Here is a 144,179-nt window from a genome sequence, read left to right as displayed (position 1 = left end):
CTGGTCCATAGTCCCTGAGTAGTGCTTCTAAAGAGTTCCTTAGGTTTAGAAAACATCTTCTCAGGCCTCTAGAATAAACTTGGGGGTAGGTAAGAGTTGATCTACTCTTTGCTTCCCTTCGACTATGTTGCAACTGCCTTGGGCCATAGTCACGTGGTAGTTGTCCAATAAAAAGCCTTTGCTGCCCTTGCAGCTGTTTGCTAACTTTTGTGCCCTCATTCGGTGTGGTGGCCTTCCTGTGATCTTGTGCTTGCCACAGTTCACTGCATGTCAATGGTGTGCGTGGTGCCAGAGCATGTATCGCTTGATCTCTGCCACTGTGTTCAGCCCACTATGCTTTTGCTGCGCTTTCCTTCGAGGCCGGAGGTTAAAGGTGATCCTTGAACATTTGTCTTAAGGGAGCTAGAGGATCCCTCAACTCTCGGCTGCAGTTTGGAGAGCCTGGAAATTGATAGGCTCTCAACCTCTCTAGGTAAAGCTTCTCGATGTAATGACCCAGAGTCGGTATTTTAAGGTGGTCATCCTCCTTATGATGTAACTGTTGTTGAGTGGAGACTAAGATGGACACTGTGTATCTTTTACCAGTTGCTCCTACTTCTATTCTCTTGTGGCTCTGGAACTAGGCCCTCGTTTTCATTTGGTAACTTTTGCTGGTGCCTAGTTGTTGACTCTCCTTCTTGCACTTGGTTAGCCACACTCAAACTGTTAGGGTTGCCCCTTAATTTGTCTTGGGACCGCTCAATCCTTGAAATGAGGTTATGACGATCCTCAATGTTGCTCATACTGTCTTCTTCAGATTCGGGGAGAATCCCATCAGTTTCTGCTAGGAGCTCTTCTTTTAACATTTCCTGGATGTTAAGTGGCTTTGTCCTTTGCCCAAATCCGGGTTTGCTTGAGCCTTTACTCTTCTTTCGAGAGGTTGCAAACATTCCTGGTTTTGCTCGGGCCAACCCACAAGCTTGGGTTCCCTGAGGTTGACGAGACAATTCGCATGCTATCCTCATTTTTGCCTTATGGTTCCTAAGAGCTGGCCTCTTGCCTTGGGCTGGTTTTGATTCGGAGTCTTGACCCATTAGTTCTCGGGTCATTCTGGTTTGAAGTTCTTTTCTTGCCCTGTTACTGGGCGACTTGTATAAATTTAGATCCCTACCACCCTCCTTAGGTTTGCTATTATCTTTGGGAATGCCTGGGGGTGGTATTCGCATATCTGTGTTTTCGGCTGAACTCCCTTCTAATTTTGTCTCCATGTTTTCTCCAAGGGAATTGGATCCTACGCTTACAGCTTCGGGTGATCCTTTCCCACAACACCTTTGGACATCAAGATTGAGATCTTCTTGGAGTCGATATCGAACCAACTCTACTCCATCCTTTGGGAGTATCTGCTCCAGGGGTTCAAGCTCGCATGGTCCTTCCACCCATTTCATAGGTGAAGCTAGAGCTTGATAGATTAAAAGCTCTTCCATGTTTTGTTTCGGTACCAATCTAGGACTGGATTCAGACATCTGTCTTTCAAAAGATGTAGACCTAGTATCACGTGAGACCGTTTCTATCATGTTGAGTAAGTGCCCTTCACTTAATCTTGAGTTCTGACATAAACGATTGAATTCCCCCAAAATTTCTTGTGTTGTCCATGATTCTAATGTTTTGGTAGGCTCAGGTAAAGGAAGTAAACCTTCATAGCTGCCGTTGGAGTCCATCAAGTAATGAATGGTCTTTTTAAGAGGTAAAAGACCCATACGGTTGATCTTTTCTTCTGATGGTGTTTTGGGTCTACTATCTGTCTGACCAAGAGAATCTTTATGGTGGGCATGGGATACGAGTATTTGGTTTCCATTGCCTACTTTGGGACTAGCTAATTCCAAAGACCTTGCAGTTTTCTCTGTCTTGCAATCTGCAACACTCGGATCAGGCTTGGTTGGTATTGACGGTTTTACTACATAAAATTGCCTATATGCCATTGCATTGCCTGTACGTCGTGGTGGAGGAACTGAGTTTGACGCCACTGGTATAATTTTTTCACTATCTTTATTTGGAGCAAGTTCTTCTGAAGATCGAGGAGTATCAAGTAATCTTTGTTGAGTTTTAACAGAGGGTGGCTTAGGTGTGACACCCAACCCAGCCTCTGCTTTTATGTTCACGCATGGGATGCCGATAGGAAAGAACTTATTAGCTGGACCGAGTATGCCTTTCTTATCCTTTAGAAAGGTTCGGACTGGGGCCACAGACGTGCTGCATTTTGGAAGGGAAGGACTAGGAGCCCCGAGTATTCCTTTTTCCTTAGAGAAAACTTTTTTGCACTTTGAAGGCTTGAGGGTGTTAAGATTGACACACCCCAAATCCGATTCTTCATCACTCGAAGACTCTGCGCTACTGCTGTCATCATCGGGCTCTGACAAGGTTTCTTCTTCATTCTCATTACTTAACTCAGTATAAGGCTCTTCTGGCATGGTGGCCTTGGGCAAAGGTATTGCTTCCAACATAATAGATGAGTGCATGGTTCCTACATGGATGTCTTCTCCGAGAGAGATTTTTCTCCATTGGTATGGTCTCACTTTGTCACCTGCCACAACAAGTTTACCCGTTTGAGTAATATTGAAGATCCAAATCTCACGGGTGTCCTTATTTATGACTAACTCAAAATGTCATTCCATCACACTAGGGTGCTGGAATATCAATGCACAGTAGGGATCACTACCAGCCTTGAAAAAGATTTTTCTTGTACCTTGGTCCCAGTTTGCTCCACGGATCAACCAGGTTCTCCATACACATGCATCATTTTCATAGGTGCTAAGGAATATATCCATTGTTGGCTCTGCGAGACGAGCACCTATATCTGTCTTTTATTCTACCAAACAAAATGCTGAAGCAACTTCCACTACTATTGCTGCAATCAAACACACTGGTAAACTGCTACTGAAGCTAAAGCACACTGATTTTGCTACTACTACTGAAGTAAAGATCACGCCACAAACTGCTAAAACGACTACTATTGCTCTAAAAACTACTGAAATCAACTAACTACACAGTCACAAAAACATGCCAAAAACTATGGTACACAAATCTGCCAAACAGAATATCAATATCAAGATGCTGCGGTTACTGAACTAGTCACAGAGATTTTTCTGAAAACTGGTTCCACTTGTAAATTCGATAACTTTCTAATCAGATCTCCAAAAATCATGAAATTTGGTGGTAAAATACTAGATCAATAGGGAATCCAACGTCACCAATTTCAGCTTCTAACTCATCTCCAGTGCTGCACTCGTTCCGCTGAAAGTCACACCTGGACTGGTTCTGTTCAGACGCTGCTTGTTGTAATTTGCGCAGGAAACTCTCCAGCGATAGGGGTCCACTCAAAAATTCATAACTTTTGATCCGTAACTCCAAAAATTCTGAAATTTGAACTGGAGATTTTCAACACATAAGTGCTTCCAACGAGCCTATGCTCAACCCTTTATGACATCTGATCTGGTAACGCCAACCACCGGAATCTGGTGAAGGTTCTGTTTTTACAGAATTTGAAATCCGCAGACTAAAGATATGGAGATTTGTACTTTGATTTGCCAAACAAACTTCTTTTCGCACCAAATTTGGACAGGACCTGTGCGAATATTTACGAACAAGTCGGTCTAAGGTCTGTCCTCAGATCACAGGAATATCACCTGATTCGGATGATCGATCAGGTCGGACTGTTACAGTTCCTCAGAATCACCGCAACTTCAGTAATTAGAAAAAGTCTTTCCAATTGTCGTTCTACGATGATAACTTAGAATTCTTTGCTTCTAATTTCCTTGACACACCAAATAAGCTACCTCGCCTATCTTCTGAAAACTGCTGCTGACACACGGCTGTCTCTACCAATCAAAAGTGGAATACTGAAACTGCCTAAAGAAATCTAAGAGCACGAAAACTGAAATCTGAACACACGACTCTGCCAAAAGCTGTGACGAACTTCTTCAGATGAATCTTCAATAGCCAAGTCTTCACAACTGATGATTGAACCTCAAGACGGCTCTGATACCAATTGTTAGGACCAACCCTGTGGTGGACTAGAAAAGTCTAAACCGACCGTCAAGATCTCCTGAGGTAACCGTAAACCAAAAACCTAAACAAATTAATACAAGAATCTACCCGGCTGGACAGGACCCCGGCACAAAACCCAATAGGAAAGGAAGTACAAGAGCGGGTATCCCAAAAACCTAGCAAAGGTAGCACCTACTACAAAAGAACTACGAGGGGTGTGAGGCCATACAAGCGCGTGCGATACAAGTGAACCCTCGCAACTCACTCAACAAACCATACAAACCATGCAAACCACAATCCTAAACGAACAAACCACACCCAATCCCCTAGGCAAGCTCATTGACTAGTGGTCGAGTCTAGGCCAAGGGTCGTCGAGGTACCACGGAGGTCAACAGTAGTCGAAGACGGACTAAAACAAAACATGAACATACTACCAGCCCACGAATCTATAGGGGGCTGAGAAGTGTACCGACCGAGGCAAGCTCGGTTCAACCAGCAAGGACACCAGGTGAATACCTACGGCTAGGCCGTGCCCAGTGTATCTCAACTACAATGTAGAAGAGCCCAAGAGAGAATGGCTAGAGAGATGCCGACCACGCCTACAGCTGCTGCCGATGGGTACTACTGCTGCTGCTGATAGGGGACGCCTTGCAACGCCGAGGAATATCCAAGTGATGCAGCCACCTGCTGCCAACAGAGGTCGCCTAGCTGCTGGATGTCACCTTAGAGAGCTGACTCTAGAGAAGGTGCACGACAAGTGGAAGAAGGTCCTCAAAATGAAAGGAGAAGAGCTCGGGTGAACATAGCTACGAGGGCAAGCTCGGTCAAGCCTAGCTAGCTGTAGGTGGGTCAAGGCAGGGGTGGCTAGGCTAGGTCTGGTTTAGTTGACTATGTCTAGGTCTAGGTTCAGATTTGGCGGGGGTTGACTTGGTTTTAGTCAAAGATCCGAAATGGAAGGTGAGGGCGAGAGACTGGGTCTAGCCGAATTAGCAAGGAATGGAAATGGGAAGAGGCAACGAGGGCGTTAATTGCCTTAGGCGGTGTAGGGGCTACTTTCCAAATGAGAAGGAATGGAGGCTCGTAGATAGGGTTGCCAAATAGGTAAGGGTTGACGCGTGAAGGGTTGCCAAAAGGGTAAAGACGCGTCAGGGGGATGGTTTAGGTGTGAACGCATGAGGTGGTTTCCTAAATGGAAGAAGAGGCTGAAAGTGATAAGGAAAGGGGAGACGTGATGACTAAGGCTTTGCTAAAGTGAAGGGGCAGGGTTATACTTCCTAAATTGGTGGAGGTGAAGAGTGGCGCCAAATGCCAAAGGGGCAAGTGCGAGTGGCGCGTGGGGACTTTCCTAACTTGTAGGAAAGGATCAGCACCTGGATTGTGCTAACTTGGTAAGTGCTCTGCTAGAGGGGCACAAAATCTTCTTCTTCTCTCCATAGGTGACACATGGACAAGATGTAGGGTGGAGATGGACTGCGTCTAAGGTAAGATGGACAAGGGAGGGAGCGAGAAAGATAAGATAGGAAGGGATAGAAGCCGCGGGTGGACTTTCCTCAAATGAAGGAGGAAGATGTGATGTGTGGGAGGTGGGAGGCTGGCTGATGTGGTGTGGGTCCCAACTAGAATGCGTGGACCTTGGACTGGTGGATGGGTGACACGTGGAAGATCCAATAGTTGAGGGTTGAGGCGACTTAGGGTTGACTCCCTAGATAAGGGAAAGAGAAAGGAAACATGGGAGGCACGTCTATCAATTCCTAGCTTGTAGGAATTACCTAATGCACATGGGGCTAACGGTTGAGGCAATTGTGGAAGGTGCCAAACAGGTGGTAGGGGCGTGGAGGAAGGTGTCTAGATGTGTGACACGTGGCTGCAGCTAAGGTCTAGAATTAATTGCAAGAAGGAAGGAAATGGAACTTACCAAAATGAGGACCGGCGGCCAAGGTGGTGCGAGCTAGCACCAGTGGCCAGGGCTAGAAACCCTAGTGCGCTCCTTCGATCAATGCCCAAAATACCCCTGAAATCAAATGCCTTCTTTTGAGGACGAAGGGTAGTATGCTTCACGCCGGAATTGGCCGGAATGTATACAGCGACCACCGAAGAGTTGATTTCAGGCCGAGGCCTAGAACCTCACTTTTGTTGGTCGGATTGGGGCCAAACTTTGCAATATGCCTCGTTTCACTTGGGCCATCTTTGATAACTATTTTTCTTCTTGAAATCACAAACGGAAATGCACTTTACGTGCACTTTTCCTTGCTGGACTTGTGCGGACAGAGCTTGTTCCAACCGTGATTCACCAAAAGGGCTTTTCGTGCTTTTTCCACGGTGAATCTTCTACTAATGTGAAGGAAAGAAACCAGAAGAGACTAGATGCTTTTGAGACGCGTAAGAGGAGCTTTATGGCCGTCTTCAATTGTCGGAAAGAGGTCGGACTCTCGGGATTGCACCGATGGACTAATCTCAATCTTAAGCCGAATACAACACTAAAACAATCCAACGTGTTGCTCACCAACACTACAGTTCTTCGGTACTAATCTTTTCCTTTTGGAGCTTGATGTCGACCCCGATGAGGACAGATTGCTCTATCTTCTTCGGCCTTCTCGGTATGAGACCAGCCTCTCAACCTACAGGTGTTTTCTCAACCTACGGGTGTTTTCGTAGGAAGGCATCGCAATCAATAGTTGCTGTTGTGGGGTACTTCATGGTTCAATCAGAGACGCCGCACGCCAGAGCTTGCTGCTTTCCTTGGGCCGTGATCCTTAGGTCGAGGGGTAGGGAATAGAGAAAGAAAATAAGGAACGAGGATGACATGACCTTCGGTTGGGAAGAGGATGTTGTCATTTCCGGTTTACACCATGGAGGTTGCATGGTAGATAGAGATCGCCACAAGGGAGGGTTGACGCTAGGCAAGGGAAGAAACTCTAGGCCGAGTGGAAGAAGGTGAAAGCGCTGCTAGGGTAAGGGGATGCAAGGGAAGAAGGGAAGCACCACCATGGAAGAAAGGTGACACACGAGGGAGAAGGAGAGCACCGTGGGAGAGGGGTGACCCATGAGGGGGGGGAGAGGGATGAACCCCAGAGAGGAGAGAGAAAATTTCCACAAACTGGAATCAAATCATCTTCATTGCATAATTGGAAAATGAATTACAAAGAATATATAGTCCTATGAGTGACTTGGTTCACAATGCTTTCGAACCGGTTCATTCTTGAATCAAAACAAATGCTAAAGCAAATCAATTCTAAAAGCAAGACGCTATCCGTCTCAAGCCTAGAGTGAAACCCGTGGATCTTGTGGATCCGTTTTCATGTTGGGCGCATGGTTGAGCTCGGGTAGGCTCAACCCAATTTGCCTAGGTTTAGTCCAGGCTACCACGTTTAACCTCGGTTTCAGACTCGAACAAGGGTTTAGACGATTCTAGTTTGCTGAGTCCTAGTGATGGCACTTGACCGTCTTGAGGTTCATTCTTCAACTCTTGGAACTTGGCTGATGTTGCTCCGCCCACTGCAATAACTCCAAGCCGCTCATTAACATCTTCAAGTGATCCGTGAGCCTTGGCACGCTCACTTCTGGCCTTGACGAGCCCTTCTTGACCTAGTACAACCATGGTTCCGATGCCTATGAACCCTCCTGAATTTAGGCTCGTATCAGAGTCTTTGTAAAGTGTTGCCTTTAGGAAAAGACTAAGTCCTCGAGTTGAGGCAAAGCCCTGGTGTGTGCCCCTCTGTTACTTATATCTTGTTGCTGACCCTTCACTTAGAGCCGGTAGAACCACTGCCCAATGCCGATACGCTATCCCAAGATCTATTGAGGTAGCGTTGGTCAAGCCTATCTTTTAAAACTTTACAATTTAAACCCTACCGGACATGAAACTTCGACTTAATGAGTTCCCTAGGTAGAGGTACAAGTGAGGTTAACCCTCCCGCGGTCTCAACCTACTACAAGACTATGGGTTAAAGGCCTTACAACCGGTAGCGATACAAGAAGTCACTCGGCTCACTCAACAATCCATTCACTAAGGGTGGGCATCGGGCCGGGCCGGGCCGGCCCGGCCTGGATATTTAACGGGTCGGGCCGGGCCGGGCCCGAATATATGAAACCTGAGCACGGGCCCGGCCCGGTTATAATAAAATAATATTATTTTTAATTTATAAAATATTTTTTAAAAAATAAAATAGTATTTATTAGTGATAAATATATAATATTAAAATTAAAAAATTAAAATATATATATTTTTTAATTTTTAACGGGCCGGGCCGGGGCTGACCCGGGCCGGCATATCAGGCCCGGACCCTGCCCATTATCAGTTTTTCCCGGGCCGGGCCCGGGCCCGACCCAGCCAACTTTTTCCAGGCCCTGGCCCGGGCCCGAGGCGGGCCGGGTACCGGGTACCCGGCGGTGGCCCGGCCCGGTGCCCACCCTTACCATTCACATGCAAAAACCATAACCTAAGCTGCCAAACCATACCCGCCCTTAGGAGGTCATGTCAGTTCGTAGTCAGATCCTAGGCAATGAGCCTCAAATAGACCACTGTCAGCGGCAATTGCATGTGCCGGGGATGGAAAGCAAAATTACACCCGCCCACGTTCTACATGGGGTTTAGTACGTACCTGTTTGCATCCCCAAAATTTTTTGTTTTTTTAGAGTGCTCCAGAAAAATGAGATTTTTATTTGAAAATAAAAGAGAAAGGGACTCCCCCGTCGGTACGAGGATCAATCGTTCCCGGCGCCTTTACCGGGAGTAATCAATCCAAGGGCTATGTTTATTATTGACACATTTCATTTTGGCTTAAACATCTTTTCTATATGCGGTATAGAAGAATATTGAAAGTTTGATGTTTCAAACTTTTGAAAAGGTTCTTGAACAATTGCTTGAGAATGTGAAACATTTTGATGAAAACTAGAGTTGAGAAATCTTTTAAATATCATTTGAAAAGCTTGGGAATCACTTTGAAGTCATTTTAGTGTTCTCTTAAGACTTTAAGTAGACTTGAGATTTTGCTCTAATTCGGTTACCACCTAGTTAGAGCTCCATCTCATCTTGCTTAAATTCTTTTAGAGATGTGTTTGTGCTCATTTGTGATATTGAGTGGAAGTGAATGCATGGATGCATCAATCCTAAAATGAATGAAAGAAAAATGACTCATTCCTACCACAACATTCATCTAAGGCATTCATACCATAACATACATCTAAGTTTTTTTATTTTTATAGTTATCATATATAAGAAAGAAAAGTTTTTGAAAATGGATTGGGATTGTGAACCATTAAGCATGAATCTAATATTGGGTCATTACTTGAGTTGTGGTCTTAATGAAGTCGGTAAATAAAAAATTAAAATCTTAAACGGTAAGATATTAGAAGAATGAAAAAGATGAAGGACTACATCCAAAGAGGGATATAGATAAAGAAAAATATCTTGAAAATCATAAAGTCACATGTTTTGAAAAAGAAAGATATGTATTTGTATACATATATGAAAGCTTATGAAAATGATATTTATATGAAGTAGAGAAGAGAAGATCATTTTAGAAAGAGAAAGAGAGATTTTAAAATGAAATACACGTACATATATACATATATTTATATATACGTATACGAGAGTTTATAAAAGTGTGTTAAATCATAGAAAGAGAAACAACAAAGAAAGATATTCATGTGCATGAATACGTATATAACATGTATATACGCATACATTTTCATGAATATGAAAGTCAAGGAATGATTTGAAAATAGCCGACTTCAAATTTTGATATAGGCTGGAAGGGAGCTTGGATTCATGCAAGAGCCTAAGCTAAGTCTCAAAGACCGCATTAGAGAGATTTCTTTTGAAAATGTTTTGGAAAATATGATTTATATAAAAACATAGAATATTTATGGTTTGGTTACAAGAGAATATGTTTCTTCCACCATTGGGTATGGAAAAAAATCTAGCAACACATCGAGACACTCTTTAGGGTTTCTAATGTGGTGATTAGGAAAGAAACTAACGTAAAATGACATGCAAATGCATTTTAACATGTACATTTTCGTGATGGTTTTCTCGGGTTGGACAAGTCCCAACCTCAAAAATCAATATGAAGACAAAGAATCTCCAAACCACACTTTCATTCACACCATACATTCACATATAAATGAAAAACCAAGTAACTATGCATGGATAATATATAGACAATATTCAAGGAAGGAAAGAGAGAGAGAGAGATGGAAAGAGAAAGATTCAACTAGGAAGGAGGGCATGAAGTAACTATGAAATGAAAGATCATCTCATCTTTCCATGCTCTCTGTGCACTTGAGCATAGCCTCTTGTCTCTAAAAAAAGAGATTGAGTGCTATCTCCTTTGGCCATGGGGAGAAGAAGATGTGAAGAAAATGAGGAAAACAAAAGAAGTCTATATTCAAGAAAGGAAAGAGCACCAACAACAAGATTATATTTGAGAAAATGAATAACATGATTTGATCGTAGAATGAAAGATTATCTCATCTTCTCAAGCTCCCGGTGCTTTCGAGTATAGTCTCTTGACTGTAAAATAGAGAGTGAGAGCTATCTCATATGGCCATAGGGAGATGAAGAAGAGATAAAAGAAAATAAAGAATGGAGTGAGGTTTGGATTACATACCTCTAAATGAGAAAGACTTAGAGAAAATGAACACCTTAGCTTGAAAATTCTCTTGAGTGAAGCTCCAAGATGATGCCTCTAAGAGGGTTGTAACTTGCTCCAAGTTGGAGAAGAAGAGAAATTGAAAGAGGAAGAGGGAGAGCAAAAGAGCTCAAGAGAAACCCTAAGTATTCAAGTGAGAATACTCTAGGGTTTCTCCCAAGGGCCACTCTTGCCCAAGAGGGGGGAAGTGAAGGGTATTTATAGAGGATTTTGGAGCCAAAAACCAAAATTTGATTTTTTTTTTTGTAAAAGACCAAAATCACCCTTTAAAAGGAGGTTCTTTATAAAAAAAGAAGAGATAAATGGGCATTGTTTACCAAAAAAACCAAAATTATCCTCTAAAAAGAGGTTCTTTGTCAAAAAGGATGGGTAAATGGGTCTTGTTTACCAAAAAGATCAAAATTACCCTTTAAAACGAGGTTCTTTGTCAAAAAAGAGGGACAAATGGGTCTTGTTTACCAAAAAGACCAAAATTGCCCTATAAAAGAAGGTTCTTTGTCAAAAAAGAGGGGAAAATGGGTCTTGTTTATCAAGAAGACCAAAATCACCCTCTAAAAGGAGGCCTTTTTGTTAAAAGGAAGGGCAAATGGGTCTCAAATGTTTGATTTGGATTTGAACTTGGGTTTTGGGATCTAATTTGGATTTGGATTGTGGCTTTGGACCAATTTAGATCCAAAAATTGGTTTTTGTATTTTTAATAAAAAAGAGCATTCTTTTTGGAAAAATTTGGGGTGATTACAATACCTGGCCGAAAGAAATTGACAGACAGCAAAGGGACCGAGAGAATACCAGTAGCCAAGGACTACTTCTCGACCAATGCAGCATGATAGACGAATGGGGCCTGGCCCGCCTGGCCGATGGGGATGCCTATCACCGGGAGGCTTCAACCTGCCTGGCCGATGGGGACGGCTATCGTCGGGAGGCTTCGACCCACCTGGTCGAGAGCTGCCGCAAGTGCTCGGCCCACCTGGCCAAGGGGCTTCTGCACACGACAGTGGAGGTCGAACCGCCTGGTCAGTAATGGCAAGCACCAGTGTCGCGCTGAGGTTTATGGTTAAGTCTAGGGTGATTGCCTAGCTACGGCTCCGAAAGGAATGGGGTAAGCAACATGGGTGACGAACTTGGTGTAAACGCTGAATAGGGAAGGGTCAAGAGGGCCGGGTGACAAATCGTCACTGGCCTTCTTATTCTGGATGTTCTAACAGGTGAGAGGGGTGAGGAATTAAGGGTAGGAGGGTTAGGTCCGCAGATGAGTCAAGGTGTGGACTAGGTTGACTAGACTCAGACCGAGTTAGGTGAGCTAGGTCTAGGTCCAGGTTAAGTTCTCGGGTCAAGATGGGTCAAGGTGGTTTGAGGTGAGTTAATCATAAGCTAGGGTTACAAGGAAGATTAAGGGTGATGATTAATGGCTAAGGGGGATGACCGAAAAGGATTAGGGAAGAATTAAAAAGGAGGAGGGATTATGAAGAGAAGGGGGAAGGATGCGAGGTAAGTTAAATGACCTACCATGAATGCGCCTAGGGGCTCGAAGGGCTTGGGCCCTTGGATGGTGACACGTGGCAGATGGACGGTGAAGGTGGAAGGCTTGAGGATCGGGTGCCTTGGGTTGTGATGCGAGGGACTCCAAGGGACGCTCGTAGGAGTTAATGCTCCCCGGTTGATGCGATTGGCTTAATTGCGCCAGCCAATTGACTAATCTGCCCTTCTGTTTAGGCAAAGTCGATGCAAACGTCAAACAGTGAACGATCGGGACACATAGGACAGAGAACAATGGGTATAGAAGGCCGAGGCGTTCCAATACGTTCTGTGATTTACCACGGAACAGCGCCTCGAGGAAGATCTCATTCTCCCCCGCAATCTCTCCCCCAACCCCGAGCTGCCCTCACCCTTTCTCTTCCTCTCCTTCTCCTCTGTCTCCACCCCGGAGTTGCCCTAACCCTTTCTCTTTCTTTCATTCTCCTCTGTCTCTGCCCCCGAGTTGCCCTAGCCCTTTCTCTTTCTCTCATTCTCCTCTGTCTCCACCCCCGAGTTGCCCTAGCCCTTTTTCTTTCTCTTGTTTTCCTCTGTCTCTGCCCTGAGCTGCCCTCGCCCTTTCTCTTCCTCTTTTTTTCCTCCTTCTGACTTCGTCCTTTTTATTTTTCTTTCTCTTTCTCATCCTAAAATTATCAAATAGTGGACAAGAAAAATCATTGTCTATGAAGACATGACTGTACTGTGATGGACAAGATATTCTGTTTGTCTTGTCCCAATAGACAACAATCAAATGACCCCTAATGGCGCTTCAACCTTTACTTAGGCAGTGGAATTAAGCCTTCCACTCAACCAAAAAAAATATAAAACAAAAAATGAACTAAAAAAATACAAAGGAAAATACTCATTCCTAACACAATCAAAGTGCACGAGAGGAGTACGATCTACCCAATGTTGTTATATGTGATGAGGCCAAGCAAACTAAAGCAAGGCGAAGAGAAGGGTAAGTTTTAAGATCTAAGTGTCAATGAAGAATGAAAACAATAAATTGAACTACTTAGTCACAAACTCCCGCAGCTCACAACACTGCTTGTGCAAATGGGGACGCTTGACCAACCTACTGGCTTACGATTTACTGCTTTTAGCGGATTTTAAAGGGGAACAAAGATGAAAAGATGAATACACGTAGACAAAACAAAAAAATATTTATCAGCGGATCAGCAATGTTATTAGGAAAGTTCATCATACTGTTATCAATATTATAAGATTATCTTGATAGTCGAGTCTTGCAATGAGTAAAGGTGTCAATTACCCATTAACAGCCAATGTGGTGCTAATCCGGGTAGATTTTTTGTGTTTCAAGCATGATTTATTTTTTTAGCACAGACAACTAAATATTGAACAAATGCCAAACTAAGATAATGAAGTGTGGCTGTTTTAGAGTCAAGGAAGAGGGTGCATAATGAAGATAGGGAGGTGATACAAATACATGCAGGAGGTGGCTGGTTTGTTAAAACATGTTGAATACCAACTTTAATATCTAACTTTAGTATCTTATTTATGAACTTTCTGTCGTCTGCAAGTAAATTAAGACTCGAATGTCACCAGTGACTAAAAGAAAAAGATGAGAACTTTGCAATTTATTGAGTGTTCTAACCATCTTCAATCTGCATTCTACAACGAGCAGGCATGGCATCTAAGATAGAGAAATAAGATGATCCACCCATGGTCTCGGTGGTAGTCAGCCTACAAAGAGCTCAAACTTGTAGCAGCAGGCGCAGAGACAAATGTGGACAACATGTAGGCAACCGTCCAATGCCATACATAGCCACAAAAAATACTTATTTTTACATTGACACCTGAGCGCAATTCTTCTCATTTACATGTTGATACCATTTAAAAAATTAAGATTTATTATTGGTGCCCTTTAGCCAGAAATTTCTAACTCCATCCCAGTTTCATAGGTATAGTACGAATTGTAGTTTTGGATATGACTTGCATATGCTTGTAAATTATAATTCTATTAACTTCAACTTGGTAAATTTTGTTCCTTTTTAAAAGTTGAACTTGAGCTTGACCCGGTAGGTTTAGGCTTTTGAGCAAATTCTACGACTTTTAAACTTTTCCAACCCAAGCATTGGTTCCCTTTAGCTTAAGCATATTCAAGCTTGAGTTTGGATTGATTGGCCATAAAAATAATGCATATTCAATGTTGTAAGCTCAACAACATTATTATAACTGAATTTGTGCTGATATCATCAAGTTAGAGCCAGCCATACAGTGATTCCACATTTTGTATATAATCTAGATGAAGAAACGTTTGAGCTTGGTTAGCTCTGTCACTTGCCCTAGTTAAATGCACAACTTAAATGACAAGCAACAACAGACATGGAGATATATACATGTACATGAACAGACCTAGCAGAACTCTCATGAGGAGAAATTCAGCTAGTTATCTGGACAGCCAATTATTTTAGAATAGCATCAAGAACAGAAAACATCTCAAATGCACAGCAAGAACATGAAATCGGTATGAGAAGGGCTTGTAGAAATGGAAACAGCTTGGCCTTAGAAACGAAAAGAAGATGAAAGAGATCCTGGCGACGCTACCGACAGGCAGCCCTTCTTGCAGGCTTACATGATGTATGCACTTTACTGGTCTGAAGTACTTGCGTCAGGCAACTATGAGTCGGTGTACAGGCAACAAACATATGTCAAAAGGAAAAAAAAGGAACATTTTTTAAATTAATAAATGTTTTTATGAGATTTTTCATTTTTTCTTTTCTGTTTTGCAAAAAAGTTTTTTATTAAACCATTGGGGAAGCTAGAAATTTTGGTTGAAAGGCTACTAATTCAAAAACTTCAATGCTTTTAGGGGCACCTGTATATATAAACAATCAAATATTTCAAGGTAGTAATATAAAAATAAACATATTTTGCAGGGCTGTTGTGGGCAGTTGCCTTCACCAAATCCCATGTGGCTTCGCCACTGCTAGCTATATTATGTCGCTAGGGCTCCTTCACTCACATAGTTGAACATAGAGCTTTATGCTAACCTTGTCTACTGTACTGAGTCAAGTTCTCCTCTAAACTCAATCTCAAGCTTCACTAGTTTAACCCATTTTGGGTTCAGGTAAGCTCGCCTGCTTATTGTTTGTTTCACACTATTAACAAATAACTTTTAGAAAATGAATGTCCTCACTTTCAATTTACTTGTTTCCTCCTTGTCAACACTTCTAATCATATTTTTAAGATAACTACCAATACGAGACATAATCATTTCATTTGAAAACATTATGCTCCAAGGAAAATACTGGAGCAAGTTATATATTTGAGGGAAAACATCTACCTATACCTCCAACTTTCCAAGGGTAACATGGCCATTGGGTGGGCTATGGGGAGGTGTGGCAGTAGGAGGGTGTAATGTCCCGCATTGAAAAATATTAATCTCCTATCTAAGATTGTGAAGAATTTTAGGAACTTATAAAAGGATTACTTAAGTGATTGGTCGTAATGTCCCGCTTTGAAAATATTACTCTCCTATCTAAGATTGCAAAGAATTTTGAGGAACTTATAAAAGGATTACTTAAGTGACTGGTTGTCACGATCCTTATCCTTTTTCAATTGGAATCAAAACTGTTAGGGACCAAACCCGGAGTTGTGCTGGGTGTGGGAGTAAGTCGGGTTATTATAGAGGGAGAATCGAAGATGTACCATTGTATACCCTACCTTTATCAGGTGCATCTTGCAATATAAAATATTGAGCGATTACATCCCTATCATATGATACAGTATATCCCTATCAGATGATACACAAAGAAATTTATGTGTTTGGAACACTGAACTGGGTGTTCAATTGTCCAAATGACAAAAACAACTTTGATAAGAAAAATTAAGAACCTGTCCTACAATGGAAAAATGGAATGGTGAACGTGAAATTACCTTTTCAGAATGACAAACATACTCCTCTCACAATCATGTGGTGGCTTGTGAAGGGTCGAACTTTTTATTGCAAAATGAAAGGGGGAGAATGGATGTTGTCGTTCCTGCTATTATGCATATCATACAGAGGAGAGAACAATGAATGGAACAACAAGTACTTCTTTCCCATTTGATGCTGAAATATGGTTCTGCCAAAAAGGTGGGCAATTTTTATTCCAATGGGTTCTTAAAACCAATTGTTCCTCTCCATAAAAGAGAGCTGCAAAATCTGCCCATCTCTATGCTCCTTCCTTTATGCAATTCAGGCTTTCCATGGGGGACATTTTTCCTCTTTTTCTTTTTCTTTTTTTTTTTGTAATTCCTTCAAGTTTTTTCATGCAAAAAGATGTGTGGCTTTTCACATTACATCATGTATCTAACTATTATTCCAATCAATACACATTACATTATGCACTTTACAATATTATAAAGGTCCATCAAGATGCAGACAATGGCGATAGCTTCCCACTAATAGAGACGGTGGCAGTAATGGTGGTGGAGAAAGAGGAGAAGTTGGTTTGGGTGGTGGAACAAAGGGGCATAGGGGGCAGTGGAGAATATTTGGGAGCAATTGACAACGTGAGAGAAGGAGGATGAGGGAAATTTTGGGGTCATGACCAATCTCTGCTTAGTCTCTTTTTCTTTTTTGCCTGATCAGCATGAGAAGCGAGAGACAAAGGAAGGAGAAGCAGGCAATGGAAAGCTGTGGATGCTGTTAAAGGTAACTTATGTTCAAGGATGAAAGGCTTACATCCTTGTTCACATGAATCAAAAAGCAGACCAAACTGCATGATGTTCATGAGTCCACTTTCATAGTTTCTTTTGACACATAAAGTTGATAAATATTTTTGCAATTTTCTTGGGCATTAGCTCAATAATTTGCAATGAGCTACCAAGGCGAACAAGAGATTTGTAAGGCTGAGAATAGCCCTTCACTATGCAAAAGCTGTTAAGAGAATGAATCCGACGGTATGTCAATCAAGAAATAGAAGAACAGAGGGCAGGATTTACGTGGTTCGGCTTGAACACCCACGTCCACGGGAGAAAATCAACAACTTTTCTTATTTCTGCTCTGTTACCTTTTGCACGTTGCAGTGTACAATTTATTTTGAGTTTACAATAGATGAAAGAGCCAAGAGAGGAAGGAATGAGCAAAAGGAAAGTCGACAATCTGCAACGTTCTTTTCTTCAACGTTCCTTTAGGAATTGTCTTTCCATAACAGAATAAGGAAACTCGTTGGGAGGGATGCAACGGATATGGCTCCATGAGTTGATTTTCTCCAAGGGATTGTAACAATCTCCCCCTCAAGTTGGTGCACAGATGTCAATATGTCCCAACTTGTTTGAAATAAATTTGTGCTTGTTTTGTCCAAGAGCTTTTGTTAGAATATCTGCAAGTTGATTGTCACTATTAACATATGGAGTTTCTATAGTTCCATCCTGAATTTTTTCTCTAATAAAATGACAATAAACTTCTATATGTTTCGTCCTCTCATGAAAAACTGGATTTGCTCCAATGTGGATTGCTGCCATGTTGTCACACAGAAGTTTCATGGGGTTCTTTACGTCCACCATCATGTCTTTCAATAAAGCTTTCAACCATACCAGTTCACAAGTGCAAGATGCCATAGCCCTATATTCTGCCTCTGCGCTTGATCGAGCTACAACTGACTATTTTTTGCTCCTCCATGTTACTAGATTTCCTCCAACAAATGTGCAATAGCCTGAAGTAGATCTTCTGTCATTGGGATTACCAGCCCAATCTGCATCGGAGTATCCAAAGACTTCAAAAGATTTGTTTCTTTTCATTAAAATCCCTTTTCCAGGCGTTCCCTTTAGATACCTTACTTATGAGCGGCTTCCACATGTGTCGATCTTGGCTTATGCATGAATTGACTTATAAGACTAACTGCATAAGTAATATATGGACGAGTAACAGTAAGGTAAATTAGCTTGCCGACCAATTTTTGGAAACTATGAACATTTCTCACCACTTCACCATCATCATGTGTAAGTTTGCAGTTGAGTTCTAATGGAGTGTCGACTGGCTTAGCTCCCATGCATCCAATTTCCTTAAGGAGATCCAAAACATATTTCCGCTGACATAAGAATATTCTTTTATCTGAGTGCGCCACTTCTATACCCAAAAAGTACCTTAATCTGCCTAAATCTTTTATTTCAAATTGGCTGTGAAGATACTTCTTGACTCGATTCATGAAGTCAATGTCGTCACCTGTCATAATGATGTCGTCAACGTACACAAGGAGAATTGTGATCTTTGAACCTCATGTGGAAACAAACATGGTGTAGTCAGCGGAGCTTCTTTTGAATCCAATCTTGGCAAGCGCATCACTAAGACGGGAAAACCATGCACGTGGAGATTGCTTAAGTCCATAAAGGGCCTTTTTTAATCGACACACATAGTACATCTTGTTTTCAATGCCTTGAGGAACCTCCATGTAGATCTCTTTATTGATATTTCCATGCAAGAATGCATTTTTTACGTCAAGTTGCATAATGTCATATTCTTTATTTGCAGCAACTGAGAGTAACGTTCTGACTGAATTCATTTTTGCAACTGGTGCAAAGGTTTCAGTGTAATCTTCTCCTTCAGTTTGAGTGAACCCTTTTGCTACTAGTCTGGCTTTGAAGCGTTCAATGGTGCCATCACTTTTATATTTTACCTTGTAGATCCATTTGCATCCAACAATCTTCTTCCCATCTGGCAAAGGTACTAGGTCCCAAGTATTATTTTTCTGTAGTGCTGAAATTTCCTCTGTCATGGCATCTCTCCACTGTTTGTCTTTGCTAGCCTCCTCATAGTTTTTTGTTTCTTGGATAGAATAGGTCTTTAGGATATAGTCTTTGTAGGACTCAGACATGTTGTCAAAGGTAAAGTAGTTGTCGATGGAGTGAGAGTTGTGGGTGGATAGGTAAGTGTAGTAGTCACTAAGCTTTGATGGAGGTTTTTTTAGTCTTGATGAACTTCTAGGGTTTTCCGTAGTGGTGGACTCAAGTTGACTTGTTTGTTGGCTCGCCACAGGTTGGTTTGATTGAATGGTAAGTTCAAGTTGATGGGCTAACTCAGTTGACTCAGGTTCATGAAGGTTTTGGTGTTGCTCTTCATTGGAGGCATTTTCATTGATGGGAGGCTCAGGAGCAGCATGATAAGACCCATGAACGTCATCAAAAATTCCAACTAGTGGACGCGTGGAGTTGATGACTTTTGTAGAATTTGTTTCTTCCTGTCTAGAAAAATCATAATATGGCTCTTGCTCAAAAAATTTGACGTCTCTAGTCACAAAATATTTTTTTAAAACTGGATCATAACATTTGTATCCCTTTTTTCTACTAGAATAACCAAGAAAAATACACTTCATAGCTCTTTTGTCAAGTTTATTTCGAAAAACAACTTGTATATGAGCAAAACATTTGCACCCAAACACTTTTAAGTGTTGGATGGAAATTTTTCTATTCAACAAAAATTCAAGAGGAATTTTGAAATCAATACTAGAGCTTAGAATTCTATTGGCGAGGTAACAAGCTGTTCCAATAGCGTCAGTCCAAAACTTTTGGGGAACGTCCATGTGTATCATGAGAGAACGGGCAATATTGAGTAATCGCCGATTTTTACGTTCCGCCACTCCGTTTTGTTGCGGTGTTCCGGTACAAGAGTTTTGTGGTTGAATTCCGCATTTTCGCATGAATTCTTTTAATGTTTCATGCATGTATTCCCCTCCATTGTCAGACCGAAGCTTCTTTATTCTAATACCATATTGTGTGAAAATCATGTTATAAAATTCTTCAAAAATTTTTGGAACTTCACTTTTGAATTTTAAAAAATATAACCATGTGACACGAGACTTGTCATCAATGAAAGTCACATAATATTTATAACCCAAATAAGAGTCTACCGGGGCTGGTCCCCAAACATCGGAATGTACCAAATCAAAGAATTCAGTAGATCGTTCAGAAGCATGATGAAAAGGTAATCTAGATGACTTGGCAAATTCACATGCATCACAAGCAAAATGATCAACATGGACATTAGGAAACAAGAGTTTAAAAGTACGATCTGAAATATGCCCAAACCGAGAGTGCCACTTTTGATATTAAAAAAAACATGCATTTTTGGAGTAGGTAAGAAGGCTAGAGTCTGGCTGATCCATCACGTACAGCCCATTGAGTTCACGCCCCCTACCAATCTCCCTCCTCGTTGTAAGGTCCTGAAAGATCACTTCCTTTGGAGGGAAAATAACTAGACAGTTGTGAGATTTTGTTAATTTACTAACAGAGATTAAGCTAGCAAATATGTTAGGCACATATAAAACTGTAGAGCAAGTTTTATTCTCAAGCAAAGATGCTTCCCTAGTCCCATTGACAGCAATGGGGGCTCCATTAGCAGTAAAAACCGGACCTTTTTTACATTTTCTAAATTAGCTAATTTTAAAGGGTCACTTGTCATGTGATCTGTAGCACCAGAATCAATAATCCAAGGAGATTTGTTTGAAAAAGTGTAAAGGGCATGAGACGTACCTTCTTTATTGTGAACAGGTTGGGAGGAAACTAAGTTCGTCTTGGAAAATTGCTGAAAGAATTTTTCCAGATCTTCTTTGGTGACGAAATTTGTTGTGTCACTTTGCTTGGTCATGGGAACCTTCTCCCGAATAGGACGCCCAACCAATTCCCAGCATTTCTCACGGACATGTCCTGGTTTTTTGCAATGAGTGCACTTGATCTTGCTCCGATTTCTTTGGTAGCTGCTGCTACTAGTTTGATTTTTTGAGGTGGTTGCATCGTTGGGAGCAAGATAAGCCATCTTCTCGGATGATTCCTCACTGGTTTGGATATTGGGCAGTTGGTTTATGACTTTACGCCTAGAGTGTTCTCATTGTATAGCTTGACATACACTATTGAAGCTAGGAAGGGGAGTAGTCATAAGAATTTGACTTCTAAATCCTTCGTAATCACTGCCAAGGCCAGTAAGAATCTTGAATACTTTGTCTTCCTCTACACGTTGTTTGTAAATTTCTGGATCTGAGGTCGGTGGTCTGTATTGCATAAGTTCTTCCCATAAACTACGATTTTGGCTCAAGTACATGTGCAAAGGTTTGTCTCCATGGATTAACTTAGCAATTTCGGCCTGAATCTGATAAACTCTAGCAGCATTGTTTTGTTCACTAAAAAGCTCTTTCAAAGTTTCCCACAATTCTTTTGCAGTCTCTTCATATAACAGTGTATCAGATATGTGAGATTCCATAGAGTTTAAGAGCCAGGACATTACCAGATCGTTCTCCGACTCCCATCCTTTATATTGTGGATCTGTCTTGGGTGGTTGTTTGATGTCGCCATTTATGTACCCAATCTTTGATCTGCCGCTGAGGAAGAGTCGAGCTGCTCTGGCCCAACTGAGGTAGTTTGCTCCATTCAACAACGTTGAGGTGATCTTCAAAGTATGATTGTTGTGATCATCCTTTGTTGTTTTGGATGAATCCCGTCGTTACCATAGGGCTCTGCCATAGGTATGAGCAGAGGATGTCTGTTGATAACAAGAGGAAAGAAGAACAGAGCCTTATGCAGAGATGTGCTCTGATACTATGTTAAGAGAATGAATCCGACGATATGTCAATCAAGAAATAGAAGAATAGAGGGCAGGATTTACGTGGTTCGGCTTGAACACCTACGTCCACGGGAGAATATCAACAACTTTTCTTATTTTTGCTCTGTTACCTTTTGCACGTTGTAGTGTACAATTTATTTTGAGTTTACAACGGATGAAAGAGCCAAGAGAGGAAGGAATGAGCAGAAGGAAAGTCGACAATCTGCAACGTTCTTTTCTTCAACGTTCCTTTAGGAATTGTCTTTCCATAACAGAATAAGGAAACTCGTTGGGAGGGATGCAACCGATATGGCTCCATGAGTTGATTTACTCCAAGGGATTGTAACAAAAGCATGACTGGAGCTCTTCATGATTGACATTCATTCAAAATTGGCGTTCATTGAATTTCACAAGACATGTTTTTCCATAATCACCTTATAATATTTCACAGGATATGTTTGAACATGATCACCTCATAATATCGACGAAAATATGATGCATCTCCCAAGATCCCAGGATTAGAGAAGGTAACCATTGCAAAGAATTCTTCAAGATCATTCTGCCAATACAAGAATGCCAGTAAATAACATTATAATAGGAATAAAATCTCTTGTGAACAAAAAACTCTAGCATTAAGCATGGAAGTGCATGCACCTGCATTGGTGTCCCTGATTAAAGGACACGGCTTTTGCATGAAAGGGAAGCTAATGCCTGATAGAAAAGCAATGGAATCTCTTTCATAAGCTTAAAAAATAGTTTTCAAAGAAAACAACCAGAAAAAATAAATTGTCATATGAGAGCTGTTTATACCTTGTTTGTCAAAGTTTGATCATTTTTCAACCTATGAGCCTCATCACAAATTAAAAGGTCACAAGATCCAGGTTTCTCAAACCTTGATGAGTGCATTCGAAATGTCTCATATGAGACTATCAATATGTAAAGAGAAAAAAAAAAACATATTCCCCAATATCAGCAGGATCATAAATCACACAAGGACTTTTAGTTACGGTGATGTGCCATGTACATTACAAGTGTCAAGTACATTACCTCATAATGGCTACAAGGTGCCAAATAATTGTCAATGCCTACCACAACATCTGCCCTCGTGGCTTCACACAAAGCAATGACTTGAACTCTTTTGTCGAGCCACTTTTTTATTTCAGATTCCCAGTTACTGACAAGGCTTGTCGGAGTGATAATCAATACCCTCTTCGCCAATGGCTTCCCATCAAACCCCTGGCGAAGAAGGGTATACAGCAACGTGATTGACTGCAATGTCTTCCCTAATCTAAAAGAGACATGACCGTCAGCTGGAAGCACCAAAGCATCAAAAGCTAGAAACAATGAATAGCTCTCTTCTCCAATTAACGCTACAAACGGTAAGTAAGTTTTGTCACTTGACGATGTTACAAGGACGAGAAGTAGTTTACCCCATATCATCTGCTAAAATGCAGCCATTGATATCAGGTTCTTTTCACAAGCCAGCAACACACTCAAACATAAACTGAACACCTTCTCTGCATTCAAAAAGTAAAAAGATAGTGAAAATGTAGGCATGAACAACTCCTGCTGGGGCGTCCACGTCTTCCAGAGTTTCAAGCATGGGCACTCAAAAGCTAACCTTTGATGAGGCCTTAAAAAATGAACAAGTAGTGGATCAACCACAATCGATGGGGAATTCTCCCCACGCACGTCCAAATCATCTGGCTGCCAAAGCACCAAAGGCTCGACGCCAGGTGGCAGAGGCGGAGTTTCCTCCACAACATCCTTCTTTGGGAAAATCGGAACGTTCAAGCAGTTGGTTATTGCAAGTAGAGCTGGCCTTGAAGAGCCCCATGGCACGAACCTCTTCCGAATACATAGCCTGCGACCAAGCTCCCCATTCTGATCACTATACCCATTTCTGCAAGGAGGCTTGAACGGTCTTCTTGCTACTGCAGCCCCTTCGGCTACTAATAAAACCCTAGGCAGCAAAGCTTGCCTTCTCACAACCAGGTTACCTCTAAAAACCAAAACAGCATCCACCACGAAAAGAAAATGGATATTAGGATCAAAATTAGCTAATATAATCCATTCTTGGGCACAAAATAAAACGCATCCGGGGTAGAACATATCATTGGATAAAACTACAAATAACTATCTGATTTTATGAGAAAATGACCATTGATCAAATCAAAACGAAAATCAAGACAAGCAAGCAAGAAAGTACCCCAACCAGAGTTCAGAACGAGACAAGGAAACTAAACACGAAAATTAAACGAACGGTAACTTGGACAACGGAGTCGCAAAATCAGTATTTTGCACGAAAATGTCAGGAGAATTGATCCAACGATCTCCGAACCAAAACATTAAACCCAGAAGACGAACAGGAACGAAAATAAAGGCCGCCAAGAACCTTAAGAGAGCGTCGACATTTTGCTTCTTCCGGTCGGCATCAGATAACGACGAAAAGCCACCAGACGCTGCTCGATCGCCATCCTCGTTGTCGTCGTCGTCCGGCCGGAATTCTTCGTCTCGGCCATCACCTTCGTCTTCCTCTTCCTCGCTTCCGCTTTGCCGGAACTCTTCCTCCTCATCGTCGTCGTAGAAGCAGCCGCTGCCGTCGGAATGGGCCGGAGATTGGCCATCGTCATCTTCTCGCAACGCCATGGACGTCTCGCGCGCGATTCCTCTTTTCCCGCCCCGCGCTTTCGTTGATGCGTTTAAAAATCTCCGTTCGACAGAATCACAAAAAAATGGATTAATACGAATTTAGAGAAAAAACAAGCGAAAAAAAAAGGAATTAAAGAGCGAGGGAAAAAAATCAATATTGTAAAATGAGTCTCAGTTGTGTTTGATAGCTTCATTCTTAAATTTCATGTTACATAAAAAAAAATGTGTTTTAAGAGACATGCTCATAAATTTAAGGTCGAATTGAGGGAGCTCTGATTTTAAATACACAGATCCAAGATTTACTACGAATCTCAAATCCATGGTGAAACAGCTACAACCTAAGTGACCCCAACTTTATGAGCTAAGTGTAAAATGTTTCAAAAAAAATACTGCATTATCTTCAAAATCCAGAAGATATGGTGCATTATGTTGTTCCAAAGGAAAAAAAAGTAATCGTGTTTGCATTTCCATCACATAAATTTCAGAAAATTTGATGACATTCTAAGGTTAACTCGCCGTTTTGTAAAAGAGATTTTGGGTTGTGTAGTGTATCCTTCAACTTATATGTCACGTCACACCACTTAAAATATAACAACAATGACAATGGTGTATTTTTCAACTTACATTTACACCACTTAAAATATATCAATAATAGCAATGATGTATTTTTCAACTTACATTTGCATGCAATACCACTTAAAATATATAAACATAGTGCTCACGATAATTAAACTAGAGATCTACCACTTTAAAAAAACTCCTAACACAACCAGCTAGGCTATCACATATCAACAAAACCAATCTACTTGGGTTTTGCATGTAAACCTGCTAAATTTTGTGTTCAAAGAAAAAAAAACTTGTCTCTGCACCAGTTAGAGACAGGCAGGCTCGTTAGTTGCATCATGATGCCCATAAGAACATGCTTCCTACCAATAACTCGACAGATATTTAGTTAATATGGTGCGATACGCTATATTGGTTCGAAGGAGGGTGCAGGGGCCTTGGCCCCCACTTAGATTTTAAAAACTTTAAAAAATTATATGTACATCTAAAAAAATAGTTATATATATATATATATATATAATTTGAAAATTTCTATTTTGACCCCTTTTTAAATTTTGAAACTATAGTTTAATCCCTAAGATAAAAAATTCTTGGTTCCACCCTTGAATGATGCCAAACCAATCAAAATGATAAATGTACCATCACTCCGCGCACACACACAGTGGTGCACGTGCTAGGTGGTTTTGACCATATATTGTCACTAAAGCACTCATTCATTCCACACACACACAACACACCTCCCATCTGCTAGATGATTGAGATCATAAATCATTAAAGCCTCCAAAAGCCGTCAATGTGCCGTAATATGTGGCTATGGCTAATACTAATTTGTGACGGTTCTTTAGCAATAAATTTTTGAATTTTAGCCATCAATCTGTCATACGGCTCATTGATTTTATATGTATGCCTGTGTGTATGTTGGACTTCCAAGGAACCATATCAGTTGAGAGGAAATAGAAAAAAGGTAAAAAAAAATTGTGAATCAATATTTAATGTCAAAATGTTCTATCTTCTTTATTATCTTTTTTCTCTCATCCACTAATATGAAAAATATCAAATGTAGAGATGGTTCCTTATAATTCTACCACCTAACTGTATGTCACCTATCAATTTTTTTCTCTCTATCTCTTTATATATGTACGCGTGTATATATTAGGGAATACATACTTTATTTCCACAGTAAGTTGTGGCTGGAATCAAGTTCTGTACATCACCTTTGGGCCTCGTATATGTAACGAGCATACACCAGATGTGGCAAGGTCTCCCCGACGGAAGAATAAAGGGGTGTTTAACGAAGCCAGAATTCTACAATTAAAATTATCATTTTTTTATCTAATGAGAATTGCATAATCAAACAAAAATTATTGATTCTTGAATTATAGGCTCATTTTTGAATCACAATTATGGAATTGTGATTTTATCGTAAGGAGTGGGACGTATGATTTCACTATTTTATAACTTTTTTAATTTTTTTTTTTTGGTGCACATGTCATGATTATTTTAATTCATCTATTCTAGAATTTAATTCGTGTTTCATCAAAAATATCATGTTCAATTCTGAAATCAAACTTCCATACTATCAAATAAAGACAAACTAAAATTGGAATTTTTATTTCAATTCCAGTTTGAGGTGGAATTTTGTTTTTAGAATGATTCAAGTCTATCAAATGCCCCCTAAAAGAGTGAATGAATAAAATTCCAGACCCTCATACGAAAGAGGAACTAAAACTTCAACATTTCCTTCTATTCCAATTTGAGGTAAAAATTTGTTTTTATAATGATTCAAATCAAATACCCTCTAAATGAGTGCCTGAATACAAGCCACTCAAGGGTTGAAAAAAATCAAATACCCTCTAAAAGAGTGCTTCAATACAAGCCAAAAAAGTGAAAAAACCGTAAGACCGTACTGGGATTTGAACTTAGGACCTTCGGAGCCAAAATTAAACTGACTAATCCACAGACCTATGCGGCCTTGGCACACGAACTTTGAACCTCCGACCTTGTAGTTAACAGCCACATGCTCTAACCAACTGAGCTATTCCAGCTTATTACCTCATCTGAACTTTATTTTATTTAGTCAATGAACATAAATTTTTAATCTTCTTCCCATATACGTGAAAAGGGGAGCATTGTTGGAGATTAAGCTGATCAAGCTTGATAAAATGTGCCATTTGTATAAAGGGCCAAAAAAGTTTTAATGATGATCTACCATTTTAACAATGGAAACTCTCAATACAAAATGAACACTCCTTAATATCATCAAGAATATCTTCTACAACCAAACCGAGGAAGTGGTTAATACACACTACATAGGGCAGCTAGTTGCACTACCCATCACTTGGTGAAAGAAAAACAAGAGAGCATGTCTGGGAAAGGCGAAACCCTTCATTTATCTAAGGACATGGAACTTTAGATGACATGTTCTCCGGCAGGGCTAGCAAATTGTATGTGCCAACATAGGTGCCAAATATAATTTTTTTTAGGGTTGAGAGGGAAGGATTTTTGCCATTTAAAAAAAAAAAAGAATAGTCATTTTGATAATTTCAATTTTCCATTTCTTGTCTTTTTTGGAGGAGAGAGCGGATATTATTGTCATTTTGCATTTAAGTGCACCAAAAATCATGCACAAGGCAGTCTATATAAACAGGTCCACATATCAAATGAAGGAAGCGACTTGGGTGTTTATGCACTCTCATTTTTTGACCCCTATAACGTGATTGTGGGGGTATTTTTGTCTTTTTCTTGTTTTTGGTGTCATTGGGGAGTTCTTGTTTTTAATGATTAGTGAAGGGTAGTTTCAAAGTCTCAAGGGCCGGCAGGGCCTTCAAATTTCTTAAAATAAAAAATTTAGTAGTTAAACTTTTAAAAATTTATGTTTGACCCCTATAAAATTTTGCAGAAACATGATTCACCGTTGTTATCAATGTTGAAAAGCATAATTCATCCACTCCCAAATAAGGGTGATCAACCCATCAAGTTTCGGAATTGAGCTGATTATTTGACACTTGGTCCGGCTCGATTAAAAGATTTTGCCAGGTTGGGCTGACCCAAGTTGAATATGGGGCCCCGATTAGGTCTGAATATATATATATATATATATATATATATATATATATATATATATCATAAAAACTTTTGATGCTTGGTCAATGGCTCTTTTAAAAACTCTTTATGTGTCATTAATGATACTTTTAAAAACTCTTCATGAGCCACGTTGTTAAGGGTTTTTGAGATTAAAATAGAAGATATTAAGAGTTTCAAATATAACTGTCAAGCCCGGCCCAATAACCATCAAGGTGGAGAAAACTGTTACGAGAGAGAGAGAGAGAGAGAGGCGGCAAAAAGTTATCTTGCATTACGTGACCCTAATCTCTATTAAGAGATTAGGGTTAGGGAAAATTACAAGAGAAGTCCACTAAAAATAACAAAACATTTAAAGAGAGCCTCCCTAACTTCCTAATATTTCAGAAAACCCCTTTTTTGTATCTTTAACACTCCCCCTCAAGCTGGAGCATATATATCAATCATGCTCAGCTTGTTACAACATCTCAGGAAATCGCCTATGGGAAGAGCTTTAGTGAGAATATCTGCTGCCTGATCTTCTGAGGAGACATGAATAGTGCTAACAATTCCTCCTTGGACTAAATCCCGAATATAGTGGCAATCCACTTCAATGTGTTTAGTCCGCTCATGAAAGACAGGATTGTTAGCGATATATGTAGCTGCCTTGTTGTCACAATACATCTTCATTGGGAGATTCACTGAGACATCCAACTCTACAAGTAGTGATCTAACCCACGACATTTCAGCCACAGTTTGAGCCATAGCCCTATATTCCGACTCAGCACTAGAACGAGCCACAACATTCTGCTTCTTGCTCCTCCAGGAAATAAGATTATCGCCCACAAAGACACAAAACCCGGTAGTAGACTTCCTATCATCTACAGATCCAGCATAATCAGCATCACTATACGCCTCGATGTCAACACATTCTCCTTTCTTGAACCATAGCCCCTTTCCCGGGGCTGATTTCAAGTATCTTACAATCATTAGAGCTGCATCCCAGTGAACTTTTCAGGGTTTTTCCATGAATTGGCTCAACTTATTCACAGCAAAGCTAATGTCGGGACGGGTGACAGTCAAATATAACAGTTTTCCTATCAGAGATCTGTAAGATCTAGAGTCAAACGGCTCTGAGTCATCATCATGTATATGAATGCGAGGATTCATGGGAAGTGTGGCAGGTTTAGCCCCCAATAGTCCCTTTTCCTGTAGAAGATCAAGAGCATATTTCCTTTGAGACACTACAACTCCTTTATTACTACGAGCCACCTCAATACCAAGAAAATAACGAAGTTGTCCAAGGTCTTTCGTAAAAAAGTGTTGCTGTAAAAACTCCTTTGTTTGAGCTATCTCTTGATCATTTTCCCCTGTAAGAACAATATCATCCACGTAGACAATCAATATCACAAGTCCTGCTGAGCCTCGCTTGATAAACAATGAGTGATCAAGCTGGGATCGGCTAAATCCACACTTAGATAACACTTCAGTAAGCTTTTGGAACCATGCACGGGGACTCTGTTTGAGTCCATAAATAGCCTTCTTTAACTTGCATACCTTGGAACACTCCCCTTGTCGCTCAAAACCAGGTGGTTGCTGCATATAAACAATTTCAGAAAGGTCTTCATACAGAAAGGCATTTTTGACATCCAATTGAAAAAGAGGCCACTCTCATTGGACAGCAAGAGAGATAATCAAGCGAATAGTGCCCAACCGGGCCACAGGCGAAAAGGTCTCAAAGAAGTCAACACCATAAGTCTGAGTATACCCTTTTGCAACAAGACGGGTCTTGAACCTTTCAACTGACCCATCAGAATGATACTTGATGGTGAATACCCATCGTGAGCCAACCACATCACAGCGTGTTGGGGGGTCTACCAAATCCCAAGTCTCCCGAGAAAGAAGAGCATCCATTTCCTCCTGCATAGCTTGTCGCCAACGTGGATCTAACAGGGCGTGATGGTGCGAGGATGGGATAACATGACTAGATAAAGCTTGATCAAACTGTACTAAGTGTGTACTCAGATGAGCAGTAGAAACAGAATTAGATATAGGATGTAAGGTACACTATCGCTTGCCCTTGCGAATAGCAATAGGGCGATCTGCTGCAGAATAGTCATCACTTAAACCTGAGTCAGTCTTATCAGTAGAGCTTACCTCTTGAGACGATGCTGGTGGACGGCTGAGAGAGGGACCTAGACGACGAGTGTAAACCGACGGAAGCTCAAGAAAACGTTCATGTGACCTAGGTTGAGATGATGGAAATGACTCAAGTGACACTGGTGGAATAGGAAGAGGTATAGGTGCATGCATCTCAGATGAAGAGGGACTTGACGATGGGAAATAAGGACGAGACTCAAAGAAGGTAACATCCGCACTGATAATGTCTTTCTTGGTCAAGGGATCAAAGCATTTGTATCCCTTTTGATTAGCTGAATAGCCAATAAAGATACATTTGATGGCTTGGGCAGCAAGTTTGCTTTTGTTCGGGCCTAGGATATGTGCAAAGCAAGTGCATCCAAAAACTTTGGGAGGTAAATGAAATAATGAACGCCCTGGATATAGAATTTGAATTGGAATACGGTCTTGAATGGAGGAAGAGGGTAATCTATTAATGAGGTAACACGCAGTAAGGATAGCATCACCCCAAAAATAGGCAGGCATGTGAGAATGTAACATGAGGGTACGAGCTACGTTTAGGAGTTGCCGATGTTTGCGTTCGGCTACACCATTCTGTTGGGACGTATGTGGACAAGTATATTGAGGTCGAATTCCATGGTCGGCATAAAACTGAAGTAGAATGGAAGACTTGAATTCAAGAGCATTATCAGTGCGAATATTTTTGACAATGAATTCAAACTGAGTTTTTATTTCCTTGATAAATTTTTGAAGAATACATATGACTTCAGATCTTTCCCTTAACAAGAAAACCCAACTGACTCTAGTAAAATCATCAACTAGAACAAGATAATATCGAAAACATGATCGAAAAGGAACCCGACTAGGACCCCATACATCCACATGAATGAGATCAAAAGGACTCTGACTCGATGGACTCTGACTCGAAGGAAAGCTGCTCCGTGTATGCTTGCCCAACTGGCAGGCATCACATAAGAAGTACTCTGATGCAGGAATGTCTGGAAACATGCGACGAAGTTTTGGTACGGAAGGATGACCCAATCTGAGATGCCATTGGAAGGGAGAAGGCTTGGAAGGGACTGAAGATGCAGCAACATCAACTGGGATTGACAAAAAATAAAGGCCCTCACGCTCATGGCCGCCACCAATCATCTTCCCAGTTGGTAAGTCCTGAAAAGAACAAGAGTCAGATTCAAAAATGACTTTACATTGTAAGTCGATAGCTAGCTGCTTCACAGATATCAAATTAACAGGAAACTGAGATGCATATAGCACGTGTAATAGTGCCTAAATGTGGAAGATAAATATCACCGCTACCCAAAACAGGGGACAACTTGCCATCAGCCAGCTTAACATACTGGGGTGTAGAAAATCTGACAAATGATGAAAAATTTTGTGGTTGATTACAACAATGTCTAGAAGCGCCCGAGTCTATCATCCATGTCATACCTGGATCAGCAGTAGGAGCACCAACAGAGAATGCTGAATCTACAACAGCAGCATTGGTAGATGTAGAGGCAGATGTAGAGCCAGACCTCTGAGCAAGAACACGATCATATTCATCCTTACTTAGGTTAAGAGAATATGACATAGATATAGAAGGATCAGTAGAAGACTCAACCATAGATATTGTTGCCTTTGAATGAGTTGCCTGGGATGAAGAAGGACCTCTGCTTGTGGTGATTCTACCTCCACCACGTCCAGAGGAAACATTAGACCTGAGGTGAGGATGTTTGTCCCAACAACGGTCCTCTAGATGACCAATTTTGCCACAATAAGAGCACTGAAATCTGCCACGTCCAGCACCACGGCCTGTACCACGCCCCCTAGTGCCTCCAAAAGAACTAGGTCCCTGTCCTCCTGATATCACAAGTGCAGAGACTGGTATGTCATGCGTAGTCTGAGAAAGAGTGGCTGCAAAGCGACTCAGCCTATTATACGTGTCTGCTAAATCTGAAAGTTCACTGCCTGTTGGAATTTGAGACTTTGCCACAGAGTATTCTGAAGATAGGCCAGATAAAAACTTTGCCATCATACCAGTCTCAACGTGTGATGCATAACAATGCTGGCAAGGTGGGCGAAGAGCCTTTAACCGTTCATATGCAGCAGTCAAAGTAGCAAAATATTGAGATAGGTCCTGATCTCCTTGTCGAATGTTGCATAACTCCTCTTCTAGTTGTAGGATCTTGATTACATTAGTGGCATGCGAGTATGTCTTTCTCAAGAAAGACCACATATCCTTGGCCTTGGTATAATATGCAATAGTTGGGGCTATATGAGACTCCATACTATTCATAATCCAAGACATAACAATATAATTATCTTCATCCCACGCAGCATATATTCTTTTTTCTCAATAGGTTCATCCTCCTCAAGAATATATTTCTTCCTATGACCAGCCACCGACATTATGAATACCCTAGACCATATTTCATAATTTGAGCCATTAAGTTTCATCGTGGTTCCATAAGAGAATGAATTCCCAGCCATCTTGTAGTCAGTAGACCCTTCAGATTTACTATTTTCAGCCATAGTAAATAAAGAAGACCAGATTGACGCAAACATTTAAAGAAAGAGGGCTAGGAAATTACTGTCACTTCAGATCTGGTTCAGCCGATGACAAAAAACAAGAATGAACTCCCAACGACTGAAGACTGTTGCTCCCAACGACTGAAGACTGCTGCCACTTATAACAGCAGCTAGTTCTCATAAAACTTCCTGTCCACGTGTCAAAGAAATCCACGAAATCAAACAAAAAACTTGTACTAAGGATCAGCAACAGTCCTCACGCAGCCTTTCTTTACTGAATTTGTATCCACGATCTATAGAAAAAATCTGATCATATTCAAAAACCTGAATTTATAAGCAGCACATAGACTCCACAAAGCATCCACAACACCTCACACAACTTGACTTTACCGAAACTGTATTTACGATCATCACAAACCACAGCGTCACACGTCACGCTGCATCCACAATAGTCTCTACATACGACCAATATGAGGATCTGATCACGCCTTCCACATAGGCGTGATCAGGTCCTCCTTCTCACGGCACGCCCAACCCCTATTCCCTCACTGTCTCCTTATTGGGTGATAAGAGGGAATAAGGAGTAGCGGTGACAAGGGAGAGAACGAAAGAAAAAAAAGGAACGAACTCACTTGGCTGTTCGCCGGAAAGATTGTCGCCGGAGAAGATGGTGATCGCCGAAGAAGGTCACCGGAAAGCGCACTCTGCCGTCGACGCCCACACCCGCTCTGATACCATGTTACGAGAGAGAGAGAGAGGCGGCAAAAAGTTATCTTGCATTACGTGACCCTAATCTCTATTAAGAGATTAGGGTTAGGGAAAATTACAAGAGAAGTCCACTAAAATAACAAAACATTTAAAGAGAGCCTCCCTAACTTCCTAATATTTCAGAAAACCCATTTTTTGTATCTTTAACAAAAACATTCGTCGTTTAGACTGGTGCCTTGTCAAACTGACCAATCTGTCTGATTGTCTCTACTTGATGTCCCGAGCTTTGGCCACCCCTGTTAGAGGATGTCCTTTGATTCCGGCGATCTCCAAGTTGGAGATGGTTAGGAAATAGCTATCTATGTGGCGCAAGGCTCAGAATGGCAGCATTGAGGCTCGCATTAGATGTATCCATGATTCCCTTAACGCCCTCCAATCTAGGATGGATGCTGGAGAATCTGGTCTGCAAACCATCAACAACCTTTTTAAGGGTGGAACTTTGTTTTGCACTGAATGAAGAGGAAAGTCCATGGCAGCAACGGTCTAGAATAAAGTGGAACATGCTATGCTGTTTTTTTGCTACCAAACAACCTCAAGTTGTGATTAATTAGATGTGCTCTTATGAGCCATTTGGTAACAATATATTACTGTTTCATGAAACTGCTTAAAAAATTGAAGCAGATTCATCCAATACTTGTAACAATGTTTATGAATCTGCCCCATTTTTTTGAAACAGTTTCATAAACCAACAATAGAACATTACTGTTACCAAGCAACCTGTTCTCTTTTGTGCCTCAAAGAAATCTCCCTTGATCAGTAAGGATACTTGTTGCCTCCTCTAGTATTGATCGCCGGAAGTTACTTCTCCCCAATGATTCTTGCCATCCTTTTAGTGTTGTTTGACTCATGGAACAGTAATGTACCATGACCCAGATCCAAAGATTAAAACAGGTTCTTAGAACAGTTGGCCGGAAGAAAGTTCATAGACGCCAAATGATCCCTGAGATTCTCACATTGACATCAATTGATGGAATATGGCATCCATTTGAAGAGAGTTCCGGAGCTCGACTGGCTTCTCTTTAGCGCTCCGAGGAGTTCAAGTCACCTTGAACGTCGACTTTCTCCCATACCATCGAAGCTTAACCTTGCAGATTGTAAAATATGAGTAAAAAAATGACAATAAATTAATAATTTGTTGCCCAGATTTAAGTCTTATGTTATATTTTGTAAAGCCCAACAGTAAACTTGCTGCTGTAAAAAGGTGAACATGGAAAGAACAATATGCAAGTTTCCAGGGTCCAAAATTCGTTCCTACTCTGAATTTTTCTGTTTTTAGCAGAGATTTCTGATAAGGATGGTCGTAAAAGTCGTCTTCGAGAAGCATTCTCCTGCAACATGTCTTCCTCGATTTCCCTCTTCTCGATAGTTTGAGCTTGTTCCTTCACGTGAATGAGAACCACCTACCTCTCACATCTTAGATTATCAAAAATGAAAAAAAAAATGTTAAACATAAACTAATCTCAAAACCAAACTGGTTGACTGCATTTCTCGCTTACGCAAATTTTTACACGCATAATAGAGGGTTAAGAGAGATTTTTTTTTTTCACGTTAATGTCATGTGAACAATTCGTTCTCATAGGAATTTACTGTTCAAACATCCGCTTACGATACATACGCATGTAATCATTTTGCAGATTTTCTAAATTGAAGCTCCAATAATTTTCTATTTTTTCTCATCTTAGAAGACCACAATTTCCCTAGAAAACAATGCAAGAATTCATTCCCAAGAGTGAAAGACCATCTCTCTCTCTCTCTCTCTCTCTCTCTCTCTCTCTCTCTCTCTCTCTCTCTCTATATATATATATATATATATATATATATATATATATATATATATATATATATATATATATATATATATATATATATATACACACAAACATATATTGTGTGTGTGTTCATCACGAAAACATGACATCTAATATTACGTGTGTGTGTATATATATATGTGTGTGTTTGTATATATATATATATATATATATATATATATATATATATATATATGTGTGTGTGTGTGTGTGTGTGTGTGTGTTCATCACCAAAACATGACATCCAAAATTACTTCCAATATAGAAAACTAGTGGTGAACATCCGTAAAAAAATTCATTACATTCACAACAAGACTACTTGCCTGTTTTGTCGCTGGCTTTTATAAATTGAACTACTAGAAAGGATGAACATTGTCCACATATTAGAAAAATCATGAAATTAAACAGATAGTTAAATGGTAGAAAAATTTCAAAAAACAAGAAAAATTGAAACACACCCATGAGCTTTTTTGTTGTCAATCAAAGCAACCCAAATCTTGCACTTTACATGATTAATTATGTCAACATAACTTAGTTTTTCTATTAATCTTTTTTAAGATACATTGTTTTTCGTTGATGTAAATAAGTTCAAGAGAAACCAAATTTGTATTAATAAAGGTAAGAATGGGAGCATGCACTATACTTCAACTCCTGCATCACTTTTCCCCTATATATAGGACAAGAGAAAACAAATGACACCCTTCAGAGCAAAGACAAACAAATGTTGGCTGTCATGTTTATAAGTATTAAGCAAAATTCACCAAATTTATTACAAACAACTTTTAATGGGTTTGGCAAAGCAGATGGTTTGTGATGGCATTCTACCTTCGACGGTGAAATATACATACTATCTGTCAGTAGACAAAGTTGCCTTCATAGGAGAGGAATTTTAGATGGAAATTATTTGGAAAGCTAGTTGAGAGCTGAAAGTTTTGAATTGTATAATTGCATCCAAAACTGCGTGGATTGGGATGCTACTCAAGGGTCACTTTCAAGGAGAAAAACCCAAAAGAACATAAATGCGGCATATGGAATATGCTTTCCCGGGATTGAGGTTCTGTGGTTCCCCTCCTCCAATGCCTTTGTTGACGTCAAAGTAGGTCCCCTGGGGCTCACCGTAGAATGCAGTTGTGTCCACAAACAATGTGAACGATGTGCCCGACGAGTTGCCACAATGAAATGTAGGCCCTTGATGAGGCAGAGCCAAAACTTTTTCCTCGAATTAGAGTTCCTAAATCTTAACAGAAGCTGAAATGTCACTTTTAAAAAAAATTTATATAAAACAAGTAATTTTTTTTAAAATTACATGTAATTATTTATTTATTTTTTGAGTGGGGGGCCAGGGCCCCTTCAGGGTCCCCTTGGTTCCGCCCCTGATGAGAACCATGTTAAGTTGAGTGGTTCATTACTTGATAGATGGCTCCTAAATTGACCCAAAAGGGTGTTCTACAATTCATACTAACTTGTCCTCGATTTGATGCATGCTCAAGTAGACCCGAGCTTGACTTATTTAATAAATCATGAGTTGAGTTTGGGTTAAGTATTGAACTCGCTTAAATAAATGAGACAAGCTAGAACTTAGAAGGTTTGGCTCGCCTAAACTCGTGGTAAAAATATATGTGAAAAATGTTTCACATTATTATAAAAAAAAAATATAAGTTGTTTAAGCATTGGGCAGTGACTAGCAACAGGCAGGCTCAGAGTTCAAGCCCCCTTAACCCCATCTCATGAAAAAAATAAACACCTTTAATAAAAGGCATGACTAAGCTCAACCTAAATCTTGGCTCGAGCATAGTTGAACCCAGTTTGAGCTTACTTCATCTCAAGCAGAGTCAAGCTCAAGGTTTTGAGGCTCGAGCTAGCCCAGGTCGACTCAAACTTGGCTCGTGTAGTGCGAGTAACTTGTCATTTTCAGTGATGTCGGGTTTGAATTTTCAACATGATCACTTTCAAAATATTTAGCTGTCATGGAATGAAGCGAATATGATATGAAAAACGTCAATAAGTATGTGGTGCAATAATCTTTTCTTCTCTCTCTCACTCTCAAGTGCACATGGTGTCACACACACGTATACAAACCACTTAAGTTTATCTTAAAATATTTTAGACCAAACAATATATATATACATATATATATATGCTAACATGTTATAATTACTAATTTAGCACAAAGTCATGGAAAACACTGACTTTTCTATTATCAAAATTTTAGTATTTTATTAGTTTTTGATATTACAACAACATATATAAAATAAAAATAATTAACTTACTATTTGTTTCATTTGAAAATACTTCTAAAGAAGACGTTATATAGACATTTAATCATGGAACTGTTTACTAATTATTGTAAAATAGTAATTTTGAATTAATTTTGCTAAGTTCAGATACAAATATTGAATAAGTTCTTGTTTAGTTACAAGTCAAGTTTAGTGTTAATTTGTTGTCAAAATCAATTAACCAAATCCGGATTTGGGTCGTGTGGTATGTATATAAATCTGAGCCAGCAAATATTCCAAAAAAGCAAAGTTCCTCATTTTTTCCCTCTGCTCTAGAGTTTAAGGCTACTTCAAGACCTGGGTAGAATGCAAGACATCTGTTAACTAAGTATTAGACATCTACTGTTTGTAGTCCAGAAAAGTAGCGCTCATGAAAATCAATCTTACGACCAGCTGCTCACTACTCAGACCAGCTGTGCTACACCCCTCAAGACCGTTGACATCCCAAGGTGATGAAGTTTTTTCTTGTAAGAAGATGATGGTTTGCTGACAAGTTAACTCCATTAAACCAAACCTACCACACAAGTAACTCCAAAGGGGAGAAAACAACAGCCTGCTTGGGTCCCTATTGCCGGCTACCACTGATCTCCTCTATCATCCCCTTCACATTCACCCATGAACTCAGTCATGTCTTTCTTTTTAGAACTTATGACGTCAAACCTTTCTTGGAATGCGACCCTTCCTTCTCATCTCATCAATTCTATTATGGCCTTATATTGGTCCCTATCTAGGGGCAGAGCCAAAATATTTTTTTTTTTTAATGAAACACCAAATATATGGTTAACAAATTTTCAATTGACCCTAGGACACTGACCTGGATCTCGTAATGCTATTCTATATAATTGGACACAAATTCACCTAAATATCAATATTAACATTTTAAGGAGTGAGCTTTATGGGGCACACACCCCGCGGAGACCACACCTCCCTCTGCCCCTGGTCCTAACAACCTTTAATGCTTTCGTGCGGCTCTTCTTCTTGTTCGGACCTACCAACTTGTCATTTCCAGCCTGACAATGCAGCAAGCTGGCCGAAGGGGCACCAACTTCAAACCTACCACCTATTTGTTGTTGTTGTTTCTGTTATTATGACTTGGAAGGGGAATTCACTCAGGGTTTGAAAAGTCTACTAATACTTCATCTTTATTTTTTTTTATTAATAAATTTTAGCGATAAAAAATTTTTAGTTTTTAGCCATCCAATAGCACTCGACATCACCATGTGTTACTCCCATTACGAATCTCCTTGACGGTTGATGTTTTCAAATGGATAGTTGAGAAAAATCAAGTAAAAAGTTGTTAATTTATGGTAGATGAGTAAAATACATTGTCTATTTTTTCTTGTTCATTTTGATCTCTCAACCATTCATCTTGAACAGATCAACGATCAAGATGATTTTCACCATCATTCATTAACTCGGGTCGAAACCAAGCTATGTTGTGTAAAATGAAAATCGATAGTAAATAAATATTTTTTTCAGGATAACATAGAAAGCATGAGTCGGAAATACCATATTTCTTAAGTTGATAAATATAAATAGTATGTTTGTTATAAAGAAGTATGATACAAGAAATTCCAATTGCATGAAATCCAAATCCAGTGTTGGGAACAGTGTTAAGAAGTGGGAAAGGAAGCAAATTTCCTTTTTTAATTTTGTAATTACTGTTCCAATGAATCTATATATATCTTTATAAAATCTTCCCTTTTGAGGAGACACCTTTTGAATCCTTGGGTGCAAGTGCACTTCACCCTTTTGCTTTCCTTTCCCAATACAAAAGAAGAAAAGTAGCATGCATATTTTAGAGTGTCATCATGCCATCAAATCCCACCAGCCAGCGTATATAAAACAACTAAATTAAATAAAGTAAAATAATCAAAAGCACATGTTACAAGCACCAATTATTAAGCAATTTTGGAAATATTTTATATTTTTTTACTTGTCAGGTTGATTCAACATGCATTTTGAATACATGGTATTAAAATGCCAACATTACAATGCCAGACATTTAATACCAGATATTTTTTGAGTGAAACAAAAGTTTCATGTTCCACTTACTAGGGGCAGAGCGAGAAATTTTCATGAGGGAGGTCGAATTAAAGTTTTAAAATTTTGACTAGAGTCGAAATTATCATTTTTTAAAATTTTTATATAGAAAAAAAAAATTTCTAAAATTTACATGTAATTTTTTTTTTAGAGGTGGGCCAGGGCCCATGTGTGCCCTACCTTGGCTCCACTAGTGCCCGTTACCGCATCTTGTGTGATGACATGTAACTTTTGTTTCACTTGTTTATGTGAAATTTTAATGACCACATCTTTGTGTGTGGCTTGGTCTCTTTCAAAAGTTCTATCGGTTTAGGTGGAATTCTAATGCTGGAACAAAAATACTAAATCTGAGCAAAAAAAAAAACCCTTTGATGGAAGTTTCACATTTATTTTGCTATGAAACTTAGTTGGAATTTCAAGTCTCAATTCCACTTCGATAGTAAAATACCATGTATTCAAATATGCCCTAGAAAAAGTGACCCAATTATGGGAAGCATATCTGAGTACAATTTTTTTGTTTTAAAAAAGTATTGTTTGTAATTCTTTAAAGAATGACCTCAGTTAATTTTCTGGAAAACTGTCTTACAAAGGCTTGAAGACGAAAAGTGCTCTAGCTGGAAATTGTTTTAAGATTACTTTATACCATTAAATTATGTTCCTGTCATTTTTTGTAGTATTTTGACGGTTTTTTTTATGTGAAAATTAGATGGTAGTAAAAATTCTTGAAGATTATAAACAAAAGTTAGGCCCGTAAATGCAGGTTCCCTTATATTCAATTGGTCTTTTCGTTTTTTCAATTCTTTGAACAATCCTAAATCCAATCATATTTCCCTCTCAAGACACTCACACATTTTTATTGATCTCAACTGTCTTTTCCAAATGCAAATTAAAAAGAAACTCAAAACCCAACCATCTTCATGACAGCCAGCAATAAGACTCCTGTATGTTTATACTTTATAGAGGATAGTTCGACTTATGAGAAAAGTTTTCTACTACCAAAAAAAAAAAGTATGCAATTTTTGTTCTAAAAAAAAGTCACACCTTCAATGAAGAAAAATAAAAAAGTGATCTCGGTCATGTTTATTAGGCAAGATACACCAACTTTTCAAGTCACTGCAAAAAAAAAAAATCACCAATTCTTCTACAAACAACTCTTAGTGGAGGCGACAAGAAGAGTGGTCATTTTTGCCATCAACATCTGGTTCAGAGGTAGGGGCGGAGTCAAGGAGGTGCCCTGACCCTCCTTTAATTTTTTTTAAAATTTACATGTAAATTTGAGAAAATTTTCAGTTGTTTTATATAAAAATTTTGAAAAAAAATGATATTTCAGTCCCTGTCAAAATTTAGAAACTTTAATTCGGCCAGCCTCATGAAAAATTTCTGACTTCACCCCCATCTAAAGGGCGCCAATAGTGGTCATCTCAACCATGTGTCTATTTGGGTTGGGGAGGTGGGTGGAGAAGAGCCTTTCACACCCGCCCTCTTATGAGTGCATATAACGAGGTTCGCTTAGACAAAAATCATGAAAATGTATGTTTAATTAATAGGTTAAATTTTTAAATTGTATGATTAATATGAATGGACTGGAAAGTTGCCCAATGTCACGATCATCAATTGGGAAAACCCCTAAGGAAAGAAGTGCTTTGTAATGGAATATGCTTTTGTTGGATTGAGGTTCCACGATTCTCCTCCTCTCCTCGATTATGAGAAGTTTGAGAGAGCCCCACAGGTGGGTCCCACCTGGGCTCGCCGCATCTCCCAATTGTGACCGCAAACAATGTGAGCACTTTACTCGACATGTCGCCGCAGCAAGGCGGGGCCCCACAATTAGGACCATGTTTCCTTGCATGGTGCACATGGTAGTGAGGGAAGGATATTTTAGTAATTTATTAACAAAAGTTTTATAGTTTTTTTAATATTTTTATTGTTGTTTTTATATTTTTTTAAGTGTAGATTAAATATATTTTAGTCATTAACCATATTGACTGACAAAAAATTAATGCACCTAAAGCACATGACCAGGTTGACATGGTAGTGGGGCCCTTAAATCTAATGCAAAGTCTATCCGAGGCGGTGAGGATTGATTTTGGCTTTAGGGGCAGTCTGCTTTGTTATTTATGGTATTCTTTTTTCTTTTCAAGGGTAGTTTTGTCTTTTAATAAATGTATTTTTGTAGTTTTTTCGTTTTGTCCTTGTATGAGGGCTTGTTTTGCCTTGGGCCCTCGGATTGAACCTGCCAGAGTTTTCATCGTTTTTCAGTGGTGCCCGCTTTGAATTTCATTTGACCGTCTCGAAATGAGTAAGACATAATGCCACACTAGAAACATTTGAAACATAAAGGAAGGTATGAATCCTTGAAAAGGTTGGCGGAATGGATCAAGACAGATAGTCTTTCGAACTAAACCTCGGGATGTCAACTTCTTGTAGGGGTATTGATATGCAAATTGAATCATAGCGGGAATATCAATTCGAACGCTGAAAACAGACATGATACCCTAAGGAACGAGAGGAAAGGATGTAAACTTCTGTTTTCTTGTTGCACTGATAAAAATATTCATTAAGCTCATGCAACAAATCAATTATATGGTGCAATTCTCTCTCTCTCTCTCTCTTTATCTCTCTAACTCTCTCTTTCATGCACACGTGCTCGAAGGGCTCAGTATAGCTGGTTGGAATGATGGACAAGTAGAGAGCATGCCATCAGTCTCATTCCTGTGGGATCATTAAGTTATGGGGGCAAGTTGACTCTCTTCTCATTTTTTCTTTGTAACAACCCAACCCACTCCCGGACTCGGGCCACTGGTTCGACGAATCCTAACTCGCCCCTTAGCAGTTTCGGCTCCAACCCTAAAAATGGTAGGAACCAGGACAATCAGCTCATCAGTGACCCTCCTTTATAAACCATTGAAGATCTCTCACATTCTTCAATATAAGACTAAACTTTTTGAGGTATTATAGTCTTCATGTATCTCTCTCATGCACACACATACATATGTATGCCACTAAAGTTTATCTTAAAATATTTTAGAGAAAACAATAGACATGCTAGCATTTTTTTATGATTACTAATTTGGTTTAAACATATTTTAATTTAAATTATTTCATGAAAATAGCTGACTCTTCTATTATCCAAAATTTTAGTGTTTATTATTTTTTGGATATTCAAATAATACATATGGAATAAAATATAATTAACTTATTATATGTTTAAATATCAAGTAACCACTTCTAAAGAAAACGTGGTTGTGATGACTTGAAATGGGTGGCTATATACTCAAATTCTAAGATTCGAGGCAATCTCATGATATGCATGTTAGTTGTGGATTTAACTATATATAATATACAGGTCTACATGAATTTCCCTCCTCTTGTATGATGTTGTTAATATCGACCTGATTCCATGTAATTTTGCTGCCTAATTAATCTATAAGATTTGGGGCGCATTAGCCCATTTTATATAGACATTTAATTGTGAAACTAGTTTAGTAAATATTGTAAAATAGTTTCAGACTAATTTTGCTAAGTTCAGATGCAAAAAACTCAAATAATTAAGCTTCTGTTTAGTTACAAGTAAAGTTTAGTGTCAATTTCTCCTTGAAAATCAATTAACGGAACCAGATTTGAGTCGCACAGTGTATAAACAAATCTGATCTATTGGCATTCCAAGCTAATGAAAGGCTTTCCTTATAAGAAACAGAATGTTTTGGTGACAAGTTAACTCCATTGAACTAAACCAGCAGGCAAGTAACTCTAGAGGGGAGAAAGCGACTGGTCGCCATCGTCAGGTACCCCTAATTTTTCATTATGATCCCTTTCAATCTCACCCATTAATTCTGCCATGCCTTTCTTCTTAAAATACGACGACTTCAAATTATATATGTCAATATATTCGATGCGTTTGCTTTGTAACCTTTTCTTTATAACAATTCTGTGCTGAACCCGTGGGTCCTAACAACCTTTACATTGTTGCTTCCATCTGGCCCTTCTTGATCGGACCTACCAAGTTGCCGTATCCAGCCTGACTACAGTGCCGCAAGGCAGCGTGGGGCACCAATTTCAAAGCTATTGCTGACTTATGGTTTTGAGGGGCCGAGATATAGTCTTGCTAGTAGTAGATATGACAACTATAAACACCATCCATATGATACGAGTCACACAATGGTCAACCCAACCCAACACCGCCTTAAGTTTTTGTTATATATATATATATAATGGTGACTTTGGCTTTATAGTCACTCAACCATCTGTTCTGATCTAATATGAACAATTAAAAAAAAAAGAAAAATGTGATGAGTATTTTTGTGACATAGTATTAGTTTGTACTTTTTTCTTCTTGTTTTTATCTCAATATTATCTATTTACTTTAGACAGATGACCTTGATTAGATGACAATATATCTCTGAATAGTTAAAATCATCCTTCACCTTTTATATATATACATGTATATATATAATCTCTTTCTCTTTATACACACATATATAAACTGAAATCTTTCAATCATTTTGAGTTTCATGCAATCAGCCATTTCATGCATTGCATGGGGTGTGCATCATTAAACACACTGCCCGATGCATGAGACGCCAGAAGATTTTTGCGTCACTAAGTTCTTCTAATCCTTGGAGTCCTCGATGACATTTACATCCTCATAAGCCAAGCCTTTTTTTTGCATCTGTATGGTTCCAACTTTATCGAATGTCTCCAAAGACATTTTTATTTTTGCGTCTGATCCAAAGCGGGAAGCACATGCATATAGACAAAATACAGCAACCGCTGACCAGCTTTTAAAACCTAATGTTTCATATACAATTTTCTGCGAATGTCAAATAAGGAGTTTCACTTCTACTGGTCCTTCAGATATCCTTTCTCCCTTATCATCAATTAAATGCAGCCTATGTTAAGGTACAAAATGTTTGGCTAGTAATTCAAACGAGGAGTGTACGTGCGTCACTTCAATGGCAGAAAACTCTAAGAAGGAGTGTGAATCAGAAGATGATTCTCTTTCGTCATCTACTCTGGAACCTGGGGTCGATGATGCTAATAAAGGACTTGCAACGATGAGATTATTGAGCAGGAAACTGTTCAGAAAGGCTGGACAGATGAGGTTCAGCTCAATGCTGAGTTGTTATGTGAGACAACTGAGCTGGTTAATGAACCTACTTTATCGCGCAACTTGCTTATACAGGTCGAAGAAAAAAGAGAAAATTATTTAAAGCTGAAACAAGATGGAAAAGATCGTTGCTGCCCCCTTGACGAACACGAAATTGTAACAGAGAAGAAATATAAGTCTAGTGATTTCACCTTACAAAGTTATAGTTCAGATGAGATGATTGATGGTAATGAGACAGAAAACGTATTAGAATATGGTTCAACCCATGGCATGCCTCCCCTCTAGGCAACTGTTCAGCCACCAGCTTCAGTTCTTGTGGTTGGAGATCATAAAAATCTTCAAGGGATCATTCAAGCTGCTAAGAACCTGTTCTAGAAATCTAGTCTATATTTCTTATATATATCTCCGTTCTTACAAATTAACCTCTCTCTTGAATGTAATGTTTTATACATAGTTTGATAATTTGTTTTTTAGGATAAACAATCATGTTGTCATTGCTTCTCATTATATTGAATTGATTAAAAATAAACACAAGGGAGAAGGAGCTAACTACTTGCATTAATCCATAGGCAATGCCAATATATTCTTAAATTACCTAAACTAGGATATATCAGGTTTCTCTCACTCAATGCAAATTAGAGAGCTTCTCCATCATTTTTACAAAGTAAGTACTCACTTAGTTTGCCGCATAAGCACTCTCAACTACGATTAAATAAAGAAATAGAACTAAACAATCAAATAACAATAAAAAAGTTTCTTGTATTCCTAAAATGTTTATGGCAAGATAAGGGGAAGAAGTCCTTTGTTTTTCCAACAAAAGGTGATTGCTCCAACCGTTAGAAATGTAAAATGGCTAGAACATCATTCAGTACAATTCCTTTGGGAATTACATTTGTTATACAAAAAAATGAATAAAATAAATGAAACATAAGAAGAATTATATATAGGAGAATTCAAATCTGTCTGATGTCAGATGTTGATGGATTCGGAAGTATTAATTCGAAAAAGGATGAACAAAACGGCTCACGTTTATATACACTACAAGAATAATCTGACGTCTGCCACAGTCACTGCCCATGGAAATAGTCGTGGCGGATACTCATTTTATTTTTTTTCCACCTCGTGGGACGTCAGCTCTTATATTGTACAAAAATCTTCTCTTCATGCAAATATTTCCGCCAGAGCAAAGCGAGAGAGAGAGAATCGTTGCGGATAAAGTGAGAGAGAGTGGGAGAGGGATTAACACCGAGAGTGAGAGAGAGAGTGTTCTGCCGTCCAACGCTAGACAGAAAGGGTTTCTCTTTTCCGTCTCCACAGTCCGTTGTTGGACTAAGGGGCAGAGAGAGGGTTTTGCCATCCGTTGCTGCCATCGATCTTTGCTTCTTCTTCATCGTCTGCTGAAACCCAGTTTGTACGCAAGGCAATCAAGGATGGCAGCATTCAAAAATGTAACACAAGTCTTGTAACTTAATGTTTTATATAGTAATATAAGCAATATCGTATGAAACTTAGTGGTCAGTACGCGAATGATTTGTTTGTTATATCTTTGATAGTTGAGTATAAATGGGCATGAAGTTAGTTAATATGAACAATAATGCCTTCAGGCATTATGACCTGAACGAAGAATTGTATATGAAGCAACTCGTAAGTGTAGAACTGAAAGGGCCTAAGATTAAAGTGTATAAATAAAAAAAGATCCTATTTTGGGTTGAAGCAAGCCTTTGTTCCAAGTTTGTCAGTTATTCTCTTAAAGTTCAAAGTTATGGTTTTTGCATATATTCCTTTCACTTTCAAGCATATAAACATCACTACTTCGTTTCTCATATATGATAATGACATCGTTATCATATGGAACTCAGACAATGACATACAAAATATAGAGAACTAGCTAACATAAATTTTCAAAATAAAAGATCTTCAGGAAGTAAGATTCAACAACAACTTGGTAACCTTGATCCTGGACAGAACAGACGACATTTTGATTCACATACCACAAATATGATCCTGATTTACTGGACATGATAGAAATGACAAATTATAAACCTATAAACACTCCAAGTGTCTTAAATCAGGTTTACGTTTTGAAGATGAAGACCGATACAAGGGCTTGACTATATACTTGGCATCATTGTTGAGATATTTCAATATCTTACTTTTAGCACTCTAAAAAATATTCTATTAATTAAGTGTCGCAGTTTATGCATGTTCAGGATTATATATAGTAAGAGTTGAATATTTAAGTGGGACCATTAATCATGGGTTTGTATACCAAGAATCTGTCTAAAAACATAGGGCATGATATCCTAACTTAAACAATGCATATTGAACAATAAAATTTATTATACTGTACTTTGTCATTCTTCAAATGCATTTTCATCCACGTAAAAATATTCATATTATGTAATAAAAATTAAGGTTGAGGGCTTGCTTTCTACCATCACCGCCCCTCCCACTTGTGCACTTGTTCCTCTTCTCTCTATTTTCTACGGTTTACATAGGATTACGCCTTAGGTCGTTTTCCAAATCTGATATCTCAAGCAACACCGGGATTTTGGAAGCCATGACAGTCAAGTAGAGAAGTTATCTCTCAGACTTAGAGTTAAGGTAACGAAGGCCTTGAAAATTTCAATATTGTTTGTGCTGCTGATCAGAAGTTCAGTTACAGCTGCAAAAGCCTTCGGCAGCAGCAGCAGCCACAAAATAAAATATTTCCATAGTCAAACAACAGAGCACTTTTGTTTTACATTTCAAAGAAGAAACTCATTTACCCAAAATCAACCAACAAAGAAAATTATTAACATCATTCACAGGACCAACATTAACCATTAACAACCACATTGGGAGGAAAGAAGTTCCACTTCTGCAGAGCGGTCGCTTAGGATTACATGAAAAATAGACAACATAACCAAAGTTACCGTCTCAACTCAACACATCATGGAAAAGAGTGCACACGGTATGCCACTAGTATTCCCATTGCCTGAACTCTAAACCATCGGGTGCACTTCCCTCCACCTTTTTTGTACCAACATCTTTCCAGTTCGTCGAAAGCACTGTTCCATTTGATTCAACCTGTTGATGAATACAAAATTTTAACCATACAATTGACTTATGGGCAGAAGCATCAACGGCCTAGGATCATCAAAATATGAAATGTAAAAGCAAGATCTTACAAACGACTTGCTCATTGCTCGTCTTGTATCCTCATCAGCATTCTGATATATATCACGGAAGAACTTGTTTAAAGCAGCATCACCATCCAATTTCTCATCCTTTTCCTGAAAGAACTTGGAGCAGCCAGCAACAAAACTCAAATACAGGTGTTGCATATCATGAATTGTCGACACAATGACCACTTCACTGTCATTGTCATCAATCGTGCACCAAAAATGAAAAGCATACATAAGGATGATAACTAAATAGACAAGAGAATGTGATGTTTAAAAACTTAACCTCATTTTTAACTTCTGCTTCCAATCTATCCCAGTCGATACCTTTGCTCTTCGAAGATGGGTATGTGGGCCTTTCCGTTTTCAAATCTGTCAGCAGAAATAAGCCATTTCCAGTTAACCTTTTTCATTATTTTTCTATGCATAGAATATTGTCACAACTAAAAACATAGTGAAGCAAAACTAAGAAAAACAAGGTGGCGCCAAAGATTAAGCTGGTGAAAGGCCCCTTGTTGGGAAACAGTTGTGGGGGCTGGGGCTGTGTAATTAGGACAGGTCTGACAAACTGATGGGAATTACCTTCTATGAGAAGAACAGCATTTGGTAAGGAAGATTTTCAATGTGTTTCTTCGACTAATAAAAATTGGGGCTCTATTAATGCCAGGAAATAGATTATTCCAACTCCCTGACCCGTCCATTAGACAAAATCTACCAATGTCAGATGCCAACAAGCATAGGACAGATCCTGTACCTTCCTTTATAAGCTTCAGTACAATAACTTCACAAGTCACAACACAGAGACCGCTATCTTATTTTGAACCATGTCCAAGTTGGATCAAACAGAAGTTAAAATGAGCCAAACAACAAAACTTGGAGCATATAGCAAAAAATTTGAAATCAAAGCTGGAGTTATCATACTGGAGCATGTTTGTATTCCTGATTACAATTCCAATCACAACATTTTAGCTATCAACATAAATTACCTGTTGGTGAGTTCAGCTTAGGTAAAGTAGAAGCCTTTGCCTTTCTCTTATATTCCAGAGTTGTCCAATTGATAGTATCAGCTTTATGAAGGCGGATTTCAATTTTTGTAGACAATACCTCATATCTGCACATTTCAGGAACAATCTGCACATGACACAAAAACGAGATTTCTATTTCTGGTTCAGATAAAAGTCACAGCATAGGCATCTGGTGTAGATTGACATTGAAATTCATGTCTAGAAAAGAAACAACAATGACAATTTTAATACTATGAAACTGGATAACCTTCTCATGTACGTAAAAGGATTAGTGGATTGGTTTTCCAATAAGGAAGACATATCTCTGCTCAGCTCATCAACGAGTAGGGATCAAGCTAGGACCAAACCCCTTGCCTGCTGCCCCATTTACAGTAGTGAGTGATATAAGTGAGATTGAAGCCTGACACAGGCCAGGCTAGTACTTCAAAAGGTCTGAAAATGGGCCAGGCTGTACATGCCACACAAGTGCCTCCCCTATTTACACCACCGGAGGATGATTACAACCAAGAAACACTTAAATATAGGTGGATGAAGCTCCCCAGTTAAAGCATACCTTTGCAAACAAGCGTGGTTGAAAAAAGAAAGTCTCTTCACCGGGAACATCAATGGCAACACTTAACTGAAAAAAGTGAAAGGATTAATATAAGTATGAAATTAACCAAATATCAAAAAGGAACATTGAAGAAGCAAAGAGCGTGTAGGTAGCATACCATCTGTTCTCCAAATTCAATATTGACATTTTCTGCAGGTATTCCCTTAGCAAAAATAGTCAAAACTACTTCATTTGGCTTCTGGTAAAACTCATGCCTGCATGTAAGATCAATCTAGGTTACAATCCACAACAGTACTGAAGAACAAAATCAGAAAGCAGGACCTAGGCAAAGATCACCTACGTTTACTAGAACTTATTGACACATACCAGACATAATATGTAGAATAACTGGAGTAAAGTTATTATGGTGCTTCAGAAACAATTTGTGGCATATATTGAATATCAGCTTATTATTAGCTTACTAAAAACACTAACCTTCAAGTTAAGAGAACTAACCTATATTTTGGCTTTGGAGAATCTAAAGCTGAAGTAGAACGTCCGCTGGCTTGCCCAGAGACTTTCTCCTTTGCAGGTTCATTCCCTGTGGTTGGGGATTCAAGTGGATGCAAAACAGAACTTTGAAGATCCATTGACACTGGTGCCTTCAGTGTGTCATTCATTTCCTCTGCAAAGTCCAAAAGAATACATCCAGTTGACATCTAACTGGACCACATGCAGCTAACAAAAGAAAATGAATGGGAGGACTAGGCATGATAACTCTACAATATTTAGCACATATGCATATATGCAAGGGACCAGGCCTGAAAGTAATCTATGTCATCTTTGCCACTCTCTAAACCATTAGTCTAATAAATTAGTGCCAAAAAAAAAAAAAAAACCAAGAGAAAATTGAGTAGTTTCTCCAGTCAAACAACTTAACCACGGCAAACTGTTCAAAACAGAAGAAAATAGCTCATGTATGACAAGAAATCTTCAAGAATTTTGAGACAGGAACACTCAGGTTGTTGATTTACATTGAAAACCATGGTCATCCAGGTAGAGACAGTGTTTGTTTGGTTGATGCATAATGAGGACATGGAAAATAACTGACTTTAGGACAGACAGAAACTATGGCAACCGCAATATTTCCAGATCCAAGATAGTTAAAAAAGTCTCACTTGCTAGCCATGAAAAAATCAATGTGCATTTTTTAAGAATGGAAACATAATTGTCATTAATAAAACTACAGTCTGTTCTGAGGCTTGCTTGGAATCTATATGGCAAACAATTCCAAAACGGAGTTATTCCACTATATAGATATTTATGGAAGATTAACAACAAGACAAATACACATACCTGCAATGCGCTTGTCACACTCCTCAATCAAATTCTTGAATTTCATGTTGCTTGGGTCCAATGAAGCACCTGCTTTCAGGGCTACCTTCGCTGTCTCAAACTCTTCAAGTTGGATGCAGGCGATGCTGGAGACAAGATGCATAGCTTAATTCAAATTTTATCTGCTAAAGAAAAGCAGGGAAATAGACATACATGATACATCCCTGAGATGAACCATTAATGTAAATATGGTTATAAGTTAAAGGAGTGAAGAAAGTTGGAGATGGAAATAAATTAATCGAGAAGTTAACTTGATGCTCGTTTTGAGAGTCTCCAATGATACAACAGTGCAAAGAGTAAGACAAGTTGTTCTAGGAATTAGTTGGAACTGGGACAACATGAAACAGTGTAGATAACAATGGAATACTAAAAGGACCAGCAGACTTGAAGGCAGATGAAAGCATTGGAGGCAGTAAAGGTATCAAATCACTGTCTCACACTTAACATCAACACGCAACAAAACAATCTCAAATGAAACATCTGTAATTAAGCAATCAATATTACTTAACAAGAATCAGATCAAATTCTAATTCCTACCCTTTTCGCAAGTAAGCTTTCGTCATAGAGTGATCCAACCCAATCGCCTTACTTGCATCAGCAACAGCATCTGCTCATAACTCTCACCAATTAGTACATTTTGATTTAATCATGACTAATTTGGTAAAAAGAAAAGGAGTTGCTTAACCTAAAAGAAAAATATTTTACAAAGTTGAGTTTTCTGTATGGAGTCATGGATTGCCAGACTAGCAGAGATGGTTCTATGAGGAAGACAATGAACAGAAACCAAAGCATATCAAAGTTGAACACCAAAACAAAACCTTACTCTCTTAACCTTCGTGGGTTCTATTTTGAGAAGACAGCCATGCTAAAAATATCTCAAACCAGGTTGTGAAAACCATACTCATTTTCTTGTCAAGTTCTCATCTGCTTTTCTCTCAGGAGTTCAAGGAATTACAAAAAATTAAAGAATAATACAGTTCTGAAATTATGAGTTTCTTCTATCGAGAAACATTCATTTTTTTCAAATTATCGAAGTAAAAGAAAAAAGGTAAACTTTATATATGTATGCATACACACACACATACACAAGAAAAAACATTGTGATATTGCCATGATAATAACCTGATAGTTGTTTATTATTTTGACAGTATTGCAATATTTTCCTGATGGTATCAACTAAAGCTACTTTAGCTAAAAAATGTGATGAGATGTTTCCATAATATTGTCAAAATTGGTGACAATGTTGAGAACTACATTGTTAAAGTTGTCAGGCACAGCCTGGGCAACAGGCTGCACCTAGTGCCTAGGCGCACCTACTAACCATATAATATAAAACAAACATTATATAATTTATATTATATAAAATATTTGAATGTCTTATATAACTTAATACGGTGAGGACTTTCTCGGGTATAATATGGCAAAGTTGTATATCTTGAGAATACCTCGGAAAAATCTCCGCAAATTAGTAAAAAATTTAAAACATTTAATAAATCCTGAAAATTATAAAAAATAAAAAATCATAAAAAATATGAAAAAATACGAAAAAATGCGTTTAATATGAGTTTTTTTTTACATTTTTTATTTTCTAGCGTTTTTTAAAAAAGACACGTTTTTTCACGTTTTATATGGCTGAGTTATTGTTCGCGTATTATACGCGTTTTTTTTCGAATAAGACGCATTTTCTGACTTCATATTGTCCATTTCTATATAGACTGAAGTCTGAACTTCACATGAACAGAAATGGGCCTTCTGCTTCCTTAAATAGCCCATTTCATGTTTATCAAAGAGTGGAAACTTCCTTTTCGGCTTCCACAATCAGCAATTAACAAAAATGACACTTTTCAAGTTTTAGTGCTCACTAAATACACTTTAACCGAACCCCGAAATGGTTTCTCACCATATATGGACTAGGCGAATGCATGCCTAGCATGCCCACCTGCCATCGCCTGAGTGCTGGACTTAGGTGATGAAGGTTGAGTTGCAACTACGTGATGCCTAGGCATGCACCCAGGTGTCACCTCAACAATATAGGTTGAGAATAGCCCAATGAGGGCCTTATGGTTCTCTTTCTTCATCACCATCACACCCCCACTAACCGAGGCAAATATAAATGCTCATGTTTCATGAAATTTTTTTCCCAATCAAAATCATTGTCACAAATACCTGTGTTTTATTCAAAAAAAAAACGTGATAAATATGTTAAATATGACTCAGCAAAAAAAAGAAACGTCAATAAAATGTGTCTTTTGAAAAAGACCCTAGAAGATAAAAGAATGTGAAAATTAAGCGAATAAAAAAGAAAGAGAGCAGAAAGGTGCATGTAGTAATGGAGATTAATCATGTCATAAAGACGAGAGAGAGATGGTTAACCAGAAAATTAGATACAATAAAGAGAAGAGAGAAACTAAAAATGGGGGGAAAATAAAATAAGTGAGAAACTCATAACACAAACATCAAAACGTAAGTAGATTTGCAACACACAAAAAATAGAAAATGAAAAAAAAGGCTCTTTGGCATTAAAAAAACTGAAAAAAAATTAAAAAACTGAAAAAAACGCGTTAAAAGCTTAACTTTTTCTTTTAAAACAAAACAATTTTTTTAAAGTTTTAAACGGCCATTTCATTTATCACATTTTGTTGAAAAAAAACACGTTTTCTGTGACTATGATATATATATATATATATATGATCTGTTATATAAGTAATTTTATTTGTTTATATTTTTAAACTTTTTTTTTGTCAAGGTTATCTTAATCTCATATAAAATTCAAAGTTTTATTAAATAAAAGAAGGGAGAACAGAGAGAAGAGGAAAAGATAGGAGAAGGAAAAAAATGAAAAAAAAAACAAGAAATAAGAATGGGTGCGGTTAGCAACACCCGGTTCGGTTTGACCAAGTCAGGTGCCATGTCGGGCTGCACCCGCACCCACATCCAAGTCGACGCGGTGCGCCACCATATTTGGTGCAACTACTCCTCAATTAATGAAACCCATTGTCACATATATCGTGTATAGGTATTATACAACGAGGAATTTGTTGGGTATAATACGAAAAGTTGTATATCTTGAAAAAATGTCTGCAAATTGTTAAAAATTTAAAACGTTTAACAAATCCTATAAATTATAAAAAAATAAAAAATAAAAAAATACAAAAACACGAAAAGAACCTGTACACGATATATGTGACAATGAGTTTCGTTAATTGAGGAGTAGTTGCACCAAATATGGTGGTGCACCGCGTCGACTTGGATGTGGGTGCGGGTGCAGCCCGACATGGCACCTGACTTGGTCATACCGAACCGGGTGTTGCTAACCGCACCCATTCTTCTTATTTCTTGTTTTTTTTCATGTTTTTCCTTCTCCTATCTTTTTCAAGATATACGGAAAGTTGTATATCTTGAAAAAATGTCTGCAAATTGTTAAAAATTTAAAGGATTCTTACTTTTATTGTTGGAGTTCTCATTTCCAGTACTCCCTTTATTAGTTAGGGTTCCGAAGCCTGATTTTTCTGGCTTTTCTGGCCTCATGTACGTGTTGCTGCTCTGTTTTCACTAATAGTAAAAACGTTAAAAAATAGTAATGGGTAAAAGTAAAAAATAGGTAAAACGTTAAAACGTTTTACCTATTAAAAACATTGAAACAAAAGTTGGATAGACAGTAAGCATCATTGCCAGTACTCCATCCATTCATTCTCTTGCTTGACTTTCTTGACGACCTGCGGAGAGGCAGGGAGAGAGAGAGAGGCGGATAGACAGTGCGAGGGTTTATCGGTCGTAGATTTGGGGGAGGGGGAGGGGATGGCAGCGGAGTTGGAGAAGAGGGCGTCGGAGGCCTTCCTGGATGATAACTTCGAACTCGCCCTGGAGCTCTACACGCAGGCACTGTTGTTGGACGGGCAGAACGCCAATCTCTTGGCGAATCGGGCACAGGTCAACATTAAGCTCGAGAGATTCACAGGTTTGTTCGCCTCTTTCGTTTCGATTCTTACTTTTATTGTTGGAGTTCTCATTTCCAGTACTCCCTTGTCTGTTTGGATGGGAGGGGAGGGAAAGGAAAGGAAAGGAAAGGAAATGAAATGAAAGGATTGTATAGTGTAAATTCAATCCCTCCCAAATCGGACGGATTGGGAGGGAAAGGAAAGAGAGTAAGTGCAAAAGTGTTGACTGCCCACAATACCCCTTCACGTTTTTTTTCTCCCTGCCTCCCAACCTTTTGACTATTGAGGGTATTATTATAAATTGTATCGTTTCCTTTCCATTCCATTCACTTTTATCCAAACAAGCTTTTATAATCATCTCTTTCCATCCCTTCCCTTCCCTTTCTCTTCCCTTCCCTTCCCTTCCCTTTCCTTTCCTTTCCCTCCCTTTCCCTCCATCCCTTTCCCTCCAACCAAACAGGGCGTAAGTGCCCTCTCATGGAATTTATCCTCGGGCTCTTTTGGCTGATTGCAGCCGCGAAGGCTCTGGAACGTTTGTGAAATGGTCGTTACCTCAAACGGAACCGGGCTGGTCCAACCCAACTAACGAAACCAACAACCCGGATCCAATTCTAACTGTTTTTTATTTATTATTTTTTCAGCATTGGACAATTTAACCGTTCCACTGATACCATTCTTGTCACCTAACTCACAGTGACACATTGACTCTATCATCTCAATACAGTGATATTTGTTAATTAAAAGCATCGTGGTACAAAGGGCCAAACAACGATCTCTGTTAATATAAGCAACATTATAGTGTGACACAATTGAGTCGCACGTAAAATTCAATCTTCGGTCCGAATACGTATATTAACCAAGTACCGGAATTGCACACCTAAGAAAAACTACAAACGAGTGATGTTATTTCTATCCACTAAGTCCTCGAATTCAAATACAGAGACAAATGTGCAACTACTCCTCAATTAACAAAACCCATTGTCACATATATCGTGTACAGGTATTATACAACGAGGAATTTGTTGGGTATAATACGGAAAGTTGTATATCTTGAAAAAATGTCTGCAAATTGTTAAAAATTTAAAACGTTTAACAAATCCTAAAAATTATAAAAAAATAAAAAAAATACAAAAATACAAAAAACACGAAAAGAACGCGTGTTCTTTTTTATTTTTTGACGTTTCTTTTTAAAAAACGTGTCTAATTGCCGTTTCATACGGCTGACTTATTTCTCAAGTATTATACGCGCTTTTTCCGAATAAGACGTGTTTTACGTGACAATGACGAAACCCTAATCCCATGGTATGAACTCCTTCGTTAACTCAGCCTTTACATCATGAGGACCAAATTGCATCGTCATCCTACACATGGCTATTATATACTTTAATCTACTATTTTTCACCCACATCCTATCATGTTTATGATTTTATTATCTAATAATTTTCAATGCATTACTATTTTTTAATTTTACTTTTACCTATTTTTTAGGATTTTTTCAAATTTTTAATTTAAAAAAATCAAGATTTTCTCAAGAAATATAATTTTGCATTACATGTAAGCGATATATGTGACAATGATCTAAACTAAGGCCACAACCTTGTCCATTGATACGACATACGTTTTGACAAGTTAGAAACGAGAAAGCAACAGACTCTATAAGAGTTGCATGATAAAGTTCATATAATATACAAAAACTACAAAACAATGGAATTAATAATTTTAGCTGTGTATTTACTTTACAATTCTTCGCTAAAATCTTTCATTTTGATACATCTATCTAGTATTTAGTTGTTTCTTTATTCATTTATCTATCTGTTCTAAGTCTCAAATAGTTTTCTCCAAAACATCTGATGGAAAATCATCAATAGCTTTTCACTAAAATCTTCCACTTTTAGACATCAATCTAGTATTGATTTGTTTGTTTACTTTACTTGTTTATCTGCTTTAAGTTTCACATATTTTCTGGCATTTCCCTTAAAATTGTTGTAACATCTGATCGAAAATCAATCAAGAATTCAGATTCCCTTAGAGATACGCATATGATGAAAAAAATTGTCGTTTGAATACTGATCAATTTTCATGATTTTAAAAATCTTAGTATGGAACAAGTCTAACTTATCACATTTTTTATCATCTAAAGTTCATCAATTGTCCAAGCCTCACGGAATCCTCATACACGTGCCAGCAACATCCTGGAACTAAACAGGTTAAAATTGGGTCCTCCTTGATCAGTAAATGCAAATAAGTTTGATTAAACCTCATCTAAGTGTATCCTCCTTAAACCTAAAGGCAACCCTTAAAACTGAGGGTTGCCAGAAATGTTATTAACCAATTGAACTGTTAAAATGTGTATCTCGAACCAAAGAAACGACATTCAAATATATAATGTAATTCAACCAACACTCTTCTTCACCTAAACCAAATGCCTTCTATCCAAAATTAGGGAACGTTTACCTACAACTTGAGGGAAATCATAAAATAAACACAAAATCAGGCAGCGTTTCACATATAAAACACATTGACTCTATCATCTCAATACAGTGATATTTGTTAATTAAAAGCATCGTGGTACAAAGGGCCAAACAACGATCTCTGTTAATATAAGCAACATTATAGTGTGACACAATTGAGTCGCATGTAAAATTCAATCTTCGGTCCGAATACGTATATTAACCAAGTACTGGAATCGCACACCTAAGAAAAACTACAAACGAGTGACGTTATTTCTATCCACTAAGTCCTAGAATTCAAATACAGAGACAAAGATTAAGAAGATCGCCAGTTGATATCCATATCAATATACCACGAGGAACCACTACCAAGGAGCAGATCGTGTCAAGTCAAAGTGAAAACAGAGCAGCAGCACGTACATGAGGCCAGAAAAGCCAGAAAAATCAGGCTTCGGAACCCTAACTAATAAAGGGAGTACTGGAAATGAGAACTCCAACAATAAAAGTAAGAATCGAAACGAAAGAGGCGAACAAACCTGTGAATCTCTCGAGCTTAATGTTGACCTGTGCCCGATTCGCCAAGAGATTGGCGTTCTGCCCGTCCAACGACAGCGCCTGCGTGTAGAGCTCCAGGGCGAGTTCGAAGTTATCATCCAGGAAGGCCTCCGACGCCCTCTTCTCCAACTCCCCTGCCATCCCCTCCCCCTCCCCCAAATCTACGACCGATAAACCCTCGCACTGTCTATCCGCCTCTCTCTCTCTCCCTGCCTCTCCGCAGGTCGTCAAGAAAGTCAAGCAAGAGAATGAATGGACGGAGAAGAAGACGGACGGAGGCAGGAGGGAGACTCTTTATAGGGGAGATCTGAGATTCTGAATTCGCCCAAGAAGTCCTTGTCTCTGTCCATACTTACTTAAGTGCCCTCTCATGGAATTTATCCTCGGGCTCTTTTGGCTGATTGCAGCCGCGAAGGCTCTGGAACGTTTGTGAAACGGTCGTTACCTCAAACGGAACCGGGCTGGTCCAACCCGACTAACGAAACCAACAACCCGGATCCAATTCTAACTGTTTTTTATTTATTATTTTTTCAGCATTGGACAATTTAACCGTTCCACTGATACCATTCTTTGTCACCTAACTCACAGTGTGAACCAAATTTTAAAGAAGTTAATAATTCGGTGTATATCATTAGATTCAGCAATTTTGGGTCTTTAATAGACCATAGCCTCAAATATCGTAATATTTTCAAGAATATCATGATATTAACGAAAAAGGAAGGAAACGAAAAAACGAGAAAATATCGTGATACTTTGAAAAAATCGTTAAAAATCAAATTATTGTGATTTTAACATGATTTTTCAATTTATTTTTATTTTATTTCTTTTTTATTTTTTGCAACTTTTGTTTCAATGTTTTATTTCCTCTTATTTTGGGCATTTAACATGGCAAATATAATGCTTATTAGTTTGTATTTTTTCCTAACATTTTGATTTTTTAAAATTTAAAAAAAAAATCGAGATTTTTCTAAGAATTTTTTAAAAAAAAAAAAACAACTTTGTCAAAACATACTTGAGAAAAACCTAACCGACAAAAACCCAAAAACTATGTTTGTAGCTATGGTCTTTATAAAGCAAGCAAGTCTCTTTTGAAACTCATCTCTGTAAATCATAAATGCCTCTTTTTCTCTTGAAATTGTCAGTTATTTGTAACAAGTCGTGGACTACAATTGAATAAGTTCTATCAGTAAAATTTCTATTTATCTAGGCAGAGCTTGCAGTCTATTTTATACTTCTTCTCATTACCGTTGGCTTGTAAGTTATGTAACAAACTTGGTTTATGAGGAACTGAGGTGTTGATTGGATGACACGACAAACCAATTTGCCCTGGTTGGTTTATCCAGGGCTTCACATGCCTTCATGTGAATAGGTCGGTATCCATGTTCTTTTACAAAAGAATCTTACTTGAGGGGTATACTGGTCACTTTATAAAAAGGTAGGGAGGGTACTTTGGTCATTTTGAAAAATTTCTCTCTTTTCAATTTTGCCCTTATGGGAAAATGATTTTCCTTCCCTAAAAGCAAGGGCATTTTGGTCATTTCTAATCTTGGCAGGCCCTATTCGTGATATTTTTCATTGATGTCATTTCCCTTTCTTTTCTTCAATAAACAATGGGCTGGTTGGGAAGCACAGAAAGTTTAATCTATGGTTGTCTATTGCAAGTGATCCCTGGTCTCCTGCTGCTTCATTTTCTAGCTAGTGGATGACTTCTGTTTTCTATTTTTTCCTTCCATTGTCTCCTTTTTAGTCAATTATTTGTTTTATGACAACCTGCTAACTAACTGAGAAATGAGGCCAAGGGCTCCTGCATTGAGAGACCATAAGTCTAGGGGTGAACAATCTCGACTCGTTAAAGCTCGGCTAGTGAACGAGTTTGAGCCGAGTCATTTGCTTAATGAGTTGAGTTCCAGTTCATGAGTCGACTCATTCAAATAATCAAAGTTGAGTTCGAGCTCAACACGTAACTGCCGAGTCGAGGTCGAGCCTTAATCGAGTTTGTTGAGCCTTAATCAAGACAATATATTCAAACGAGTTTACGAGTTTGTCGAGCCTTAATCGAATCGAGTCGATCTCAACACGTAACGATGAATATCAATTTTATTCAAGCAAGTTTGTCGAGCCTTAATCGAGTTGAGCTCGAGCTCAACATGTAATGATGAAAATCAATTCCATTCAAACGAGTTTGTTGAGCCTTAATCGAGTCGAGCTCGAACTGCTTCCGTCGAGCTATTCTCGAGCTTGAGGTTTCATTAGTTGAGCTGAGCTCGGGCTCGACTCGGCTCGTGTTCATCCCTAACCACAACCTATCCATTTCCTAGCTATTACGTTGTGTTTGATAGCTTTAGATCTAAGATCCGAGGCTGCATTAAAAGAAATACTTCTCAATATCCATAGTTTAAACAAACTGAGGATCTCCATGGACTTATTACATGTTAAAAACCATGCATTTAAGCTCGGATTGGGGGAGGTAGTACGATCTTAAATTCATAGATATAAGGATTCCTTATCACCGTGGATCTTAGATCGGCAATGAATCAAACACGCCAGTTGGCTGAGAAATTATCATCCCTTAATGACTTCCGTCATTTTTTTTTTGTCATTTGGGTCATTTTTCAGTTAACCACAAGCTTACAGATTGTTTAGAGCTGCTTAAATACAGCAACCCCAATCCACTCATATTTTAGCCAAAAGTTGTCAAGAAAGGACAAATGTTCTTCATTTGGCCCCAAACATGTTTTGTCTTCATGCCACTGCATGAGTATATGTCACTCACAACTACCATTATCATCCTGTAACATGGATTCACCGTGCACTGGTTTTATGGTGAGGTTGGTAGAGGGTGGGAAGTAGGATGGAGCTCACTATATTTGTCGAGAGGATGTCGTGTTAGCTACATTGCAATCATAGCTATCTTGTGAGTTCATTGAAGACGATGAGACATGACCTCAAAACGACCCAATCCAGAGGCTCAAAACTCCCAGCCAACCATGGAAGGTGGAGTTCTAAAGTCTGTATTAAGAAATTTACAACGTAAATCAGATTGGTGCTTGTTTAACCAAGATTTCAAATCTTACTCCATTATTAAGTTCGATTTCGGGGTGCCAGAGTATGTGAGAAAGCACCACCCATTTTAGATGTTACGTTGCTTCTTTTACTCGGTACCACATTTTATTTGTCCCTTGTCCGGATGCCTTTCTGATCTACCAGGCTGGTCAGATGTGCATGTGATTAATTGCTCATCAAAGTTTGAATTCGACATGTAAAGTTGCATACCTCGCCTCCGGATGCTCTCTACACCTCTGCCTCTCTCTTCACTGCACGCTTTGCTTAACATTTAATGAGTTGACAGAGTCGACAATGTAAGGCAAATCATGCTTGCATTTACACCCACACACACACACATATATGACACATACAAATACGTGAATTTTATGTTATTGTGTGCCGGATATTGTCGGATATTAAAAAGTTAAAAAGGTCTCTAACGCATCATCATGAACCATTGCTAAAGACACCATAAATCGTTGTTGAATCATAAACCATTGCTCATGCAGAGGCTGTTATTATACTCAATTTGTAGTCATCCACCAAAATCCAACACAACATAGAAGTCTACGGATATATATATATATATATATATATATATATATATATATATATATATATATATATATATATATATATATATATATATATATATATATATAATTGGTAAATAGTAGCCCACTTGGGTAAAGGATAAAAATCAGACCTTTAAATTTGTGTTAAAACATGTTTGAAACAAATCGTGAACCTCTTAATGTTCATAAACATTAATTTTATATCAATCATGTTTGAGTGCAAGATATTTTTTTTAAAAATTTGATATTTCTACTATAAAAAATTTTGATGTTATAAAAGCCGTTCAATTTTCATTTATTAAAAAAATAGTAAAATACAAATGGCTAACTTAAAATATATTTCTCACCAAATCACTCTTAAAATCATATATACATGTAGTTAGATTGTAGAAAAAGTACTTTAATAATTTATTTTAATGGTATGGTTTTCATACCTTACGCAAGTGGTTTACTTTTTACCTCTATATATATATATATATATATATATATATATATATATATAAGTCGTACATTGTTGGCAATGTATCCTACCACAAATCAACAGAATATCTTGAGGAGAAATGGCATGGCAAATGCCATACCTGCTTCATCTCATGTGACCAGGCCGACACTATCTTCAGGGTTGTCAATCCCTATGAGTATTGATAATTCAAGACTTTCTATCGATCAGCAGTGGAGTAGCCCCATTGCATCAGTACCTATATGTGGAGCTACCATACCAGATATGGCTTCCGAGCAGGAGTGGAGGGCAGCTAGGCGGATGAGAGGAAGCATAAGCCTAAGCTCTGTCAGTGGCCGTATCAATCCTGACCTTGTAAGCCACTACCCGATGCAGCAGTATCATGGCCTGCAAGGGCAGCCAAGACCCTCCAGTGTATCATCACAGCTGCCCACTGTAATTGGAAACCATCTGATGGCCCAGAGGTCTGAAAGCCATGCACGGACTGGAAATCCAGCGCCCATGATGTAAAACACTGTTGTTGCCGGGTTCAGGTCGTGACGGTGGTGCGCGCCCTTTTTGGCATGAATTTTGCTCCCCGTCTTCCCAGTCATCCTTTGATTAAGGGAAGCCTGGACTTGATGGTTAAATCAGTAGACTGTGAAACTGTGATTGATGACAATTTTGCCAATGTCTAGGTGAGATAGATGGTCCCACGCTGCCACTCTGCTCTGTACAGGCGTATATTATTGTGTCCACAGGAAAGTTGTAAAGATCGCCTCTCATCCTTTAGTTGAGATCTCTTTCTTTATTTTGAGCTGTATCTCCAGTGCCAGTCATAATTTATAAACTCTTTATTTCTCTCTCTCTCTCGACTACGTGTGAGTTGATTGGTTACGGTTTTGTCAGCTTTAGCCATTCTCTCTTTGCTGTCTTGTATCGCCTTGTGTAATCAGAAGTTAAAAAAGTTGCAAAAGTGCCGAAACCGCAGGTTCCTATCCCATCTTATATGCTCTTAGAAACACGTTGCCATGCACTGCAATTTGAAGGGGGCCAAGGCCACTTAAAATAATTTAGGGTAGGGAGTCAAGTTATTTTTCATGGATAGGAAGTTGAGTTAATTTTAAGGAGATCAGACAGTGGATACTGAGTTAAAAGAATAAAAAATCAGTTGTATTTTCATGGGATCAGAGTGAAATACCCTTTAAAATAAACAAACAAGTTTCTTAATCAAGACTTGTGCTTCCTTTTAAGGGGTATTTATAGTTTCTTAAAAGTACAATTGGGTTTCCATTTTTTTCAACTCAACTTCCACTGTTTGATCTTTCTGTCCAAAAAATTTTGTGAAATCTGACATACAACGATTTGGTAGCCAGCCATGTGTGTGTGTGTAGAGGTAGAGTCAAATTTTTGAATTATAGTTTCAAAATTTTAACAGGGGTGAAAATAGAAATTTTCAAAATTTATATATATATTAATTTTTTTTTTTACATTTACATATAAATTTTAAAAGTATTTAAATTTTGAAGGGGGCCAAGGCCCATGTGGGCCTCCCCTTCCCTCTGCCCTTGTGTGGAAAACCAAAGAAAAAGTAAAATAACTCTTACATTTTTCTTTCAACTATTCATTACGATGGATCAAACGATTTAGGGTTGGCGTAACTTAACTTCCTATCCATGAAAAATAACTTGACTCCCTACCCTAAATTATTTTAAGTGGCCTTGGCCCCCTTCAAATTGCAGTGCATGGCAACGTGTTTCTAAGAGCATATAAGATGGGATAGGAACCTGCGGTTTCGGCACTTTTGCAACTTTTTTAACTTCTGATTACACAAGGCGATACAAGACAGCAAAGAGAGAATGGCTAAAGCTGACAAAACCGTAACCAATCAACTCACACGTAGTCGAGAGAGAGAGAGAGAGAGAGAGAGAGAGAGAGAGAAAGAGTTTATAAATTATGACTGGCACTGGAGATACAGCTCAAAATAAAGAAAGAGATCTCAACTAAAGGATGAGAGGCGATCTTTACAACTTTCCTGTGGACACAATAATATACGCCTGTACAGAGCAGAGTGGCAGCGTGGGACCATCTATCTCACCTAGACATTGGCAAAATTGTCATCAATCACAGTCTACTGAGTTAACCATCAAGTCCAGGCTTCCCTTAATCAAAGGATGACTGGGACGACGGGGAGCAAAATTCATGCCAAAAAGGACGCGCACCACCGTCACGACCTGAACCCAGCGACAACAGTGTTTTACATCATGGGCGCTGGATTTCCAGTCCGTGCATGGCTTTCAGACCTCTGGGCCATCAGATGGTTTCCAATTACAGTGGGCAGCTGTGATGATACAGTGGAGGGTCTTGGCTGCCCTTGCAGGCCATGATACTGCTGCATCGGGTAGTGGCTTACAAGGCCAGGATTGATACGGCCACTGACAGAGCTTAGGCTTATGCTTCCTCTCATCCGCCTAGCTGCCCTCCAGTCCTGCTCGGAAGCCATATCTGGTATGGTAGCTCCACACATAGGTACTGATGCAATGGGGCTACTCCACTGCTGATCCATAGAAAGTCTTGAATTATCAATACTCATAGGAATTGACAACCCTGAAGATAGTGTCGGCCTGGTCACATGAGATGAAGCAGGTATGGCATTTGCCATGCCATTTCTCCTCAAGATATTCTGTTGATTTGTGGTAGGATGCATTGCCAACAATGTACCAGAACTAGTGGCCAGACCCATAGTTGGTTGTGTGGATTGATGAACAGGTAATGGTGGAAATGTGGGAACTTGCCGAACAATAGTTTCAGATTGCCTGTTTGTTTGAGGAACCCTGAGGTTAGGTTGGCATTGCACACTTTGTTGGTCCTTGAAGGAGCTAAGTTGAGTTGGGGGAACACCAGTTCTTTGCTGTTCCAATGTATTCCGTAAACCAGCTTGGCTCATGGTTGGACGGCCAGCAACAGATTGAAGAGGTTGGTTTGGATGGTGCTGGCGTTCCTGATGATATCATTGAAGAGAGAATAGTGTTAATAACAGAACAAAATTTTCTACTCACAACAGCTACCAAAATAATGAATGAAAGATCAACAAATTTTATTGTTTCATCATAGGAAAATAAGAAGACAATGAAATGTCTAGAGAAAGATGCATAAACATGAACCAACTAAACCATAGTTGGCAAACCCATGGATCATACTTGGATTGGCTGACGTGACTTGCAGCTCAGCAAGTCGTGCTAGTTGATAACAAAATATGCAGGTCAACAACTCGTTCTAGTCAAGTCACAATGTATGTAGGGTGGCTTTTTATGAAGAACCTTGACTTGCAAAACCTCAGATGAGTAAAACCCAAACGAGCCCCTAAGGTTGATTAATAAATTCAGTACATATTGAAACTGTAATTTTGATCATATCATACTGACATTGATTTATTCATTGAAAAAAACTCGCAAAGGTATCGATATCTTGCTATAATATGTTTATGACATAATTATCACAGAACCAGCAGGGTTGTTGGCGCACATAATTATTACAGAAAGTGACCAGGAAGGCAGCATAGAAACTAAAGACTTCCTTAAAAAGCAATTTGAGATGGTAAGGCTTTTTGAGTTATTTCCTGGATATTGAATTTGCTTGTTTCTGCATAGAGTAACTAACTTCTCAATCTAAATTTCCTTTTAATGTGCCTTTATAGGGGAGATATTAGTTTGTATATACTTCAGCAGCTCCTAGAGTAAAAATGAGGAGAGATGAAAGAAAGCACTTGGTTCAATTGGATAAAAGAAAGCTCTTGGAGGAACTCAGACCTTGTTGTCGACTATTTGGAGAAACCCTTAGAGGATTTCAGGCCTTGTTGTTGACTACTTGGAGCTCTGTTGTATCTTTCAATCACCAACGTTGAACACATTTGTTTATTTTGCAACTAAACTCAATATGCTTCCACCTTTCTTTATGTGAATGCTGCTCTATGGATCGTTCAATGCATTCACAACTGTATTTAACAAGCTATATCCATTTTCATCTGCACGGAACCAACTATGGGTGCTTACATGGATGCAGAGTGTGGAGCGACCCTAAGTGCTCCACCACTAAATTTGTATATATTTAGGAGATTCTCTTATTTCTTGAAGAACACAAGCAATAAAAGTTTCTTGTCATCAACTGAGTTCTACTGTCAAGTTATGACAACTAAAATATATCAATTTTGTGCAAGAGAAGCCTACACAAAGGCAGAAAGTCGAACAACTATATAAGTTTTGCTGCAACAATAAAAGTGTAGTCTATGGTGTACTGTACACAATTATATATTTTTAACGAATTAAATTAAACACACTAAGATGAATTTTTAGTACCCAAAAGATGAAAAGAGTACTCATGAGGATATTGCTGCCCCAGAAAATGTGAAATTTACATTCCAAATGACCATGACTTTCATAAATGAACTAAACACACTCTGAATCTCTGATGGACTTCCAAACATTACTTAGGGATATCATTGTTTTTTTTTGTCTGAGTATTAATGGGCACATTTTTTCATGAAAACTGTTGCTTCATGTTTTCCTTCATTATGCAAAGAACTTTTTTTTGGAAAAAGTATGTGCCCAATTGTGTGTATGTGTACTGTGTACACATACATAGGAGAACTGAAATCTGCTGGCTACTGAATGTTGCTGGATAACTAAATATTTAAAACCAGTCGCTAAAAGCACCATGAACCATTGTTGAAAACACCATAAGCCATGGCTACACTCTCTTGTATAATTTTCAATTCCTCTCATATATATATGTGTGTGGGTGTGTGTGTGTAGATATGTAGTTCTAAACTAATGAAGAAGACCAATAAATAAAAGGCAGGGACAAGAAGTTAATAAATTAAAAGATAGTCTTCTTTTTTTAATTCTACTGCAGATACATTTGTACAAAGTCAGCAGTGCACAGTATTTGTACACATCAATGAAAAGATGAGAAAGATAAAAAGAGGTAACAACTAAATCCTTCACAGAAACTAAATAATTGTTATTAGGAAAGATCCATGCAGAGTATACTAAAGAAGGTAAAAAATCTAACCTGTGAGTTTGACCATACAGGCACAGGACTTGATGAAACTTCCAAACCTCCCAAAAGATTGTTTTGCGGCCTGAGCAATTGATGTTGTTCCATCTCCATAGTCCCAACATCTGGATTTGCTGTCATCAATGGGCCAGTTGAAGGTGCAGCTGGTCCATTCGCTACAGTTGAGTTTGCATTCAGGGTACTTCTTGCCCTGGATAATGCAGTTTGCAGTTGTCCTTGAGCTGGCAATGCCTGAACAGCCAAAGGTGACCTGGTGACATTTCTAGGTATCAAAGACCTCCTTGGCTCGGTTATAGCATTTCCAATTATCCATGGGTGGTGCACACTGGAGTCTTCAGCAGCAACTTGTATACCAGGTGATATGCTTTGCAGAGGGTAAAGAGTTGGTTGATAAACACCAGGAGTATCTACAAGTTGTCTGGTAGGCATGATGCCAACTGCATCTGCAGGCATAGAAACCAGATTTCCACTGGAATAAGTTGGATTAGGCTGGGGGACTGTTGAAGCAGCCAAAGAAGCTGCAGGAACAGCAGAACCATTGGAGGCATAATTTGATGATGTTGCCCTTAACCAGATATCTCGCATTATTTGTTCATCAGGACTCTGGATTGATTCTGCAGAAGGATGAACATATGATGTCCCAGAATGAATTTCAGTATGAACCAAGCTATCAAGTATCTCTTGAGAAGGTTTTCTATCAACTGCTTCAAGGCCATTGCTATTAGTGCATACGTATTGAATTGTCTTTTCATTTAAATTCTCTAAACCTGTTCCATTAACAACCACACTTTCTGTTTCTATTGTCAAATCCACTACACCGCTGGAATTAGATGAGAATTGAGGAGAATGCGGGGGAAGCAGATCTGAGTGAGCATCTTTTTCAACACAAGGCTTCCAGGACCCATCATTTGAAAACAACACATCAGAAACATCACGCCCCACCTCAGTCAACACCTGCACTAAACAACAGTTTGCTTCAATTAGCAAATATTTAGCAACCATCTCCATAAATCAAAATATAGTCTAGCAGACATAAAACTATAAAATGACCTGCCTTCAGCATATTTTGATCAATACGCAAGTCACTCCAGCAGGTAGGCTGATTACAGTGAGGACAGCGCCAATATGGCTTTCTTGAGTTTATTTCCATAAAGTTGTTATAGTCAAAACACTACAAGCCGCATGAGGAAGACATGTAAAAGTTACTGACTGTATAATTGCCATGTCTAAAGCTTACTTGAACATTGTCGTCCAACTTATAACTGACAATAGTGGTGTTACCTGAATGTGCTTACAATTTTGCCCTTTAACAGGGGTTCCAATGCGCTGAAAGCTATTAATAGAAGAGAAGCATGCATATGAGTCACTTCAGCAACTCTTAAAAAAAGATAAATAACAAAATTTGCCAGTTAGGATCCAATTGTGTACCTAATGGGACAATTAAGAGATATTCGTGATGGGCCTTCAATTATCTCGTCATCTAACCATCAAAATTAAGTGTCAGATCATGCAACCCTCTTTAAATGGAAAAATGCATGACATGTATCAATGCTGAACATAACACATTATGCAAAAATCGCATTTGAACTAAATGCAAATGTCCATCTTCAGAATCTAGATAAAAAAAGTCAAAAACAAAACTTGGCAAGACCAGTTTTCAAAAAATGTTCATCTCACTGCTAAGAGCCACTGGTAACAGAATGCTTAAATTTTCTTTACTCCAGTGGCAGAGCATAGAAAGTCAGGCTGCAAACATGCAGTTTAATGGGAAAAAATTTGCATTATTTTTCTAAGATAATAAGGTAAATTGCTTTACAAACAATTGAAAAAAATGAAAAAGAAATGGACATTATTCTATAGTTCCTTATATCATGCACCTTTCAGCTCAACCACTAAGCAAAACATGCTTTCTCTAGCACTCTATTTTTATTAGCAAAAAAAAAAAAGAAGAAGAAGAAAAAGAAAACGCCAAGTCAGAAAATTAGAGCTAAAATAGACTTATGACTTATGTTGTTTTTCACCATCTCAAAGTATGAATGTACGAAAGTTTCTTAATATCATCCAATTTCTTACAACATTAACTGCAAAAGAACAAGCACAATAATGAGCTGCACTCAACCCCTGGAGGCTTCATCCTTCTTGTCCAGCTCACACAAATAGATATAGGAAATTTTGTATTATAATTAAATTTTGTTGGAAGATTTATTTGCAGAAGAAAGAGCACAAAAGTGAGCTGTGCACAGTGGCTCAAGGCTTCATCCTGCTGTCCAGCCCAAACAGAACAGAGAACAAGTTCAAAGACACTATGAGCCAGGCACAAAATTGTACATTAAATAGCTGGCTGTTATAAGATAGTAAATGACACATCCACGAGCCAGGAAGTCCAGATGACCTTAACAACCAGAAGTGACGTTGTTATGAAACAGCATCTAATCTAAAGGCATGCTCTGTCGTGATGAACATTAGTGAGCAAGAATCATTCATGTTACATGCTCAGAGAACTAGCTTCATAATAACTATCAAGAGACAGTGTAATAAACAAAGGAATTATGTAAAACATTATAAATTTCCATAATCCTTATATCCAAGTACATTTCTGCACAGAGCACTACAAGAAAAGAAAAAGTTTATTTGTTTTTGATATCCAATGTAACTTTGCACAAAAGAGGAAACCATCCACCTGATGAAAGCATTGAAACTGCAGGTTGAGCGTACTCTTTCAGCAAGGTAGCATCTGGAGTGGAAGCAGTAGCCATTACAGCAATTGCAATGATATAACTACCTGTAGAGAAATCATGAAGTTAAGATGTTTCATAGATGATAGCTCATCTGCAAGCCACTGTCATGTTAAATTCAGATATACCAGTGAACTTTCCAATAGCCTGCAGAAGATTGATTCCAACTTTAAGCAACCCAGTGATATCTGATGGAAGTTGTGGCCCAGGTTCCTGATAAAGAATAGGGAACACAGAGAAAAAAAAGACAGATATTAGGACAACATTTTACAAGTTGAAAGCATCACCATTACTTGTACAACTTTTTTCTCCAAAAGTGTAAAATTTGATCCATACCATTGATACTTTATTTCTTCCCTCCACTCCTTGTCCGTTTATTAAGAAACTGCACTATCAATAAATGAAATTACTCCTGTGACATATAAGCAGTAAAAATAATCAAATAGAAGGAAGCAAATTTACTTCACTTGAGGTGGACTTGTAATGCATGAAGAAGTCTCCAAATTCTCAACCTGGGAAACAAACAGGCACTGCAGGAGAAAAACACAAGAAAGCTGCAGTAAGCTCCACTTCACATAACCTAATTCTATAAGTATAGATTTGTAAATAATCAGGCGCACAAAAAAAAACTGTCAGAAGTTTCTTTTTTGGTCACATCGTGATGCCAGAGAAAAAAAATGTATTTTACCTGATAAAGCGTCACGTTGGAAAATAATGCAAAACACAAAGGCAAGCAAACAGGAATTTGCTGTAAAAAGATGCATATAAGCAGCCTCGAAACAATCAATTTTATGCTTTAGCTACTTCTAATGAACAATCTCAGCATCACACAGACAGCCTGTGTTCCAGACATCATTTTCATAAGCACTAAAAATAAGATTGACACTTAACACTTCAGCCATGGAATACATATATGAGAAGACAAAACATTCAAAAGAGCAAATAAAGGTAATGTATGTTTGGTTTTTACAATTTCCAAGTATGTCCCATAATATGATGATCACGAGGATTCCTTTAACAACCATTTAATTCATTATTATTTGATAGGCAAATGTGAAGCATGCATGAGCATGACATTCTCATATAAGAGAGACCGTTGACAAGAAGTGGAGCACACAAATGCATCAGAACGCATCAGCCAATTCATGCAGTTATGTTCCATGTAAAACCGACACTATAATATGATTATAATCATTCAGTGTGACACGAACAATAAGTGTGTGATGCATAACTACAGCATGTGACTCAGTCCCCAGATACACCACAGCAGTGAAAATCATAAAATTATTTAACATGACATGAAATGTTTAATCCGTTTGCATTGTTGTGCATTTCAGTTCTTTTATTGCTACAAGTTGATAGTTATAGCTTTTAATGAAAAATGAAGACTTCAGTTTCATTGTGAATTTTAACAATTAGTATTACATTTTATTGGTTTCCATTTTCCAAGGCAGTATATATACATACATACATACATATATATATATACATACATATATATATATGTGTGTGTGTGTGTGTGTGTGTGTGTGTGTGTGACCATGCACAATGTCTAAAAGCCCATCAAATCAGCTTGACTCGGCCCTCTAAAGGGTCAACCTAGGAGCAGATGTATATACATATATATGTATATACTGATAGAAATGTAGCACCAATATCTGTAACCCGAAAACAGCACTCACGCAGGAAGATAGAGATAGAGATAGAGATAGAGAGAGAGAGAGAGAGAGAGAGAGAGGGAGAGAGAGAATGAAAACAAAAAGAAACTGAGGAGAAGAAGCCGTAGCCAAAATGGTTTGCACGGCCTCTATTTATAATCCCATTTCCAGAATTCTAAGAGTCTCCAATCGTAGAATCCTAGGAGATTTCACAAGCTCCAAGGACATTAATTACATCATAGAAACCTAAGAGACTTCACATATTACAAGGATATTAACTACAACATAGAATCCTAGGAGACTTCCCATATAACAAGGATATTAACTACAACATAGAATCCTAGGAGACTCTTCACATGTTACAAGGACATTAAATATTTTAACACATTCTACAAGGAGGTGGAATCCTAAGAGACTCCTCTTCAACGTGCTGGTGAAGGATTTATATTTTAACACCCTCCCTCAAGTTGTGCATGGTTTTGCACCATGTACAACTTGCCTTTTAGAAACCAGAATCGTTCCTTTGTTAATCCTTTTGTAAATAAGTCTGCAACTTGTTCATCTGTACGAACATAAATAGGCTGAATCTCCTTGTCTTCCACCTTTTGTCTAACAAAGTGTTGATCAATCTCAATGTGCTTTGTTCGACCATGTTGTACGGGATTAAAGGCAATGTTAATAGCGCTTTGATTATCGCACATTAACATTGATGTTTTAATCTTTTCTCCAATGTCTTCTAACAAATGTCTAACCCATGTAACTTCAGCAGTACCTGCAGCCATGCATCTGTATTCAGCTTCAGTGCTGGATCTTGCTACTGCCTTTTGCTTTCGACAACTCCAAGACACAAGATTACGTCCAATGAAAATACAAAAACCAGAAATGGACTTTCTTTGATCGGGATCTCCAGCCCAATCTGCATCTGTGAATGTCATAAGTTGATGTCCAGTAGTTATATTTTCACTCTTACCATAAACTAAGCCATCTATTGCTGTCCCTTTAAGATATCTTAATATTCTTTTGACAGCATCCATGTGAGTATCTCTAGGTGCATGCATAAATTGGGATACTTGATTCACAGCATATATAATATCTGGTCTAGTAAATGTAAGATATTGAAGTGCCCCAACAATACTTCGATATTGCGTAGGATCTTCATATAATTCCATATCTTGAGCACTTAGTCTTTGATTTAGAACACTAGGAGTTCCAACAGGCTTACAATCAAACATACCTGACTTTTTCAACAGATCCAACGTGTATTTCTGTTGTGTCAATGTAAGGCGATTATTGTGCCTATCAATCTCCACTCCAAGAAAGAATCGTAAATCACCAAGCTCTTTCATTTTGAAGTTTTGCATCATCAAAACTTTAGCTTCTTCTATGTGTTTTTCTGAATTGCCTGTGATAACAATATCATCAACATATATAAGAAGTAAAGTAAATATGTTTTCCTTTCGATAAATGAAAAGAGAGTGATCTAGAGGACATCTCCGAAAACCACATTCTTGAATCTTGCAAGAGAAACTGTCAAACCACGAACGTGAGGCCTGTTTAAGTCCATAAATAGATTTTCTTAGTTTGCAAACCCATGCATGAGAGTCTCCTTTCGTGTATCCTGGAGGTTGTTCCATATATACTTCCTCCCTTAAATCACCATGAAGAAAAGCATTCTTCACGTCCATTTGATGTAGTCTCCATCCATATTCAACTGCCAATGATATAATCACGCGAATTGTTCCCATTTTGATCACAGGGCTGAATGTCTCATCATAATCTTCTCCATATTGTTGTGTAAACCCTTTTGCTACTAACCTTGCTTTGTGTCTTTCTATGCTGCCGTCAGGTTTGTATTTAATTTTGTATACCCATTTGGAGCCCACTACGTTCTTTTCGTGTGGCCTCGGAACGATCTCCCATGTTCCACATTCATGCAAGGCATCCATTTCTTCTTTCATAGCCTTTCTCCAATGATGTTATTTTGATGCTTGATCAAATGAAGTAGGTTCTTCCTCCTTGCCAACTTTTGCCATGAATAACTGAAAATCAAGTGATAAAGAATCATAGCTAACCCACCTGTGAATGGGATGACGAATGCGTTGGGATCTTCTAAGGTGGGGCATGTTGTCTTCTTCACTGTGAGCATCTCTGTCCCTTAGTCGTCGACTGTAGATAAGACCCGAATACCGATGTGCATCGTTGCTCTGTTCTTCATTATTGTTTTCGTGATGACTTGATGACTGTGTTGGATCTTCTTGATTTTCACTTTGAGCCATATCCGACGGTTGTATTGCTCTCTCTGAATCTTCACTTTGAGGCACATCATTTTCTATAACAGGATCTGCATTGAATAACTGTGTACTGGTCCAGGGATCATAAGATTCAATGGTCATAGGCATTTCATTTGTATTATCAAAACTACGTTCATCAAAAATGACATTTCTTGAAGTTTTGATACGTTTAGTTGTTGGATCATAGCATCGAAAACCTTTATATTCATTAGCATATCCAACGAATCTACATTGAATAGCTTTGTCTTGAAACTTGTTCCTCAAGGCAGCATCAACGTGAACATAGCATACACAACCAAAAACCTTCAAGTTCTTGTAATCAGGTTGTTTGCCTAAGAGTGTAAAATATGGCGATTTAGACATCAAGAGTGTCATAGGCAAACAATTTATTATGTATACAGCAGTATGGAAGGCTTCAGTCCACAAGGAAATGGACACATTAGTATCATGCATCATGCTCATGGCGCTTTCAACTATATGTCGATGTTTCCGCTCAACTACACCATTTTGTTGTGGTGTGTAAGGGCAGGAAATTTGTCTAGTTATCCCTTTTTCACGTAGAAATTCAATAAAATCAAGCGAGGAATATTCTCCCCCTCCATCACATTGAAAATGCACCACATTGGATGAAAATTTAGTTTGAATCATGGCATAGAAGTTTCGAAATATGTGAGGTACTTCTGATTTGTGTTTCATGAAGTAAATCCAGGTGAAACGTGAGTAAGAGTCAATGAATAAGACATAATATCTTGACCCAGACATGGAATCAATAGGGGCTGGCCTCCATACATCAGAAAAAATAGTTTCAAAGGGTTTGGAAGCCCTTTGATTTATATTATGGAAAGGTAAAACATGACTCTTACAAAGTCCACAACTTGAGCATTTTTTGACACTTGAAGTAAGAGGTAAACTTGATCTTGGAATGAGACTATCTGTGACAAGTTTTTCAATGAAATGTCGACCACAGTGTCCTAACCGACTATGCCACAAATCAGACTCCAAAAATTGGTTAGGGCCCCTTACTTTTGATTGAAAATGGCAAGAACTTGGCACTGATGACGCATTATGAGAAAGAGAAAATGTCTTCAATCCTATATCAAAAGTGGATGAATCCTTGGGTAGACATTCCTTGAGGACGTACATATTCCCTTGACGCTCCCCTCCAGCGAACATTTTCTTCGTTTGGAGGTCCTTGACATAGACAGAAGAAGGTGTGAATTCAACAGAAGAGCTTGTATCATCAATGAGTTTAGAAATGGATATGATGTTCTTTTTTATATTGGGAGCAAGAACAACATTAGACAGTGATAGAGACGAGGATGACAATGGAATATGTGCATTTCCAATATGTGTAATAGGATGAGATTTTCCATCACCTGTTATAATGCAACTTCTACCGTAATGAGGGGATAAGTTAGTCAATTTACCTGCATTTCCTGTCACATGGGTAGCTGCACCTGAATCCAAGAACCATTCTCCCTGCTCATTTTGCTTTATAGTCATCTTTGAGAATGCGGTCATCAATAGCTGTTGCATATCTTCAGCGGTGGATTTAGAACTTTGTCCTCCTTGTTTATAATCATGTCTTACCCTTTTGTTTTTATTTTGAGGATTAAACCAACATTGTGCCTTCATGTGTCCTTTCTTGTTGCACTGAAAACAAATTGGTATTTTTCTTGAAGTATCCAAAGGAGACATACCTTGGTTATGTGGTGTTGGTAGAATGCCACGACCACCATGGTTGGAGTTCCCATGGCTCTTACCAAACTTTACATTCATAGCCAACACATTTTGGGAGTTCTCTTGATCAGTCCTTTCAATGACTCTTTTCATATTCATTTCATGTTGGAGAAGTTTACCTTGTAGTTCGTTGAAGGAAGGCAGAACAGGAAGGACCTCAAGAGCTGTAATAAAAGCATGATAATCATGCCCAAGTCCATTCAAGGTTTGCTGCACCTTTTCCTTATCAGAAATGTTATTCCCTGAGGCCGCAAGTTGGTCTGCGAGGGCCTTAATACGCCCCAAATAATCCATGATAGACGTTGAACCTTTGCTCAAATTCTGAAATTCTTTCTTTAAGTACATAATTCGAGCTTCTGATATTTGGGAAAATGTATCAGCAAGGGTTTCCCATAATTCTTCTGCAATACAATCATCAGAAACTGAAAGTAACACTTGTTGAGATAAAGTGGACAAAATATACGCAACCAGACTTTGATCACGTCTCATCCACATAACATGTTCAGGATTGTTGTCTTCATGAACAGCAATAACTTCTCCTGCCTCATTTTTTATTTCCTGTAAGACGGATATTGGTGGAGCCTTTGTTGAACCATCGAGATGTCCAAAGAGGCCTTGACTTCTTATGAAAGGCATGATTTGCCTTTTCCAGATCAGATAATTCTCATGGTTGAGTTTTTCGGTAATAAGGTGAAGAAGAAAACTTGAGGACATGCCAGAATGCGAAAGGTTTTCCATGACAGCAGAAAGGAATGTTATATAGGTAGAAGATGAGAGGGAAAGAAGACACGATATAACAAGATGTGTCCTTGGGTAAGCAAGAAGAAAAAGGAACAAGAATTGCGCAAGAGAAAAGTAAATTCAGGATAGAGACAAGATGAGAAAAGAGTTCTAACCAGATCAGACCTGTTTGGGCATTTCGTTTGGTAGAGATAACGTAACCTGGCGCTCTGATACCATGATAGAAATGTAGCACCAATATCTGTAACCCGAAAACAGCACTCACGCAGGAAGATAGAGATAGAGAGAGAGAGAGAGAGAGAGAGAGAGAGGGAGAGAGAGAATGAAAACAAGAAGAAACTGAGGAGAAGAAGTCGTAGCCAAAATGGTTTGCACGGCCTCTATTTATAATCTCATTTCCAGAATTCTAAGAGTCTCCAATCGTAGAATCCTAGGAGATTTCACAAGCTCCAAGGACATTAATTACATCATAGAAACCTAAGAGACTTCACATATTACAAGGATATTAACTACAACATAGAATCCTAGGAGACTTCCCATATAACAAGGATATTAACTACAACATAGAATCCTAGGAGACTCTTCACATGTTACAAGGACATTAAATATTTTAACACATTCTACAAGGAGGTGGAATCCTAAGAGACTCCTCTTCAACGTGCTGGTGAAGGATTTATATTTTAACATATACATATATATATATATATGTGTGACCATGCACAATGTCTAAAAGCCCATCAAATCAGCTTGACTCGGCCCTCTAAAGGGTCAACCTCGGAGGAGACATGTGACTGCAAGCAATTTTTGGACACACACAAAGTCAGCACCACTCAACCTCCTACTGAGTCAACCCAGTAGGGCATTTGGTTTTAATCTCATTTGATTACACGAGTCAACTTGTTTGACTTGCCCAAAACTTGTTCTTGCCAAAAATTTAGTCATAGAGTATAGATTTGCACATTGAGTTCCTTTCAATCAACGTGGTGACTAGTTACCAAGTACTAACTATGTCACATGGTTACGGATGAGGCCGCCAGCACAGGTGTGGACTATTTTAAAAACTTTTGGTACAGGGACATGGCAGAATGTATACGTGTATATATATATATACATATATATATATATATTCATTGTTTACATTTATAAAATATATATTACCGAACAAAAAATGCTAAAATAGATTTTAAAAAAAGCATATAGAAAAAATTACAAGAATATACCAAAAAATCACAAAAATTAAGTCTGTCATTCCAAGCAGTGTCCTGAAACAGCACCAGCGTTATGTTCCAGCACATGCACTTAAAGTGTCCACGCAACATAGCTTCTTATCTTTTGGAACATTATAAAATTAGAATCATTGTTCACTTATAAAATTTGAAAATTAAAAATGAATTGTAAAGCTGAATAGGCTTTTAGGTTCAGGTATATTATCTACCCACATGTTCACTTTGTTAGCTTTGAGATAGCTGTAAATGTTGAATAGTTCGACTTTCATGCTTTCTTTGGAGTTATTTTTCATTGATATATTGATACTTGATGCTCACTTATGTTGAAGTATGCAACCACAGAGTAGTTTACTTGTCCAATTGCTTGTTATATATAAGTAAACATAACTTAGTCATACTCATAGCTTTAGTTAATGTTAATTTAACTTATCTGAATTATACAAGTAATCAGATACCTTTTAGGTTCTAATGACAAGTTATGGTTCGTCTTTTACAAAAAAATAGTTAACAGATTCAAACTGAGCCACCAAGCAGACACGCCAAGTCATGAGTTGACTGAGTTGCTGGATTTTCAACATTAAAACACTGAACGCAGTGTAATTAACTGAATAATTATACATCATTTTAACAATCTGTATGTGATTGTCTATGTAATTATATATGTGAATTTTCTTTCCCTCAATCTTCTTCATGTTCTCCTTTTTACTTTGCCGTACTCAAGCCATAGGCAGCACACACACCACATCGTGTCAAAGTCGGTGCCATATGACAGTGTTACATTAACCATGATCTTACCTTGGAACCAACCAACACAGGTTGCAACACATTTTACAACAGTTGATGCATCCTCACTATTAGAAGCCATGACATCAATTGTTTGGGTTCCCATCCTCCAGTTTCTCAATGTTTTTCCCATTCAGCTAACCTTTTTCTTATTGTCTTCTTGGAGTATTATATCCTACCATCAAAGAACTTGAGAAGGCCCAAGTGAGGCTGCACATCCATATTGTCTATAAATCCCCAAGCCTTTTCTCACCAATATTCTATGTGGTTGCCCATGTACTTAATTGGTTGTGTGACTGAGTTTTTTAAGTAACACAACTTATGAAAACCAGCAATGTACCTGAGTCGACATGACATGTTGGTGCAGGTGTGGCATCAAACTCAGTCAACACAAGTAGGGTGCAGTCAAGCACCAGTCTATTTCTGTCCAACAAAGGTGCACTCCTAACTCGAGTCAACCATAAGTTCAGTGGGGTCAAATAACCTCTAGTTAACTTTTAAAATGGAACAATTTAGGGTTCAAAATTCCCTTTTCCCCCTTCCATTGCATTGTGCACTCTCTCCCCCCCAGCTCCCCACCAGCATCTGCAGTGGAGACCGACAACCAGTGGGCAGCACTCTTGACTTTTCTAATCCAATCTGCTTTGGAATTTCTGCTTTGTTGTATAAATCTATTTTAATTTTTATTGGATTTATAAGTAGAACCTGTCCTAGTGTCTAGTAATCTGTTTCTTTATTTTAATCATCATCTGTTTGCTGTGAACCTAACAACCTGTGTTAGTTGACAAGTAATCTTACTAATCTGTTTTATACGTATGCAGACTGTTAAAGAAAGTTAAAAGGGAAAACTCAAGGGCCTTGTTCTTATTCTCATGCTAATCAGTAAGATTTTCCTCGACCCTTGTGTACACGAGTGATTAGTCATAGTTCCAGACTAACAACTGACCCGACCTGACTACCTTTTCTTATAACTATCACTGCTCCTCCCCCTCAACAAACACCTCCTCTAAGTTTGAAATTTGGAAATTATTGCAGTAACTGAGCACAGTCTTCCCAAGCTGGCTCTGAGGTTCTTCGCTTTGCCATTCTACTAGCCATTGAGCAGCAGGTTATTTTGAGCCACCTTGCCTACTCGGGCTGTTATGGAAAATGGTCCTGAATGGTGCACAGAGAGCTTATGTTCTCCAGCTATTATACACTAAGGTCTGTCCATAGGATAATTCTTGAGATAGACCAGACCACCCACCTGATATTCCTTATGGTGCTCGTGTTTATAGTGTTGCTGATCGTGTGGTTGTGTGCATCTACTAGACAAACAATTGTTTTCAATGTTTTTTTCACTGCTGAGTAAGTGTACCTCCACTTCATCCTGCTGATTGGATAGCAGACAGGAACATACATCAGGTGGCGGTCGTCCATAAACTGCCACAGCTGATGGGATGTCATATTATATGCAAATTCAGCCCATGAAAAATATTCCATCTAGTTATGAGGTTGAAGCTCAGTGTAAGAGCACAAATAAGTCTCTAAGACATGATTAACTGCCTTGGTTTGCCCGTCAATTTGCAGGTGGTATGACGTACTCAAGTTCAGTGTAGTTGCTTGTGCCTTGAAGTACTACTGCCAGAAATGGATTAAGAATATGGGTCTTGATTGCTCACTATGGACCAAGGCATGCCATGCAACTTTACCACATTTTCCTAAAATGTACGAGCACGTCCTCAGCAGAAAAGGAATGAACTAAGGCTATGAAGTGTGCATATTCGATCATCTATCCAAAACCAAAACAATAAACAATTTTCCCTTTGAACAGTGTAGTCCTATAAAATTCAGACAAATCTTCTCAAATTTCAGAAGGAATTGGTTGGTTGGTTTTTCATCCTATAAAATTCAGACAAATCTTCCAAAATTTCAAATTGGTAGTGGTTGCAACAAACCTGCAAGCCTCACTGTCTCATATTTATGGTTTTGGCAGATTTGGCATGCTTGTACATATTCCTGCACTCTTCTCTCCATACCTTGCCAACAGTTGGTAGCTGTTGGGTAATTTCAGATTAGGTTGGAATGGACATGCAAGTCCAACTGTAACCATAAATCTGGACTGAAGAATGCTCCAGTTTTTTCTTGAGTTCCTGAACTACGAATAAAGTCGATGTTTCGCTTTTAACTTGGCCATATGTCAGCTAATGCTGTTGTCAATGAGTGGAGCTGCATCTTATGTTCTTCTCCATATTCCTCGCCATCGAACCATAGGGATAATCCATCAGCTGCTACATTTTCTATTCCCCGCCTGTACACAATGTCGAATTCATATCCCAGCACTTGAGCAACCATTTTCTGCTGCACGAGGTTTAATTCCTTTTGCTGAATATAGCATTTTAGACTGCTACGATCAGCATGCACTTCAAATCTTCTTGCAATTAAGTAGTGATACCACGTTTTAATCACCAACATAAATCATAGCTTTAATTCATGTTTATACTTCATATGCAGACTTAACCTTAAACTTTTCACCTATTGCTCAACTGAAAAAAGTTTTGGGTGGCATCCTTGGCTTAAGACTGCTCCTACTCCAACTTCCAAGACATCCACCTCAACCACAAAAGGGAAACTAAAATCTGGTAGCACTAGAATTTGGTGGGGGGGGGGGGGGGGGGGGGTGGTGGGGGCGCACTTACTATGGAATCCTAGTGTCGATTAAAGCCTCTCTTACCTTCCTCACTCCATATAAATTTATTTCTCTTTAACATTTGAGTCAATAGTGCTGCAATTACCCCAAAATTTTGGACAAACCAGCAGTAGTATCCTGCTAGTCTTAGGAAAGCCCTCAACCCTCGCACTCCCTTGGGCAATTCCCATTCCTTAATCGTGGCTATTTTGTCTTCCTCCATTTTGACTCCTTGCTTTGCTATTGTGTGCCCCAAGTATGTCACTTGAGGGATACCAAATATACATATACAATTTATGAATTCACAGCACCTCCAAAACCTTCTTCAAGTGCCCTCTATGCTTCTCCTCATCCTGCCTATATATTAAAATATCATCAAAGAAAGCAAGCACGAACCTGTGAAAAAAGAGCAGAAAACATCATTCATCAAGGCTTGGACTGTGGGTTGGGGCATTCGTCAGCCCAACCAGCATACTCGTAATGGCCTTCATGTGTTTGAAATGCAGTTTTGGGTATATCTCCTCAGACGATCCCCATTTCATAGTACCCAGCGCTCAAATCGCTTTTAGAAAAGGTTGCCGCCCTATGCAATTCGTCTAGTAATTCCTCAATGACAGGAATGGGATACTGAACTTTTACCGTAATAGCATTGCAGGCCCTACAATCTGCACAAAATCGTCAAATTTCATCTGTCTTTTTTAACCAGCAACGCTAGGGATATGGACTTTTACTTGGCTGAATAACACGCTCCCTTAACCATCTCCCGAATTAGCTCTCCTATTTCCCCCTTTGGAGAGAGGGTTGTATCAATATGGTTTTAGTTTGACAGGTGCTGCTCCAAGTGTTATCTCAATCTGATTGTCAGATGGCTGCATCAAAGGTCTCTTGGTGTCTCAAATATGTTGGCGAACAATTTGGGGATGGATTGGAGCCCTTCAGCCAAAGTTATTTTTGGTTTTAGTTTTGTTAGTGTCTTCCCTGCATCAATCATCATAAGCAGCAAATGTGAGCCTTCGAAACAACCTTAGTTCTCTCATTTGGCTGATTTTATGCTACTAAAACAATCTTGCAGGAAGGGGCCTGTGTACTTCATTTCCTTTTCCTTCTCCGCTCTTGAAACTCATAGTCATTTTTACGAAATCCCATTCAACATTTCCTAACTGTTTTAACCACTGCATACCCAACACAAGATCAGCACCTCCCATAGCCAATGTATATATTCCACCTGAAATTGCTGTCCCTATATTGTGTCACAGGCAATTGTCAGCCCCATACTGTGACAACTTCTCGCAGGCATTTTCCCTTACAAATCAGAGAATTACCATTCCCTCCCACTACCTCGAACTCAGACTGGTCCACTATCTTACGACCACATGCCTTAGCAGCCTTCTCGCAAAATTGTGAAAATTGTGAAAGGACCTTGTGTCCACTAATATATTAACCTTGTCCCTTTACCAAACCATCCATCCTCATCAACTGGGGTACATTATCTCCAGAAAAAGTGTGTAATGAAATCTCAGGTATAGCTTCACCTCCCTCGTAGACTTGTTGATCACTATCCTCCATTTTGGTTTGATAATGCAATTCTATTCCTACCAAATACATGTCCAGTAACTTGCACACGTACCCAAGACCAAGAGTCCACTCCATCTCTCACATTGAAAGCACAGCTCCTTCCGCTCACAACTTAGTCTCTTAATTAAATTTGTTTCACTTTAGAATTTTTCTGTGCAACAGCAAAGGTGTCTCCCATTTCCTTCACTGATGCCAGAGGCTTGCACCGTGGGGCTTTTGCTTGTCCATCCTTAGAGCTCACGCCTGGTCATTGGCACTCTTCTTCTGTCAACCAGGGCAGTTTGAAGCTTCCCAACAGGATCTTCGTAAGCAGCTTGAACCTCTATCCTAATCTCGCCTCTCAGTCCCCTACAAATGTCCCAATTAAGGCTTCGGTGGGCCAACCTAAAAAGCTCTAATACCATGAAAAAACTGGAGAAACTAGGCAATGCATCCTCACAAAAGTCAAAACTCATAGGAAGCGTAAAATAGTTGCCTCAAGAGGATAGGTCAAGCTCCCATAGAAAGAGCTTGAAAGGTATAAGAAAAACCTGACACAGTGTGCAAGACTCAAGAACATATAAGAGGAAATACTCAAACAACAAGACATGGAATAAGGGAAAATAACCCCTTTACATACAAGAAAAATGGAGAGAAGTGAACCATTGAGCTCACTACAATGGCAAGAATTAGCTGCCAAAGCTAGCTCCAAATGACAGAAAAAAAAAAATTAATGAAAAGAGACTATGCAAGAAAAAGAAAGCGAAAAAAAAAGCATAAGACAATATGTACGTAATACATATATAATTATATATGTAGAGATTTATATAGTATGCAGTGTGCACCTGTACTTACAAATGCACATAGTATATATTATATAATACACAGTATATATACATATTTGTACAAATTCAAAATGTATATATCTATCTGAATCCATGTGAACAGGATAAAATGACAAACCATGGACAAATTGACATGGGGACATTCATTATGGACCATATCACAAAATAATATTTTGAAAAAACTCCAATATGTGCACCCAGCTGGGACAGCAGGTGATCATTATTCAAAAAACAAGCACTCGAAGGAGAAAATAAATTTGATTCAAGTTGATGACCTCTACCAAAAGATGCAAACAACAGAGAAACAAAAAGATAGTGACTGAATTAGAAATTATTTGTTCGATACTAACGATTCTTCCATGCGAGTTGGTCCAAAGAGTCCTCGGAATATAGAAATCAGTCACCAGAACATTGTAACCAGGCTGAAAAAGAACAAGGGAGGGAGACATTTCATTAGAACTTTAAAAAAGGAGAAAACTTGAACTACAAATAGGACAGCCATCACCTGTAAGACATCAATAGACATGCATGCATGCATGCATGCACAGAGGACAGATGCATATGCAGGCAAGCACCATGTGCATACACAAGCTTGATCGTCTACCCATGGATGCAGATGGTTCAGATCCAGGATTTCTAAACACCCTGAATGCTGGGTCACAATCAGATGTGAAATGGCTAAATAAAACCTCTGGAATTATCCCGACCCATTTGCAAGCCTATATTGTTTCCTTAACCCCCATGTTTAGCCACTTGCTGCTGACAGACTTGAATTTTTAACACAATAACATTTGTGATGGTAAAGTGTGCCTGTGTGTATTTGTTACCCTTTTATACATTTCTTTTTTTGAAAGGGAAGAGAATGTTCACAACTCATCAAAGAAAAGATGGTGTCAAACCTTGGCCTCAACAGAGACGATGACATGGCAGACTCTCAAGTGAGGGCAGAATCTGCAAAAGATTGGCTTAGGTGTCAGTTTCCCACATATGGTAAGGAAAAGATTAAGAAACTCAGAATGATAAACTTGACCACAATAAGGGAAAAAAAGAAACAACAGGAACACACAAAAAAATGCATACCAAAACATTTTGATCAAGAAAGGAAAGAGAATAAGGAATGAAAGTTCTATACCTGGACATCACTTGTGTGATAAGAGGAAGAACATTATTCACATCCGTAGTGTAATTTCCTTTACTAGTAAAACGGCTTGATATCTATTGAGATAAGAACTTCAGCTAAATAGAATAAAGCTCATGACAAATCAAATAAAAAGCAGTTAGTTCGGCCTAGTTTAGGACCTCATCGGAAAGGGAAAGCAATGCATCAGTATCTGACTGCTGGAACCACCCACTTCTACAAGCATTCTGTCATAGAGACCATTTGTCAGCTCACAGAAAATGAACTAACTTATGGGTCCACAAACAAGACATGTTTCTCAGAAAATAATGTAGACATGTTTTATGGGAGAAAGCAGAACTTTTGACAGAGGCAAGAAAGACATGTTGACCACGAAAATATAACAGACTTTTGTGTTATCCTAGTTAACAGAAATACAATGGCTATCAGAAGCTTCTATTTAATGGAGAGTTTGGTTCCTCAAAGGGAAATTTTGAAGTTGGGGAAACCATTCCTCTAAAGTGATCTGGGATTGAAAACAGGAACACTAACTCTTCCTGATCTCTAGATCGGTTAAACAAACTAATAGCCAATCATTGTCCTGTCAATCTTGTTAAATAACTTTTTTTTTTCATTCTCAGTCCTTTCATCCATCCTGAAAGAAAGAACTGGTCTTAACAATGCAACATATATGTCTGTGTGTGTGTACATTATCATTTGACTCCAGTGATAAGAAAGATGACGTCGTTCATGGGAGAAGGTTCATTTTCTGCTGCAGTCCTCCTATTGGTCTGGCATTTTTCTAGTAAAGATAATTTCTTTTTGTTCTTGCTTAATCCCCACTCCTCATTTCTTTCATTATGTCCTCACTTCTTCATTGCTTCTTTATGCTTCAAAACACACACAGACATTTACTTTTATATGTTGCCACATGTGCACCTCCAAAGTAATTTGTCAAAAAAGGTGGATGACAGATAGCATATTGATTGCATGACATTACTTTTGATGAGGCAGCCCATAAGCCATCTTTATCAGATCGATTGAATGATTCATGATGGTTCTAGTGAGTTCAAAACTGCCACACAGACACAGCTGAAGGGGTGCCACACACATGTTAACATAGTTGGACAGGATGCCCAATACAGCTGCTCAGTAAAATCATATTTTATATTTTTGGTCTAATTTGGTAATTTTTGTTAGTAATTTAATTTTTATGAATATAAATAATGAACATATGTGTGTGTTTGCTGAAAATATTATTGCTGATACATTCATGCATAGTCATATATATATATAGATACACCATAGTTACAAATAACGTTTCAAAGTTCTAAACGGGAGGTTTTTTCTCCAGTATTGTTAAGATGTGTTTATATTCAGTTTTAGGTTTAAGAGGGTACTTTTGTAATAACTTTTCCTTTAGATGGTTCTCTTGTAACTTCTCTCTCTCCTCTAGTCTATATAAAGAGGAGTTAGGGCAGATTTCGATGTTAATCAAATATTATTCTTTCTAATCTCATCATGGTATCAGAGCTGCGGCCGTCTCCTCCTCGGCGCGCCGATTGAGCGGCGCAACCCGCCGCCTGACCGCGCCCATCGCTGCGCTTCCTCTGCCCGCTCGTGTCCACCCGACGCCTCCGCCAGTCGCTGTCCTGACCTCCGCCAGTCACAGTCGCTGTCCTGACCACTCCGCCCGTCGCCGCCGCTTGCATCGTTGCCCTCTCCGTCCGTCGCCGCCTGACCACGACCGTCATCGCCCTAGCGTCATCGCCCGCCGCCGCCTGCTCGCGTCTCGCAGCATCTCCGCCCGTCGCTGCCATCTCCGCCCATTTTCGCTCCTAGTTTCTGCCTGCTCTCGCAGCATCTCTGCACCGCCGCTGCTTCGCTGCTGCCCTGCACCGTCGCTGCTCCGCCGCTGCCTGCCACCGCTGCTTCGCTGTCGTCTCTGGTATCTCTCTTCATTCTTCTTCGTCGGCTTGTGTCTGATCAGCGTTGTCAGTTTCGTTCCAGCCGATCAGACTTATGGATTACTTTGTGCGTTTGACTGCTATTGCTCGATGATCAGCATGCTGTCTTTACATATGTGATTATATTCCTTGTTGCCTGCACTTCTTATTCCGTGGCTCGGTGTCCTCCTTTGTGTTGAAAGATGTCTGAAATTAGCAGTGGAGCTAATACCTCTTCCTTTGCATCGTCGGGAGAGATGAAGAGTTCCCCATTTTCTAGCATTATCACCAAAATGGATGGGGGAAATTACGAGATGTGGGCCATGCAAGTAAAAAGAACCTTGATCGCTCATGAGAAGGAACATCTCATATTGGAGCCCGAGCCCGTACAGAAGGTAGGAAAATATACTACTTGGTTTAAAGATAATTCGTTGGTTATGGTATGGATTGTTGGTACTCTTTCTCAAGACATTGCAAATGAAGTCTTGCATAAGGAAAGTGCAAAGGATATGTGGGATTCCCTTGCAGCCACCTATTCACAAGCAAGGAATGAAACAAGAATTATGCAGCTTCATCATGATATTCATCAGATGCGACAAGATGGTCGACCTCTTCATACTTATTATTCTAGTCTCAAGTCCATGTTTGAGAGACTAAATAGCTACTTTCCTGCATGTAAGTGTGAACAACAAAAGGCATATAGAGATATGCTTATGGTAGGGGTATTTCTCTCTGGATTAGACTCTGTTTATGAATCAGCAAAGAATCAGATGCTCACTAGTCCCTCGATTCCTCCTATTGATGAGGCTTATAGTAGGCTAAGCAGAATTCCAATCCCTGCGTCGACTGTTCTTGATACCACTTCTGCTATGCTTGCTACTCGTGGCAGAGGTGGGTCCCTCTTTGCCAGAGGACGAGGATACCGTGGTCGTGGCAATACCACTTCGCGCCCAGTATGTCAGTTTTGTCATCGCATTGGTCACACTGTGGATAAGTGTTGGCAGAAACATGGTCGTCCAGCTGTTGCAAATCAGACTGTATTTACTGATTCTCCAGAGCAGCCTAAGCCTCAGCATATTGTTTCCTCCAGTGAGTTACGTGCAGATGATATTATCTCTCAGTTGAGAAACTTGATTGGTGATAGAACTCAACAAGCTCCTGATCCGACCACCTCTACTATCACTACTGCTGCCAGTGCGTCTTCATCTGGTATGTATTCTGACTATACTCCTGCTACTGACACTACAGATTGGCTCATTGATTCGGGTGCATCGACCCATCTCTGTGGAGACAAGGCCCAGTTTACTTCTTATGTCCCTACTCCACCTGGTCGCTCGGTTATTCTAGCAGATGGCAAATATTCTCCAGTTGTTGGACATGGAGAGGTCCAACTTACTTCATCATTGCCGTTGCAACATGTTCTTCATGCACCAGAATTCCCACATAGCCTACTGTCTATCAGTCAGATTACCAGAGATTTAAACTGTCGTGCGATATTTGACTCCTCTTCTCTTGTGTTTCAGGATATACTGACGGGCAGGGTGATTGGCAGTGGCCGTGAACAGGGAGGTCTTTACAGGCCAGTGCATCCCTTTCCCTTTGCTGGGTCTACCTCTGCAGGGTCGTCCTCATCCTCGGCTTATACTTGGCATTTACGTTTTGGACATCTACCGTTTCAGAAACTGCTGCATGTTCTTCCTCAGCTGTCTCCTAAGTCCTCTTTTCAATGCGAGTCTTGTCAGTTGGGCAAACACCATCGGTCATCCTTTCCTCCGCGGCCCAGTAGAAGTAGCCATTCTGTGTTTGAGTTACTTCATTTTGATGTTTGGGGTCCGAGTCGTACACCTGATCTTCAAGGTCATCGATATTATCTTGTTGCTGTCGATGACCATAGTCGTGTTAGTTGGGTTTTTCTTATGAAACATAAATCTGAAGTGGGTCATGTAATCAAAAATTTTATCAATGAAATTCTGACTCAGTTTGATACTTGTGTCAAAATTGTGCGCTCTGACAATGCTCTTGAGTTCTGTGCTTCCTCTTTAGAACAATTTTTCAGGGATAAGGGTATCATCCACCAAACCTCTTGTGCCTATACCTCCCAACAAAATGGGGTTGCTGAACGGAAACACCGTCATATTCTTGATGTTGCCAGAACCATTATCATACATAGCCATGTTCCCCATTCTTACTGGGGAGATGTTGTTCTCACAGCATGCTATCTTATTAATCGTATGCCGTCATCTGTGTTGGGAGACCTTATTCCTATCTCTGTCCTCTTTCCTGACAGAGACTTGTTTTCTGTTCCACCTCGTGTTTTTGGATGTGTTGCCTTTATTCAGTTGCTTGGTCCTGGGCGAGATAAGTTGTCTCCTCGGGCCATCAAAACGATCTTTGTTGGTTATTCCCGCACTCAAAAGGGATATCGATGTTATGATCCTTCTACTCGTCGGTATTATGTGAGTGCTGATGTTACATTTTTTGAATCAACCTCTTTCTTCTCCCCCAATGGAACTCAATTAAGGGCGCCTGAATTGAATGATGAAGTCCATTTTCCTCTACCTCTCATGAGTTGTCCAAAACCAGTAGATCCACGTTTTGGGGCTGTCTACCAACGTCGTACTAAACCTGTTGCGCCTGTTCAATGTGCACCTGTGCCTTCACCCAGCACGCCCAAGGTAATTCCTGACACAAACTCCACTGACAATTTTTTATGTAATGATGACATAGGAGAATGTCACGAGCATGTTCATGCTCCTAATGAACTTGATATGCCCATTGCTCAAAGGAAAGGCAAACGCAGTTGCACTTTGCATCCTATCTCTGGTCATTTATCCATGGATAGACTCACCCCTATGTACCGACAGTTTGTAAAGGGGCTGTCGGCTATTGCTCTTCCACAGAATCCCATGGATGCTCTCTCTGATCCCAAATGGGCCGCAGCTATGCAAGAAGAGATGGATGCTCTTCAGTCTAGAGGCACCTGGACACTTGTTACTCCTTCAGCTGATGCAGCCATTGTTGGTTGCAGATGGGTCTTTACTCTCAAATACAGAGCGGATGGCAGCATTGACAGATATAAGGCTCGTCTGGTTGCAAAAGGCTATACCCAAACTTATGGGGTTGATTATTATGATACCTTCTCTCCTGTGGCACGACATGCTTCTTTACGGATTCTCCTTGTTGTGGCTGTCAGCAAGAATTGGTCCCTATCACAGCTTGATGTCAAAAATGCCTTTCTCTATGGTGACTTACATGAAGAAGTGTATATGCAGCAACCACCAGGGTTTGTTGCTGAGGGGGAGTGTCAGAAAGTGTGCAGATTGCGAAAGGCGATTTATGGTCTGAAACAGAGTCCTCGAGCTTGGTTTCAGAAATTGTCAGAGAATATTGAGAATGAGGGCTTCAGACGCTCTTCGGCCGATCATTCCCTCTTTGTCAAGAAGACTTCTACAGGTACGGTGATAGTTCTTGTCTATGTTGATGATATCATTGTTACAGGGGATGATGATCAGGGGATTTCCAACATCAAGGATGTCCTTGGACAACACTTTGTCACCAAGGACCTTGGTGAACTACGTTATTTCCTCGGTATTGAGTTTGCCAGAAATCAAAAGGGCCTTATCATGTGCCAGAGGAAATACGTTACTGATGTTTTGCAAGAGACAGGGATGCTGGGGTGTCGACCTGCATCCACGCCTATGGATATCAATACCCGTCTGTATGATGATGATACTGAAGATGTTGATGCGAGACAGTATAGAGGGATTGTTGGGAAGCACCTATACATCACTGTTACTCGACCTGACATTGCCTATGCTGTTAGCAGAGTGAGTCAATTTATGGATAAGCCCAAGAAAGTTCATTGGGATGCTGCTATGATGATTCTTAGGTATCTAAAGAATTCACCAGGAACGGGACTCTTCTTTCAGAATGGTACCTCACTCACTATATCTGTGTATGTTGATGCCGACTATGCAGGATGCCCCTCGGACAGAAAATCCACTACTGGATTTTGTGTGTTTATTGGATCCAACTTGGTTACATGGAAGAGTAAGAAGCAAACTGTGGTTGCCAGATCAAGTGCAGAATCTGAGTATAGAGCTATGGCTCAGGGTACTGCTGAAGTTATGTGGGTTAGATCCCTGATGTTGGATCTTACTGTCGAAGTGCCTCTTCCTATGCAACTGTTATGTGATAACAAAGCTGCACTGTTTATTGCTAATAATCTGGCTTTTCATGAAAGAACCAAGCATGTTGAAGTAGATTGTCACTATACCAGAGACATGATTCAAAATGAGTTTGTAAGTACCTCACACATTTCAACTACAGTGCAAACGGCTGATATCTTTACTAAGGCTCTTGCAAGGGAACCATTCCAAAGCTGCTGTTCCAAGTTGAGCCTATTTGACATATACGCTCCAACTTGAGGGGGAGTGTTAAGATGTGTTTATATTCAGTTTTAGGTTTAAGAGGGTACTTTTGTAATAACTTTTCCTTTAGATGGTTCTCTTGTAACTTCTCTCTCTCCTCTAGTCTATATAAAGAGGAGTTAGGGCAGATTTCGATGTTAATCAAATATTATTCTTTCTAATCTCATCAAGTATAATACGGCGAGCTTGAGAAAAATGGAAAAATATGGTAAATTTTTAAAAAATTTTAAAAACTAAAAATGGAGGAAAAATAAAATAAGTGAGAAACTAATAACACAAACATCAAAAATAAGTAAATAAAAAATAGAAAATGAAAACAAAAAAGTTTGGCATTAAAAAAAAACAGTGAAAGAAAACACGTTAGGAACGTTTTTTTTTTCGTTTTTAACTATTTAAAAAAAAACACGTTTTTAAAAAAAAAGTTTTAAACAGCAACTTAATTTATCGCATTTTTTTAGAAAAAAAAAAGATTTTTTGTGATATATATATATATATATATATATATATATATATATATATATATGTATGTATGTATGTATGTATGTATGTATTGTGTAACTGTATTCCTGCACCCAAGTTTTTGAGTACCACATCTGCACCCATATTTGCACCAGCACCCGCACCCTTGCGATACATTGCCCACTTCTATACACAGTCACAAAAAATGAGTTTTTATTTTCAAAAACAACGCGAACAAACATGATAAAATAAATTGCCATTTAAACTTCAAAAAATGTGTTTTTTTGGGAAAAAAACTTGTTTTGCGTTTTATTTCATTTTTTAATTTTTTTCATTTTTTAATGCCAAAAAGTTTTTTTTTTATTTTTTATTTGTTGCAAATCTACTTATGTTTTGATGTTTGTGTTATTAGTTTCTCATTTATTTTATTTTTCCCCATTTTTAGTTTTTTTTTAATTTTTAAAATTTTACCACATTTTTCCCATATATTTCAATTTTGCCATATTATACCCGAGAAAAACCTTGCCGTTTAAAACTCTGAAACGTTATTTGTGGCTATGCTTCTATGTTGCTTTTCCATTTTTTGCAATTTTCTTTTACAATTTTCAGATATTTTATTTTTTTGCTCGAACAACTATCATATAAAATTATGTTGCTCTCAGCTTCATAGCATTTTCCAGCACTTCCTACTCCTGCTTCCCTTATCAAGCCTTGTATGTCTTGTATCCTGCTAACCATGGACAGCACTGCTGTCTCAAAACTCTTAAAATGCACTAGTAGAAAATAAGTTGTCATATCTGAATCAATAGCACCAATCGCAATCCTTTTTGGTCTGCTTGAAATATGATGAAATCATGAAAGAGGATGCAAATTGCAAAGCTACATGCATGGAACGATAAAGAATGGGCATAGCAAGTCACCCACAACATGATAAGGTGAACAATATGCATATTCTGAAGTACAAACCTTGATGGAGAACATAAGAACCATAATAGCTGGCTGAAGAGAGGGATCACATTTACGTTCATACACCTAAGAAAGTTCGAATGTTAATGAAACATGATAAAAGAAGGGATAATAATAAAATAAAACCATTTAGCCTGCATAATAAAAATATAAGCAACAATCTGGTGCATGTAAATGAGCCCATACAAAGAAAGAAATATCATAACAGGTGACAGTATCAGGGTTATGACTGACAGGTTGCATGATATTCTTGTTCCCTGCCAAATTTAGCAGAAAATGTCACCTATGGAATGTTAGTCGATATTAATTATCTTCTGATATCATGGACACAAGATTCTTTGTTGTACCATCCAGAGTTTACTTCCAACAATTTTCTCCACATATTTATACCGCCCAGCCATCCAGGAATGTTTACCAACAAAACAAATTTCTGAAATGGAGGAATTATTATAAAATAAAATGAAACTATGAAAATTATTTTCCCTGCCATTGCTAGATTATCACCCATCTACTTGACATTTGAGAGCAGCATATGCATCAATAATTAAATTAACTCATAAAAAATCCACAAAATAATGAACATATCTGTTCAAAGCCAAATTAATCAGAGAATCAAGACAAGCATGCTGCAACATGTGCTAAAACTGCTCATGCTGCACTAAGAGCTACTTAAACCCTTTTGGAAGGGGTAGACTCAATGTAATGTTATAAAACAAAAAATTAACAATTACCATCAGAAGAAAAGAAATAATTTTGAAGAATGTGGGCTTCCAATGCCCAGAACCAAAAAAAAAAGAGCATTATTGACATTTATGGGCTTACAGTGCATACCTTTTTAACTAACTGAGGCAAATCATGAACTTTGGCAGGCCTCTGATTATTTGCAACTGCAGAATCAATAGCCCTAAAATTTCATTTATTTTCAAACTACTAGTTAGAGCAATTATGTCATTCTTGTCAGAGTCAGACCAGTCATATAAAGAATAAGATATAAAAGAAACAAAATATTTTTAAAAGCAAAGGGCCCAGGGATAACAAAAGAAGAGACAGTTGTCATTAGAACTTAGAAGCAAAACACAGGCTCCATTGCCAACCAATATTGCCTGTTATGCAAGACTGCTTGAACCTATCATACTATTCCAGTCTCCCACACACATTAGGTTCCAACTTCCTAGTTCCTTCAGATCAAATGATGCTTTCCATTTGATTAACATGACGATGAAAGGGCATAGTTACAGTGTCCACTGTCCACTGCCGGACAAGTTAAAATGCAGTGTCCAAGTCTATAGGCCATGTTGAACAAGCCTTAATATGAGATGTAGTAAATCATTTCTAGGCCATGATGTGGTTACATGAAATTGACCTTAAGGGAGATAAATTATTCACACGAATGGCCCACTTTGTGAGAATGAAGATATGCCAGTCCCTCAAAAAGGTGCATATGGGGACTCTCTCTCTCTCTCTCTCTCTCTCTCTCTCTCTATCTATCTCTTTCTCTCTCAACTTTTACAACGTCAAGGAGAATGTAAGTTTGACAAGTGAACTCAACAATATTTTCCAACCAGGGTAAGGAAGTGACACCTGAGGAGTGCTGCTGCTCTCAAGAGGGTCCAGTTATAGGTCTCAGGTCTAGGTCTAGTTATTGGAGAATGACCAGAACTAGTGGCCATACCAAGTGCACTTGTCCTATTCAACTAGCAGTTAAATATCCAGATACTGAAGAAAAGAATCAATGATAAGATGAAATGAGGTTAGCTAACATAGATTGTAACGCTCGGCATCTTTGCAGGTCGGGCCAGATCAGGGTCTGGACCCAGACCCAATCTCCATTGCGTGAAGAGGAGCCCGACGCGGGCTCTCTTTCCCTTCGTCTCTTGCTGGTTTACACGAGAAACAAGAGGCGGAAGGTGTGGACGACGGAGGTGAAGGGCGGCGGTGGTGGCGGCGGCGACGCTCAGCTGTCTCTTCTTTCTTCTTCTTCTTCCTCACCCTTCACCGCATGTCTGACCTTCTTCCTATCGCTGTTTTTGCCGTCTCCCCTCTCTGTCTGCACTATCTCCCTCCTGCGCAACCCTCTCCCTCTCGCGTCGTCCCACTCCCTCTGCCCATGTTGTCTCTGCTCGAGCTCTCCCCATCTCTTTTGCCTCCTCCTCTCCCTCTCCCCATTTCCCGCTTGATTTCCCCTCTCCGTCTGTCTCTCCCCTCTGTCTGAACTCTCTCTATCAGTCTCCCCTCTTTGTCAGCACCCTCTCTCTCGCACGCTCTCTGTCTTTGCTACTCTCCCGTCTCACTGCTCGCACCCTCTCCTTACTGCCAGCCTCCTCCCACTCACATCTCTCGTGTTCTCTCTCTCATTTTCAACCTCCCTCTCTCTTGTTGTCCCCTGCCTCCCTAGGGCCGTGGCACTCCTTCGTGACTTTTCCCCCTCTGTTTTGGGTCTCTTCCTCACTTCGAGTGTCTCCCACCTTCAGCCGAACCAGTTCCTCAATGCCGGATGCCCCATTCTCAATGCAAACCTTTCTTTTGATCTCTCATCCGCTGATTCTCATCATATTTATTGTTGTTTGGTTGGATTTCAGCTAGGGAAGTCTGTCTTCCCCCTCTCATCAGCAATCAGGCCATGTTGTTGGCGACGGCAGCGAGCAATCGTTGGCGTTGGCGCTTAGTCGAACACTTTAGGTGGCTCCCAGGAGCAGTACAGCAGTTTGGATTCTAAGAGTGGGGTGAGCGAGGCCTAACCGAGCCTAAATTGTCTAATAATTTCTGTTAGCGCATGTATAATTATTGATTGAGCATGCTCGACTTAAGATTTGATGATTTAGAATGCATGTTAGTGACTTTACTTTTTGGGGAAGGTCTAGGACTATTTTGGAGGGACAAGGATCCACGTGTATATCTATCTTTTTAGCATGATGGGTTAACTTTTGAAGTGGTTGGGAAGCATGATAGAGATTTTGATGATGTTGAGAAGGTTTAGAACTGTTTTATCAAGCTCATGAAATATGCTTCTGTTGATGTGCATATACGTCGTTTATTAGGAAGCTTAATTGCAGGGTTGATGCATCGACTTGAAAAACAAGTGTGAAACGTACATGCGATAAGTCGAATCTAAGTTTTGAGTTCTAATCGTTTGGTCACGATCTCAAAGAATTGGGAAAAAACCTATTGGAGGGCTTTGTGGGCCGATAGGCCCGATACTGCTTGTCGGCACCCTCTTGAGGCGATGACCTATGCCTCAATGATTATATTTCGTACTTGTATAGATTGTAAAACGAAGCGAGTAGAGAACTTATCACTTGCTTATGTTTGCAGGTACACTAGGCACGTTGAGTAGACCTTCGGCGACAAGATTTGAAACTTGAAGCATTTTGGGTGTTTTGTTGACGCACAACAGGTATGGCGGCATTCCAGGCAAATCCCTGTCTGGGGGCCAACTGTGGAGTGCATGTGATTGAATGATTATGTGATTGATTTTGTTTTTAAAATTACTACGCAATTGCATGGGCATGCTAGCAATTATAACTGCTTAGGACAAATGAGGTGGGGTATCAAATCGAATATCTCACCGACCCTAATTGTGCATTAGAAAGTATCCTAGAATCTATGTCACATAGGTACGGGTACGGGTGCCGGTACGGGTACGGACCATTTTCAAAAAATTTGGGTGCGGGGGTACGGCTGTACACACGTGACCATATATATATATATATCAAAAAATTTCAAACAGAATAACATATTCACACGTATATATATATCAAAAAATTACAAACAGAATAGCACATTCATAAATCATGATCCAAAACACAGAGTGGAAGTAATTAACATACAAATATTTCAGCTTTCTTGATAAACAAGTCACAACTCAAGCCATGGTTAAAGAGGAAATGCTAAACAGGTAAACAGAACATGCTAAACAAGTAAAACTGTAAAACAGTAAAAGTCGGTGCAGGCTGCAGCCAAAAACTACTGATTTAATCATTTTAATGACAAAAAAAAATAACAGTTGGAACAGAAACATAGCATTATAGCCTATAATGTTATTTTTCTGTTCTAAGTGTATTTATAGCAGGCTTAGCAGCACTCATAAGCCTTGAGTGGCTGTCTGGCAGAGTCTTGACGACAGAAACCAAGAAAACAGAAACAGAAAACAAATAAAAACAGTCCATAGAACATTCACTTATTCAGAAGACAGACCAAATTAAGATGCATCGTTAAAAATTTTAAACAAACAACAAGAAAACAAAAAAACGTAAAAACGAAATCAAAACGACATACAATAGGTTAAGAAAACAAAGAAAGGGACTGTAAGATGGGATTTGAAGAACCAGAGAAAGCTACCAGAAAAACTACTGAACGTATGGTTGTAATCGCCGCCGGAGGAACAAGTTGCCGCCGACCGTCGAAAACACAAGCGTCAGTCGAGAGGACTCACAAAAAATAAGCAAAATACTGTCGCCAACGCCGCCAGCCGTCGCCACCTGCCGTCCACTGTAGTTGCCGGTCGCCAAAGAGATTGCCGCAGTCGGTGAGAAATGCGTCGAAGAAGGAAGAAGACGTCTTTGGGGTTTAGGGTTTTCAACCATTTTAACGTTACATGATGTTTAAAACGTTAAAAACTTAAAATCATCAAAATAAAAAATGGACAACTATGGACTCGGTCAAAGTTGACCGACTCCAAAATTGGACGAAATTGAACCCAGGTACGGTCGCACGTTGACCGTACTCGGTACCTTGTTGACCGCACTAAAGGCGCACCCACGGGCGTACCGGTACCGTACCCGTACCTTGCGAGGAGTACCCGTGTGACATAGCCTAAAATGATAATTGTATATAACAGCTACGAGCCAATCACGGATCAAGATTACTCTCTGTGGTTCGGCTAAGTTTTGAAAGATGTGATTGATATGTTTGAATGATGTGAATGTTGCAACATATTTCACATGCATTGTCGTGAGCATGATGCAACTGAATGATTTTGGAGGATAGTTGTACCCATAAAGTTAAGATGGCTAGCTAAAAATATTGACTATATGTGTAGCACTCGTGTGGAGGCATTTGGAGGTATGGGTGCAATCATGAAGTGAACCAACCTCATAAGAATAATAGATGAGAGGTCAGTGGGTTGTGGCAATGTGTTTGGGAGATGTCCCGCCTTCGCCACTGGTCTCGTTTGTTCGGAGCGCAGGCGGTGCAAGGCCCCAAGATATCGTTGTGTGATGTGCTTGGAGCGTTGGGCTCCTGCCTTCCCAACCTGGATGTCCTAGGGAAGGCTGATTAACTCTCCTTGGAATTCACACATCCATGGACGAGTGCTCTACCGCTGCAGCGTGAACGGATCCGTATCATTTCGGGCCACCACAGGGGTTGTCTCCCGACTGTAGGTCGCCCATGGTGTGCATGTGTCTGTGTTTGCACCCACAGGAACTGTCAATTCACTAAAACTAATGTAAATGAGAAGAATGTGAATGAAGTGAATGTGAATGATGTGTTTATGCATGAATTGCATGTGACTAATGAATGTGTTATTGTGGCCATCAAGTGACCTTTACATGTCGTGGTATATGTGAAGCTCCCACGGCAAGTTATGTGACTACATGCCCTATCATGACATGATAATGATTTGCTTCCGTAATAGCTATATCTCATATTTGAGCTCTTACCTTAAAGTTAGGGAGTTATCTGGTATGTTGTCATACTGCGAAAGCTAAGCCTTCTGTTGTTTTATTTTCCAGGTTTTGGCGGACACAGGGCAACAGGTTGATCAGATGGCTGAACTCACAATGTACTGGAGAGATTTTGGGTCTATTGTAGTGCCGGCACGTCATGTTTAAGTCTCTTTGATGTCTTGTTTTTGTTAGACATCAATGTCATGGTTTTGCGGCATTTTTGTCATATGTGTTATTGAAAAATGAGAAGTAATTTTGTATGAATGAAATTTATTATATAATGGAACATTTGCCCCATTGTCTTTCATTTACATAGCTCCTTTCCTTTTGGATCGTTGTGTCGTCGCACCTCAATGTTTTTATGTTTAACAAAAAAAAAAAGGTTATTTGAGGGTCAAAGTGTTGGGGCGTGACAATTGACATAGATAGCTTTTGATAAGTTTCAATGTTATGAGGTCGTTCAAGGTATTCTTCTGCATCAAAAGAGTTCAAGTGTAGACCTAGTTACTGGAGAATGAGCATAACAAGTGCATAATAAACACATTTGTCTGATGAACTGAGCACTTGAACATTGAGATGTTGAGAATGGAATCAATGATCAGATGAAATGAGATTGTCTAATCTAGATACAGTATGATGTTTCTCAGCAAGTTATGAGGATAGAGTGCTTGTCTGCTCAAATGAATCCAATTAAGACTAAAAATATCATCAAAGAAATAATTCAGAGTTATCTCTAAGTCCAACCTGCAACTTATAGTATATCCATAAAAAAAAATCATTTTCTTTTCTATTGACAAGAACATAGCATATAAAAGTTTTAGCTATTTCAATCATCATTGCGTCCACTTCTGGGTAGTGCATAGTCACTCAAACTATACAAATCATTCAATTAAGAAAGAAAATCCTTAGAACGAAACATCAAGGTAAAAAGTGGACTTCAACAACAGGTTTAACCCATTGCAACCTTATACGATGAAGAGACTTGTAAATTTGAAAAAAGGCATTCACCACATAATGCCAAAAGACACTCAAAGCAACACCAGAGGAAATCAAGGGTAAATATCTTGGACCTTCATAAGTTCGAACAGATATAGAGATTCAACAGGGATGAAAAACATTATACTGACTGGCATATCATATCCGTCCACTTAAAATTGTGGGAATACCTAAGGGCATCAAACAATGTACAAGAAAAAGTGGAAAAGTTATTTAAAACCCAAATTTGGAAGGAAAAGACAAGATTTCGGGTGAGAATTGATTTCATGTGCTACAGAAGATGAAAGCAGGAGAGAACCAAGTATGAGCCTTAAAAATTTCAAAAATGAGTCATACAAGGACTGGAAGTGGTTTGATTATTTGATTGACATGGAAATGACTGTGTTAATGGCGCAAGTGTGATCATAGCACTACGCGCTAGTAACCCTGATGATCGAGTTGTTATAAAACCGATCTGGAGTGGACATAGATGGCCAAATAGCATTAAAGTATCTGATTAGTCAAATCGAGAAAAACCCATAAATGCACAAATAGACTAGAACACTAACTCTTTTTTCTCTCTATTGCTCCAACTGATGGCTTCTGATGGTCTTCACCAAACTTCCACGTGAAACAATCTCTCTCTATTGCGTGTGATCGCATATACACACACATAATTACAAAAGCACGAGCTAATACCACAACACTAGGCTCCAGACCGACTAATCACAACTCTAAAGCTTCATCGGACAACCCAGAAGAAGGCAAACCTTCTCCTGCATAAAAATTCCTCAGCCGTCTCAACATTGAATACCCACACCTTCCCAATACCTAGTGAAGGCGCAAAAGGGCCGAAACTCATCATGTCATGCTCCATAATCCACCCGCATGCAGAATTACACCTTTACCAAATGCTCCTTCTTCCAATCTTCGTTTTAAACGTTAAAACGCAGCCTTCCTAAATAACTCTTCCAGAAAACGGCACAAAATCGACAAACCCCAAAAAAAAAAAAAATCATCCTCTTCCCATAGAACTCCCTCATTAAGGATCAGATTTCGCATTCTCCGCACTCGCCCACCATCCCCAACACTCAGCGCATGGATAAATACCCACCCCACAAACACCAAAAAATTTGGAGACGACCAAGAGAGACACACACTACAATCCCGAACCCTGATCACAACCTAGATTCGACGTCCATAGCGATAAGGCAAGAACTGCGGAAAAGGAGAACTCGAAGAAGAAAAGAAAAGGAAGAAGAAGACTAAGAAAGGGATAAGGAGGACGTACTTGGAGAACCACAAGCATAGTTGGATAAAATCACCCGGCTGGGAGACTCCATTAAGGAGCAGAAACGAAACGCGGTCCATGATGCGACGCAGCACATCGGCGCTGCTCCACGGCTTCTCCATGCCCCCGCCGACGGCACCACCTCCGCCTCCAGCCGAAGGCTGAGGCGCCATGCTCATCATCTTCCCTCCCCTGCCCCCCCAAGCGCGTCTCGCCTACCCACTCCCGAGCCGTCCGGACACGAGAGCTCTCTCTACCTCTCCCTCTCTCTCCAACCGCTCCTCCTCAGCAAACGGCTTCTCTCGAATCTCTCCCTCTCCCCACTTCAAGTCAAAACCGACCTCAACAATTTCTTCTTTTCTACCTTTCCCGCGGCGATTGAATTCTTTTATTACCGATGGACGCCAATAAGCTATCTGTTTTGCCGAAAAGGAGCTCCGAACTTCTCTGTAATGTAAAATGACCAAGTAACGCGATTTTTTGACCAAATAACTGGGAAATAAACTATATTATGTCTAAAAACTTATGACTCGATTAGGTAACACGTAAGAACAACACTTGACGACGGAAGGAGAATTTGTCAAATTTCTGTGATAAAATAAATGACACTTCATTGTATTTGTGAAATTTTAAATAGGTACCATTTTGTCATTGTTTTAATTCCAAGAACATAAAATTGTATTTCTGCTAATCTATGGGCCTTAACAAGGACTATGGTTCGAAATTACTTAAATGCCCTTAATAATTGAAAATAAAGGAGATTCCCTTTGAAAGAAAAGACAAGGACAGATACTTTTTGCACAATGACTAAAATGTTCTTTTTTTAAAAAAAATATTAAAACTACAAATGAAAAGTTGTGTTGATAGCAAAGTTGTAGTGGCAAATTTTAGGTGTGCATGTGTTTGGGATCTAACAAGCTTAGTCAACTTTGTTATAATACGGATTAAACTTGTGAGGTATTATAATCCACTTCCTTTTAAGTCACACATATCTTCATATATAAGACCATAGGTTCGATTATTGAACCGTACTTTAATACCATTGTAATGACCCAACCCACTCCTGAGCTCAGACCTTGGTCCGATAGCGCCTCCTAATAGTTTTGGTTCCAACCGCAAAAAAAAAAAACTAAAAAGCAAGACAACCAATCACTTTAACAACCCGTTTATAAATAATTGAAGATCTTTTACAAAGTTCAATATAAACTAAACTTTTGAAATGTTACATCAATGCCTATTAACAAAAAATAGACTAAAGAACCAAGAAACTTAGTTTATATACACCCACCCGGTCACCAACTTCATCAAAAAATAGCTTAAATTAAATTCACAATTGCAGCTTCTAAGTTGTTTCGATAAAGATCAAATTAACCTAGGTGGTTTAAAATTCCACCAATAAGGCCCAAGGTGGCACATGATAAGATTAACTCACATGGTCACCCTAATCAAGCCACACCATGCACCCCATTTGAACAATTAAAATTGGATTGCAACAATCTTAATAAAATTCTTGTTTATTAGTTGGTCAATAGAAAATTCAAGACTTCCAAGTTCAACCAATTTCTTATATGGCAACCAGCTGGAGGTAGCCTTAACTGGGATTCCTTCTAACTAGGGATCATAGACCAACATGGGGACTTTCCAATTTCTGGTTCCTTATTCTCCATACTCCATTCTTGACCTTCCTAAATCCAACTCTATCCCATTTAAAAGCTGCCTAAAGAGGGAGAAAATACAAAGTACACCTAAAGAGGGCAACTACCTCTTAACCAAGCAAGCTAAAAAGGAAAGTTACCTAAATCCTAATCTTGCTGGAATTTTCTAGCAAGCACCTAACCTATCCAACGTAATTTAAAAAGCAAATTGCTAAAAATGTTGACCAACACTAATTATGCAATTAAAAGAAAGAGGCAAGGGGGGGCTAAGCACCTAGAGCTTCCAGCCACAAGTTTGATCATCAGCCGGCCAAGACTCACCTACTACTAGGCCAGCTGGTCACTATTATAGCACTAACTACCTAGCAAATATCCTAAGGAAAATTAAGCACTCAGCTAAGACAACTTATCCTAGGCTACTAAATAATACCTAATTGAAATAATATTAACTGTAACATTCAACATCAATACAACATCTCCTAATTACAAGCTGCTTAATTAGGATGTTTGAACAACCAACTAGCCTAAGGCTGCCTTATCATTGGACAGCCAACACTTAAACCAATCTTTTAATTGCTTGTCTGAACTCAACAAACAGTGAACAAGGCACAAGATCATGCATGAAATAGTTCATATTTTTTTGGATAAAGTACCTGCATTCACAGGCACCTTTAAGGTTCAAATCGCATTGTTATTGATGTTGTATGTTTCAATTTATGTGCCAAACAATGCTAAACATGAGAAAACTATTGTTACTTTGTTTTATAAATTGATATTATAGGTAAAATTAGATGCAAATTAAATCCAAAAAAATTTAAAAGTTTCCTAAAACAGATTTAAGACATGAATCCATTCCAAAATTGCCGCCTAGGAAGCAATTTTTTGAGAAGTTTTATAGGAATTCCTCTCTATAGAAGCGACACCCCCTTTCAACAAAGAGGAAGACATTTTAGATACTTTGTCATTTTTGACAAATTTCAAAAGCATGTGTGCCTACAATGTTGATCTTGCCTATGTTAGCCATCTTATCCATACACTGTAGATAGACATGATCAAAACAAATAAGGTGAGAGTTAATAAGAATAATGTCGTTACCAAAACTAATAAGGATGTGACTAAGAGAGAAAGGAACAATAACTTGATGAATGATCAAATGGAAAGAATATCTGCAACAACTATAACACACCATCTTGTATTTCAGGAACAACAATCACCTTCCTCTTTACTCATGTGTAACTTGAGAACTATTTTAGTGGAACCTCCCCACAAAATTGTTGTGTTGGGGTGGTGGAGAGATATCATTGTTGATATAGGGGAAACCTGAACCAAGTTAAAACTTATGTATTCAATATTTTCTCTCTTATTAATTTGCTATGGTATCAAAGCTATAAAATCTGATGGAGGAATTAATCTTCAGTCTGCTTCTTGGTGTTGTAATGGATGTTAGAAGAATATCTTGTCCATATTGTATGAACAAAATTCTAAAGCCTATCAAAGAAGAACCGAAGGATTTTGAAATTGGCTTCACTCTCATGAAACAAACCTGCATTTCATTATTGTTTTGGACCTATGCATTTTCTATTGATGTGCATTTAGTCAATCATATGCCTACAAGAGTACTTGATTTAAAGTCACCGTAAAGTTTTATTTCATCTCTATGAAATGTTCAAGGTGTATGGGTGTGCAATCTACCCAAATTTACGGCCATATCACATGCATAAGTTGTACTATAAGCCAAGAAACATGTCTTTGTTGGGTACAACAATGTTCATAAGGGTTACAAGTGTCCAAATCCATAATATAACAAGGTTGTGATCACTGGGCAGGCTGTCCTTCATGAGGCATGCTTTTCTTTCTTTGGAATCCAAATGACTTTTAGAAGGTAGCTTGAAGAGCCTTCTATATCTATACCTCTTATGGTCGATTAGCCTTCTCTGGAAGCTTGTCAACATGAACTTGTCGCAACTGATGAAGCTAGAAACCACCAAATCGAACCCTCTAGTGACACTACCAGCAATAATGCTCTCAACATGAGCCCCAATCATCCTTCAAATGAAACCTAAAACCCACTAATGCCTCGTCATCTGAGTCAAATATCTTACCACCTTTCAGAACCCATCACATAGTGACACATTCTCAAGATGGAACTGTAATTTTTAATGTTTATTTTTCATCTAAGTATCATCTCCCCATATCGCTTGTCATCCAAGTTCACCACAACTTTGAACCACATGCCTATAGCAGGCAACTTAATATCCTCACTAGTGTCAAGCCATGAGAAAGGAAATTGAGGCCCTTCACAAGAATGAGACTTCAACCTTTGTGCCAGCTAATATGGGGTGGCTCGTCATCTACTCAAACTCTAGGTTATATTAAACACCCAAAATTTTCACAAGTTCAAATGACAATTTCACACTTTATCATTAGATTTGCAAACATATTTTCAATGAACAAATTTCAAGAACAATGAGTAATTTATGAGCCAAACAAGTACTTTTCACACCAGCATTGAACACCGACATACAAATCACCTAAATCATCCAAACCAAAGATTACCATTTTGCCCTGCATCCCGGCATTGCACCCAAAAAGTAAAGATTTTGACCAAAATTTCTAAGAATTGCCTTACATTTGAGCAATTAAGTCATTTCTCAATTTCATAAGTCTCAGAGTTAGCTCACCAGAGTTATTCCAGTCTGAAGCCAACTCCCTTGTAGCTCAAATCAACTCTTGTAACTTAGATTTATGATCTTTAGCTCAATCAAGTCAAAACAAGTTTACCTTAATAAAGAGAAAGTTTGTTCACTGATTTTGAGTCACCCAACTCAAGTTTCAGTTATATACTAACTTGTAGATTTCTACCGGGTCTTTTTTTCTTTGATTTTCAGGGGTTCGAACTGAATTTGAGCTAAACTCGTAAGATTGAGCTAAGACTATGTTTATCACATATAAAACAAGCTTTCTATAGTTTAGTTTGAGTCCATTCATCCCAATTTAAGTTCAATTCAGTTTTGAATGCTTTCTCTCTCATGTTTTCAGGGGTTTGAGCTGAATTTGAGCTCAGCCTAATATAGTGAGTTGAAACCGAGTTGGGATTATGTTTATCATGAGTAAATCAATACTCTCTTAATTAGTTTGAGTTTATTCCTTCCAGTTTAAGTTCATTTAGTTCTGAAGGTGGTAGAGCTCATTCATAGTACTTGCTACGCTTTGCAAAATGTTGTCGGGCTCAATTCTACAAAATTAAAGCATATTTTTCTGACCTATCAGTATGTCCTTATAGGTAAGTAGCTTTCCCAAGTACCCTCATCTCCACCTATGAAAATTCTAATAAAAACCTGATTTTTATGGCCTTTCTTTATTTTCCTTTATAAATGTGTCGTGTACGACTTAGTAAAAAATTGTTTTTGATTTTTAGAGCAATCTGAAACTTTTTCAACAAGATTTTAATAAACTTATTTAGGAACCTGGGCACAAGTTGGTTCAGTCAGATCAAGAAAATTCATTTGAAACTCTACAAATGCACATAGGGGCAAAATGGTTATTTCTTTTTTGAGTCAACTTCTTCTGCATAAACATTTGGTATATGTCACATATACATTGATTTATGATTTTCTTTGATTTCAGATCTTTAGTTCAAGCCCATCTATTTATTGAACTTGTCTCAACCCACAATCGCACACAAGGGTATTTTGGTCATTTATAACTATGTGCACATTTTTCATAAAACCTAACTTAGGAGTCACATGAACCTAAGTTAGCTTTTCATAAACAGCTCATGAATGTTGTAGGCCTAAGCCTATGCTCAACCTATCCCAACTCCTCATTAAAACCGAATATTCCAAAGGCAACATACACTGAGCCCAATTTTTCAAATCTGGACCTAACCAAAGTCCAGTCCATGTCATACAGTCCATGTCATACAGCTTGAACCCACCTAGCCCACCTTCATTTCATACTTCTGATCTAGATCATATATCAAAGTTTGATTTCTATGTCTAGATCTCATATCTAAGCCTCATATCTAATCTATCTTTATAGATCCAAATCCATTATTCTCCTTTCAAGTCCTAAATATTGAATCATAATCTAAATTCTAATACTATATCTGGATTCATATTCTAGAATTTTCCTTGGATCTAGTGTTGGATTTAGATCTCAACATCAAATCCAAATCCAAGATCCAAATGTGAGCTTAATGCACATTATATCTTAAAAATGGATCATGATTTTCTCAGTCCATGCTTAATGTCAATTCACATGTAAGAACTTGAAACGTGTGAAATTCTTTGTTGAACGCTCTGATGCTGAAGGAATTGAAATTAGTTTCTGTATGTGGCCAAAACGAACATTTTTCTGATTTATATCAAGCTTTAGAATAAGGTTCAAAAGTGTGTTGTCTATTCTTTCTGCTCTCACCTTGTTCGTTCTCCACACTCGATGTCAATCCACATACTTTTTTCAAAAATCGAACAGCATTTCTTCGTGCATGCATGACATTTTACGAAATCGAATTTGGAGTTCATACAAGATTACAACGAGCAAAATACAATGATGATGATGATGAATATGAAGAAGGCAATGGAGGGAACCGACTCCTGGGAGGGGAGGAACAATGGATCGGAATTGGATTCTATCATAGTTTTCTGATACAGAAAACTATGATTCAGGTGTTAATTGCCTCTTATAAATTCAGTGATGCCGAATCCATCCGACTAAAGCATCCACAGTGGTTTAGTTTACAGTGAGCATTATGTTTGTCTTCAACTATGAAACACATGAGGTGTAGTCTCTGGCAGTGTTACAGATTACCCACAAGATGACCTGAATTGCCTCTTGATTTTATTTCATTGAAACATCTGTAATCACAAGATAATCTGCTTTATCTTTCAATTATATGAATGCCAAAGTTAAATGACCAATTCAAAAGTTACTTAAATATCGATTTTCCCTTTTTGATGTTTGTTGTTCTGCATTTTTGCTCGATTGAGGTCCACCTATTGGGACCAATGGAACATTGTGATCTTGTCTGTTTTTGATGCAGTTTCTGTCCAATAGTGAATGTAAAACAGGTTCTGGAATTGATGCAGTTTTTGATACAGATGTCTATGAGCTTTATGTGCTTTCACTTAGTATCTTTGTCTGTTCATGGCCCTTATTTTGCTACGGAGGACAAGAACAAAGATGCAGTCGATTAACAGATTAGGCATTTTACAATATAGTAAATTGAATGGCTTATTTATGATTATGCATTCTATCAACTAACGTTTGATAGATATCTTTGTGTGCTTTTTGCTTAATCTTGATGATCCAATGGAACATCGTTATGTTCTTTTAATTAAGAAATTGTAACTTAATTTGGTTTGGTTTAAGAATGGGAGCAAGAAGAGTTTTGTGGGACTAAATGAGCTAATCGAGTTAATCGAGTCGAGCTCGAGCTTGTGTTAGGCAGCTTGACTCGAGTTCGAGTCGAGTTCGAGCTCGAGCTCGACTCGGCTCGTGTGCAGCCCTACGTGTCTATACGCCGATACGAGATACGGGTGGATACGTTTTGGATCAGGTCCGGATCAAACCCGATCCGGACCCAAAAAAACACGATTTTATGTCGAGCTTAAGCCTGGGCACCGGGCTGGGCCGGCGCCGAGTACCCGGTACCCGGCCCGACTCGGGCCCGGGCCCAGGCCTTGGAAAACCAATTTTGGGCCCGTTAGTGGTCGGGCCGAGCCCGGCCCGGGTAACTAATGGGCCGGGCTCGGGCCAACCGGACTGATCGCTGGCGGCCTCGAAGCCCGTCTTTTTTTTTCTGAAAAATGAAGGGTTTAATAAAAATGAACTTAGTTAGGGTTTCTTCCTCACCTGTTTTGTTTCTTACTTTCTCTTTCTTCCCGTCGGCCGTCGAGACTCAACTGAGAGACTGAGAGTTTGAGATTGCCTCCTCCGGCCATTGCCGTCGCCATCGGCTGCCTTCTCCGGTGATCGGTCCTCCCAGTTGGTCATCGCCGACGCCGTCGCCCGTCGCCCATCCATTGCCTTTTCCGGTTCTCCCCGTCGCCCATCGGCTGCATCCTCCAGTCCATCCGTCGCTGTCCCCGTCGCCCATCGGCTGCATCCTCCGGTCCGTCCATCGCCATCCCCGTCGCCCATCTGTTGTCCCCCCCGTCCGTCCTTCTTGCAGGTGCACCACTTTTCCCCTTTCTCCCTGTTCGTCTGAACACTGTCTTTTTTTCAATGTCATGATCTTAAATGAAATGCTTTCTTCTTTTGTGCATTCTCAATGTGAATGCTTTGAAGGTTACGCTTTTTATTATTCGATACCGACATCCTGCAAATGTATTTTTTCCATTGTGGTTGAAAAGCATTTGCATACTTCCCTTAATGGACAAACACCCGGTTCTTACATAATAAATGTAGCAAGGGAAGACTTGAATGGTCATTCACCTTCCTCTTTTGCTGAACCTGTGAATGCTTCTGAAGAGAGTAGGTGTTCCTCTGTTGCTAGCTGTAGCAGTGATAATTTACTATGTCGTGCCTACAATAGATCGAGAACGGGCATTAGAAAATCTCTAGAAAGTGACGATGAAAATGATGCTACATCTACCTGTGAAAATCTCTATTGTCTTGTGCCTCTCATTCTTTCATCGCGTCTTCAAGCCTTCCTCAATTATTACATGGTGCTGATTGCACTAATGAGAATGAATATGAAAAGATTTGGTCTGTTTTACTTCTATTCAGGACCCATGTAATATATTTCAAATCAAAGGGGTTATTTGTGTTGTTAACATTTGCATCTGGACTATTTGCATCAAGGCTTTGGTAATCAGTCAGCTTAAACATCAGTTTGACTAAGATGGCAACACATTTGGTTGATTTTCATGGTGTAGCATTTGGATCTTCTGTCGACCAAAATTACACTGCAAAAGCTGATGTATCATTTTGGACATTGGTCCAATCAATATTAACACGAGGAACATGAAAGTACACTGATGACCATAAGGACTCTTTATGCATGCAGCAGATGTGCAAAGGGAATGTTCTAAGAATATGCAAGCTTTGAGAATATAAATGTGCATATCTGTGCATCAATGTGTGTATTGGAAAAACACCCAAGCTTCTCTCTCTCTCTCTCACACACTTCCACACACACTCACACAAACAACATATGCACCAAAAGAAAATTAAAACCGCTTGATTTTTTATTAGTTTCAGATAAGTGACTCTAACTGGTTCATTTCTTAATTGAGTTTTTTAAAATATTTCTGTATATTCAACATGTGTATTAGCTTCATGCATATCAATTTTTAGTTGGTCTTTCACTTCTGGGTCTTACACAATTTTTTGATTCCTGTCAGCATCATGATCATCCTTGAACCAATGAATGAATGATATTACTGTTTTTCCTTGCATTAATGTTTTTTCGTTCGAATGAATGATATTTTTTCCTGCAATACTTATGTCAGTTATGTCGCACGGTATCTCTGACAGAGAATATTGTCCAACTTCTAATATGGAATCATTAAAATCATCTACCGAGAGAGAAGCTGTCTCCAAGAGAAAAAAGACTTCAAAAGTATGGATTGATTTTATATTGGTTACATATAAAGGAGAAGATTTTGCAAAGTGCAAACATTGTGGAGAACAATTGAAAGCAAGCAGTGGTCATGGATCTAGCCATTTAAGTCGACATATAAAATCTTGCTTAAGTAGGCAAATCAATGAAGGAAAACAAAGAACTTTAGCTCTTGCAGTCAATGATTCTGGTGCCGCTTCTGTATCTATACAAAAATTTGACATGGAGTCTATTAAAAAGTTGATGTCAAAGTGTGTAATAGCACATGAGCTTCCGTTCAATTTGGCAGAATATAAATATCATAATAAACTTCTTCAAGCTTGCAATCATAGGTTCGTTCCATTTTCTAGAAGAATTATGAAAAGAGAAATTATGTCAATGTACAAGATTGAGAAAGCCCGACTTGAAGGATTTATAAATGATTCTACCCAGCGAGTTCCATTGACATTTGATATGTGGACTTCACAGCAGACATTGGGTTATCTATGCATGACATGACAATATGTTGATAGATATTGGAAGTTGCATGCTCATATGTTTAGTTTTGTACATGTACCTCCGCCACATAATGCAAATAGTTTGTGTGAGGCTTTATTAGATTGCATCTCTAAATGGAACATTCAGTCAAAGTTGTTTTCTATTACTGCTGACAATTGTTCGACGAATGATAGTGCAATAACTACATTGAAAAAGAACTTAGGAAGAAGACATCTTATTCCAATGCAAGGGCAACATTTGCATATTCGTTGTGGTGCACATATTCTAAATCTTATGGTTCAAGATGGTATGCAAGATTTGCATGATACAATTTCAAAAGTTCGTGAAAGTGTTAAATATGTAAAGGGATCACCAAAGCGGTTACATTCCTTTAAGGATTGTATAAGAACAGTGGGCTTGATTGGTAAAAAAAAATTAACCTATGATGTTCCAACTCGATGGAACTTACATATATTATGTTGAGAGATGCATTGTTCTACAAAGATGCATTTCAACATTTGGCTTCTGTGGATCCCAATTATATAAATTTACCTTCTGAGGATGAATGGTGTTATGCAACTACCTTGTGCCAATTTTTAAAGTTATTCTATAATGTTACAAATATCTTCTCTGCTACTAGAAATGTAACAGCTAATGTGGTTTTTGAAGAAATACAGAAGGTACGCAACCATTTGCGTACACATAGTGTGGCAGACAATGATTATATAAGATCATTAGCCATCAAAATGCAAGAAAAATTTGACAAATATTGGAAAAATGACTACAATGTCCTCTTTGCAATTGCATTTGTCTTAGATCCCAGGTCCAAATTGGGATATTTGAAGTATGTGCTTGAGAATTTAAATGAACGTGATGCAATGGTACAATATGAAAAAGTAGAGAGAAGTCTTCATGAATTGTATGCTGAGTACAAAAATGTGTATGCAACATATGATGAAGAAAATGATAATGCAAACAACACCAATGTGGAATTTGAAGAAGAAAGACCTTCAGCTTTTTCAAGAGATGCTTTCTTCACATATTACATGAGTTCTGTATCTCCTCAAGTACCTCGCACAGATTTGGAAGCATATTTAACTGATCCAATAGAACGACCTTGGCCCAATGAAAACTTCTGTATATTAAATTGGTGCAAGGCAAATGAAAGTAAATATAGAGTTTTATCCAAAATGGCTCGAGATATATTGGCAATCCCTATATTCACGGTTGCATCTGAGTCTTCATTCAATACAGCTGGAAGAATTATTAATGATTATCGATGTTCTACCACTCCTGAAACTGTTGAAGCGCTAGTTTGTACACAAAGTTGGATTTGTGATGAAGATAACTCATGCGAAATGTAAGATGTTCATTGTTTAATGTTAAATTTTGCTCATTCCTTTTGTTTTTTATGATATACTAACATTGTAGTTTGCTTGTGGTGATGTGTCTTTTGTAGTTTTGAAGATAAGGAGGACTCTTCTGGTGACGAATTAGCATGATTCATATTTCGTTGTGGTAAAATGTTATAACATTTCATTCATATTTCGAATTAGCATGTCCATATAACATAGCCTTTTATATGTGTAGGTTTTATTGAATTAATTTTTACTTGTGTTTCCTACCGTTGCTCTTGTAGGTGAAATCCAAGTGCAGGAGCAGCAAGACTGCAATAATGGTGGACATAGAGGAGGACTGCAATCATGGTGGACATAGAGGGTTATTCAGATTTGTTAGTGAAACATGTAAATAGGCCACTGATTAAGTGATTTTCCATTGATTAAGTGATTTTCATTTGTCTATAGACCCCTTAGAGTTAGAGGGTTATTCAGATTTGTTAGTGAAAACTGAAAACAGTCTTTTGCACCGGTATGTTAAATGCTTTGTACTATGAAGCTGTTCAATAGAATACCTGTTTTCAGTTTTCTAGTAATGTGAAATGCTGACTACCAGGAGAGGACATGGAGATGATGCATAGAATGATGTTGGTGTTAAATTCTTGAAACAATTAAGCTTGTAAATTGTAATTCCAATCTGATGCCATCTTGAAGAGAAAAAAACATGATGTATTTTTGAATTCTCAGGTGAATTCCAAGTATGAGCTGATGGTTGGAGCGTGTGCAGGACTGTATCTCTTGGTGTGCTTTGCTAAATGGGATCTGTAATGCTGAAATGTGAATGTCTTTTGGGCAGATATACAACCACAGGTTGTTTTTGTTGTATTGAATGCTATTGTGGGCATTCAGACAATAGCATTCAAATGTTTTTGTTGTATTGAAATGTTTTTGTTGTATTGAATGCTATTGCTGCGTCTCAAAGCCCGGCCCAACCCGCCCGGCCCGTTAACAATCGGGCCGGGCCGGGCCGGGCCTCGGGCATAAACTGAAGCCCGAGGCCCGTTATAACGTAAGCCCGGCCCGGCCCATCTAGAAACGGGCCGGGCTTCGGGCCGGCCCATTTCTATTACCGAGCTTTCATTTTTACATTGTTATCAGGCCGGCCCGGCCCGGCCCGGCCCGATGCCCAGCCTTAATCGAGCTCTCCACTTCACTGACGAGCTCTCCTCTTCACCGGCAACGATTACCCAGCAAAGAAGTTCGGCAGCTATGGTGGGCGACGGCGACGACATCTGGCAACCCACGGTGATGTCTGGTGGTGTCCGGCGGCAACCGATGACAGACAGGTAAGTGGTTTTTGTTTTCTTTTCGATATTAATAGTTAGGGTTTCATTGATTTGGGGGTTTCATGTTCTTGATTTGGGGTTTTTTTTTCCAATTTGGGGATGTTTTCTTTGAGTGTGTATGGCTGTGCTTGACATCTTAAACGCATTGCTGCCATTTGTTTTAATCCAACGAGATTTGCAATAAGAGGAAGAACGACACCGATAGCAAAAATTAATAGGATTTCATGCGAGTACTTCCCAGCAAAAGAGAAGTCCATTTCAGAAGAAGTTAAAAACATTAGTTCTGAGAATAGAGTAAAAGGTTTGGCTCTTTAGTCAAGCTTCTCCCAATGAGAATCCCTCCAAAACGAAAGCAGAACAATGAGCAAAAGAAATCTCAAGTATTTTCGGTCCAAATTCGGATTTGTATTGGGATCCAATCAACTAGTTTTTGCATTTCAAAGGGATCCTTAACTCTTCTATTGTATGATTTTTAATGTTGTAACTTTGTAACTTTGTATGGTTTTTCCAGTTGTATTAGTTCTCCTCTGGAAGAACAGTTTTTTATCAACTCAAAATGATTTTTCTGCTTTGGCTTTTCAATGTTGTTTTTTTTTTATTTTATCATTTTGAGAATATAAAATTAGTTGTATCCGTGTATCCAAAAATTTTGAAAATTGCCATAATCGCACCTGTTTCCCCGTATCCGTACCGTACCCGCACCCATGTGACCATTTTGAGTCCAACTTAACTTACTGGGTTTTTCCTTCCATTGCATGTTCTTCAACTACTATATTGCAGAACCATCCATCTTAAAGCTACAAGCATAAAAATCTCTACCTTCTTTTAGGGAAATATTTATGTAGTTTCATCCTACACCATACTCATCTCTCCTAATTTCGTTCTCCAACTTGCCAAAAATCAATCCAAAATCTCATGGATTCTCCATGACTGGGCTTACGCCTGATCAAGTTTTTTATTCTACTCCATCCTCATTCAAAATTTTTCCAATACCAATATCTCTTCTTAGTGTTTTGAACCATCCATAGGATCTTTCTCCTCTCCAACTAAATTATGTCTACATGAGGTTTTTAAGGTGTCATGCTTTAACCAACAAAAGTTTGTGCATCTTGTTACAAGAAATATATTGTGTAAAAGTGCACGGGTAGTGAAGCTTGGCAGGAACCAATCTCCTTTATGGAGAGAACATGAAAACTTACGGAAAAACAAAAAGAGATGCTTGTTGGGATAATAGAAATAGAGAAAATGCTCTATTCTGGTTGGACCCTTGGATAGAGTACCCATTAATTACTCTTCTCATGCCTATTGAAGTCATTCTACTGAATGCTAGCAAAGATTTATCTATCAAACAACTGGTGCTGAAATATAAATCTTGCTTAATGGATTTCAAAACTGGCATAGAATTTGCTCTTACTGCAGTATCAATTTCAAGAATGTGCTTGATGCATTATGCTGAACATCAAACCATTGGTTGATAACTTCTAGGGTTAAATCAACTAGAAACGGGTGGTGCAAATTGTTTTGGCTCTCTAAGTCAATTCCTCATACTTGTTGATTTTCTTACAGAGCCAGTTATGGAAGACTGATGAAACATGGTAGGCTGCAATGATTTGGAGTGGCCCTAGTATCAAGATGAGTTTTGTGCAATAATGTTGAGGGTCAACATCATGTTTTATTTGTTTGCTCTTGTACCAAACTGATCTAGAGAATCTAGAGATATATCTCATTCTGATTCGAGATTAGGAAAATTCTTGATGAGGATTTCGTCTTAGTTTTCTTATGGCGGATTTGCAAGAATTTCTGTTGTAAAAAATTGTGATCTTGCTAGCTATTGTGCTTCAACATCATAGTTTGGAAGATCTGGAATTTCAGAAACCAAGCTATATTTAGGGATGGTCGAAAAACTATGACTGGTGTGAAGACTTGGACAGTTTGCTCTAAAGTCAATTTAAAACGGCATCCTCACATTCGTGGGCCTATGGAATGATGGTTAAAAGAAAAGGGTTTTTAGGCTTGATGGAAAGAAGCTGATTTGAAGTGTTGGATCATTGAGATTGTGTCTGGTGTAGTTGCTGGTATTCCTATGTATGCTGGAATAATATGGATTGATTGCCATCGCCTGAAGAATTGCAAATTAAAGGGACTGGGTGATGGGGATTTCTTGGAAAGCTTTATTCTGAATTCTCTAATTCATGAGGTATTTGATTCAGCTTTGAGTTTTTAACTCAGAAGCAAACAGTTGTGAATGGAAAAGTTGGTACAGGGGAATCATGATCTCTGCAATAGCCAATGGAAGGTTTAATGATGGTCATTATGCAGAATGGCTGACTTTTGTAATAAATGTTTGTCATTTGAGGTTCTCTCTCTCTACTTCGACGTAGATGAGATGGTTTTGTTGTTAAACGTGATGGTCTTCTATTCAGTTTTCAGTTTCGTTTTTTTTCTTTCTATTCGTTTGTTCTTTTACTAATAGAAGGAAATCCCCAGCCAGTTTCATCTGAAAAACCCACAGCTCACGTTGTAGTAAGTTCTCGTATATTTCCAGAAAACTAATTGAAAGTTCGAAACCCAGCAAGTAAACCTTTGGCTGTTAACTGAACCAAATCATACGTCCGTTTTTACCATCATCGTTTTCATCCCTTTGTCTCCAGAATCAGGTGCGCTGCTAACTTTAATTTTGATACAGCAGGAGGCATTTGGCAATAGGAACACCAAGAAAGTGTTTCATAAATCTGTCCTCAAATTTGAAAAAGATTCATGAAACAATGTGTTCTAGTGTCCTATGAATCTGTCTCTCTTTGAAACAGATACATTAACACAGTTTGTTTTCCTATTGCCAAACTCCAAAAAGGAATGACTGTACTTGGTTATAAATGAGACTACCCGAAGATTACCCGAAGATTACCAGATTTTAATGTCTTGAATTGAGCAGAAAGGCCACACGCACGGTCCGACCTACCAACAGATTCTCACATATCCAAATTAGCTAAAACCCTCAACCGCAAAAAGTCCCCACAGATCCTTTACTGTGACCCATTGGGAGCAACCAAATTTCACTGGATGCATCCTTAGTAGCAATGTGATGAATTTTGATTTCGTATTATATCATAAAAGCTACGATGTAGCAATCTGTGACATGAAAAATGGGGTTCTCTACCAGATATTAGATTACTTTACATAGAGAAAAAAGTAGAGGGGAAGCTTCCCAAACATTTCTCCACGACCTTATGACCACATGGTCCTAGTTATGTGATCCAAACCACTTCAAGTTAGCGGATGGAAACCACTGCAAGCTCATAGCAGCTGCAATGCAAACCAAATTCCAACTTTTTGCATCTTCCGAACTTCTTGCCCGTGTTCTAAGTGCACCGTGCAACCTCTCCGGCAATTATGTCAACAAGGCCACTATCCCTTGCCGCCCTGAAACATCACATGAAACATTAGCAAAAAGTATGACAGTACGTCTCACAAAGTTGTGCAATTCATTCACATTAGAGTTTATGACTTTCCACTTTCATGACACAAATCACCAAAGGTGAACATACCGCACCATTAGGGAGGTGTTTGGAAACACAATCTTGCCCCAATCTTTGGACAGATTCATGGAACACTGTGCCAGTGTTGGTGTTGCCAAACACCCCCTAAAGAATACGGATGGACACCACATGCCAATTTAAGAACAGACTGCTAGCATATAATAATTTCATTTGCTGTGGAAAAACTGCTCACGCCTCAGTGTGATAGACACTATGACCCCTGCATCAGAACGGCGACATTGTCCTTCCATTATCAATTTCTTTGTCGAGCTTTCCAAGAATTCAATTGCTTTTGGTGATTATCTTTGAGTCTTCAGGAGATGCTCCAGACCAAGCTGAATCTCAAGTAATGTGAGCCTTGGTGGAGCAAGGACAATACAACTTATACAATATAAACTCAAAAGAAAGAAGAGAGGTACAGGCCACAACCAGAACCCTAGGCATTGGAGAGGTAGAGAATATTTTGACATACAGAATATCAAAACGTTTCATATGTCCCGATTTCATGCAAAATTGTTCCTCTTATACATTAGTAAGCATTTGAAAGATTATGAACAGTTAACATAATTTGGTGGAAACTTTTTTATAAATGTAGCATTTAATTGTCTCATCTATTTAGCAATAAGTCATTGCCCGTGTCCCACATTGATTCATCCATTTCATGCAAATAAAAAAGGCTGGTCCCTGCTTGCCTGCAATGCACTTTAATGAGCATGAGAGGATGAGGAATCCCGAGTGTTCACATGCACACAAAGTATCAAGAATACTGCATCTATTAGAAAAAAGAAGTTACAGATAATTTATATATAAAGGCATCAAGGGGAACAGGACAAATGGAAATGAGAAGAATTACCTTCCTTGCTGGTGTTCCAGGTTTTGGCACGTTACCAAATCCAATTCTCAGTTTCTTTTCCGAAGGTTTGAGGATCTGAAATGAGCATACAAGGCTCGCATCAACACTCATCATGGCCCCAGCATTGTCAAATTCCCCACAGTAATTGGGTGCAGAAAATATCGTCACCAGTTGCCTTTGTGCAAAAAATTCGTATCCATCCTCCACAACCTGTTCAGTCACCAAGGAATATACCAATACCATAAGTAAAACCTTAACATAAGGGTGATCCTTCAGAACACAGTAGAAGATTCTGGCAAATCTGCAAATAATAAAGTATGTCTTCCCTCAACCAGCATCCTTTGCCCCCCACCTTCACCCCCCAAAAACAAAATATTTAGGTTCGACAACTCAACCATCTTGCACCACCAGGTTTCCAATTAATAAAGGTTGCATAAAATCTACGAAAATCAGCAGTAACCATGCCAAGTAGAAACCCTATATTAATGCACCTTGTCATAATGTTTGTAGCTAAAAGCATGCGTAGGCTCCTCCCTGGATCCCATTTGGTGTTAAGCAGTACACTAAACACATGGTTGAGGCACCTAGGCAGTCCCAACAAAACACTATCCTTTTCAAATTTGTAACAGTAAATGTATTCTTAATTCTATCTTCTAGTACAGTGCTTAGGTGAAGCTTTTCCACAGCATTATTTTGGCCCTTTTACTTCTTTCCTCCTCTTTATCTTTTTCCCTCTTCTTCTATTCAGCAGGACTGCCTAGAGCCACCTAGCACTTTTCACTACATAGGTTACTGTGAGTCGTTCAAAACATACATCCAACAACAATAGTAATAAAAAGGAAAGGAAAAGTAAATACAAAACAAAGTTGAAACCAAAACCTGGTGGGCTCGGCAAATGAGATCAAGATCATGCTTCTCTAGGAATTCCCCAACCTTATCAGCTCCAAATGTGTATGATACACCCCTATCATTCTCACCCCATCCTTCAATATCTTTATCAGGATCAGACCATAAGAGATCACAGAGGAGACCTTGATCTGGGACATCCACAGGGCGAGCAATATTTCGAATTTGGTCTAAGTTCTTCAAATCTGGTGATAAACCACCATGCATGCAGAGTATCTTTTCATCAACAAGTGCAGCAACAGGCAAACAGTTGAAACAATCTGTAAACACCTTCCATAAACGAACATTGAACCTCCTCTTGCACTCATCATAGAATCCATAGATGCGGTTAATTGAAGCACATTCATGATTGCCTCTAAGAAGAAAGAAGTTTTCTGGGTACTTGATCTTGTAAGCAAGAAGAAGGCATATTGTTTCTATGCTTTGCTTTCCACGATCAACATAGTCCCCTAAAAATAAATAATTCGCTTCAGGAGGGAAACCTCCATACTCAAATAACCGAAGAAGATCGGAGTATTGTCCATGGATATCACCTGTCAAGGTCAAGAGCCATGAATGCTAAAAGAAAACCAAATGCTTGAATAATGATTAATATGGTAGTTAAAAGCAATCCAAGACCATCGCTGCAGGAATTTGGGCACCAACTGAAGAAACAGAGAGAAGCCTTGGGTTTCTCAGCAACCAATACAAAATAAGAAATATATCCATCAAACATCTTGACATTGGAAATTCAGATATTATTTCAAGGATCAGAGATTCCACATGAGTTTGAAACTTCCCTTGACTCATCAAAAGGCAATAAGAAAAGTGAAAGGACAGCCATTGAACAGTTACAGAAGAAAGGAGCATCCAACATGACGATCCATCCACACTTTTGGTGAGCCAGAAATTCCTGCAACTTCAGGCATGTTAGCTTGATGCCCCTTACACTCTTAACAGGACAGACATCACATAGGCTGCAACATCATTTTGTACTTGACAGGATATGCTAGAAGCCTAGAACACTCCATTCTAGGAAGAGACTAACCTTGTGTTCCTGTTACTTCTCATGTTCTCCGGTCCAGAGTTTCACCAATTGGCTGCATTCCAATTATTTCCCCTGTTCTTATGTGCAGAGACTATGTCACACAGATTCGTCAAAAAGGCTGCCGCACCTGCACCGTTGAGGTGCGTGCAGGGGTGCGGCCTGACACGGCGCTGGACACGGTTAACACATGTCCAATGCAGTCTGCCGTACCCGTTGAAATGGACGACGCATCAAAGGCGCACCCGACTGGGCTCAACGATGAGTCGGGTGCGGTCAGGACATGCGGAGGACAAATGTGTCCTTTGTTAACTTTTTTTTAAAAAAAAAAACTTGAAAATCTTAAACCCTTGTCGTTTTCGTTGAAGCCCTTCAGCTGCCCGATGGCCGACTGCTCCTCTGCTTTGTGAGAAGCTCCTTCCCAATGGCCGACGAAGATTTCCGGCGAGTCGTGGTTCTCGCTGGCGAATCGTCTTCTTTCCAACGTCCTCAAACTCACCGCGGAAGCGTCTTCTTTCCAGCGTCCTCAAAATCGTCATGAATCGTCTTCTTTCCAGCATCCTCAAAATCACCGTGAATCGCGTCTTCTTTGCGATAGATTTTCATGTTCCTGCATCCTTGTGAGAATAGAGAAAGCAGCCATATACTTTATACAATGAGCACCTTAAGTTGGAAGATCACTACGTTTGAGAAACATACTTTGCGAAGACTATTCTTCTACTTTCTATCCTTTCTGATATCAGTTTGTAGACTTCATTACATTCTTTCTTATGTTTCTCCTATTTTTCTGTGATAAACTTTGGTTAAGATGCTGAAAAGATTAAGACAAGAATGATTAATTTCATTTTATGTTTTTTAATTGTTGAATCAGTTGATGGAACAATCCTGACAACAAACTCTAATGATCTAATCCTTGTTAATTTGTAGTGGTTATTTGTTAATTTTTATTTAATTTATATATATATATATATATATATACATATATAATATAATAATGTCTCGCTGCACCCACACCGAAGTTTTTTTAGACCTTTGTCGCATCCCGCACCCCACAACCATGTGACATAGGTGAGGTCAACATGGACAGATGTACTTTGGCATGATTAAATAGCAAAGCAAAAAAGTCGGTCATTAGATCAGAAAGCAAGCTGAAACAGTTAGAAACTGAAATTGGGTCAAGCAGTACAATAGGTTCATGAAAAGTAGGTGCTTGCTAGTCATATTGTTCTTCAAGCTTAAGTTACATTCCAACAGCCTCTCTAAATTGCATTTACTTTAGATTTCATTCACATTTCATGTGGGAAGCAACATAATGTATGAATCCATATTTTGAACCAAATTCAGTCTTGGATAACTTTTAGTTCATTTGATATTGAGAACCATATTCAGAAAACAATCTAATACTTGATTGTTAAGTCCATTTTGCATACAGAACCCAATTAGACCTGTGCTACATCGCATTTGTTGTCAAACCCATTTGTAAAGCAGGACCAGGGTAGAGTAATTTGAGTCATTAACTCCTTTGTCCAAGTTTTACGAACACATCCTTAATATAGGCACTTCACAAGTAGATAGCTGCTTGATCATCAATTTCTTAGCCTATTTCCACCACCCACTCCTGTCAGACAAATACATTCTGTTTGTCACCAAACCATGGTAATTAGCTTGACATAGGTCTGCTTTTCAATAACAGACAAACCATTCTTGGGGTACAGTTATCTTACCATAGTTACACTGTCAGCAAAATAGACAGATTATCTTTGTGATGCTTGTTTCGTTCTCTCTTATTTCTTTTAGGACCATTTATATTATTTATTAGAAGAAAAATTTTTCATCCATAAAATTTAATTTCAAGGACTTACATTCAATTTTCAAATAGTCAAGATAAAGAGAAGGATGGATATGTCAATGGATGTACATAGGGATAATATGAAATATTCTACATGATAAGTATTCTATATTTTTTTAATATAAAATAATAAAAAAAACCACTACAATTTGTAATTTAAGCAGTTTCAGTTTACAGTTATGAAACCACTTCTCTTCCTTCAGTATGGAAGGCAAGCACAGCAAAAATGAAAAAAAAAACCTGTCTTCAGTTAATAATACAAAAATAATTGTAGCATTGCTTCATAAAACAGAAAGGAAAAGTTTCTGATTACAAAAACTACAAAAGGACACATACGTACAGTTTATTGATACTAAAAGCACAAAACCGTCAAAATTTATTAAAATATACAAAAATGTGCACATGACACTAGAGAGATGGGCGAAATTGTTCCTAGAGAAAAACTGCCCAGAGAAACAAACATGGCCCAAGAACATAGTATAACTGTCCAAAGATCTGCTCTTCCTGGGCACCTCGAAGCTATCTAACAAATTAGAATGCTATGTAACATGGGTACTGCTCTTAAGGAGCAGTACCAGTACCGTACTGGTACGATACTGGTATGGGTACCGGTACCGTAATGGTACCATGCTGGTATAGGTACCGGTATGTAATCAGGTACGTCCTGGGTACAGTGTTGAACGTACCGGGTACAGTTAAAGAACCCGAATACATATCCATCAAATTTTGGACTCAGTCAAAGTTGAACGAGTCCAAAATTGCCCATAGGTTAGGATTTATGTTTTTTTTTTAACTTTAAAGAAAACATATCATTTACGTTTCACCCACAGTGACCAGCAGTGCACACTGCTCATGCGAACAGTAAGTGCAACTCCGGCAACCTCCATCCATCGTTTTCCGGCACGTGATCAAGTATTCCGGTGAAGGGCAACTTCTCTGGTGAAGTTAGACTTCTCTGACGAAGGGCAACGCCTTTGCTGCGGTATTCAGACGTTATCTGCTTTTCCCTCACCTGATGTGGGTGTTTTTTTCTCTATTGAATGTATAAGCTTCTTCCATCTCCGACAGCCTTTCCCATCAACTAGCGGCAAGCATTTTCATCCTCCATCGACTTCTTTATTTCTGCCACTTTCCCTTTCTTTGATTTCAACTGCTCTATTTGCGGTTCACACACTAAAAATAAGCCATTGTCGCCTGATTTGTGCATTTTTCAGTCAACATCATTGGAGCTGCACCACAGAAGTGCACGTTGTGCACTTATGTGTAGTATCTATAAATTTATTTTGGATCGTGATTTATGAATATGTTATTCTGTTCGTTTGAATTCCAATTGTTTGATATATATATATATATATATGTGTGTGTGTGTGTGTGTGTGTGTGTGTGTGTGAGAGAGAGAGAGAGAGAGAGAGAGAGAAAGAGAGAGAGTTTGTATGGCTGTAACCCTACACCCAAGTTTTTTGAAAATGGTTTGTACCTGTACCTATGTGACATATCACACATGCCTTTATCTTTGTGAGCAACAACTATAAATACATTATAAATAAAAAAAAATTGAGTACATAAGGTAGCATCTATCAGCCCATTAAGATAGTAAACAAATAACCAAGTTTACTCAACTACCAGGAGTAGCAGCTCTTTCAAACAACATAAAAAAATAAAATTTTATTGGAAAAAATAACTACAGAAAATAGTTGCCTAGTTGACAATTGCTTCTTTGTCAAAATATTCAATATGAAAACGGCTTGTATACCAACAAAAGATTGAGGTATTGCAACATTCCGCCTATGAAATGGAAACTTGCATCACATTCATAAAGATTTCTCATAATCACCATGAATGGTTGCTCCTTGGGTCGCCAAATAGGTTTTAGCTGCTCATATTATGAAAGACTCAAGATAAACCATTATAAATTCACCAGATTTTATGTGTGTTCCATGTTTGAATAGACATACATTTTGATTTTATTTGTTTTTTCTAACTGACAAAGTTTCATAATAAAGATAGAAAATGCTAATTACCAAGCTTAAAATTTAGATGAGATCTTTAATATTTCTAGATATGCAACGATGTAGAATCTTACACTAGGTTAGCAATTTCTAACACTCTATGTCACATAGGTACGGGTACGGGTGCTGGTTCGGACTATTTTAAAAAAACTTGGGTACAGGGGTACGTCCGTATATATATATATATATATATATATATATATATAGATACACACACACACACACATATATATATATAACATAAAATAAGAATTCAAACAAAATAGCGCATTCATGATTCAAAATTTATAGTTTCTAAAGAAGAAACTATTGAAAAAAATATGAAAACACAACTTTGTATGTGTTTCCTGAGTGTAAATGGTGTAAAGAACAAAATTGAAATCATAAATTTTGGATAAGAAAGGACTTGGTCAACTTTGATCGACTTTTAAATTGGACGGATACAGTCCTGGGTACGTTGACCGTACCCGGTACTGTTTGACCAGTACCCAAGAGGTACCCAGGACAGTACCAGCACCAGTGTCGTACCTGGCCGGTCCGGGTACGCTGCCTTTACAGCAGTAACCATGTGACAAAGCTAACACTTTTTTTATCAAAGACAGAACCAGGTTTGAAATTCATTTTCCATATGAGCAATTACAAACAAATTTCAAAAAGTTACATGACATGGACAGCAGAAGGACATACAGATGCATTATGTTTCTCAAAGTCATGGTATATTTTACAACCTCCAATGCTTACAGATTTTGGAAACCAAGATGGGGTTTAGTATTTGATTACCATAAAAGTTTCACAAAATACCAAACAGGAACATGTACCATCAAGATGGAAGCTTCAATCCTAAAAGGAATTAAGTTCTTCTTACTACGTTCGAATGTAAAATTAGAAGAACTTAATCAATTAGACTATAACTTTACTAGCTATCAAACACCATGCATTTAAACATTTCCTTTTGTACTCATGCCAAACTATCATGTGTTCAGGTAGGACAACCAAAGTTCTCCGTGACCAGACTTAGCATGCATACCTAACTTAGCAAACCATTACATCAGTTAGCACAAAAAATAGAGAGTTTCAACTAAGAGATATAGTGACATACCTCCCTATGGGATTAATACAACCCATATAACACAAACTGCAGAAACTAGGTAGTAGTAAAAATATCTAGAAAACAGATCAATTTTCAAGATAAGGATATGCTGCTTAATTTCAGCATTAGCATTATCTTGGACTACAATAAATTCCATCACATCATGCTGTGTCAACCCCACCAACATTAGTTTGCAATTCAACCCAGTCCATCACCACCGAGCTCTTGACACTATCAAAATGTCGTCTTCAAACAACAGAATGATCAAAGTGTATTGCCATAATCACCAATAAGATCTATATCACTGCATAGCTAGTGCAATTTTGAATGCCATAATAAGTCATTATCATCAGACCACCATAATTTCATAATGTCATCTTCAAACAACAGAATGATCAAAGTGTATTGCCATAATCACCAAGAAGATCTATATCACTGCATAACTAGTGCACTTTTGAATGCCATAATAAGTCATTATCATCAGATCACCATAATTTCCCATTCACCCTCATCCCACAACAAAATCTCCATGCCATCCCTTCAACTAATATCCACCAGCCCTGTACAACCATCACTATCAATGACAATTATACAACTGTTTCCACATTTTCATGTGCAACTCTTTTGGTTAGAAAGTATGCCTAGACATGGATGAAATGCAACCCTCAAAAATATATCTATTTGAAACCAGCAAGTTCAAAAACAAATAGAGTAAACTCGGAAGTAATAAGAAGGAAGACCTTCACAGGTAAGGCTGGGCATCGGGCCGGGCCGGCCCGGCCCGATAAAAATGTAAAAATGAAGCCCAATAACCTAAACGGGCCGGCCCGAGGCCCGGCCCGGCCCGATTAATAACGGGCCGGGCGGGCTGAGATGGGCTTCGGCCCGACCCATTATTGAAAAAACTCAGACACAACGAATGCAGGAGGCAGCACAATTTACAGCTTCAGATGATGAAACATCATGGAGTATCAAGTTGAAGGTAAAGAGGAGCAGCCGATGGGCGAAGAGGAGGCAATGCCGCAAATGCAATCTCTCGATTCTCGACGGGCGACGGCGACGACAGAAGGTCGAAAGGTAAACCCTAACTCTCTAAGCTCAAGTTCATTTTTATTTAACCCTAGGTCCCTAACGAGTAACGAAGTTCATTTAAAAAAAAAAAAACAACGGGCTTCGCGGGCCGCCGCCGATCAAAGCGGCTGGCCCGCGCCCGGCCCGTTAGTTACCGGGCCGGGCCGAGCCCGGTAACTAACGGGCCGACTACTATAAAAGCAAGGCCCGGGCCCAAGCCCGAGTCGGGCCGGGTACCGGGTACCCGGCGGCGGCCCGGCCCGGTGCCCAGGCTTATTCACAGGTATTAGGCAAGCAATATTAAACATACAGAATTGCAGTATAAAACTATATAACCTTATAAAGTACTAAGCGATCAAAGTAGTGATACTAATCTTAACATCATAGACATTACACAAAAGTGAATAAGCAGAAGCTAACGAACTCTTCATATCCTCCATTCAGTCTTCAAGCTAAAATCCTAACAATTTGTGCAGAAAAATTGAAATATTCTAATTTCTCGTCTTAAGGGAATGAGATGTTCCAAGTGAACACTGAAACATGTTTCCCTTGGGCTTAACTCAAAACAAGGAATTAATAATTCCTTTTGGCACACATCACCTGCTACTAAGAGGAAGAAGAATGGATTAGAGAAATGAGTATGATCTTTATGATTGGTTCAAGTCCCTGATAGAAACATGAATTCATCAAAAGTTTTTAGAGGAATACACCCAACAGCAAGCTGCACGTGTCATATGATTTTGTAAATTTGTACCCAGTACAGTGCCCTCATTGTCTTCCCAAACAAAAGCAGCCTAACAACCCATGAGGCCATGACAAGCACAAGGCCAAATCATGTGCCACAATCAACAGCATCGTTTTGTTCACACACAATCAATGTTATCTGCAACCAAACCATCATTCTCACAGCCATGACCATAACATTGTATCATCACTATGTACAATACCTACTGTTATCCATTTGCAGCTAAAGCTCAAAAAGGACGAATGGGGAAACATATTATGAAGGCACATTTTCCCATTTCCTCTTGTTTTCTGTTTATAAATCCTTCGCAAAGAGAATGTAATAGGAAATGGAGAGACCTAATCAGTTTTACCAAGAGCAGATGATGAACGTAAAAATATAGCATGATGATTATCCAACTAATCATACTCAAAACTACAGTATTACTATGAAATTCCATCTGAGGCAACAGCAAGCCCAGAAAATCAAGCCAACAACTTTGACATTAGCAGATCTTCTATACCCGAACTTCTTTGCTGATTAAGCCAAATAGAAGTGCGAATTTCCAACTTCCAGGAATACATATAATGAAAGTAAGAAAGCACAAAGAATACATGTACCAACCACTGCATAAAATAGACCCAACGGGATTAGCATGGCAAGGCATGCTGCAGCTGTCATATTAATAATCACTTTTAGCTTCTCTTGGTATCACTTTGTGTAAGCCGAAGACATAGACAAACAACTTGAGGTCAAGGCGGTCTCTCCAAGGGGTTTTACCACCACTCTGAACCAGGCTAAGGTTTGAGTTTCTCCTGAACTCATTCAGGAAACGAAAATGAAACCATAAAATGGGTAAAAAAGCTTACGATAAACAGATAAAGAATGCAATATATGCCATAAAGAAAAAGCTAAAATTCAATATATCATCGAACACTGTCATGGTCTGCCCCTTTAGTTACGATGGTGTGACGCTTGGGAAACAGCAGAAAAGGTCCAGATACCACAAGCGAAAAAAAAAAAAAGAAAAACAACACCAGCAGTACACTAGTCCATAAGCTTATTTACATGATGAGCTTGAAATTAGCGCTCACATAACAATTTGATGCCTTCAACATCGACCATCCACCTACCGCAGGCACTTCACCGGCACTTGGGTGTCTACCTTCTGCTGCACAATGCAGTCCCCAGATTGTCCCATTCTTTGGACAAGCACTAACATCCAGACACCTACTAAAAGGATAGGAACTCAAGAAAGAATATGAAGAAAACAATTGCATTAAAACGAAAAATGCCCAGAGCTAGCATCCAATCCCCGCAATATCAGCAGGTGATCCGACAACAATCTGGTAACTTCAGCACGAGCTCACCACATTTAATGATCTTAATTACAGAACAAAATTCCCCACGGCAATCGGAATGAGCTCAGAAAACATCTGGCTCATCCTCAGTTCCAACTCCAAACAAGAAATCATCAATCGGAGAAAATCCACACCAACGAATTACAGCATTAAAAAACAATAAACATTCCCCATATCAAGCCAAAAGAATCCCTAAGAAATTTCAAACAGCAATAACAAGTCTCAACCAAATAAAACCAAGAAAAGAAGCGGAAATCGCGACATCAAATCAGACAAGAGACTTACCGCAGATCTTGATCGGCGCCTCGAGTTCCAGAAGATTTGGCTGGTTAATGAATATTGCCTTGGAGGCAACGCACAGTTGCCGAATCTCCCCCTCCGTCAGATTCACCTGCTTCGTCGTCCGGCTGTTCTTCGCGTCAAGCAGCCTTCTTATAATATCATCGACAACGCTCTCGTCCATATGCATCGTCGCCTCCCGGCGAAACAACCAATAAGAGGAAAATCGAGAGAGAACAACAACCCTAATCCGCTCTCAATCCCTTCTTTCTTGCTTAGTTCTCTTAACAAACAAATAAGACAAATGAAGAAAAGAGGATGTTGCGGAGCGAGAAAGAACTTAGAGGTCACCAACGGAGACTCCGACGCGTCAGAGAGTCGAGCAAGAGAAACAATCGCGGCAGACGGTGAGGATCGCGCATCTCTCCGGTGGGCAGATAACGGAGGCCGTGGTGTGCAGACAACTGGAGCCGAATATTCCGGCCGCGCGTTATCGGGACGATCGCAAGAAGGAATATCGGCAGCCGTCACAGAGAGAGAGGAAGCAGAAGGACTCGAACGCTCGCCTTCCCTTTGACTTATTCTCCTCTTTTTTGCTTCGTCTTCCTGTATTTCTTTGTCGTATGAAATCTTTTCTTTTAACGGTAGCGTGGAATCTTCAGATATTTATACAATGATTTGAAAAGCGAAAAGAGACAAAAACGAAAACGATCCTTATCTTTTGAACTATATTTCGAAATAATCAACTACTTTCGAAATTTACGTAAAAGTTCTCCCTACTGTGTGCGTTTTCGCTTCATCAAATTCTTTAAAAATTGGTCGACGGTTTTCTTTGGGGATATCGAATACCTCTTTGTTGACAGAATGCTTCAACTATCTGATCATAGCACGGCATGCTAACAAGTGATCGAGCTCTTTTCCCAATAAAAGTTGATATCATCCATAAAAATTGTTAAATAAAGTGTGAAAATGTTCACTAAAATTATAAAAATATTATAATATCAGAGAAATAATATTATATGTGTACTCGACTTTTTCTAAAGTTCGCGCAATCCTTTATTCGATGGTTTTGATGACTTTTACTTTAAAAAATCACAAAAATAGTAGACATAGTCATACGGTTGGAGCCTGGAAGTGTCTTGTAATGCAAATATCTGAAAGGCAGATAGGTTTCTTGGGAAAATGTCAATTGTTAAATGACAAAAATGCCCCTTTCCTATAATGGCAGGATATTAGGCACCAACACGCACCCTATACAAGATAGTCTTTTTCTTCTTTTTGAATTATTGCAACTGGCATGCTTAAAATTTTGAAATTTGCTAAATTTGTTATATGAGTATCCCATTGTACTATACCTCGAAAGAAATGTATAAAACGATATTTATAGAAATTTTCTCACACATCATTATTATTTTATGATTTGAGATTATCCCACCATCCAAAAAGAGTCAAAGTCCCTTCACTACCCAACTCCTCTCCACCTTCATAACTTCTCTCACTTTCAAGGTCAATTGAATCAGAGCCTACGCTCTTCAACTTGTTCATCAATTTCATTTAATGAAGGGGGAGCATGCAAGAGTCCTGACTCCCTTAAAAAAAAATTGCACTGGCTCCCCTTAAAAAAAGAAAAAGAAAAAAAAGGTCTACATGTAAATTTAAAAAATTTCAATTATCTTATATAAAAAATTAAAAAATTGATATTTCAGCCTTGTCAAAATTTATAAACTTTAATTTGACCCTCCTCTTGAAAAAATTGGTGTCGTCGCTGCTTCCAATTGATGTCACTCGAATTAAAGACGCTACACCTCTTGAGAAGCTAAGACGGTCAATTGGTGAACTTTTACTACATGAAATGAAAAAAATGAAAAACTAATTTTTTGTGATGAGTAGCAGTGAAACAGAGTTTGGGCAAACTGAATTGAATTAGGTTCATAGATTATGCATGTCTTGTTGGCTAGTTAAGAAATCAACTAGCAAAAAAGATGAGTAGTGTTGAACTTAGGCCCGTTTGATGGGCAGAAAATTTACTGTATTAATGGGAATTTATTTCAAATTTTTTTTAAAAAAATTCAATTCATCAAACATGGAAAAAAATTTTGGACTGTTGGAGGTGATTTTGGAAATATATTTCCAGAAAAATTTTTCTGACCATCAAACAGCCCCTTAAAAACAAGTTGGAACGGCTAAGTTTTCACGCTTTTACTGGCGTAATGTGGTGTTGTTAGACTAAATCGAATCTTGCAGATTAAATCACCAAAAAGAAGGAAATGGATGCAAGTGGTTCGAATTCGGGCCAAATTTAGCATTTACTAATTTCAATTTGTTTGATTTTGTCATATATATATATATATATATATAACTAATAGCTACCGGACTCATATATGTGTGATCATATATGTGTGATGATAATCATATAATTGTCAATTTGAAAGAGATTAGATTGTAGAGATGCAGTTGAAAAAGTATAACCTAAACTGCATTTTCAAAAGACAAAAATACTCTTAAAATAAAATAAATAAGTTTTCAATTGAGATTGATTACCATCTTTTAAAAGGTATTTAGATTTCTTGATAATACAGTTTGGTTTCTATTTTTTTAGCTTAATATCCACCTTCCCATTTAATTAATATTGATAATCCATATGATTGTTGCCATCTTTTGGTGGGTATTTGCATTTCTTGAAAATACAGTTTGGTTTTTATTTTTTCAACTTAATATCCCCCTTCAGATTTCATTAAAATCCACAAACCATATAATTGCTATCTAATTTGGAATATAAAGGGTTATATATATATATACCAGCTGACAACAGTAGAGATTTTCATTAGAAATAACCACAATTTGCTGTATTTAAAATACCTTTTATATCCTACTTTTATTTGATTATATTTTTTAATAAATAAAATAATAGAACAGTTTAAGATTAAAAAAAAATCGTACTCTATAACTGAAAAACAAGGAATACAAGAATATTAGCTACAGACAAACTTACAAATGTTACATAATTTTCAGCTTTTCTAATAGCGATGGAAATAATTACAAATTGGCACCTAACTTAACTTTTGAAACTTATCAAACAAATCCTCAACTTTTGCATGTAGCTCTCGAACAACCGTTCCTTCTTTATAAAAATTAAAAGAATATGTTGAAAATACAAAATTGCCTTTCTCTAACACTCTTTAAAAAAAATTCATAAATAAATTTTTTAAAAGACTGTACAATTAGTCAAGCCACTCGACTCAAACTCACTTGATAGATAAAACTCGATCAAACTCAACTCATTTATAAACAAGTCAAGCTCAAATTCAAATTTATTCTAGAAAAGTTAAAGAAGTTGAGTTCGATTTGTAAGAACTCAACTTGGCTTGTCTGCAGCCCGAGTTGGGAGCCATGCCGAACTCGCAGGGTCACGATTGTTCCTATAGGTGGTGCTTATCAACAAGAACAACCTACAATTCCTACAAGGAATATTCAAGAACTCAACAATATTCAAATATGCCCACTAATTTTCTTTGTTTACACCCTAGATTTCGGCCTAAAGCTCACCAACTTGGACAGCCCACCCAAGTTCTATACAAGGAGTTTGATGACTTTGAACTTTGATTCTAAAATTAAAAATTTGAAAATAAATTCTACGTATTCCAATCCTAGTTTTCCTTTGTGTTTGATAGCCCCAAATTTTCTGAATTGATAATGAAACATTTGATAATGCAGGAATTTAAATTCTATCTTTGATGAAGTCAAACCATTGACTTAAAAGAGAAACTTTAAAATTCTAGAATCATAATTCCACCTCTTGGAGTAGAATCACTAGAATTTTGATTCAAGAATGAACATACAATTTTAGAATCAAAATTCTTACAATTCTCAACTAGTGAGAATTTTAATTTTGAATTCCACAATTCCGAGCTCATCAAAGCACCCCTTTTAAAGTCCGCATAAGAGAAGAGAAAATCAGGGGCAGAGCCATCAAATTTTTTTTTTTTTGGTACAAGGGGCAAACAATATTTTGTAAACTTTTTATAGTGGTCAAATTAAATACATGAAATTGTATCTTATCTACAGGATCAGAATCCCCAAATGATGTAGGGGATTCATACCATCAAGAAGGGATTGACTGAAACAATCGATATCCAACTAACAAACACGAACAATAAATCCTCCTCAACTTCCAAAGACAACTTATAATACTTTCTTTTCAATTAGAAAGATAGTGTAAGACATTGAGAAGGGACCTCGAAGCATCAATTATATTTCACCAAATTACAATGACCAACAATAAAAGAAAAAAAAAAAACATCTGCTGATCAGAAAAAAATCAGCAGTTTTTTGTCAATCCTCGCAGCCCGGCGAGGACTGATGGTGGTTATTCAATTTTTTAAGTTGACATTTTATTTTACAAGGGAAATTTTACATTTTAATTTATTATCTTCCTTTTTTAATATTTTAAGAAATGAGCGGCTATTGAGAGTTGCATGCAAAAGGTGCGGTTGTCTGGAAATGACATGCAAAAGTTGAAGGTCGCTTTGGTAACTTCCAAAGCAGAGCCGAACATCTTTATTAGCTGGTTAATTAGGCACTTATCTGTAATTTTCAAAATTTACATCGCCCGAATCTGCCATGTATGGCCCGTCCGTACGGGCGAGATATTTTATAGTTATAAGTGGATGCAACTTCGCTTTCAATTTACTTTTGTTGGAAATGACATGTTTATGTCACAAATAACGGGGGACTTTGCTCGTGTATTCTTAATTCCATGACGGAGGCTAGTGCAGGTTTGTGTGGGCAGTTGCCTATACTAATCTACAAAAAAAAAACCTTGATACGTGCGGTTACTTTTTTTCAATTGTATATTGTTGTTCTTTAAAAATCCAAAGAAAATAAATTCCTACTACCCCTCACACATTAATTTTTTTTTTCGGTCCTTAACTTAATTGTACATAAATGAGTTAGTTTGGAGTTCAATCATGTCACAAAAGTTACTAATGCATTTGAATAGTACTGTCACGGGCCGAGTTTTTTCAGCCCACGTAGCGTCGAAGGCGTTCCCCAAAGCCTTCGGCCAGCCGTCTCTCTCTTAAGCTAGCGGAAGTATTCATCTTTTTTTCGGGACTGTGGACTAGACGAGGAGTGCTAAGCACTCGGCACACCATCACCCAGGTTTATCCCATTGTCGGTCATCGGCAAGCCGTGGTCATGAGGTTCTGTCAAAACTTCGCCATTCCTCCAAGTGCCTATCTACATCTAAACGAAATCTAGGTGGAGGTAGACTTCCCTTGAGTGAGGACCAAGTAGCATATCTATCTACTAGCTTGGCCGGGCCAGACACAGTCGACCGACAACAAGTACATTACCAGTTAATAGATGGATTCATAAGAGATATACATTAATATTAATCAAATTAGACTTGCCTTCTAAATTTGGAGGCTAAGTTATGCTTAGTGTCCAAAATGATCAAAATCACTCTTTTGTTTGTAAAGTAATTGCCCCTTACAAGGACAAGAACGGAATGTAATTTATTTGCTAAAAAGACTGGAATACCCTTGTAAGTCGTAAGACTATGTGAGGGATCAAACATGCATACTTTTAATGAGGTAAGACATGACGATATGTTTTCCACTTTTTTTTATAAAAAATCCTTGATATTTAGACCAATTACAAATCAGTTCATTTTTTTAAAAGTTGACAAATAGGTGCTTAACTTTCGAGAGAAATTCTTAAAAAAATACTAAAATCATATAAGACATTAATTTTAGTAATAAATTATAAAAATGTTATTTTAAAGGCAAAAGCATCTCTCGTTAGCCAAAAAAAAGACGAGTAGTTATTGATGAGCAGTATTCATCAAACAAAATCTCGCAAGATAATTGCATGCTTCAACTTGTACGCAGAAACAATACTTTTTTGTGGTACAAAAGCATAGGCCCCCATGGGTAGATGAAAATGCACTTCCTTAAGTCTGTTCACTTGATTTATGCCCATCGGAACTGTCTAGCATGTTTTTATAATAGTTGTCTCAACATCTAAAGTGATTAAGGCAGGTGAAGGTGCTTAATTTCAAAAAATAATTAAAAAGTGTAATGTTAAAAATAAGAAACATATTTAAAAATTTTAGTAATGACAAGAGTACTGCATCTGATTTTGTATAATTATTTTAGATACATTTACATATTATACTTAAGTAATTTAGATGTTTATAAATCTATTGTTTAGCTTAAGAGCCAATATAGTGGTCATAAACCTAAACAAAATAAACCCTAGAGATGAGGATACAAGCTTTGGGGTTTTATCCTGACAAGTCAACACAAAATCTTTCGGAGTGCATGTAGTTTCCTCTGCACTTATGTATAAAAAAAAGTGTGACACTTAAATCTTAAAGACTTGTAAATTGGTCATATTTAGTTATAACTTAGACCACCTAAGTTGAGTTTGATAGCATGCATAAAAAGATGTGTTTTGAGAGATCGTTGAAAATCTTAATAGCATAAATTTTATGTTGTATATTAAAAACCATGAATTTAAGGTCTGATGGAGAGAAGCGATCTGCCCTTAAATCCATAGATCTAAAATCTTATGATCTAAGAGCTTAATCTGACTATTTTGCTCCGTAATTAACGCCAAAAAAAATAAAAAAAACTAAAAATTGTTAAAGAAAAGAAATTATTTTAAAAGAAACATTTAATAGGAGAGGAGTTTGACTTTGGAAAATATCTCTTTCTAGTGGCCAATAGATAATACATCTTTACTTAAATGAGGACATAAGGATAAGGCTTGTCAGATATTTTTATTTTTTAACACCCAAAAAATAAAAAACTAAAAATGGTTAAAATATATAAAATCATTTAAAAAGGAACAGTTAATAGGAGAGGAGTTGACTTTGGAAAATATATATCTTTCCAATGGCCAGTAGATATTTTTGTTTTGAAAGCCTCCGTGTATACGTGGCAGCTCATTGCAGCAGTTTCTAGCATTTTATTTCAAAAAACATATTTTAAAAATAACATGTTTTTAGTCAAACACAAAGACTCCAACTGGAAGGGATACTTGAAGCTGGTAAACAAATGATCTCAGTAAAACAAGGCAAACTTCCATTTAGAAGGAACATTTTTTATATATAAAAAGAAAAAACAATGAGGAGGCTGCCTTCCGGCCCACAATGCAATAGTTTATCGTTGCTTCGTGCAGTTAGGCTGTACATGAGTCGAGTTGAGCCTTAATTTGACCAACTCCAACTCGACCAGACCAACATGAGTCGAGTTGAGCCTTAATTTGACCAACTCCAACTCGACCAGACCAACATGAGTCGAGTTGAGCCTTAATTTGACCAACTCCAACTCGACCAGACCAAACTCAGCTTGACCTAAAGTTGATCTCCACATAATAAACTCGAGCTTGACTCGACTCGACAATATAATATAACATCAAGCTTCCACTAGACTCGTTTAACACATTTACGTTAATCATGTCGTATTTTTAGCTCATTTTGCTTTATTAACTCATGTAATTGCCATTCGTTTAATTAATTTTTTATTGTAATTCAATATTCATGGTGCAGTTGGGCCAAACAGAATTCTTACAACTAAAACTCAACTAGTTTATCATTTTGAGCAAATGTTTGTGTAGCTTTAAGAACACTGTTGGAGTGGAGAGCTTGATCTATTATTTAATGGACATAAATTAAATCTATTTCAACAGGCATCTTTGGTTGTCACGGATCCAATAAAATCCTTAATAGCCAAATCTTTTTAAGGGTATTTATATAATTTTATATTTTTATGTTTTTGTGCCCTCCTCTGAAGATACATTTATTTTTCATATACTTTTGATCTTTCTAAGAGCTACGGCCATCGCAATACGAGAATATTACTTCTAAACCACTTAAAAAATCATTGTATCTTTTTCATCTTCCATTTTTTTTTTGTTTGGTTTAACGTCTTGGTGTCATCGTGAGTGTGAGAGAGAGGGCGTCGTTCCTAACACGCAGCTCCTCCGTGCTCTCCAGCCTATTCGAGGAGCTTCTGTCTCCGAGGGTTTCCTCGTGGGCCAGCGGCTGGAGCAGGGGCGATGGATCTGGACAGAACTAAGGATTTCCCCACTTTGATTCCCTCCGATAGGGGGTTCCCAGCAAAACTCAAATGAGGGGATGACAGGGGTTGCAGCTACGGGATGGTGCCCCAAAATCTTAGGCATCCATGGTGTCGAGAGAGAAACTGGAGGAGCAGCCGCAAGATTCCTCTCCTGCGATAGAAGAAGTGGAAGGGAAACCTCTCAACATCATGGAGGAGGACGACGCCCAAAAGACCCGGCCCTTTTAGTGGGCAGCAGTGGGGTGCTTCTTAGGCCCGAGAGGGAAGGCTATGATCAATTACGCAGAAGCATTCAAGCGTCTCTCGGTTCAATGGGCGGGGCAGATTGGCGTTCGCTTCATCATTCTTATCCGTGGGAACTTTCTGATCATGGTTCAGGTGGAAGAGAAGCTGCAGCAGATTCTTAAAAAGAGAACGTGGTTTATTGAGGGGGAAGCTCTGGTGCCGGAAGGTGTGGAGTGAACTCCCACCCGTCGGATTCTCAGAGCTCCCGGCCTTAAATAGATTTGAGGCGTTGGCAGGTAACATCACCCATATTGAGGAGGATAAAGGAGCAGATAATTCGAGAGGGTCTCTGAATCGAGAAGATGAAGGCAAATTCGAATTCACCACCCGGCATAGCAAGCCTAAGACTCAGAATGTTGGAGACTTAGACCTGATGGATGCCCGGGTGGTGAAGAACCCGTTTGGAGATGCTCCCCTTTTGTGCTCAGAAGTTGCTTGTTCTGAGTTTGCTTTCAAAGCAAACAAACCGAAGTCCAATAGGGGTGGTGCTGTAGAGTCCAAAGAGATGACGTTGGGAGAGGCTGGAGTGCGCAAAACCAGGGCCCAGCGTGCAGGTGCGGGGGGAAGACTTATTAGGTTCACGGGTAGTCATACAGCCCCGGTCCCGTTGAAGGAAGTCTCTGATGCCGAGTTCGCTGTTCCAAGCAGTGATAGTCCTCCGCGAAATCGAAGGCACCTCAATTCTCTACAGGGGGATGAAAGCCAAAAGGTGCGACCCCCTGAAGATCCTCCTTCCTTGGATTCTGTTCTACCACCTGTTTTTAATGAATGCCATGTCGTGGAACATTAGGGGGACTGGTTAGGGAGGCTGCTAGCCATGAGCTATCCTCGCTTCTTTCCTCTGAACAAATTTCCCTCTACTTTCTCTTTAACTCTATGTTGTCTAGTGTTAACTTTCAAAGGTGGCAGAGGTGTTAACCACGCTGGGCTCTTGTGTCCAATTCGGCTAATTGCCCCACTTTTTTTTTGGGTGGGACCCATCTAGATTGCAATGTTCTGTAGTTGTTTGTGACCGCTCTGGGCTCTTCGTTCAATGTTCGCTTAAATCTTAGAGATCTAATTTCCTTGTTGGTGGTATTTATTTGTCTCCTAATCGGGTGATTGAGAAGTTACTGAAATTGAGATTGGTGATCGATAACATGCAAGGTCATATCCTTTTGCTTGGGGATATCAATGCCATGCTGCAAGCGGGGGATAAAACTGGTAGGGAGGCCTCCAACCTCCTCTTGTGAATCCTCTGGCTCATTCATGTCGGACCGTGGTTTGCTTCCACTTATGGATAGCGAGAGGGATTTTACCTAGTCAAACCATCGTCAGGGTGAGGGGCTTGTTCTGTGCCGCTTAGATTGGTGTTTGATTAATAACAATTGGACCGAGTTGTTTGGGGGTCATAATCAGTTGAAAGTCCTCCCTCGATTCTCTTCGGATCACTCTCCTTTGCTTATTTTCGCATGACAGATCAGGTTGAATATGGGAGGGGGCGTGGCCTTTTCAAATATTTTAAATGTTGGCATGCCGGTCCTGCTTGTCAGGAGATGGTGGCTCAAGCTTGGAGTAGGGATGTTTCTCGTTGTGCAATGATTCAACTGATCATCAAGCTCGAATTCACTTGCAATGCTCTTTCTCGATGGCAAAAGGTGCAGTTGGGGCTAGTGGAAGAGAGGATTTCTTCCCTTAAGAAGGAAATTGATAGATTACAACTGCAGCGGGAGGCTGGCGATTCCTCTGATATGCACCGGCAATGGAATCTTTGGGAGGAGCTTCAGGCTACTTTGAGAGAGGAAGAAAGCAGGTGGAGGCAAAGATCCAAAGTGAAGTGGTTGCGTGAAGGGGACAAGAACGCTGCCTACTTTCAGGCTATTGCTCGGGGACGCTGAACCAAGAATCACATTGTGGAAATTGAAGTTGAGGGTGATATCTTGTCTGACCAAGGTGCTATTTGAGCGTGGCCCAGACTCACTTCTCTGAGTTGTTAGCTTTGTCGGAGGGGGGTGGGTCTCTCTTCTCGCATATACAGGATGGCCCTCGAGTCAGGTAAGGAAGACCAAGCCCTCATGTGCCTCATTTCGCCGGAAGAAGTAAGGAAGGTCGTGTTTGATTTGGATGGGGATAGTGTGCCTGGTCTGGATGTTTTCCCGGCCTCCTTTTTCCAGTTGCATTAGGAAGTTGTTGGGAGCTGCGAGACCAAGGCGATCTCAGACTCTTTTTGTTGGGGTAATCTAGTTTGGAAGATTAACAGAACCATCATTACTCTCATTTCCAAAGTAGATGGCATGAGGACCTTCCATGAATACCGACCCATTTCCATTTGCAATTGCATTTTCAAGTTCATTACGAAAATTAGTGTTCTCCGCATGAGGAATATCCTTAGTAAGATCATCAGCTATAATCAAGCTGCTTTCATCCCTGTTGGTCTATCTATGACAACATCATCCAGCTTACATTCTGCTAAGAAAGGGGCAGTATGCTTCCAGCTAGATCTTTCTCCGTCATGCTCTTTTGCACCTTGGATTCGAGTCTACTTGGGTGGAGCGCATTATGGTTTGCGTCACCACTGCTTCAGCTTCAGTCCAAATCAATGAAAGAATTGGAGAGTTTTTCTTTCTTCATCTTAAGAGGGGTCTCCGCCAAGGAGACCCTTTGTGCCCTTATTTATAGTGGTTATGGAGCTGGTTTATATGTGTGTTCAGATGAAAGTCGACCAAGGGCTTATTCGACTTCCTAAGTTCCCTCATGTGGGCTCCTACCCGAGCATGCTTTCTTTTGCAGATGATGTGCTCATGTTCAGCCGAGGTAACCTCTCCCCGATCTGGATTATTGCCAGTGTTCGTGACAGGCTCCACCTCCATATTGGTCTGAAGGTGAATTGCCAGAACTCCAGCATTAACCCTTATCACATCAGTGATAGGATTCTGGCCTACATTAGTACTGTCCTACCATGGTGTTAGCTACTTCGTTGGTGTTTTGGTCTTCCCTTCTTTCTTGGACAACTTAATGAGGATGGGTGCAGGAGCTCACGGAGAAAATTATCAAGAATCTTACGGCTTGTAAGACCAAGCTTTTAGCATACTTCGGGCGTCTTTGCCTCTTAAAGTTTGTGATTTCTAGCATCATTTGATATTGGTCGGCTGTGTTCATTCTTCCCTCTCAGGTTGCCAACAAATTAGATTTCTTATGGCGAAGTTTTTATGGGGTTATCTTGATCAAACAAAAGGGAAACACCCTTCCTGGTTCATGAAGGGGCTGCATGAAGCTTGGAAAGATATTAAGAACAACATTAGATGGAAGGTGGCGGATGGGCAGGTTTCTTTTTGGTCGGACAGATGGGCTGATGTTTGCCTTAGAGATCTATCAACACCGAAGGATTTCAGTGTTGTTCGAAGGTATTTTCCTTACTCCCTCTCCCAAATGAGGGAGGCCCCTCTAGACATTATTCACAGCAATGACATCCCCTCTCTTCAGGGGCTCACCTAATGTGCTCTTGTTCCAGGCTGAGGCTGCTCTAAGTGTTAAAGCTAGGGATATTTGGGAGACTATCAGAGTCAAGTATCCGGAGAAAAGTTGGAGGAAGTGGCTATGGCATAAGGAGCCCCCCCAAAGGCTAGCTGGTTTTACTTTATAGCTAGTCAAGAGAAGCTTCCCACCCAGGATTGTTTGCAGAAAAAGGGCTTCTTTTTGGCTTATTGTTGCCATATGTGTCATAAGAGTGAGGAATCAGCAATTCATATTTTGTTCACCTGCCATAGATCTGTGAGAGTGTGGAAATACGTTGTCAAAAGCTTCGGCAAATCTAGGGTGCCTCATAGAAATTTTAACTCGAGACTTAAATGGTAGGTCTTCTTCTAGCTTCAAGAGAGGTTGGCTTATTGTCATATGGAACCTCTGGACTTTTCGTAAGTCTTTCAGTTCGTCTGTCTTGCCAGATGCTTCATGGGGGAGATGTTGTAGGGATCAAGGACTTGGAGTGGAGAGTTTGGGCTGCTTGTGTGGACAGTTCCTCAGCCTTCGCTAGATCAGGCACGGAAGCTAGCAACTAGTAACGGGGATTCTTGTGGATGGCTAGCCAATCATTATGAGAAAATGACTTGTGCGTTCAAATAGTGGTCAGAAGAAAGAATGGGTGGACGGTGACGGTCTTTGGCATCAAAGGAGGTTTGAACAACCATGTTCATTATGAGTCCCACATTTTGGATCAGAGGAGACAGGGAGAAAACCAGCGTTTTTGACTCCATCATTGCGCCGTTTGTTAGCTGTGAGGACATGAATCTTTTTGTGGCCTCCAATGGCTTAGGTGGCGGAGAGGGCTTGTCGAAAGTCGTCACTCCCATCTTCCCAACTTTGTGAATGTCTATAATTTTGCTCATAGAATTTCAATTCTCCAGACCAACCCTGGTGTTGATGTTGTTGCTATACTCCAAAGTTTGTAAACGGAGTTGTTCTCTCTTGTTTTTCTATAGCAATTTTTGATTTGTTATAATAAAATAGTGGGAGGTCTAACCTCCAGCAGGGTTGGATTCGCAAAGATCCATACACATTTCATGTAAAAAACAGTGGATTTTAAGGTCGAATTGGGGGAGACCTTAAATCTATAGGTATGAGATTCTAATAATAGATCTTGAGAGTTGTTGGCTCCCTGGCATGGGCTAGTGCTCCCTATGCAGATCACTGATTTGAGTGGCTTGGGCACCATACATCCTTTGTGCCAATTGGGAGGGGTAGGGGGAGCAATGCATTAAATGGCCTATACTGCTAGCTTTGCCCTAGGCATCTCTTGGCCTTAGAGTCGTAAGTACTTGAAATTACAAAGACCATATATACGAAACGTTCATGCCATGTGCTAAATAGTTGCCAGATGTGTCGTAAAATTTAGAACGTCGTTATTAAGAAGACTATAAATAGTCACTAAACCACTATAAACCATTGTCCAACATAAACACAGTTAATATCAGTTTAACAAAAATTGTTTTTAAGCAACAAATTTTTAAATTTGAGACATCTAGCAACATGCATACAGCGAGGCATATATACCAGATGTTGTCCGATGACTAAACATTAAAAATCTATCATTAACAAACAACTACCATGTAAGCATTAGCGATGGTTTATGATACGGCAACGGTTCATATGCTTTTAATAGCGATTCAATGTCATTTTTTATCACAGTTTTTTAATTTTTAGCCATCTAAGAATAAATATACAAAAGAGAAGGCAAAGAATCATAAGCAAGCCTTGTCATTAAAAGAGTTCATCTTCAGGTTGAGTACATTTATTGAAATAAAGCTAATATTTAAAGTAGCTTCCCCTTCTACCTAATGTTGTAGCTACATATTCTAGACCTAGTGGTGATGTACCAATCCTCGGAACACACAGTGCTCTGACTCGATCATGAAGCTTGCTTCTTTTACTTCCATCATAGAGCTTGTTGGCATCAAAGGTGTTCAAGGTTGAGGTTCCTCGTCCGACTCAAAGAGAATGCAGAGTACGTACTCGACCTGTTCATTGCATAATTCCAATAAACATCACTTCAACAAGGTCTGAGAAAGAAATAAGAACGACCAGTTTTTCTTCTCTTCATCTATTCCTCTGGAGCATTTAAAAAACATCGGACAGAGCTGATAAGAGTAAATCAGCAAGACGAGAATTTAGGGATACCCAAAATCCTCGGCTGCTGAAGATCAATGAGATCCTTGAAGATACTAAGGATGAGAGAGTATTTATTGAAAAGGCAAAAATCAAGGAAGTCGTTGAGGATGAAACGCATGGTAACCAAAATAATAGAAAGCCAAAAATCAAGGAAGACGTTGAGGATAAAAACGTACTCAATGGAAAGGAAAATTGAGGGAGACGTTGAGGAAACTTAAATGACAATCATGGCAGATTCTGCCTTGTTACGATCTTCCTTCATCCACTCCAAAATTAGTGGATATTGTAAATCTTCGTAAATCTTCTCCTTTCTGTATATATATGTGCTTGTAACAATTAGTGAAACATACGTGAGAAATTCCCTTTCCTCTTTGTGCTCTCAATTCTCTCATGGTATCAGAGCCATATCAAATTGACCCAGTCCAATTTTCTCCTATGGCAGACGCAGGTGCTAGGACTAATTGAAAGTCAGGATATGACTGGTTTCGTTAATGGAGAAACCCCTATGCCTGATAGATATCTTCCCAGCAACAGTGCTGCAGTTGAACAAGCTGTGAATCCAGATTTCAATGCCTGGCAAAGATCAGATCGGTTGCTACGTGGATGGATCACAGGAACCCTATCTGAAGAAATATTGGGGTTGGTCGTCGGCCTAAAAACCTCCAAACAGGTATGGGATACTTTAAACCACAGATTTGCTTATGAGTCGCAGGAGCGAGAAATGCTCCTTATGCAAAGACTTCAGATGAACCGAAAAGGCAATCTAAGTATTGCTGAATACACCAGAAATTTCAAAATTATATGCGACGAACTTGCTGTTATTGGAAAACCAGTTTCAGATCAATCCAAAGTTTTTTGGCTATTGACTGGTCTCGGGCCAGAATATGAGTCCTTTAGAACGACCTATATGCGTCCACCGACTCCACCATATTTGGAAGTCATCGCCTTGCTTGAAAGTCATGAGACGGTAAAGAATATGTATGGAGATATTTCAGGTCCTCAGGTGGCATTTGTGAATCAACGTGTTCAAAATCAAAGGTATAAGGGATATAAAAATCAGGCGTTCAACTCTAAGGGACGCGAATTTCGTAAAGCCAGCCAAGGTAATTCATTCAACAACGACAAAAGGGAAAATAATAATCAGTCCAATGCCTCTTCAAAGGGAGTCGTGTGCCAAATCTGCAACAAAAGAAACCATTCTGCACTTAATTGCTGGCATCGTTTTAATCAAACATTCCAGCCCCAACAAGTTCCTCAGGCGTTGGCTGCAATGAAGATTGCAGATGGACAAGATCAACAATGGTTTCCAGATACTGGAGTGTCTGCTCATATTACATCGGAACCAGGTAATCTCAATATCTCAGCTAAATATTATGGTTCAGAAAAGATAATGGTAGGCAATGGCCAGAAACTTGACATCACGCATGTAGGAAATGCTATCGTTAATGATGGGCAAAATACTATTCCTCTCAAGAATGTTTTGGTGGTTCCAGAAATTAAAAAGAATTTAATTTCAGTCAGTCAATTAACAGCAGACATGCCTTATATCTTTGAATTCTCGGCTAATGGTTTTCTTATAAAGGACAAGAGGAATCGGCAGATTGTGGCGTCCGGAACCAGGCATGATGGTCTTTACATGCTGAAAAATGTAGGAGCAGCGTCAAAACTTCAAGGAAATCACAAGGCGTTTTTCTCAGTTAGATTTCGAGGAGCAAATAAAGAAGTGTGGCATCATCGCCTTGGCCACATAAATCAGCAGGTAGTAGAGTTTTTAGTAAATAAAAAGGCCATTAAAATTCTTGGCCCATCTAGTAGCAGATTTTTATGTTCCAGCTGTCAATTGGCTAAGTCATGTCGTCTTCCTTATCTTCCTATTGAAGAACATTGTGATGAATTTCTTGGTCGTGTGCATTGTGATCTATGGGGGCCTGCTCCGATCATCGGATCTCAACAATATAAGTATTATGCAATCTTTGTTGATGAATCTACTCGTTTCATTTGGTTTTATCCAATGCGATTCAAGTCAGACTTTTATGAGATTTTTAAAATTTTTCACAAATTTGTGGAAAACCAGTTTGGGAAAAGAATAAAAATTTTTCAAACTGATGAAGGAGGAGAATTTAATAGTAATTCTCTTGCTTCATACTTGCGTGAATATGGTATTCAACACCTAAAAGCATGTCCTAAAACCCCTCCTCAAAACGGAATGGTTGAACGCAGACATCGAACTATAGTTGAACTTGGACTTGCTATGATGTTTCACGCTAGTATACCTACAAAATTTTGGGTGGAAGCCTTCTCTACAGCAGTGTGGTTAATCAATCGACTGCCAACACCGACTCTTAATATGAATAATCCATTCCAGCTCGTCTTCAAAAAAGGGGCAGATTATGGATGCATGAGAGTTCTTGGAAGCCGATGTTTCCCTTATCTACGAGATTATGCTAAGAACAAGTTGGAGCCTAGATCCTTACCCTGTGTTTTTATAGGGTATAGCTCAGCACATAAAGGATATAAATGCTTATACCCACCAACAGGTCAGATTTTTATATCCAGAAATGTTGTTTTTGATGAAAATATATTTCCTTTTCGACAACCTGGGAATTTATTTTCATCAATTTCTCAATCTCAAGAAGGCGTCACCTACAAGGCATGGCTTGACGACAACCAATCAGTTGAAGAAGGACCTCAGCCTGGCTCTAACAATGATCTTGCAAATGATTCCATTAGAACTCGTTGTCACAACGACAATCATGATTTAGCTACAAGTGGTGGCGATTTTCCCCTTGCTACGGGTGCTAACCATTCTCATGTTATAGATGCTAGCTCTCCTCAACAGGCCATCGAGCTCTCTCTCACTGACTCCATATCACACACTCCCATTGATCCGCAGCCACCATCTCTTATCAACTCACATTCCATGGTCACCAGGGCAAAAGATGGCATAGTTAAGCCCAATCCAAAGTATTTCATTTCTCTTCCGGTTCCCTTGGAACCTAAAACAGTCAAAGAGGCGTTCAAACATCCAGGATGGGTGAAAGCAGTGGAGGAAGAAATAGCAGCATTGAATCTATGCAAAACATGGACTCTAATACCCCGAACTGCTGATATGAATGTCATCTC

The 144,179-nt window shown here is 38.8% G+C and overlaps 5 protein-coding genes across 6 annotated transcripts; 1 reads left to right on the top strand and 4 right to left on the bottom strand.

The window, feature by feature from the left end:
* Nucleotides 1–31,128: 31,128 nt before the first annotated feature.
* Nucleotides 31,129–32,173, bottom strand: LOC126409761 (uncharacterized). Its single transcript, XM_050075902.1, has 3 exons — nt 32,107–32,173; nt 31,591–32,001; nt 31,129–31,311 (listed from the first exon to the last, which is right to left on the bottom strand). The coding sequence occupies exons 1-3, from the start codon at nt 32,171–32,173 to the stop codon at nt 31,274–31,276; spliced, it is 516 nt and encodes a 171-aa protein (XP_049931859.1). The 3' UTR covers nt 31,129–31,273.
* A 15,104-nt stretch (nt 32,174–47,277) lies between these two features.
* LOC116248902 (protein SGT1 homolog A-like) lies at nt 47,278–58,064 on the bottom strand. Its single transcript, XM_031621930.2, has 10 exons — nt 57,713–58,064; nt 51,326–51,395; nt 50,750–50,874; nt 49,910–50,078; nt 49,572–49,668; nt 49,415–49,480; nt 48,823–48,967; nt 48,123–48,208; nt 47,843–47,947; nt 47,278–47,741 (listed from the first exon to the last, which is right to left on the bottom strand). The coding sequence occupies exons 1-10, from the start codon at nt 57,870–57,872 to the stop codon at nt 47,634–47,636; spliced, it is 1,131 nt and encodes a 376-aa protein (XP_031477790.1). The 5' UTR covers nt 57,873–58,064; the 3' UTR covers nt 47,278–47,633.
* A 5,661-nt stretch (nt 58,065–63,725) lies between these two features.
* Nucleotides 63,726–100,232, bottom strand: LOC116247022 (E4 SUMO-protein ligase PIAL2-like). 2 transcript variants are annotated; one of them, XM_031618965.2, is made up of 16 exons: nt 99,958–100,232; nt 92,857–92,929; nt 92,026–92,091; nt 84,407–84,472; nt 84,240–84,322; nt 84,007–84,058; nt 83,458–83,529; nt 70,064–70,131; nt 69,938–69,986; nt 69,730–69,814; nt 69,547–69,648; nt 68,295–68,346; nt 68,148–68,199; nt 67,921–68,037; nt 66,861–67,820; nt 63,726–64,791 (listed from the first exon to the last, which is right to left on the bottom strand). In XM_031618965.2, exons 1-16 carry the CDS (start codon nt 100,137–100,139, stop codon nt 64,048–64,050), a joined length of 2,823 nt encoding a protein of 940 aa, XP_031474825.1. In that variant the 5' UTR covers nt 100,140–100,232; the 3' UTR covers nt 63,726–64,047. The 2 variants fall into 2 exon arrangements, with proteins under 2 accessions (XP_031474825.1, XP_031474826.1); XM_031618966.2 differs by having other exon boundaries at nt 92,857–92,912; nt 99,958–100,231.
* A 7,206-nt stretch (nt 100,233–107,438) lies between these two features.
* LOC116248890 (zinc finger BED domain-containing protein RICESLEEPER 1-like) lies at nt 107,439–111,158 on the top strand. The gene is made up of 3 exons (XM_031621918.2): nt 107,439–107,787; nt 109,070–111,016; nt 111,116–111,158. Exons 2-3 carry the CDS (start codon nt 110,115–110,117, stop codon nt 111,156–111,158), a joined length of 945 nt encoding a protein of 314 aa, XP_031477778.1. The 5' UTR covers nt 107,439–107,787; nt 109,070–110,114.
* A 4,261-nt stretch (nt 111,159–115,419) lies between these two features.
* Nucleotides 115,420–127,667, bottom strand: LOC116248889 (serine/threonine-protein phosphatase PP1). The gene is made up of 4 exons (XM_031621917.2): nt 127,048–127,667; nt 117,608–118,167; nt 116,729–116,938; nt 115,420–115,759 (listed from the first exon to the last, which is right to left on the bottom strand). The coding sequence occupies exons 1-4, from the start codon at nt 127,229–127,231 to the stop codon at nt 115,745–115,747; spliced, it is 969 nt and encodes a 322-aa protein (XP_031477777.1). The 5' UTR covers nt 127,232–127,667; the 3' UTR covers nt 115,420–115,744.
* Nucleotides 127,668–144,179: the final 16,512 nt, after the last annotated feature.

The sequence above is a fragment of the Nymphaea colorata genome, chromosome 2, assembly GCF_008831285.2.
Source record: "Nymphaea colorata isolate Beijing-Zhang1983 chromosome 2, ASM883128v2, whole genome shotgun sequence".
Lineage (NCBI taxonomy): Eukaryota > Viridiplantae > Streptophyta > Magnoliopsida > Nymphaeales > Nymphaeaceae > Nymphaea > Nymphaea colorata.
The sequence above is the reverse complement of the archived record's forward strand: the minus strand, read 5'-3'. Positions and strand labels throughout refer to the sequence as shown.

Excerpts from the sequence above, each read along its gene's own strand:
- LOC126409761 (XM_050075902.1), bottom strand. The coding sequence starts at position 32,173 with ATGGCAAAGTTTTTATCTGGCCTATCTTCAGAATACTCTGTGGCAAAG. Across the intron at positions 32,002-32,106 it reads GTCTCAAATTCCAACAGGCA|GAGGACAGGGACCTAGTTCT; the intron begins GTGAACTTTCAG and ends TTGTGATATCAG. Across the intron at positions 31,312-31,590 it reads TGCTCCTACTGCTGATCCAG|GACTTACCAACTGGGAAGAT; the intron begins GTATGACATGGA and ends TGTTCTTTTCAG.
- LOC116248902 (XM_031621930.2), bottom strand. The coding sequence starts at position 57,872 with ATGGCAGGGGAGTTGGAGAAGAGGGCGTCGGAGGCCTTCCTGGATGAT. Across the intron at positions 50,875-51,325 it reads AAAGCTTACTTGCGAAAAGG|CATCGCCTGCATCCAACTTG; the intron begins GTAGGAATTAGA and ends TCTTGTCTCCAG. Across the intron at positions 47,742-47,842 it reads GAGCAATGAGCAAGTCGTTT|GTTGAATCAAATGGAACAGT; the intron begins GTAAGATCTTGC and ends ATTCATCAACAG.
- LOC116247022 (XM_031618965.2), bottom strand. The coding sequence starts at position 100,139 with ATGATGAGCATGGCGCCTCAGCCTTCGGCTGGAGGCGGAGGTGGTGCC. Across the intron at positions 92,930-99,957 it reads CTATGCTTGTGGTTCTCCAA|GGCTATTGATTCTGCAGTTG; the intron begins GTACGTCCTCCT and ends ATGAAATTTTAG. Across the intron at positions 68,347-69,546 it reads AGTTTCAATGCTTTCATCAG|ATGACGAGATAATTGAAGGC; the intron begins GTGGATGGTTTC and ends TTTGATGGTTAG.
- LOC116248890 (XM_031621918.2), top strand. The coding sequence starts at position 110,115 with ATGGAACTTACATATATTATGTTGAGAGATGCATTGTTCTACAAAGAT. Across the intron at positions 111,017-111,115 it reads GAAGATAACTCATGCGAAAT|TTTTGAAGATAAGGAGGACT; the intron begins GTAAGATGTTCA and ends TGTCTTTTGTAG.
- LOC116248889 (XM_031621917.2), bottom strand. The coding sequence starts at position 127,231 with ATGCATATGGACGAGAGCGTTGTCGATGATATTATAAGAAGGCTGCTT. Across the intron at positions 118,168-127,047 it reads GGCGCCGATCAAGATCTGCG|GTGATATCCATGGACAATAC; the intron begins GTAAGTCTCTTG and ends TGACCTTGACAG. Across the intron at positions 116,939-117,607 it reads TCATTTGCCGAGCCCACCAG|GTTGTGGAGGATGGATACGA; the intron begins GTTTTGGTTTCA and ends GTGACTGAACAG.